The sequence below is a fragment of the Syngnathoides biaculeatus genome, chromosome 4 (assembly GCF_019802595.1).
Source record: "Syngnathoides biaculeatus isolate LvHL_M chromosome 4, ASM1980259v1, whole genome shotgun sequence".
Classification (NCBI taxonomy): Eukaryota; Metazoa; Chordata; class Actinopteri; order Syngnathiformes; family Syngnathidae; genus Syngnathoides; species Syngnathoides biaculeatus.
The window spans coordinates 4695845-4804467 of record NC_084643.1 but is presented as its reverse complement, the minus strand read 5'-3'; the positions used below and the strand labels follow the sequence as shown (position 1 = coordinate 4804467).

At 47.1% G+C, this 108623-nt stretch overlaps 2 protein-coding genes and 1 long non-coding RNA gene across 5 annotated transcripts; 1 reads left to right on the top strand and 2 right to left on the bottom strand.

Annotated features, from left to right (window-relative positions):
• Positions 1-1163: 1163 nt before the first annotated feature.
• Positions 1164-32196, bottom strand: LOC133499270 (uncharacterized). Its single transcript, XR_009794609.1, has 5 exons — positions 31727-32196; positions 5121-5291; positions 4487-4924; positions 2862-2921; positions 1164-2011 (listed from the first exon to the last, which is right to left on the bottom strand). It is a non-coding gene; the product is annotated as an uncharacterized LOC133499270 (long non-coding RNA).
• cmklr1 (chemokine-like receptor 1) lies at positions 25756-27685 on the top strand. Its single transcript, XM_061817315.1, has 2 exons — positions 25756-25829; positions 25907-27685. Exon 2 carries the CDS (start codon positions 25935-25937, stop codon positions 26967-26969), a length of 1035 nt encoding a protein of 344 aa, XP_061673299.1. The 5' UTR covers positions 25756-25829; positions 25907-25934; the 3' UTR covers positions 26970-27685.
• Positions 32197-35578: 3382 nt separating the features above from the next.
• Positions 35579-98431, bottom strand: wscd2 (WSC domain containing 2). 3 transcript variants are annotated; one of them, XM_061817289.1, is made up of 9 exons: positions 98279-98431; positions 59161-59937; positions 54027-54141; positions 52259-52443; positions 49411-49532; positions 49164-49338; positions 46548-46712; positions 46203-46403; positions 35579-36143 (listed from the first exon to the last, which is right to left on the bottom strand). In XM_061817289.1, exons 2-9 carry the CDS (start codon positions 59540-59542, stop codon positions 35791-35793), a joined length of 1698 nt encoding a protein of 565 aa, XP_061673273.1. In that variant the 5' UTR covers positions 59543-59937; positions 98279-98431; the 3' UTR covers positions 35579-35790. The 3 variants fall into 3 exon arrangements, with proteins under 3 accessions (XP_061673273.1, XP_061673272.1, XP_061673274.1); XM_061817288.1 differs by lacking the exon at positions 98279-98431 and adding an exon at positions 97380-98242; XM_061817290.1 differs by lacking the exons at positions 59161-59937; positions 98279-98431 and adding an exon at positions 97380-98242.
• Between the last annotated feature and the right edge of the window lie 10192 nt (positions 98432-108623).

Below are 108623 nucleotides of genomic sequence, written 5' to 3'. Positions count from 1 at the left end.
CTGTGTACTTCAGGTCATTATCATGTTGCAAGACCCAGCCCCGACCCATCTTCAAAGCTCTGACTGAGGGAAAGAGGTTGTTACCCAAAATCTCCAGCAGAGTGCAGTCGTCCTGTCCCAGGTGCAGAAAAACAACCCCAAAGCATGATGCTACCACCCCCGTGCTTCACAGCAGGGATGGTGTTCTTGGGATGGCGTTGCACTGTTGGAGCAATCATTAGAAAATGGAAGAAGCTAAACATGACAGTCAATCTCAATCGGCGTGGAGGCCCATGCAAGATATCACCTCGTACGGTCTCAATGATCCTTAAAAAGGTGAGGAATCAGCCCAGGAATACACGACAGGACTTGATCAAAGACCTGAAAAGAGCTGGGACCACCGTTTCCAAGGTGACTGTTGGTAATGCACTAAGACGTCATGGTTTGAAATCATGCATGGGACGGAAAGTTTCCCGACGTAAAATATATCAAAGGTCGTCTTAAGTTTGCCACTGACCATTTGGATGATACAGAGGAGTCATGGGAGAAAGTTTTGTGGTCAGGTGAGACCAAAATTGAAGTTTTTGGTCATAATTCCACTAACCGTGTTTGAAGGAAGACGAATGATGAGTTCCATCACAAGAACACCATCCCTACTGTGAAGCATGGGCATGGTGGCATCATGCTTTGGGGGTGTTTTTCTGCACACGGGATGACCCCAGCCATGTATTGTGAGATTTTGGGTAACAACCTCTTTCCCTCAGTCAGAGCGTTGAAGATGGGTCAGGACTGGGTCTTTCAACATGACAATGACCCAAAGCACACAGCCAGGAAAACCAAGGAGTGGCTCCATAAGATGCATATCAAGGTTCTGGCGCGGCCTGGCCAGTCTCCAGACCTAAACCCAATAGAAAATCTTTGGAGGGAGCTGAAACTCTGTGTTTCTCAGCGACAGCCCAGAAACCCGTCTGATCTAGAGAAGATCTGTGTGGAGGGGTGGGCCAAAATCCCTCCTGCAGTGTGTGGAAACCTGGTGAACAATTCCAGGAAACCTTTGACCTCTGTAATTGCCAACAAAGGCTACTGTACCAAATATTAACATTGGTTTTCTCAGGTGTTCAAATACTTATTTGCAGCCGTTGTCACGTCCCATCGGAACGAGAGTAGGACCCAAATGCAGGACTCGGAAGATGCAAGGTAGTTCAAGGAGACACGTTTATTATATGCAGAGGTCGGGGATCGAGCAGGCAGTCCGGTGCAGCGGCGGTAGTTGGGAGGTCGGGCGAAGAGAGCAGGTGAGCGGGCAAGCAGGAGTCGGTACACGGGAGAACGATCAAGGCAGGCAGAAGTATCAAAGGAGTCGGGCTTACAAGGGTGGTCGGAGAACGGGCGAAGGTCGGTACACAAAGGTTCGATCAGGGATACCGGAGCACACGAACGGGACATGAAGATCATACGAACTGGCGCCGGCCAGTCGTCGTCGGGGTCATATAAATCCACAGCATAATCAGGCTGCGTGAGGCGCAGGTGTGCGCCTCCCAATCAGCGCACCCGCGCGGGCACCCGCACAGCCCGGGCTGGAGCGGCAGGATCATGACAGTTGTATCACGCAAATAAACTTAAAAAAAAAAAATTCTGGATTTTTCTTTTTAGATTCTCTCTCACTGCGGACACGCACCTACGATGAAAATTTCAGACCCCTCCACGATTTCTACTTCATCTTTTGTAGATTTTCATTTTTTTTTTTTTAAATTAGATGAACAGGCTTCAGGATGAAGCTCACACGAGCTGACGTTAACTCGAAGCACGCCCCAGAGATGACCTGTCACCGGCTATTAATACAACACTACGTCTGGCTGCTACATCGCTTCGAGACGAAGAAAATCCATCATCTCACCTGGAAAAAAAAAAAAAAGCGACCTGTCAGGACAGGGATTAAAATCCCTCTGGCTGAAACGCTTCGCCTCCTCGCCAAGCATCTCGTTCTCCTCTCTCCTCGCGGCCTCCGCGGAGCATCCGTCTGCCTGGCTTTCTGTCAAAAAAAAAAAAAAAGATTCAGGGTTGGGGTGCTTTATTGTGGGTGTCAGAGATAGAAGATCTAGTCAGCCATGCGGGCCCCCTCTGCACCCTGGTGTGGATGACTCCAACGAGGAGCCTGTAACAACAGTGAGTGAAGGCGACCCCCCCCCCCCCCCTATGGGAGCAACAAATGTCCCTGACTGTCAGCAGCAGCCCAAATATCCATCTTATAGCGAGGAGCTGCTCTTAAATGTCAAGATCCACACTCGTTGGCAGACTGACAACAGCTGTTACTGGACGATTTGGGAGGTCAAGACATCTCTCTTTATTTTTTATTTTTTTTTTTTCTCAAGCGCCAGGCGAGGGTGTGATTTACTCGCTGTCTGTCCAGGGATGCTTCGGTTTACACAAGAACGGCGAGATTAGAGACCGTTTTATAGGTCCCGCGCTTGTTTCTCGCTTATCTTTCTTTCTTTCTTTCTTTCTCTCCGAAGAAACAGCTGTCCGTGTCTGTAAGAAGTAGACAAATGGAGCAAGTCGATGTACACTTGTCTTGTAGATACCGTAATTCCCGGCCTGCAGGGCGCACGTGGTTACGAGCCTCGCCGAGAACGTTTGTAAAGGAAATAACATTTGGTACATAGATTGGCCGCAACCGTGTAAAAGCCGCAAGTTCCCGCATTGAAACATGACATATTTACAAAGAAAGACGGTACACAGAAAGAGTTTAACACTAGCGCGGCGCTAGAACTAACACAAACGCTAGCGCTAACGTTAACGCTAGTGCTAACGTAAGAGTTAACGCTAGAAAGACCTTGGTAGCACAGCACTAACAGGGCCAGTTAAAAAAAAAAATATCATACCTTAATCAGTGAGACACGGCAGTAACACAGCAGCAACACGTTAGCGCAGCGCCAACAGGGCTGGTTAAAAAAAAAACATACTGGTAAAAAAATAAACATACTGGTGAAAATCACTTGAGACGTGGCAGTAACACAGTAGCAACATGCTAGCACAGCGCTAACGCTAGCACAGTGCTAACATGAGCGCAGCGGTAACAGCTTAAAAAAAACATACCAGTTAAAGTGTTTTTAAAGTTTTAATACCTTAGCTTAGCTTAACATCGCAACAACACGGTAGCAGAAACAGGGCTGGTGTAAAAAACAAACAAACAAACAAAAAAAACATACCGGTTAAAAAAAAAAAAAATAGCCCGGTAGCACGGCGCTAACAGGGCCAGTTAAAAATAAAAAAAATCATACCTAAATTAGTGAGACACGGCAGTTACACAGCAGCAACACGCTAGCGCAAGCGCTAACACTTTTAAAAAAAACAAACCAACACAAGTGTTTTCAAAGTTTTAAAACCTTAGTTTAGCTAGCTTAGCTTAACATAGCAACAACACAGTAGCGGTAAAAAAAAAAAAAAAATAGGCCAGTAGCACAGCACTAACAGGGCCAGTTAAAAAAAATCATACCTAAATCAGAGACACGGCAGTAACATAGCAGCAACACGTTAGCGCAGCGCTAACGCTAGCACAGCGCTAACAGGACCGCTTATAAAAAAAAAAATAATAAAAAAAACATACTGGTAAAAGTCACTTCCTCGACACATATATTCCACTGGTCTCACTCTTACCAGTTCAGTTCTATTACAAAAACTAGACTCACTTACAGCCGAAGAAGAAAAAAATAAACAGCACAATGCTGTCGCTTTCTATAAGGGAAATAAAGACGTGACCTGAAACGGGAGAAGAAGACATCGCGGGTTGCAGTCGGTTCAACGGCAGAAGCAAACTCAGGGTCGCTCGCCTCAAGACGAAAGAGGGAAATTCAATTTACGCTGTCGCAGATGTACACAAATAATAGGATCCTGTTTCTATAGAGTCGCGGTGCGCCGAAGATGTCTCCGGTCCCGAGGCCGAATGCTAAATGGGGGACTCGTCCCTCTGAGATGTGGGGGGGGGGGAGGGGCTGCGTAAGCAACGCGATACGGAGGCCTCAGGTGTTGACCAGGTGATTGCTGACGCCGGCGGCCCCCCAAAAGGCTCGACGAGACCAAGACGCGACGGCGCGGTGGGACGGTAAAGCGGCTTCTGTCGGCGCTCGGGGGGAAGCCGGAATCGCACAAATGATACTTTTGAGGACTCAGCGTGTTTATGGCTTATTTTCATTTGGCCCATCTGCTGCATCGACTTCTCCCCTCGACGCATGTCTGGCATCTTGCGGTTGGCGCGCGTGCCTCGCAGTTGAGAGGGCTCTGGGTCTGAATCTCGGGCCCTGAGTGGAGTGCCTGCTCTCGGGGTATTCTGCCTACATTTCAAAATGCGCATTTTCAAGGGAAAAATGACACGAGACGGATAGATATTAACGAGATCTGCAATTTAGAAGTATGAATCAGTAGCTTTGGAATCATCGTGGAAGTTTGCAAATCAGCAAATGCATTTCTCAAAACAATTTGAACACGTAGCATAACACCGTGGATTTACCTGCAAAAACTAATCTGTAAATATCCATCCATTTTCTTTTGCCGCTTATCCTCACGAGGGTCGCGGGGAGTGCTTGGAGGCTATCTCAGCTGTCAACGGGCATTCGGCGGGGGACACCCTGAACTGGTCGCCAGGGCACATGGAGACAAACAGCTGCACTCACAATCACACCGAGGGGCAATTTAGAGTGTCCAATCAATGTTGCATGTTTTTGAGGTGTGGGGGGAAACCGGAGTGCCCGGAGAAAACCCACGCAGGCACGGGGGAGGACATGCAAACTCCACGCAGGCGGGGCCCGGATCGAACCCGGGTCCCCGGAACTGCGAGGCCGACGCTTAACCAGCTGCTCCACCGTGCCTGCCCCAGTCATTAAATAGTTGTAAATAGTAAATATCGGTGTCATTGAAGACGCCAGTGCCGTCAGAAGGGCATCGAAGGCTGAAACAGAAAAGAAGAGACAGAAGTCCAAAGCACAAAAAAAAAAAAGTAGAAATATGTATTTAGGACAATCTCCTTAGGAAATATTGTACACGCGGGACTGTAGGAATTACAGCACAGACTTTCTACACCCATCTAAATTTTTGATGCGCAAAAGTCTGACAAATGCGACAAAGCGACCGAGGAAAAACTGTACCTTAATTCCAACTTGCACGCAAGGAGACGGTCCAAATCCGGTGGCTTGATGCCTTGCCGATTTCCTCCTCAGGCGAGGTCACCGATGCGCACGGGAACCGGCAAGTTTTCGTCGCTCTCGTGCAACCGAGGCCCCCCTGAGCAACACGCTCCGCCTTCTCTTTCTTATACTCTATCAAAAGAATGAGGTCATAATTAATACATTTTATAAGTGCAAAGCCATCTATTATTCGAATATGCGCATTGGGTTAATTGACGACAAAGTTTTCAAATGCGAGGAAAAAAGTTCAAATTTTTCTGTCTGAAATAGGACGTCGCAGAGACAACAAATGAACAATGCGTTTAGCTAGTTTATTTTCCCATTGTGAGTCCTTTTTTCCCAAAATATATCTAAATGATTGTCTTGAAAATTAATTCATGTTTTTATGATGAAAAAATGCTTAGTTTTTTGCGATGTTATGATGACAGTGCTTCACAGCTTATTTCGGGAAATGGTAACATTTTTTTCGCGAAAAAGCAATGTCAATATTTTCCCAAACTTCATTAGTGGATAAGCAAGAAAACACATTTTTCTGTGAAATTTTTGATGAATTTCATAATCCAGAACTCTGCAAATTGAATTTGATTTTCAAATGCGAGGAAACGTTAACATTTTTCTGTCTGAAATAGGTTGTTGCAGAGACAACAAATGAATGCATTTTGCTAGTTTATTTTCCCATTGCGAGTCCTTATTTCCCAAAATATGTCTAACTGATTGACTTAAAAATTCATCTTTTTATGATTAAAAATGCTTAGTTTTTTGCTATGTTATGATAGTGTTTCACAGCGTATTTCGGGAAAAGTTGAAAAAAAAAATTCGCGAAAAAGCGATGTCAATATTCCCCCAAACAAACAAATTTTCTGTGAAATTTTGGGTGAATTTCATAATACGGAACTCTGCAAAATGAATTTGATTTTCAAATGGGAGGAAACAAGTTCAAATTTTTCTGTCTGAAATAGGACGTCAAAGAGACAACAAATGAACAATGCGTTTAGCTGGTTTATTTTCCCATTGCGAGTCATTATTTCCAAAAATATATCCAACTGATTGACTTGAAAATTTTCTGTTTTTATGATTAAAAAATGCTTAGTTTTTTGCTATGTTATGATGAGAGTGTTTGACAGCTTATTTGGGGAAAAGTTAACATTTTTTTTTTCGCAAAAAAGCAATGTCAATATTTTCCCAAATTTCATCAGTGGATAAGCAAGAAAACACATTTTCTGTGAAATGTTTGATGAATTTCATAATCCAGAACTCTGCAAATTTAATTTGATTTTCAAATACGAGGAAACAAGTTGACATTTTTCTGTCTGAAATAAGTCGTTGCAGAGACAACAAATGAACAATGCGCTTAGCTAGTTTATTTTCCCATTCCCATTTTCCCAAAAATATACCTAACTGATTGACTGAAATTTTTATGTTTTTATGACAAAAAGTGCTTCGTTTTTTGCTATGTTACGATGATAATACTTCACAGCGTATTTTGGGAAAAGTTAACATGTCACAGAAATCGGGCCCTAGTTAATACGCAAGGTTTGTTGCTAGTCGCGGTGTTCTATGTCTTTCCTTTGCACTTAGCCTTTTTTTTTTTTTTTGGCCTACCAAGTTGAATTAAAAATCCTTCATGTTACCAGAACTGAAAAAATGTCAATCTCACATGACAACTTTTAATTTTACATGCCAAACTTTGAGAAAACCCCGCCATAATCCAACCTGTAAACCACGTCCGCCACCACGCGTTTTGGGAGCACCAAGATGGCGACCGGTGGCTTCAATCAGTGGACACGTTGCTTGATGTTTGTTTCAATCAGTGGCTCACATTGGATTATGCTAGTTGTGCTAACGTTGTTGTTGCTTTTAAACGCTTAAACAAAAGTTCTAAACGTTTACCCGAGGATCTTGTGTAAAATAGAACATCAGCGCCGCAAAGTGACTTGTCGTCGAGGAGCTTGTCGGCGGTGAGAGGGACACCTCGGTTGTCCTCCTCGACGTACGCCTCCCTCCCAGTCAGTAAAAAGGCAGCAATACAAAAAACAAAGAGGATTATGGATAATTAATTTTACTGGAAGGTTGTGCTGGGAGGGAGATTGTGTAGAGGTTTTTTTTTTTTCTTCCTCCTTGTGACTTCTCGCCTACGGTCTGAAGAAACGGCGCATGATTAATTCACTTTATGCCGCTTTCTGTCCGTCGCCTCGCTCTCATCATGGCGCCCCCCCCACCCCCACCCCAAAGGGAGTCATTTCGCCAATTCCGAACGTCCGAACAAAGGAGAGGATTTGTGTGTGTCTGCACGTCTCGGGGAAATATTTAATTTGCAGAGCTACAAAAAGAGAGACAGAAGTCGTCACACGTTGAAGCAAGCCGCGTTTTTTAGCAGCCGTCGCATTAAAGCCGAGTCCCTCGGGGGTCGGCTTCGAGTGTTCCGTCAGGTGCCCGGCGGCGGGTTGCCTGAACGAGGGCCCGGGCGGGGTCAACAGGTGAGCAAATAAAGCGGAGAAAAGGGGTAGACGGCGATAATTAGGTCTCGGCATGGGTGGGGGCATACTATTAGCCGCAGCCTCCCTCAGACACTTCTCGCTGTTTCACTTATTATCTCGCTGGCTTCCAGTGGAGTGGGCGTGCGAGCCGCCAGCGCTGTCAAATGAACCAATTCCAGCACAGGGCGATGATTCAGCAGCACGAGGCAGCTCGTTATTTTCCTCACTTACCAAAAAGATTACTTTTTTTGGGCCCGTTTGTGCGGTTTCTTTGGTAACGTGAAGATGACGTGCAAGAATCTCGGTCCAGTTCTACGTGGAAGGGGCGAGAACGGCACGATTTCAGCAGCATTTCGCTTCAATCGTCCGTCGTCGTGTAATCCGCCGTTGGTAAATTTCTGGCGTCCTTTCCAGTATTTCCCCATTTTTGTTTTGTTTTTTTTACACCACGCAGCATCCACGCATGATTTAATTAGACAACTTCCACACCTCGCGCTCCATCCCGATTCCCCCGAGCGGAGTCGGCATTCCAATCACGCCGTCGCGGTTCCGCAGCTCGGATGCCCGGGCACGCGGACGCGGGCCGCCTCTCGCCGGTTTGCGCTTCCGAGGCGTCAAAACGCCAGCGACATCTGATCAAATATTGCGGGCCCGTATGGTAATTATCCGAGGATCCCATCTGGAGGCTGCACTTCAACCTATAAAACCAAAACAAATGGCCTGTGGCGGCTTTCGCTTCCCTCGGGGTTTTGCATTTGCGAGTTCCGCCGTGGCGTGCCGTGACAAATTAGAGGTGCCACAGCTTCAGAGAACTGCACGCAATGTACAGTATTGTGGAAATTATCTGCCGCGCCAAAAGTAATGGAATCGTGTGACGCTCCATTCCTTTGTTTTCCCTCTAGACTGAAAATTTTTACAATGCGAATATGTTGAATATCACACCCCAAAGCAGACAACCACCAAGTACAAACAGAAGACAACAAAGACAAAAGCGTCGACGCAAAAAAAAAAAAAAAATACACGAGCCGACGAGCGGAGCCGCAACCGTTGGTAAATAAAATCAGAATATGAACAACAGAAAAACTAATTATAAGTAGCACAACGAAAAGGACAGAAACTCAACTGCGTAAGCTAAGGAAGACAGAAAAGTAACGAGATAGACACCAAAGAAACAGCATCTGCACTACGCAGGTTTAGAAGAAAGAATGACGAAAGATGACTGGGACTCGAACATGAAACTGAAAAGGATGGAAAAGGATACCGAAGCAAACGGAGAACAAAAACACAGAACACAAGCTAACAATAGCAAGTAGGCTAACAGTCTGGCTCCTGTTAAAATGTCAAACTTGCAGGTGGGCAAAAGCCTTGGAACTGCTCGTACTCGATTTGTATATTCACGTGAACAAGACATTATTTATTCACAAATCTTCAAACCTGCAATCCATCCACTTTATTTGCTGCTTATTCTCACGAGGGTCGTTGGGGAGTCCTGAAGCCTATCCCAGTTCTCAACAGGCAGGAGGTAGGGTACACCCTGAACTGGTTGCTAGCCAATCGCAGGGCATGTGGAGACAAACAAACACTCACACTCACAATCACACCTTGGGGAAATGTATCCAGCTATCCATTTTCTTTGCCGCTTATCCTCACAAGGGTCGCAGGGAGTGCTGGAGGCTGTCCTAGCTGTCAACGGGCAGGAGGCGGGGTACACCCTGAACCGGTGGCCAGTCAATCGCAGGGCACGTCGAGACAAACAGCCGCACTCACAATCACACCTCGGGGCAATTTATCCATCTATCCCTTTTCTTTTCCGCTTATCCTCACGAGGGACGCAGGGAGTGCCGGAGCCTATCCTAGCTCCAATTGTGATGATTTTTCCAGTCTTTCGCAACAGCCTCTTTCAGTTGTTTATTTCGGGGACGACTCCCTTCGGTCTCCTCTTGAGCAGATAACGCGCGTGCCCCGTCGGGTTTCAGTCTGGAGATTGACAAAGCCGGTCTAAAACCTTCGTCTTCTTTCAACTGATGAGCTCCTTTGTTGTTTTGTTGCCGTCCCCCTGCGCGATGGTCTCGACGGCATCTTTTTTTTTCATATTGACAGACAAAATGTTTCTAAAGATTTATGAGCTAATGTCGGCGCTGCCATCGTCAATGAAGATTAGCGAGCCCACGCCATGACGTCGCCTCCGCCGAGGTTCCCGATAATCTTGGATGTTCGGGATTATGATCTGATCCCATCGTTCTTGACGCTTTAGCCTTTTCATCTCTGTTTCGTCACTGCGTAAAACGGTTGTCCTGTTGCCATCGTCGTACTTCATTGCGAATTCCAGCCTGACCTTCCTGTTCTTCTTTGGAACGAGTGCCTTGCGTTTTGTGGCTCACGCGTCTTGCACTTTTGCTCACCAGGTCTTCTGCTTTTTAGGATTGCGCTACCTTTACGCTCGGGAGACGGGGTCACAGGGTATATTCATCCACCTTTTTGACGTCTGTTACCTGCTCCACCACAGGTTTCTTTTTGTTCAGTTCTGATGACAGTTGCTGAGTCTGCATTTTCTCGAAGCTTCAAAGTTGTTTATTGTCATGAGCAAGGCTGGACCACGGCCAAGAGGGGCGCGCCCTGGGCACCGCTCTGAGCGGTTTCATCTCTTACACCTGTTGCTGTATTTAAATTGGAGTTCTTTCACCGACTTTTGCTAGTTTGTTGAGTATGCTTTCCTGCATCCAGGGTTACTCCGCCACTGAGCCATTAAAGTCAAGTCACGCTTTTGGTTATGCTCTTTAGTTGATTCATAGTTATGGGACATTGTTTCTTGTGTTGTGGATCCTGACTTCTCGGACTGTGTTGTCGTGCACAACTTTCGTTTATAAAAATATCCACTGAACATCATTTCCTCGTCATGGAGTCCTGCATTTTGGTCCGCCTGTGCACCGTTGGTTCGTGACAGTTTATCACCCATAGACCGCACGCTGGTTTCCATTTTCGTCACGCCTCTACCAAAAAAGAATGAAGTCTTTACAGGCAAAACAAACGTAAAAGTAAGTGTAGATGTTTGTCCGTCTGTCCATCCATTTTCTTCGGATCAGATCGCGAGGGCAGCAGCTCGAGCGGGGAAGCCCAGACACATCGCTAAGCCCTTTCAGGGGCTCGCAAAGTCGTTTCCAGGCCAGTCGGGCGAACTTATTCTCGGTCGTCCCCCGGGTCTCGTCCCCGTGGGATGCGCCCGGAACGTCTCACCAGGGGGGGTGTCCAGGGGGCATCGAGCCACCTCGCCTGGCAACTCTTGATGAGCGTAGAAGTCACTTTCAGTATAAAATCAATGAAACAGGAGACATCTGGGCAAAAAAAACATCAGACAGTCACACGTTCGCTCATGAGACGAATATGATGCGCAACTTATGTATCAGATCCAGACGTTACCGGTTAGAGACTCTCGAGCGAGAAACTGGAGATTATTTAACTTGGACTGACGGCGGTCAGCAGGACACGACGCCAACGGCAGGAGGAGGTCGTGTGATGCGCAGAGCGAGAAGAAAAAACATTTACAGCTTTAAAAAGCAGTCTTTCAGTTTCACTCAGCTGCCCTCGCTGACCTCTTTTCAGGGAGTTGAAAGCAGGGCGGAGGCCGCATGGGGCCCCCTCTGTACCGCTCGACTCCCCCCGATGATTAAAAAGGAGAAGAAGAAAATAACAAACGCTCAGCAGTGTCGCCATACATATTCAGACTTCTACTGAAACGAGTCTTGCATTTTAGTTTTGAAAAGATTGACTTGGGATTTTAAAAACACAAACACGGCAATTACTCGAAAAACGTACAATAAAAGGATAAAATGTGAAGTCGAAACAGTTGTCACGGTACGACGAGACAATTCAGAACCGAAGAATCCAGTTCCAAAACCCGTCGGAGTCATGAGCACCGAACCCGCGTTTGGCGGAGTTGCTCCGCCGTCTCGTGCTCGGATGAATCACCGAATGAGAAAAAGTTCCAAACGAAGTCGTGTCGGTCAGTCCGGTCCGGCGCGTTAAAGCTGCCGGCGCTAATTAGATCGCGCCGCTTTGATTGACTGTTGCCCGATTTGACGCAAATATAACGAGTCAGATAAAGCAGACAGTCGCTCAGTTGCGTTTCTTCACAATTCTAGAACAATCATTTGCGGATAGCGCGACTCCCTCACAGTTGGAATCTTGGCTTTGAGGTCTTTATGTGGTTTTGTTCTGGCCCTGGTCGCGTGGGTTCATCCCAGGTCCAGCAGTTTCCTCCCACAATGGCCGAAAAGTGCACGCTATCTTAACCCAAGACTCCGAACCGGCTACCCAGGATGTCCCCTGCCTTTGAATGTCAACTTGTCCGGCGTGTACTCCCCCCTCCCGTCACCCGCAAACCGGAGCGGTGTAGAAAATTGATCGATGGAGGGCTCGTTTTCTCCATTTAGGAGAATAAATGGAAGATGGTTTGCTTATCTTTCCTTTTCTTTTTTGTGGAGGATGACCTCTGAGACACGATTGAAGCCTGAATAAGAGTAAAAGAGGACAGCGCCCTGTTTTCTCTATCTGTGCACCCATCCTCACATCAGAAAAATTCTCAGTATTTAAAGAGGAAATCCAGTACTTTGTATGAACAGTGTATCCAATAGTTTATGTAATGTGTACCCTATTTTGACAATGTGATGTTTTCATGGTGTTTTGAGAAGATTTTTAATCGACAATTCCGAATTTTCAGGAGCGCTGCCCTTTTCGGGAGTCACGTGATCTACGTGGGCGGATGTGACGTGTTACGTGCCGTTCCAAACGCTCGATTACACGGGACACCGTTGTGCCCGTCGCTGATTTTGTCGGATTTATCCTCACCTGATGAAGAAATAGCAGTATCGGTTGATCGGGAAGACGGAGGAATACTTCCATACAGATTTGAACCTGTGGCTGGAATTCATGTTGAATATTCGGATGGTTCTTCTTTAGCTGATCTTCGGTGGTGGCGGAGGCCTTTAGCCTAGCTTCGACGTCCTGGGCAAACGGCCTCCACCCGCTTCGTTGGCCCCACACTCCAAAGCTAGGCTAAAGACCTCCGCCAGAACCAAAGGAAGGCCACAAGCTCCGGCAGTGGCCGCGAGCGACTTTCCAGGCGGCGGTGGTCGTTAGCCCCAAACGCCGAAGCTAGGCTAAAGCCCATCCGCCACCACCGAAGCTCAGATAAAGGCCTCCGTCACCTGAAAGCTCAGCTCCCGGCCCGACGCTGAGCTCGCTCGTCAGACTCCGCGTCATTCCCGTCTGAAGAACCATCCGGGGCTGCCGGCCCGGAGTTCCCGGAGGCCTTTGTTTACGCACTTGTCACGCGTAGAAGAACCATCCGAATATTCAACAATATTTACAGCCACAGGTTCAAATCTGGATGAACGTATTCCTCCGTCTTCCCGATCAATCGATACTGCTATTTCTTCATCAGATGAGGATAAATCCGAGAAATCAGCGCTGGCCATAATGGTGTCCCATGTGATCCAGCCCATGATGTACACGTCACATCCGCGAAAATGGCACCGCCCCTAAAAATTTGTCATTGTCAATAAAAATCTTCTCAAAACACGATTAAATGAGAGAGGATTTAACATCGCATTGTCAAAATAGAGAAAATATTACATGACCTATCGATACACTGTTCATGCAAAGCACTGGATTTCCCCTTTAATAATATAATTTGGAAACGGCACCAGTGCATTGAGTTTCCCCTTTGGAGAATCAAAAAAGGATCATTGCATCTTATCTGTTATGTTTCATTTAATCCATGTTCCAATAATAAAATGAATACAAGATTTTGTATCAATCTCAAGAGCTGCAACCGCTGATTTTAAACACACAGGACGAGTGTTTCTCAAGCCGAGCCGGCGCATTAAAAAAAAAAAAAAAAAAATCAAGCAAATCGTCTCCCAATCAATTCCGTTACAGTCACGGAAGCAATAGTTTGAGGCCAATAATTATGGGCTGGCTAATATTTCCACGGCAAATTAGCAGGATTTCGCTCACGTCACACTCAGAGGAAATCAATATTTGCGCAGTCAGAGGGGATCCAGCATTGACTTTTCTACTTGCTTGTTGATGAAAGCCTCTAATTAGACAGCCAGACGTGAGCTTGCAAATACATTTTGACATTTGTCTGGTCTTTCACAAGGAGAATAATTGTTCGCCCGGCTGTCAATCACCGACAACACTTTTCAAAACAAAACCCCGCGGTCCAGTTAGCGAGATTGAGGTCACGGGTCGCGTTCCGACGGCTGCTCCCGTCCCTTCCCCGAGACTGCGGTTTTAAAACCTCGATCCATTTTAATCAGCATCGTAGAGGTGGCTTTAAGATAAGCAGATTATTGCCGCGGAGTGGCGCGTCCCTCCCAAACCCGGCAATCTAAAAAATGGCTTTTCCGAGCGCACGGCATCGCGCCGACGCGAGCGACGGCGCTCGGGTTGCTCGAAATCCGACCGAAAATGGCAAAACCGGAAGCCAACTCGGCGGAGGACCTCGGAGTCCTCTTGATTGCGGCCGTAATCATACATCTTACCGGCCGCCAGTTGATGGCAGCTTTAAAAGCTGCAAAAACACACTCGCTGATTGGCCCGTAGATGTTTTTTTCCCCCTCTGGGGAAGTTTCCGAAATGAGGACACGTTTTGAAATCAGTTATGCAGTTATTCTGCGCTCCGACTGGAAGCTCGAGGAGACGACGTTTGAAGTGTAAAGTCAGCGCGTGGAAGAGTTGTGCTATTTGCGAGCGGTGAACACCCGATGGAGCTGAGTAACCGGATTAGTAATATTACCACTGTAAACCGCGACCGAGGAGTTGCCACGGAACCGGCGTTCGGATGTCGTCATCGTGAGAGTAACCCCCCGAAAAAAAAAAAAAAATCCTTTCATTTCCTGAAAATGTCGAAAGCCGCCGCTCTATATTTGACTCTTGAAAGGAAACCGGAGAGCTGCTCTTCGAGGACAAAGCATCAAGTTTTACTGCAACATCGCTCTCAAGTGCCAGTATAATCGACACGGACGGTTTAACTGCGTCACAGCCTGTAAATGAGCACAACGTGTGAAGGATCGCCGGGTCAAAACGAGCGGCGGTCGCGCGGCGGGACGAGCCGTTTTCAAGGTGGCCGACCGCCGAGAGAAAACCTCGATTTGCGTCCCCGTCAAATGTTCCGTTTTAGGAGTCAGCGAACGAGAGAATCATTGTTCGGCGGGAGCGAACTTTTATTGGCTTAATGCCTCTGAAGGGAAAAAGTAGACAGCGTTTAAAACTTCAGTTTCGATCTAATGCGCTCGTTACGGTCGGCAAAACGTTTCCCAGTTTAACTGGATTTGCTAAATTCTGTAATGATGTTGTTGGATCGTTTTTTTGTTTGTTTGTTTGTTTGTTTTCTTGTTTGTGATGCTAGCTCGGAAAGCCGAGAAACATTCGTCTTGGGAGAACAATTTGAGCGCAAAGGCAACTTAATCAAAGAAAATCTTCAGATAAATCACCAAAGTCTCCTTGATAAAAAATATTTCCAGCAGAAAACTAATTGCGGATTCGGCTTGTTGCATTTTGATTCCGATGAAATTAATCTAGCTCCGCGGATTGTTTTCCGCGCCGCGGGAAAATGAATTAAACTTCAAACAACTTTGCGCGTGATCCAGTCGAAGCTCGCTTCGCTCAGCAGGGTGGGGGATAACATTGGAGGAACATTTTGATTTGTAAAGGTTCCTCACACGGCCAATAGTTAAGAATTCAAACCGCAGCGCCCGCGCGAATCTGCCGTCTCGAGGGCACTTAAGCAGTACTCGGAATTTGTCTGTCGAGGAAAACGCGGTTGTTTCTGAAGCCCGCAGCCGAGACGCGCCGGACTTAAGACTCCTCATGAATGTCAAGGAAGGATTGATCGAGGATCAATGTGAAACCCTCCCGTCGCATCGCCGGGGAAAGCGAGGCCGACGGAACGAACGCGCGGAAACCGGCGGGCGGGTCGCCCGCTTCGGATTTGAGCGTTTTCGAGAAAAAGCAGGGGAAGTAAAAGCGGCGTTCTCGACTGCGGCGAGGAGCGTCTCCTCAAACATAACAAAGGAGTCGACGTTTCCTCTCAGGGACTGCGGAGCCGTTCCCAGAGAAAGGCCTGGTTATGTTGGTTATTTATAACCTCAATCTTCATTAGCAAATCTAATCTGCGGGGCACCGGCAGGTCTCCGCAGTGAAAGTGATTTAGTTGAAATTTATCTAAGTGGGTCAAGCAGGCACGGCGAATACGAGTAAATATTTCCCAATTTGCCACAGAGCTGCACATAGCTCGGGATTTACATGCGTGAAGGTGTTCGGAGACTATCGTACCTACCAAGGTCCACCGCACGGGGGCAGCGTACGGAATTTGGTCTTTTGGCGACGTGAGGGAAGCCTTGGGCTCCCAAAGAAAAACACGAGATTTTTATTTGAATTAAGTAGGAAAGATTGTCAAAATTCGTTGATTTTGGCGTTGCTTCCAGGCTAGCGCCGGTGTGACGGTCTGAGCGCACACGGGGCTGAAAAGTCTCGTTGTGATTTTGTAAACTCACGGCCAGTCTGAAACATCCCCATCCGTGCTTCAACGTGTGCCATTCGACAACTCGTCGCCGAGTGTTCACGTTCGCTATGGGCATCTCAGAAAGATGACGTACATATACGTGTATATCTTTTTAAATCAACTTTAGTTTTAAGGTTAGGCGAGAGAGAAGTACACGGTCCTTACCTCCCGCGCAAACCACAAATCAGGTCACACAACCGACTTTAATTTGGTTACTTTTGTGTATTTTGTATTTCTTTAAATAAAGATGAATTTATGACTCAATTGTCTTGTGTTTTTTACTTCACTTCCCTATACACATACATTTCGAATATCCAATTATGCGTGCCACCTCCGCAACGTTTCGGCACAAATGTGCCTTCATCAGGCGCAGCTTACGCTCGAATAAGTCGGGTCAAAATGTCACCAAGGACGTCAAAGTCTGTTCCCCTCGATGTACAAGTCAAATTGAAATGTTCTGTAATTAATTATAGATATCAACTATGGTTTTGGAATTTACAGTACTCAATTGGCCGAATTTTACGTTCCTACCTCCTTCCAAATTTAAACAAGTTACCACCATCCTCCATAATTAACAAATGAAATTTCGATTGGTTATGGTTAGGGAAGGGTTTGGGGAAGGGGATAGATTGAGGATGGGCAAAAGGTGAGTGGTGATGGGATAAGGATATTAAGGCTACCGCGGGGAAATTGTTATGTTAGGGGAAAAGGTTCGGGAAAGTGAAGGGTTAGGGTTAGTAAAATGAATAAAAACATAAATAAAATGGGTATGGTTGTGGTTAGGGAGGGGTTTGGGTGAGTGATAGGAAAGTGGAACAGGTAAGTATGGGTAAAGGTTAAGGGTTAGGGTTTAGGGTTAAGGTTATGGTTAGGGATTAGGTTAGTGTTTAGGGTTGGGGTTTGGGTTTAGGGTTAGGGTTTAGTTTAGGTGAAGGGAAACGAGCCCTCCCACTCCCGGAGGTGCACGTTCCAATCCCCCTGCGCCACCCACCTCACTCATCTCTCCTTTGTTTTTGGCGGTACGTTTGGGCACGCCGGCCATAACGGACCACCGTGCACGCGCCACTCATTTTAGAAAAAGTCCAGTCGGTGATTCGGGAAAACGGAATTTTTTTGTTGTTGCAGTTGGTTGCTTTCAAACACAAATAAATAAAAGTGCAAACTAAATCGAAACATCAAAGAGGTGACGTCAGTGGGTGTGCCCTCGGCAACGTTTCGACCAGTGTTCGGTCTTCCTCGGGCCGAAGCGCACTCGAAAAACAAAAATTCAAATCAAAAAATTATTCAAAAAAAAAAAGGCAATTAGCACTCACATGTCCTTAAATTTTTCTCAAAGTTCCTCGGCGGGGGTGTAGGAGTGAATACCAAGTGGCGGGTTCAGCTTTCAAGACGGCGGCCCGTCAGTGGCCGGATTTACCGGTCGTCCTCCAGCCCGTTCACAAAAAAAGAGCAGCGCAAACTCCGTCAGAAATTTCCACGATATGACACGGTAGCAGATATTTCGTGATCCTGACGTCCCCGCGGGGCAGATTTACACGACTTCGTGATTGCACATTGATCCGCGGGCGAGGCCGCCGCAGATCCTCGCCGCGACCGAACCGCCCACCGTGACGCTGCGACCGCGCCGAGGACTTTGAGTGCATTTTGCTGCCTGTGAAAAAAAAAAAAAAAAAAAAAGCCCAGCGTTTGTTTACCCCACAGCACACTGACACACAGCCCCAATTCTTTTTGCTTTATTTAATAACATCTCATTTATCGCTCCACCCACCCCCCCCGGCCCCCGCCCTCTCCATTTAGACAACCTGCTCGTGTTGTCCCAGCGACATGTCAATTAAAAGCCCCGCTGAACCTCATCCATCACTAAATTCTCGACTGACTTTCTCCTAACTTAATAGAGATGTGGCAAAAAAAAAAAAAAAAAATCAGTTTCATTTTGAAGGATTCCCGCAGGAAATAATGCAAATTAAAATCATCCGTGCCAGAGAACCTGACGGCGTCATAAATTCCACGCAACAAGATTAATATTTTAACATAAATGTCACAATTTCAAAATATACTGTCTGTCCTGTATACTGGATAACATTAAAATAAATTAACACAATAATATATACAACCAGTGGTGGGAAGTCATAAAATGCAAAGACTTTGCTGCTGTGCTGAAGTTTATTATTTTTATTTTTTTAGGTGGTATTTCTTTTTCTGATGACTTTTGAATTTATTTCCTCCATATTAGCGTGGGATCGATTCCCGCTCAGTGATGCTGTCGATATCTGCCCTGCGACTGACTGGCGACCGCTTCAGGGTGTAGTCTGTCTTTTGCCCGAAGCTAGCCGGGAGAGGCTCCAGCTTTCCCGCAACCCTTGTGAGGATAAGCGGCTTGGATAGTGACATGACTTTGTCAAAGTAGGCTTGTCGCGTTACAAGTGACAAGACAAAAAAAAAAAGCCCTAAATAGAAATTTCACCCGCAGTTGAGCTCTTGGAGATTTTTAAGGAGGAAAACATCGATCCATCCATTTTCTGAGCTGCTTATCCTCACAAGGGTCGCGGGGAGTGCTGGAGCCTGCAACAATTGCACGTACGGGAAATTTAGGTATGTTTCTGGGATGCGGGCAGAAACCGGAGTGCCCGGAGAAAACCCACGCAAGCACAGGGATAACACGCAAACTCCACACAAGGGGGGGCCGGGATTTGAACCCCGGTCCTCAGAACTGTGAGGCTAACCCAGCAGGCACAAAACGTGGATTCAAAATTGAATTAACGTTGTTTTAGGTTGCGACGCCGAACAACGTAAAATCAACGTAAATTCCACGGTTGAATTTTTACGTTGTGAAACAACGTTGTTTCAACGTTGATTCCTCGTGGATGGATGGATGGATGGATGGATGGAGTGAGAAAAGAAGGGGAGGGTTCGTCAGTGCAGCAGAAGTAAGAAATGGAACTTAGCCTCCCCAAAAATTCTTATTTGAGTGAATTGTCACTGTTAACCTACCTAACAAAGGTGTCAAACTCAAGGCCCGGGGGCCGGATCTGGCCCGCTGTATGATTTTATGTGGCCCGCGAAGGCAAATCATGTGTATCAACTTTCGTGATCCATCCATCCATTTTCTTTGACGCTTATCTTCACGAGATTCGGGGGAGTGCTGGTACACCCTCAACTGGTTGCCAGCCAATCACAGGCCACATAGAGACAAACAACCGGACTCACAATCACACCCAGGGGCAATTTCGAGTGTCCAATTTATGTTGGATGTTTTTTTTTTTTTTGGGGGGGGGGGTTTGAATCCCGGTCCTCAGAATTGTGAGACTAACGCTCTAACCAGGTATTAACCACACTCTCAACATCAACGCAAAAAAGCGAAACCAAAAAAAAAACAAAAAAAAAAAAACCCCCATCCACTGCCATTGCAGATAATTGGAAACCACGTACCGTGTTTCGTCATAAAACATAAATCTGGACTTTTGGACTTTCACGAGTAGAGGAATAGAATCCGCGACATTACTATCATTCTAAAAAGAAAACAAGCCTACGCAACGACTTCGGTTCATCCGGTCTACTTATTTATTCCTCCTTGGGAGCGAAGGCGCAACCGCAGCGTCGTAGTTGGAGGATTCATAATTGTAGAAATTGCAACTATATGCGTTGCCGCCGTTAACGCACGCGCGCGTCCGCAAAAAGCACACGCCTGTCTTCCGGCCGCCGAAGAAACAGAACGAGCGCGAAGCGTGCGCGGTGTGAAAATACTTTCTATGCAAAAGAAAGTCTTCATAAAATGTTTATTACATTTGGACGGAGGATAAATTATGAATATGCGAGCGAGCGCACACGCCGAAACACGCGCGCACCGATAAAAGCGGACTTTTTACGGAGATTATGAATTTCGGCAATGAGACAAATAGTATCTATTAGAATAGCTGCTTCGCTCTCATTTATCTATATTAAATCTCGCATTTTCAGCCCGGTAATTTGAATTATTAACCAGACGGGAGCTCGGGGTTTGTGTTCATAACTATTAAAATGTATGTGCAAATGTTGTGTCGCCATCCATCACGTGATCTAAAAATCTTTCCATCTCTTTTATTCATCGCGGGGGAGGAGATGGCGACGAGAAGAGGGGGGGGGGGGGGTTTGGACACATTGCAGCACTCCTTGCTCATCGGAACCTTTTTGGAAATGGCCGAACTTTGTCGTGTGCGCTTCTTCTTCATCTTCAAGCAGACGTGGGCAAAAGCCGCAAACGCCGTGGATGGCTGAATCCGTCTGAACAATTAGGACTCGCTGCGATTCGGGGAGAAGGAAAATAACCACAAAACCCGCCAGAGGAAAGGGAGGGCGGGGGTGCGAGTGGGGTGGCCGGTGGGGTGGGGGCCTCCTAAAGAGCGTCATGTGGCAAGCGCAACGACGGGAAGTGTTGCTGTCAATTTCTTTGGAAGAAAAAGCCCCTGCAAAAGAACGCGTCGGCGCGTTCAATTGCCGTAGGAATTGTCAGCATCAATTCCGCGAGACCCTTCGTCGGTCTCCTAGGAGACGGGGTTTAGATTTTTTTTTTTTTTTTTTTTTTTTTTTTGCGGGAGTCACAAATGAGTTGGCCGCAACGTGACACTTTGTGACAGCTCTTAGCGCCGAATCGGCTCATTACGATCAAATTGAAGGTCACGCCGCGCGGCCCTCGAGGGGTTGCCGGGGAAGATTTGTTCACTGCTGAAATGCGGAAGGAAGGAAGGATGGATGGATGGATGGATGGATGGAAGGATGGAGCGAGAAAAGAAGGGGAGGGTTCGTCAGTGCAGCATAAGCGAGAAATGGAACTTTGCCTCCCCAAAAATTCTTATTCCAGTGAATTGTCACTGTTGCTAACCTACCTAACAACATTAGCGATACCTTCCATCCAGTTCCTTGCCCACTTATCCTCACAAGGGTCGCGGGGAGTGCTGGAGCCTATCACAGCTGTCAGCGGGCAGGAGGCGGGGGTACACCCTGAACTGGTCGCCAGCAAATCGCAGGGCGCATCGAGACAAACAGCGGCACTCACAATCACACCTAGGGGCAATTTAGTGTCCAATTAATGTTGCATGTTTTTTTGGGGATGTGGGAGGAAACCGGAATGCCCGGAAGAAACACATGCAGGCACCCAGATCACATGCAAAGGTGTCAAACTCAAGGCCTGGGGCCCGGATCTGGCCCGCTGCATGATTTTACGTGGCCTACGAAGCCAAATCATGTGTATCAACTTTCATGATCCATCCATCCATCCATCCATCCATCCATCCATCCATCCATTTTCTTAGCCGCTTATCCTCACGAGGCTCGCGGGGAGTGCCGCAGCCTATCCCAGCTGTCAAAGTGCAGGAGGCGGGGCAGACCCTGAACTGGTCGCCAGCCAATCGCAAGGCACACGAAGACAAACAGCTGCACTCACAATCACACCTAGGGGCAATTTAGAGTGTCCAATTAATGTTGCATGTTTTTTGGGGGGATGTGGGAGGAAACCGGAGTGCCCGGAGGAAAGCCACGCAGGCACGGGGAGAAAATGCAAAGGTGTCAAACTCAAGGCACGGGGGCCGGATCTGGCCCGCTGCATGATTTTACGTGGCCCGCGAAGGCAAATCATGTGTATCAACTTTCGTGATCCATCCATCCATCCATTTCCTCTGCCGCTTATCCTCACGAGGGTCGTGGGGAGTGCCGGAGCCTATCCCAGGTGTCAGCGGGCAGGAGGGGGGGTACACCCTGAACTGGTTGCCAGCTAATTCGAGGGCAGATCGAGACAAACAGCGGCACTCACAATCACACCTAGGGGCAATTTAGGGTGTCCAATTAATGTTGCACGTTTTTGGGATGTGGGAGGAAACCGGAGTGCCCGGAGAAAACCCACGCAGGCACGGGGAGAACATACGAACTCCACAAAGGCGGGTGCGGGATTGAACTCGGGACCTCAGAACTGTGAGGCTAACGCTTTACTAGCTTGTCCACCGTGCCACCCATTAGCAATACCCGGACAAGCTAATTAAACAAGAAATCATAAATAACTGAAGAAAAAAAACACTCGGCTGAATAATTTGGTATTACCTGCATATCTGAAAAAAAAAACCTGCCATAAAACGGGATCTGATCCACTAAGTCATGCACATATACACACAAAAAAAACACCTGTATTCTTGAAGTAATACTACACACAGACACACAATGTTTCCATCTTTTTTCACCGAAGACAACATGTAAAGGTTACGGCGCGGGAGGTATGCGAACCTTTGGATTTAATAACCGGTTGAGCCGCTCTAGGCAGCAATAACTTCAAATAAATATTTCCTGTCGTTGCAGATCAAGCCGGCACAATAGTCAGCAGGAGTTGCGGACCGCCGTTCCTTGACAAAAACACTTGAGCAATATTCTCGGGCCGTCTGGGGGTCAATCGATTTCTGAAGGCCAGACCGGGCCACAGCGGGACTCTGACAGGCCCACTCGAAGATGGAGGACGTTGTTCCGTTTACTTGCTTTTTCTGATGTCCTTTTGGAGCTCCCATATTCCGTTCATCTTTATCTTTCTCTAAATGTCCTGCGTCCAGGCCATCAGGTAGAAAAGCAGCCCCGACCCACGATTTTGGCTTGTTGATGTTTTTGTAAACAATCTGTGAAACGATGGACCTGAAGGATTTTAGAAATACTTTTTTGACTCCTTCCAGCTTTAGTTATCAAATTTTAAACGAGGCTCATTTTGGTTTTACTTGAAGTATCTTTTGAGGTGGTACTTAGTGGAAAACGTCTGCTCACAAATGATATAAATTGTGTGTTAGGAGTGTAAACAATAGTTTCAGATGAAAAAAAAAATGTAAAAACACAACCCAAAAATTAAAAAAAAAAAGAGTATAAATATACATACAGGGATTCCTCGGTCTACGACTGAGATCTGCTCCTAGCTAGCGAAATCCGCTTACAGAGCGCTGCCAAGGTGCCGCTAAGCAAGGCAGCAACTGTCTCCTTTGGATTCTTAATGGTGAATGTCTTATACTTCCACATTTGTGAACCTTAAATGTCAAATGGACTACAGGGAGTCCCCGGTCTACGACTGAGATCCGTTCCTAGAGTAGCGACTAAACTCGAATTTGGACTGTCGGATTCCACCATTAAAGTCAGAATTTACGTCAAAATACTTTGTATAACAAACAAATGCATTGAAATAAACAAGATGGCGTACGTAGCATGACTGCTGAGAGGTGGAGAAGAAGAAGAAGAAGAAAAAGAAGGGGAGGCTGTGCTTAGCTAGTGCGAAGGAACCTGGTCCTCAGTCCTCTCCATCCCCACAAGTATCAAAGAAACCTCGTTTTGCGATCATTGTATCCGACATCGGAACGGAACCCTTGACATGCGCTAAAATACGGACTCTGTCTTTAATAATTGTCACCATGGTGGACCGACTGAAGTCTTGGTGGTCTTGGTGTCTCTCCTTCCTCCGATCTTTTTATGCTCTTGAGTTTCGTTTCCGTGGTAACGGATTTTATTTTGGCTACAGGCGCATTGATAAAACACACAGCTAGCCTTCTTCTTTGGGGCGATAATGTTGAAAAATGAGGGCGAAAAATGCGAAGATACAAACACGGACGAGGATTAGCCAGACAAAATGGCGGACGGGGGCGGGGGGGGGGGTCAAGTGTTGTAAAGTCGAAACGTCCTAAGCCGAGACCGTCTTAACCCCGAAGACTCCCTGTTTTATGAAAAGATACCCAAAAATAGAGAAAGGCAGATGAGTAAAAAGCCAGAAGAAAATGTGGCAATTGTAGCTTAAAATAACAACCTGTGACTCACTTGGGTGGGAGTCATGATAAAGACAAAAGTTTTGTAGTTATTGTCATAGCAACACCACACAGTAGCTTGAGTGTTGGAAAATCGTAGTGTCTCAGCCTTGCAGTATATATTAGTGTAAAAAGAAGTAAAAACTCTCAGGTTATATTTAATATCTTCTGCCAATCCACATCATGTCTACTTTTCACTAGCTTGTCCCTCAGTGGGTTCAACGTAACGTTCAGGAACTTGCGTTTGTACAAAAGTGCTCGCTATGAATCGCCACAAATGTTTTGGCTGATTTCCATCCATCCATCCATCCATTTTCTTTTTCCCGCTTATCCTCACGAGGGTCGCGGGGAGTGCCGAGCCTATCCCAGCTGTCAACGGGCAGGAGGCAGGGTACAGCCTGAACTGGTCGCCGGTCAATCGAAGGGCACATAGAGATAAACGAACGTACTCACAATCAAACCTAGGGGCAATTTATCCATCCATCCATCCATCCATCCATTTCCTTAGCGGCTTATCCTCACGAGGGTCACGGGGAGTGCCGAGCCTATCCCAGCTGTCAACGGGCAGGAGGCAGGGTACACCCTGAACTGGTCGCCAGCCAATCGCAGAGCACATCGAGAAAACCAGCCGCACTCGCAATCACACCTAGGGACAATTTCATCCGTCCATCCATCCATCCATTTTCTTCACAGCTTATCCTCACGAGAGTCACGGGGAGTGCTGGAGCCTATCCAGGCTATAGACGTGCAGGAGGTGGGGTGCACCGTGAACTGGTCGCCGCCCAATCGCAGACAAACAGCCGCACTCAAAAACACACCTAGGGGCAATTTAGAGTGTCCAATTAATGTTGCACGTTTTTGGGACGTGGGAGGAAACCGGAGTGCCCGGAGAAAACCCACGCAGGCGCAGGAAAAACATGGAAAACTCCACACGAGCGACGGCCGGGATCGAACCTGGGTCCTCAGAACTGTGATGCCAACACTTTACCATCTGACTCACCGTGCCGCCTAATTTAAACACATCCTACAATAATATTATATTGTAAATGATGGTTTTTGATGAAGACTCGGGCCTCCGACGCCGCTACAATTTAATGTTGATCATCACGGTGGTACTCAAGAGGTGAAATAAACACTTGGCCGAGGGCTTGAGAAGAGTTGCAGGCGTCGTGCGTGGGGCCTTTTCCCTTCCGCTCGTTTGTGCGGTTTTAGGCTCCGCCTCAAACGCCATCGGCACCTTCTGGGCCTTCCAAAAACGTGATTCTCAAAGCGAACCCACGAATAAGCCGTGTAGAAAAGAAACGACTCGAGTGATGTCATTGACCTTGGCGTTCATATTTTTTTTTTTTTAAATCATCAGGCAACTGCAGTTTTGAAACGCGTTTCAACGCCGCGTGTCGCATTTTCTAGCCCCGCGCCGCCGTCCTCCGACGAGAAGCCTCTGGCGGGTCGTCACGGATCCAATTCCCCAAACGTCGGAGCCGTCTCCCGAAACTCTCGACGACAGCGCGTGTGAATTTTTGATACATTTCATGTTGACGACACAACCAAAAACAGCCACCGTTGTTCTAGACTTTTGTTTTGAAAGGGGCGCGGGGGGGGGGGGGGGGGTGATTGTGGTTGTTTTGTTTATTTTCTGAACGGGAACACGGCACGGAAAATGGACTTGAAATGCTTGGGTCACAGAATTGCGCAATCCCTTAACCTCAAATAGCAGTACTGAAAGCCTCCAGGAAACGGCGGCGGTGGCGGCGTTGTGAAAGCATCCGGTCATCTGATAGCGCTCCGCTCTATAACACGGGAGGAAGCGACAGCACCGAGTCGACAGCGGCGGCGGGTTCGTACCCAGACTCCGACGTATCCGGCGGATTCGGATTAGATTGGCTTGTTTCACCAGCCCGCCTTTCCCCGCAGTCGTCTCGTTTCTCCCGCGGAGAGAAAAATGGAAGATTTTCTTTACGAAGATTACGCCAACTACACTTACGACGAGGACGCGGCGCCGCACGAGGAGCCCGTGTTCCAGCACAGGTCGGCGTGCACGCGGGACGCCCTGTGCGTGTCGCTGCTGGTGATCACGGCGGCCGTTTTTGTGCTGGGCTTCTGCGGCAACGGCCTGGTCATCTGGATCTCCGGCTTCAAGATGAAGAAGACGGTCAACACCACCTGGTACCTGAGCCTGGCCATCTCCGATTTCATCTTCTGCGCCTTTTTGCCCTTCTCCGTCGCCTACATGTTCATGGAGAGATGGATCTTCGGGTACTTCTTGTGCAAGTTTTTCTCGTCCGTGCTGTTCCTGAACATGTTCAGCAGCATCTTCCTCCTGGCGATCATCAGCGTCGACCGCTGCGTCTCCGTCGTCTTCCCCGTCTGGGCCCAGAACCACCGCACGGTACGGAAGGCTTCCGTGATCGTCGCCCTGGCCTGGCTTCTCGCCGTCGGGCTCAGCCTCCCGTCCGCCGTCTTCCGCGACGTCCAGAACCAGATGGGCAGGACCGTCTGCTACAACAACTACACGTCGCACCGGCAGAGTCACCAAATCGTCGTCCTGAGCCGCTTCGTGGCGGGTTTTGTCGTGCCGTTCTTCGTCATCAGCGTTTGCTACTCGGTCATCATCCTCAAACTCCGCGGCAACAGGATGACCAAGTCGTCCAAACCGTTCAAAGTCATGACGGCGCTCATCGCGACCTTCTTCGTCTGCTGGCTGCCCTACCACGTCTTCGTCCTGCTCGAGCTAAACCACCAACGCTACGGCCGTTACGTCTTGAGCGTCGGACTCCAGGTGGGGACCTGCCTGGCGGCGGCCAACAGTTTCCTCAACCCGGTCCTTTACGTGTTCATGGGGAACGACTTCCAGCAGAGGTGCAAGAGTTCCTTGCTGTCAAAGATGGAGAACGCCTTGGGAGAGGACGGCCGCACCACCAGCCGCTACCTGTCCAGGTCCAGCTCCGTCGACGCCAGGGCCTCCACGCACATTTAGAGCTCTCCGAGAGTTCCATCGCGGGCTTTCGCACGCCGACACTTTACACCCGAAGAACCCTAACGTAAAACATTTCACCGACCTTTTCTTATCGAGCAAGAACCAAACGGAGGTTTTTCAGGCGCTCTTTATTCGCGCCGGTGATCATTTTCCGGAGGGTCGTTAAGTTCACCGCCCGAGCAGAAAGATAAAACAAGGACTGTTCAATTTTGCGCTAATCTCGGGATAATGGAAAAGTCTCGGGAGAGACGCAAGGATTGTTTTGTCATTTCCGCGCCGATGAAACATTTACTCGTCCTTCACCTGCCGCAAAATACGTCTGTAATTGTGCTGGCGTGACGGTGTTTATTTACTGCTCGGTAAATACGTGCGATGAATGCGTGACTGAATGTTTTTTTGATTTTAATTGTTTTTTTTTTTTTTGAGTCTGTTCTCCAGCGAAGGCCTCTGCTAACGACACGAGGAAATGATCATCTCCGTTCAGTCGGCCGCCCCGCACGCCGCAATCGCTTCTGGACAGGAGATTATTACGTATATGATGAATAAGATATCGCTGAACAATAATGTTCATCAATCACGCGGCAGTTCGAACGCAACGCGCGTGGTTGTTCTGGCCGGCCGGCGACCGTCTTGTCGAGCGGCCCGGTGCTTTTTGTCATTTTAACAAATGAGAGCTGTACAATGTGGTCCTTCTGGTTTTTTTTTTTTTTTTTTTTTCCATATTTTCATTTTTTTTTCCACTTTCAGTTCTCATTTTCTGGAATAAAGATTTATGTACTTAAATGACCTCTTTGGTGCTCTTATTTCTCAATATTAAAGCAACATTAAATGAAAATAATGCGTCAGATAGATAGATTGAGTCATTAATCTTATGAGTTATTTTTCATGAGAAATCAAAAATCACCGATGACATTTATCGGATATCAATATTATTTCAGCTCCACAAGCAGGGAGAAATATATTGCTGATTACAACGACGCGACCTCAACTAATATTGCTCAATTTAAAAATATATTTGAAATCTTGCTTCATGGCGGCACGGTGGAGCACCAGGTAAAGTGTTGGCCTCACAGTTCTGAGGTCCCAGGTTCAATCCCGGGACCCGCCTGCGCGGAGTTTGCATGTTCTCTTTTGTGCCTGCGTGGGTTTTCTTCGGGCACTTCGGTTTCCTTCCACATCCCAAAAACATGCATTAATTGGACACTAAATTGCCCGTAGGTGTGATTGTGAGTGCGACTGTCGTCTGTCTCTATGTGCCCTGCGATTGGCTGGTAACCAGTTCAGCGTGTACCCCACCTACTGGTACTAGGATAAGCCCTAGTACTCCCCGCGACCCTTGTGAGGATAATCGGCAAGGAAAATGGATGGAGGAATGGATCACCAAAGTTGATACACATGATTTGCCTTCGCGGGCCACATAAAAATTATGCAGCGGGCCGGATCCGGCCCCCGGGCCTCGAGTTTGACACCCGTGCTCTAGCGTGAGAGCGGCTGTTTGTCGCTATGTGCGCTGCGATTGGCTGGCGACCAGTTCAGGATGCACCCCGCCTCCTGCCCGTTGACAGCTGGGATAGACTCCAGCACTCCCGCGACCCTCGTGAGGAGAAGCGATGTATGAAAACGCCTGGATCTTGATTCATGGAGGTGGATTATTTATGGTATTTTTTTTTTATGAAATGGTTCAGCTCCAGCACGCTTTGCGATGATATGAATAAAATCCTTTGCGCATAACAATAAGACGAATCGTTTCGATTTGCACTATTGACCTCGGAAATGAGTTTTGCGCTCACTCAGGAGCCGTTCAATCAAAAATTGGGCCGGGGAACTTTTTCCTTTTGATGTCGCGAAAGAGGAAAAAGGCCACCCCGCACGCGTTACATCAGCGAACCACAATACGGGGGACCGCAATCGTGCGCGCGCTCTGAAGTACCTGCAGAAAAGGACGCGATAATCATTCGATTTGCAAACCCGGGAAAATGATACGCTCATCATTTTATTTACAGCCCGAAAGCTTTTTTTTTTTTTGGGGTGCTCCAGGCTCATCACTTTGAGCACTTTTTCTATTTCCGAGCTCTCGACAAACAAGACAGACAATTCGGCTTTTTAAAAAAAAAAAAAAAATTCTAGTGTGCATGTGAAAGTGTCAAGAAGTACTCTCAACTGCATTTGTAAATACATTCAACCCTACGAGTACTTTCACAGTAGCGCTCTACAGTCAGTGACAAACGGCTTTTGTACGAGTGGGGGGACTTTGTGGTGATGCACACGCAAATAGCGAATCAGATTCAATTTTTTTCCCCCAATCCTTGTATGATAATAATATTCCAACAAATGAAAAATCCAGTTTATTTTACAACAATCGATTCAACTATTAAGAGAGCACATTAGCATGTTTTATTTTTTTACTTGTTTGTAGTTTAAAATGGCTTAATTTTGCGGGGATCCCTCGCTGTAGCTTGGCCACAGGTCAAATTCCAGCCGGGTACGTTTGACGCTCGTCGCTAAGGTCATTAATCTTCACCGACGGGACCAAACTGGTTTAGTTCCAGCTAGCCTGCTGGCTACTTAGCTTGCTCGCTATCTAGCCGCGCTAGCTCCAAACTCTGTTGGATCCACTTTCTCTCATTGGCTCTCTTGAACCTGCCGCCATGTCTTGGCCTCTCTCTCCAGAAAATAAGCAATGCACGGTGACGCAGCTGGAAAACGTTGGCCTCACAGTTCTGAGGCCCCGGGTTCGATCCCGGACCCGCCTGTGTGGAGTTTGCATGTTCTCCTCTGCGCCTGCGTGGCTGTTCTCCGGGCGTTCCGGTTTCCTCCCACATCCCAAAAACATGCAACATTAATTGGACACTCTAAATTGCCCCTAGGTGTGATTGTGAGTGCGGCTGTTTGTCTCGATGTGCCCTGCGATTGGCTGGAAACTAGTTCAGGGTGTACCCTGCCTCCTGCCCATTGGGATAGGCTCCACCACTCCCCGACGACCCTTGTGAGGATAAGCGGCACAGCAAAATGGATGGATGGATGGATCACAAAAGTTGATACACATGATTTGCCTTCGCGGGCCACATAAAAATCATGCAACGGGCCAGATCCGGCCCCCCCGGGCCTTGAGTTTGACACCTGTGCTCTAGTGTGAGTGCGGCTGTTTGTCTCCATGTGCCCTGCGACTGGCTGGCAGCCAGTTCAGGGTGTACCCTCTTTTTTTTTTTTTTTTTTTTTTAAATAAGCAATGCATAAAAAAAAAAAACTTAATTGGAGGGAAGATGAAGCCAAGATGGAGATACGCCAAAACCCAGCTGTTCATTGCACTGCACGATGGATCTGCCTGTGCTTGTATGAGAAACTATCTGCAGTACGATGTGCGTCACCATTTTGTTTATTATTGCACAAAAACACACAGAAGTTAATAACGTAGTCCGAGTTTCCGTCTGCAGCCTAAAGAAGACGTTGTTGTACTTTTTATTTAAAAAATGTTCTCCATTTAAAACCTCAATCAAAACATGTCAGTAAGTATATATTTTTTTTCTCAAAGTACTTCATTTTCATGTTTTATATGTACTTAGATGCAGAAGTGAAATATGAAGGTTTTTTTAACACTCGCAAAAATGTTGGTCGCATTGCAAAATCGGTAAAATTAATGGATTTGCTGCTTCGTTTGCAATTATACGCAATTGTGATGAAAATAAGTGTAAATGGGAATGCTTTAGTCAAGCTGTCATCGCTGAAATTTGACGAAAATCCGCTGAGAAACAAAAAACGTTGACATTTTCAAAATCCTAATTAACCGGGAAGGTTGCAACTTTTTGTTCCTTTCTATTACCACAATTAGCCCATATTCTCAATCTTTAGATGGTCATGCCTTTTATGTTATTTGAGCAATTGAGTCATATTTTAAAGAGTTTTCAAGGCAATGATAGCAGAGTTTTTTTTTCCAATTCCATGAGTTTAGAATTCGATGGCAGCCGAGCAGTAAACATTTGAATGTTTAAAGGCCTGGTTGGGTGTCCAAGGACAGTATTTGGAATCAAAGAGCATATATATATATGTATTTTTTTTTTAATGTGCATGCAAGTAACAATTAATTTCTCACCCAAAAGATGAAGACGTTGACTACGCTCCACACGTCAGCCATCCGCTTTGCTAGCAAACGCATCCAACGACAGACCTCGCTTCCTCGTGTTCGCGCGCCTCGCCCATATGTCGACTTTAATGTCTTCCCGACTTCCTGTCCCTCGGTTTGACTTCCTGGGTCAAGGTCACCCGAAGCGTCAGCTCCGCGCGTCTCTCGCCGCTCGATTTGGTCCGACCTCGAAGCTTCAAGCCCGATTTTATCGTGTGAGCGGCTGGTGAATGTCAACGTTTCCAAAGTCGGTTCGTGAACATTCGCAGATAAATGCTGACATGACAGTTTGCCAGGTCATAGATTATTGCGCAGATATGTGATCACGACCCGCGGTGCATCCGCGTGCGGCACGGGAACCTGTCTGTCAACTCCAAAAGTAAAGACGAACGCTCATTGTGGCAGTTTTACGCCGGACGCCCTTCCTGACGCAACCCGCGCATTTATCCGGGCTTGGGACCGGCCTACAGATTGCACTTGCTTCTGCCTCTCATAGGGCTGAAAATAGTCGAATAAAGACAATTAAATAAAATCAACTCACAAGGTACAGAATTCACATACTACCTAGGCTAACTCAAAGTCAGGGTCCGAACGCATATGAAGATAGACGAAAGAGAGAGATAAAAGAGATTCAAACCACAATGTCGATGCAGTGTTTCACCCGGCAGGAGTTGAGCAAGTTGAAGTCCAGCGTCTTCTAAATCGTCAAAATCTTCATGGTCCTCGTTGCGCTCTTCTTCTTTGTGGTCCAATGTAGGCCTCGCTAGCGTTAGCTCGTTGCTAGCCGTTAGCTCGTCGTTAGCGTTAGCTCTTTGCTAGCCGTTAGCTCTTTGCTAGCGTTAGCTCGTCGCTAGCGTTAGCTCGTCACCAACACTCCAAAAGTAAAGATATTCTTCTCAAAAAGACGAAGGTGGCTACCACCGGTACAATGGTGGACTTTTTAGATCCCCGCAGTTGCTCTTCAATTGGTACATACATGTGTACATTGTGTAAATTAGTTTTTACCTCAATTTAAGAACAGCCCAGCTGATCAATCCCCGTGCATTTTTAACAGCGGGTGGCTTCGAGAGCGCCGTAAACCGTTTATTGTTGTCTTTGTTTTCTTGTTGATGCAAACAGGAACTGAACACAATCCAGTTCCTTGGCTGACCCATTTGCCCACATACACTACGTCGACCTGCCTATGAGATCTAAAGCCGAGCGAGTCTCATTTAAATGCAAATGAATTATTATGAATTTGAATTACCTGCAACGGAGACAAGCCCTCTGCAGCGAACATACAAGAGGCTGAACCAAAGCGTAGCTTTGACAAGCCGAGACGCTTGTTAATAAACAAAATGTCGTTTGCTGCTACTTGATTCAGCGCCTTTGTTTACAAGAAAATCAAAAGAAAGGACCGTCAAGATGACCACTGCAAGTCAAAGCAACGCACGTCCTCGCTCCAATTTTGGCCGACTTGTAACCCTGTTTGCCGTTTCAAGTTAGATTTCAAAATAGCCTGATTGCACAGATGCGCTTTGAACATTAAAAAAAAAAAAAAGAAAAGAAAAAAATCAAAACACTCAAGTCAACGCCGGATAACCTGGAGAAAACTAACAAGGGCACGTGGAAGTCATGCAAATGGGAAACACGGCTCCACTTTTGGCCGCGAGGCAGATGCGCTAACCGGCACGCGTCAACGTGCCGCCACTCTTGAGCGCTGAACATGTATCTTTGCCCTCAATTACAAGCCAATTGACAGCAGCTTATTTTGCGGACGTTTTCTGCCCGTCTGCAAAAAAAATACGTTTTGCCTTTCGCACATCTGAAATGAGGTCAAGGATAAAAAAATATATATATAAAAAAATAAAAACTCAAATGCTTGTATTAGTTTTTTTTTCAGTCTTCATTTTGTTCAAGCTGCTGCACATTCCCTGAAGTCCTCTTGCTACTAGTGCCGCATTTACGCAAACCATTTGATCATTAAAGTATCGGATCGTTATTGTCAACTGCGCATGAAAGAAAAAGACCTGTTTGATGTGTAAATATCAGTCAAATGAAATATTCAAAGGATTGTAAACGCGCCTTTCATCAGGTCGATACAAGGAAAGAAACAAAAGAAACGTGACTTTTAATTGCATGTTGCGGAAAACGTGCCGTCAGTTCAGTAACAGACGAGCTTTGTTTATTTTTTTATTATTATTTTTTTTAGTTCAACATTTCCTTTCAACGACCTCATCGAGCCGTTGTGACATTTGTCTGCTTTAAAAAAAAAAAAAAAACACGCGTGCATAAATGCTTTATCCAATTGGTTAATTTATTGGGCTGGATCACAGTACATTCGTTCCATGGGAATACATTCAAATACAACAACTTGGTTCGAGTGCCCGCTCGGCGACGACAGCGCCAGCCGGTCGAGCTTAAAGCATGTTCAAAATAGACATTAATTTGTTTGCTGTAGTGCAAATACCTGGACGTCTCAGCACTCATTACAAAAATATAGATATATATATTTATAGCATAATAGCATCCTGAAAATGGACTTCTCCTGGCTCCCAGTGTTTGGGTTTATTTCAAATGGAAGTCCACTTTTTGAAAATAATGTATCAGATAGATAGGTCATGTCATTGGTACTGTAACTTTAAAATAAAGATTTTCATCAGATATTTTTTAAGGTTGTGTTGAGGATATTTATATCGGCAGTTTTGAATGTTCCCGGTTGCTGACATTTCGGCAAGTCACATGACCTACGTGCGCCGATGTGACGTGTCATGTGCTCAAGACGGGGGAGTGCGTTCATACAGATTTGAACCTGTGGCTGTCAAGCGAGCTCCGGCAGCCGGCCGCGAGCGAGCTACGGTGGCCGGCCGTGAGTGAGCTCCGAGGGGTGGCCGCGAGCGAGCTCCGTGGGAGAACCGGCTGTGAGCAATCTCCAGCAGCTGGCCACGAGCGAGCTCCGTGGGGCGGCCGCGAGCGAGCTCCGGCAGCCGGCTGCGAGCGAGCTCCATGGCCCGGCTGCGAGCGGGCTCCGGCAGCGACCTGCGAGCGAGCTCCGTGGGGCAGCCGGCTGCGAGCGAGCTCCGTGGGGCAGCCGGCTGCGAGCGAGCTCCGTGGGGCAGCCGGCTGCGAGCGAGCTCCGTGGGGCAGCCGGCTGCGAGCGAGCTCCGTGGGGCAGCCGGCTGCGAGCGAGCACCGTGGGACACCCGCGAGTGAGCTCCGTGGGGCAATCGTGAGCGAGGAAGACAGAGGAATACGTCCATATAGATTTGAAACTATGGCTGTCAAGCGAGCTCCGGCAGCAGGCCGCTAGCGACGTCCGGCAGCCGACCGCTAGTGAGGAAGACGGAGGAATACGTCCATACCGATTTGAAACTGTCAAGCAAGTTTAGCCACGAGCTAGTGGCCGGCTGCCGGAGCTTGCTTGACAGCCACAGTTTCAAATCTATACAGACGTATTCCTCCGTCTTCCCGATTAACTGATACTTCTATTTCTTCATCAGATGAGGATAAATCTGAGAAATCAGCGCTGGCCATAACTGTGTAGGAACATAACCGAGCCTCAGGTTGAGCACATGACACGTCACATCCGCCCACAAAAGTCATGTGACTCGCCAAAATGTCAGCGACCGGGAGCATTCCAAATTGCCGATATAAACAAACTTAAATGATATCTGATGAAAATCTTTATTTTAAAGTTACAGTACCAATGGCATGACCCATCTGATACATTATTTTCAACGAGTGGACTTCCCCTTTATTAATTGTATGAATTCACGCCACACGCTTGTTGTGTGTCGGACGCGTGTGGCGTAGCACTTATGAGACGCACTGATTTCAAGAGCTTAATTTTTGCAGTCTGTGGAGTTTTTTTTTTTTTTTTAATTCACAAATGTCACTATTTTGCTATCACAATAACTAAATAAAATAAGGTTTAATCATAAAATGAGCTCCACGCCCCACCGCTCAAAAAAAAAAAAAAGAAAAAAAAAAGGGAAAAATTATATCCTTAAGTAAAGAGAGTGTCAGATATCTTTGGGGCAAGTTTCCCAAGTTTTTGGGGGGCGTTGAATCCAGTGCGGCGCGAGCGTATTCAACAGTTTTCACGTGCGCACTGCACGCCAGAGATAAATAAATGCTGTCAAGATGAATCCTCGTCTCTCTTCGGCTCGCTGCCTTCTTCCGTACGAGGAATTGAGAACTTTATCGTCAAAAACGCAAAGCGCTCTTGCAAAGAGTAACTTCACTAGCTTGTAAGAAAAAAAATTAAAAATGGAATCACACAGTATCATTGTCAGGTAGTTGTAGCCTGCATATTGCATTTATCCCTATGAAAAGAAGCCCCCCCACCCCCCCCCGCCCTTTCCCACCGCACACAAATGTAATAACAACATCATCTGAAATCTTTTGTAACTAAAGGAGCAGCAGGAAATTTTCAATCTTGTTTTTTCTTTTTTTTTTTTATTTACAAAATAAGATCAACATACCAAAGAGTATGAAACATTTTATATGAAACACGCCGGTGGCCCCCCCCCCCCCCTTTAAGGCACGTGCACAGAAGAGGACGACGCGTTCTCTTGAAACGCAATTCTTTCGCTTTTTGTTGTCTGCTCGCACACGGGATGAGTTGGGAGAACAAAGGAAGGATAAAAAGTGTCTCGTTTGTTGCATTTCAACCCCCCCCCCCCCAAAAAAAAAAAAAAAAATACGAGAGTTTCACCTTTATCATCTCGGCATGTATTCATCCGGAACACCCGACACGTTCCTCTTCTTTAAGGCGCCGTCGACTGTTCTTATGAGTCGGTCGATGTTGGCTTGCATCTCGGGCGTGTAGGGGTTATATTCCAGTTTGCGAAGGCCCGACCGCTTGAAGTTTCCGTCCTTCTGGCCCTCCACGCACAGCAGGCGCTCCTCGGAAACCTCCAGTCCCAAAAACTCCACCATTCCCTTCAGGTGTGAGAACAAGTCTCTCTTCAGGGCCTCGAAGTGGACCACGTGGACGTTCTTCCCGTAATGGAGCCAGTCCAAGGTGTGCGACGCCCACCAAGGAGCGTAGTTCTTCACAAACTCGGGCCACTCTGCGGCAAAAAAAAAAAAAACAAAAAAAAAAAACGATAGAAACGGATCAGGATTCTGGATTCTCAGCAGGCAAAAAAAAAAAAAAAGACCAAAGATTATTGTCATTTGCCAGATGTTCGTTTCGCCAAATACTTTTCATTGTTTGTTATTCATTGTTTTTAGATGAGAAATAAATCAGACGAAGCAAGGAAGCAGCGTGGAGGCTCGTTCTCCAGGTACGTTTGGGAAATCACAACTCAGACTATCATTACGGAGGACGAGAGGATGCAAATAAAATGCCGGCTTTCTTATTTAGTTCCCTCATTAAGGCGCCGCGAAATTGGCTTTGGAGAAAATATTTAAAGGCAAAAAAAAAAAACAACATGCTTACACTGGATGATTTGTACGTCCCTTGTGTCATCTTTTAAATTCAAGGGAAACACTCAATCCAATCTGCTTTTCGTTTTGAATTTTAAAAGAAGGACGTTTAAAACATTCAATGAGCCAATAATAAAAAAAAAAAAAAAAAAAACTGACCTGTAAAAAAAAAAAAAAACATTGAAAACAAAACAAAAAAAAAAGGCCAAGTAACAAAGTGGAAAACAGAAGTCATGCTGAAGTGGTCTGATGGCGAGACACTTACGTGGTTAAGTGGAGAAGTTTGGGCATTCACAAACTTTTGTTTGGTTTGTTTTCTTTTTCCACTCAAAGTACGACACCGGCGGCGCCTGAGATGCCTCAAGTTGTCTGGCCAGGTCACATTTTTGGCGTGTGCAATATCACGACAATGTCTTTTGTTTGTTTGGTTTTTTTTTCAAAATATATGAAATGTGGGCGGCCGGAGCAGCTGGAAAGCGTTGGGCTCACAGTTCTGAGGACCCGGGTTCAATCCCAGACACACCTTCGTGGCGTTTGCATGTTCTCCCCGTGCCTGCGTGGGTTTTTCCGGGCACTCCGGTTTCCTCCCACGTCCCAAAAACGTGCAACATTAATTGGACACTCTAAATTGCCCATAGGTGGGATTGTGAGTGCGGCTGTTTGTCTCGATCTGCCCTGCGATTGGCTGGCGACCAGTCCAGGGTGTACCCGTTGACATCTACTATAGGCTCCAGCACTCCCCGCGACTCTTGTTAGGATAAGCGGCTGAGAAATTGAACGGCTGGATATGAAATGTGCAGTAATGCTAATTGGATTAAGCGGCCAAAGAATAAATCAAGAATAAAGCCTCACATTTAGGAGAAAACTGATGCAAAATAACAGGCACAAACATTGTAAAGACATTTGCATATACTGGAATATTTCAGGTGGCACGGTGGATCAACTGGTAAAGTGTTGGCCTCACAGTTATGAGGTCCCGGGTTCGATCCCAGCCCTCCCAGTGTGGAGTTTGCATGTTCTCCCCATGCCTGTGTTGGTTGCCTCCAGGCACTCCGGTTTCCTCTCACATCCCAAAAACACACAACATTAACTGCACACTTTAAATTGCCCCTAGGTGTGATTGGGAGTGCGACTGATTGTTTGTCTCAATGTGCCCTGGGATTGGCTGGCGACCAGTTCAGGGTGTACCCCGCCTCCTGCCCGTTGACAGATGGGATAGGCTCCAGCACTCCCCGCAACCCCTGTGAGGATAAGCAGCTAAAAAAAAGGATGGATGTGAAATCTGCAGTAATGCTAATTGGATTAAGCGGCCAAAGAATAAAATCAAGAATAAAGCCGCACATCTAGGAGAAAACTGATGCAAAATAACATGCACAAACATGACATTTGCATATACTGTCATATTTCACATCGCTCCATGTGACTGTATATGGAAAAAAAATGTCTCAGCATAACCAGGCACGAGAGGTGTGTAATAAAGAAGCTCACAATGTCGACTGGAAGGTCGAATTTGTTCGCTTTGCTTATTTGGGGGAGTTTCTTCGTGGGCCTTTCGGTACAAAAGTAGGAGATACATATTTAAGATTGCCGTCAAATGCTTGCGTGCATTTTTGATATCCAGAATGGCTTCGGGAGTCTCACAAAGAGAAGGACAGGCGCCGTTAATATCGCAGCCGACCTTATCGTCGCATCTCCCCGTATGACCAGAAATGCAGGGGAAGTGCCGCTCTGTCATGCTCTCTCGGTTTGTTTTTTTTTTTTTTTTTTGCTCATAAAAAATAGCAAATATGAAACCAAACCAAACATCTTGTGCCGCTGGCTCGTGAACGGATTGCGCCGCTTCTATTCTTCGTTGACGTCCGCCTGCCGGCGCCGTACGAAATGTGGAAAAGTGGAAAATAATGGGCAGCGCTTTTATGAAGAATAGATGCCACTTTAGCCCGAGCGGATTTGAAGGCCCTCCCCTTGGGGGGTCTGGGGGGGGGGGGCACCCTCCGCGGAGGTGAGCGCATCAAACGATACGCTGTCGCGCGGCTCCCCAAACGCGCTGTCACGCTAACTCTCGAGCTCGCGGCTTCCCCGCCGCATGTGAAGTGGCAGCTGTCAAAAGGTCTTCGGCGTGCCCGTGTCATGGCATCGTCTACCCCCCCCCCCCCCGACACAAAGGGGGGGCCGGAGGCTCATTGGAAACGGCGTCGGCAATTGTGCTGATGGCTTCACAAAGAGATGGAACTGCTGGGTCGACAAGTCACCAGACTCCGGAAAATCGATTCCCCCCCCCACAGAGAAGATACGGGGACCAGACAAAACCGGTTGCCATAGTGACAAAGACGTACCTAAATGGATATTCTGGGGGCAGGGGGTGACGCGTGAAATACATAAAGGACTGCAAAGGGCGTATCGTCGGGCCTCATGGGATCGCCGAGTCCTTAGATTCATATTCTTTTTTTTTTTTTTTGGCATTTGGCAAAAGACAAAAAAGACATTGAGTCATCAAGTTAGCATAACTGGAACGGGACAAAATCCAATCAAAATATTCCACCGCAAACTAATTAATTAATGCAATACAAAAATAGTCATTATGTATCATGTCGCCATTTATACGGGGAAAGATATTCCAATATAAAACCCAATTAGGGCAATAATAGAACAAAACACATTTTGCAATCACGATAAATTACGCCTTACGCAGATGTGTGTAGACTGTATATGTTTGCTTTTTGCCAATACCATTTCGAATATGAGAATAATCAATGTGACTCAAAAAAAAAAAAAAAAATAATAATAATAATGAAAAAAGAGGCCGGGAGGTGCAACACAATTGTGTGCGGTGACAGATTGTCAGGTGTGCTGCGGGAAACCGTCCGATTTCGCTTATTAATTTCCATAAATTCTGTATTTTGGGTTATCAATCTAGTACAGGGGTGTAGCGTGGCGGGCAAAAAAATTATAATAATCCGATGCAAATTGAATGTACAAGATTCAGCTATTCAGTTTGTGGCATTTTGCAATGTGATTCAATGAGAGCGGGATGACTGGTTGTTACATCCAATGGCACAATTCACATACGTACTGTAAAAAATGAAAAGATGAATCCACTGGTTTCTTTTAGGCAGCACACGGAACGATTGGTGCTCCGCCACACTTTTTCCTAGTTTACATTACACCCCCCCCCACCCTCGCTCTTAAAGACGTACACTCATAATTAAAAATGTTACAGTACTTACGCAGTGTTTTATAATGACAGCGTCCACCACCGCCGCTTTTGTTAGCAACACACTCTGGGCAACGTAGAGCAAAGACGAGCTAGACGCGCTGCTTATGTTTACTTTCAATATTAATGGAGAAAGTTAAAACAAAAGAAATGCTGTCGTTTAATGATGCAATGGCTGTCAGAGTATGCGAATGATCAAAGAAAAAGTGGTTAAACTGGACGAGATTTTCTCTTTTTCGAGTGGGAAAGGTCTGGTCTGAAGCCAAAGTAGAAAGTGCAGGATGAGTTGGTGTATAATGTTAAAATTCCACCTTGGCACAGCCTGATCTAAGATGAAAGCGCATACAATACAGCACACAAAAAGCTAATTCTGTATTTCAAATACAGAAGCCAACATAAGGGCATTCTATAGAAAATTTCTAAAGAATTTCTAAAGAACTGTAGAACGTTATGACCCTGGTCCTATAGAATTTCTATAGAAATTTTCTGTGTACCGAGGCTTAAAACCAGGTGGGCCAACGCTTACAACGTTAAACTCCTTCTGTATACTGTGTAGGACCGCGGTAACGCACGCGCTGTGCTAATGCTACCGCTACCGTTAAACTCTGTGTACTGAATTTTCTATAGAAATTCTTTGAATTTCTATAGAGAATCACAGCCAAAGTTCTATAGAACAAGTTGTTCTGTACAAATTCTATAGATTCCTAGAGAAATTTTCTGTGTACCGAGCCTTATAACCAGGTGCGCCAACGCTAGTGCCGCACTAGCGTTAAACTCTTTGTGTGTACTTTCTGTGTGGGGCCGCGGTAACGCTCGCGCCGTGCTAATGCTACCGCCGCGCTACCGTTGAACTCTCTGTGTACCGAAATTCAAAGAATTTCTATAGAAAATCACAGCCAAACATCTATAGAACAAGTTGTTGTGTACAAATTCTATAGATTTCTCGAGAATTTCAATCGAAATTTTCTGTGTACCAAAGCTTATAACCAGGTGCGCCAACGCTAGCGCCAATGCTACCGTCACGCTAGCGTTAAACTCTTTCTGCGTACCAAATTTCTATAGAAAATCACAGCCAAAGTTTTATAGAACAAGTTCTGTAGATAGATTTCTATAGAACTTTTTTTTTTAGCAGAGGACGTAATAAACAAATAGCAACGTGAAGAGTCCTTCAAATGACTCGCCCTTGACATTTTACCGGCAACGTGCTTTTTCCTGAGCAAATTGCCAATTCCTCGTGAGTGACCTTTGACACGTGGAGCATTACTTCGCCCCCCGGCGATTACAAACGCGTCTAATTATCACGAACGTGCGCCCGAGTATAGACAGATGCACACGCGGCGTCTAATTAAGTTTGGCACGGGCGCCCGAGGAGCGGGCTGGTTTGCGCGCGGTGGCGTGACTCATCTTGCCCGGAGAGCGGCGTGACGACGGTCGTGTTTCGCTTCTCATTTTTTTGGAGGGGGGGGGAGGGGGAGGGACGGCGTCACCGCAGCCTAATCATTCGCCTTGATATTTAAAACCAGCGCGGTTTGAAAGGTCGCCGCCGCGTCAACCCTCGGCTCAGCGGTCATTTGCTCTCATTTGTGGTTGTCCCACGTTATTAAAAAGACGCGATGGACTCACACCGCAGCGGTTGCGCGGCGCCCGCTATTTTTATTTATTTTTGCGTCATGTTAATCAAAGCGCACCCGCGAATGTCAAAACGCGCGCAAACATCAGAAGCGCCCGAGTTGAGTTTCCCCTCCAGCCAAACGCTCACGTTCCTTTAATTCCGCCTCGCTCCGCTCTTCTCGCCGGCAGCGACGAAACGTACGCGCACGCCGGCTGTGAAGTACACAACAACAATGGCGAAATCATAAAAGCCAATGAAAAAAAAATAAAAACAAAAATAATCAGACGGAATGAGCAGGGCGAGCGGACGGCGCCGGCGAGTTTACCCGCGTGAAACGGCGACCGTGTCAATGATTTCGTTTTCAGAGACAAATCGTAGACTCTCATCACAGATGATGTACGGGGGACTGGAAAAATGATTGGAGGGGGAAATATTTTTGGCAGGCCATTTTTGGCGCAAATGCAAAATAGTTTTGTGTCTTGCTGAGGTAATCAGAAGAAGGGAGGACACGTCCAACTTATCTTTCTTCTTCTTTTTGCATGCGTGCAACTTCCTATCTCAAATTTACAACATTTCCCGGCGACACTTCAAACTTTTGTGAGAATTTACAGAATGACGACACGCGGTCGTTGATCCATCCATTTTCTCAACCGCTTATCCTCACGAGGGTCGTGAGAGTGCTGAGGCCGAATCCCAGCTGTCATCGGGCAGGAGGCGGGGTATACCTTGAACTGGTTACCAGCCAATTGCAGGGCACATTGGGACAAACAGCCTCAGTCATAATCACACCTAGGGGCAATTTAGAGTGTACAATTAATCCATCCATCCATTTTCTTTGCCGCTTATCCTCAGAAGGGCTTCGAGAGTGCTGGAGCCGATCCCGTCGGGCAGGAGGCGGGGTACACTTTGAACTGGTGGCCAGCCAATCGCAGGTCACATCGAGACAAACCGCCGCAATCACGATCACAGGTAGGGGCAAATTAGAATGTCAAATTTATCCATCCATCAATTTTCTTTGCCGCTTATCCTCACAAGGGTCGCAGAGAGCGCTGGAGTTGATCCCAGCTGTCAACGGGCAAGGGGGCCGGGTACACCTTGAACTGGTTGCCAGCCAATCGCAGGGCACGTAGAGACAAACAGCCGCACTCACAATCACACCTAGGGGCAATTAATCCAGCCATCCATTTTCTTTGCCGCTTATCCTCACTAGGGTCACGAAAGTGCTGGAACCGATCTCAGCTGTCAACAGGTAAGGGGGCAGGATACACCTTGAACTGGCTGCCACCCAATTGCAAGGCACATAGGGACAAACAGCCGCAGTCACAATCACACCTAGGGGCAATTTAGAGCGTCCAATTAATGTTGCATGTTTTTGGGACGTGGGAGGAAAACCGGAGTGCCCGGAGGAAACCCACACAGGCACGGGGAAAACATGCAAACTCCACACGGGCGGGGGCGAGATTCGAATCCCGGTCCTCAGAGCTGAGAGGTCAACGACCAGATGCCGCAACGTGCCGCATGACAGAAATCGTTAAGCGCTATATTTTGAAAGAACGCAACGCAACGTCAACCTTTGAAATGTCAAAAAGTTCCGTTACTTTAGGAGGAATTAGTCATAATGTTTGTCAACGAACAAATGCTAATTGGATGGATGCTCATCATTATCAGCTGATCGGCTCGCTTCCAGCGCCCCGTGGCGAGCCGCGTCTCAAGCCGAAGGCCTCGCCGGAAAAGGCGCCCGTCACGTTTCACGGGTGGGCTCGCCCCGTTAGCGCGCGTCGCGTGAGCCCGTCTGCGCGGCAGGACGCGAGCTCGTCTGTCCGCTCGTGTCGACGCTCGCTTCGCCTGAGCTCAAATCTCAACAGCGAATGACGTGAAATGAAAGCGAAAAGCAATCGCTAATATTGGACGGTGAAGGCTGGCGGAAAAAATGTTGGCAGTGGGCAGTTTCTCTGCCGCGTGTCTCCATCTGCGTTCATCTGCGTGTCGTGATAATGAGCTTTTTTTTTTTTTTTTTTTTACATTTACGTGACATTTGAGCTGGCAAAATATGAAATAACTCACTTATGTAAAGCAATTTGGACAAGAACTTTTTGCATTTTGTCACACAATATCAGCAACACGATACATTCAAGTCATACCTTATGTAACTTCTTTTTTTTTTTAACTAAGGAGCTGTGAGTAATGCCAGTGCGAACACTAAGTACACAAAGTGCACTTTATTATTATAATTTTTTCTTTAATTTAATCCAGACAGACTCAACGGGCTGTAAGTGTAAACGCGATTATCTAATATAGTTCAAGCACTAATTTCCAACCAGGTTGCTGTAAGATCATCAAGGGAAATGATCCAATTTCACATACCATAATTTCCGGCCTTCGAGCCGCGACTTTTTTCATACGCTTTCAACCCTGCGGTTTATGCGGTGCTAGCGTTAGCGCACCTAGTGATAAGCCTCGGTACACAGAAAGAGTTTAACGGCAGTGCCGCGCTAGCATTAGCACGGCGCTAGCGCACCTGGTTAAAAGCCTCGGTACACAGAAAGAGTTTAACGCTAGCGTAGCGCTAGCATTAGCACGGCGCTAGCATTAGCACGGCCCTACACAGAAAGTACACAGAAAGTGTTTAATGCTAGGGCCTGAAGTATGTCTTATGCCCATATTTAGTCATGACTCCATAATTTCCTCATATCCTCAGCGGGGCTCTGCTCTGTAGCCAGATGTGTCCTTGAACGCATCTCTGCACGTAGAAAGCCCCGATGTCATGCCACAGGTTTGATACCACCCATGGTCCGCCCTTCTGACATGATAAAAAGGACGTGTGCTTACCTTCGCACTTGTGATCTGCTCTCTACAGCCATTGTCTATAACTCACAAGTGCCCGGAATATTCTGTAAATTCTTCGAAGAAACTGTTCATCATCTCCAGCCTTTATTTGGATAACCAACATTCTCACTACCCGAAATTAAACGAACACGTGGAGGAAAAAAAAAAAGCGTCCTCCAACAGGCCGCGGTAATGCTGGCGCGGTGCTAACACTAACCCCGTGCTAACGCTAGCGCTGTACTAGCGTTAAATTCTGTGTACTCTCTGTGTAGGGCCGCGGTAACGATAGCGCCGTGCAAACGCAAGCGCCGCGCTAGCATCAAACTATGTGTACTTTCTGTGTAGGGCCGTGGTAACGCTAGCGCCGTGCCAACGCTAGCCCCGTGCTAACGCTAGCGCCACGCTACCGTTAAACTCTTTGTGTGTACTGAGGCTTATAACCAGGTGAGCTCTGTAGGCCGGGAATTAGGTTAATTTGTATTTTTCATTTTTATCTATCTATGACAATGACGTATCGTGACCGGCAGACCAATTAAATGCTCTTCCCTTCCATGGCAGATGTGTCCACCTGTTGCCGCAGCAACGGAATAAATCATAGCTTCCTGCGAGTATTCAACGAAACAGGCCCAGATTTGAAACGGGGGCGACAGCCGTCCAATTTGCACGTGATATGAGGTGAGATCCTGCGATTGGCTGCCGACCCGTTCGGGGCGTACGCCGCCCCTCGCCCGAAGATGGCTGGGGGCAGGCTCTGGCGTGAAAAAGAGAGAGAAAGAGAGATGATGGATGGATGAAGTGAAGCGTGATCATCATTATGTCAGGCTTCATTCATATTTTTGCTGATATCTTTGTTCAGCGGCGCGGTCAGAATTTTCATCACGTGATTTCTGACATGTCAAACTCTATTCTCAGGGTGTACTTTATGAAGCGCTTATGCATTTTCTTAATATTTCTTAGTTCTTTTCGGGCCTTGGGAATCCAACTTAACGTAGCTCGCTCATCAATTTGCAAATTTTATTTTTGCCGCTTTCTTTCCCTGTGTAACCCGGTTAAGAGAGAGAGAGAGAAAGCTGGACGGTGTGACCGGGAGAGGAGGTTGAAAAAAAGGACAAAGAAAGTGAACGGTGGACATTTATCAAAAGTTGATCGACGTGTTCGACAAGGACTGTTGAAGGTTCAACTGGGATAGTGTGTCGTTTGAGCGGCCTACTCTAATCATGCCGTAACGTGGCGGAGTTAGCCGCTACCACAGGGACTAAGTGCATGCATGGGACTTGGCTTGGGCGCTAGCAACCAGCTAACGCTAGCTAGCAAGGCCTTAGTGTTGGACCACGAGGGAGAAGACAAGGGTGCTATCGTCGAGCTAACGCAGCTAGCGAGGCCTGTGTTGGGACTTCAAGGAAGAAAAAACAGACGAGGACCGTGAGGACGTCGGACAGAGGAAAAACCACCTTCACCTTTCTTCGCTCCTGCCTGGGGAAGCACGGCAGTGACATTGGGGTTTGAATTTCATTTGCTTTGCCGGCTAGATTCTTTTTTGTTTGGGCCCTTAGCTTAGGTTAGCTTAGCTCATGTGTGCAGTGTGTACCTGTTTGGTTCAACTTATTTACTGAATGACTGTTTGTTGAGCAAAGTAGTATTTTGTTATTAAATGTTCACACTTTTTTCTTATCTACATTAGTTAACCTTTACTCATAAGGGAAACATTATTTCAGAGACTTTTTGATAGAGAATTAAATGTACACGTAAAGACTAAAGTTGTAATCGATGTTTAGAGTAATTACCACTGAGTTAATTTATTAGTTTCCTACTTTGGAGTGAGGAAAGAACTCAGGTGGCTACCTCGTCGAGGTATTTTTTTTTTTATCCTAGAGAGGCGCTACACCCGCAAGTGCAAGCCGTTCTATTTGAGCTTGCCGTTCTATCCCCGTCCCCGCAAAATCCAGCTCGGGCCCGTGCACCTGAAAATATTCCCGCTTTCTTGAATATTTCAACGTCACGGCGGCTCATAACACGCGAAGTACATTAGCTGCGTCTTCCGAGACTCACCTTTCCCTTTCCAGTGGGCCTGGGAGGCGAATCCGACGTGGCCGCCGTACTTGCGGTTAAATTCCGCCATGAGGGCCTTGTAGGGGTTTCGGATCATCAGGATGCCGGAGTGAAAGGCCTCAATCTCCTTTTTTCCGCTCTCGTGCGTCTTTATGCAGATGGTCCTTCCGCTCCGCCAGTGGTCTCGCTCGCCTTTAAATCCTGCGAAAGGACGAGCGCGCACAACAAATGCATTTATTCCTCCGAGGGATGGAGGAGAGGAAAGGGGAAAACATGTTTTTTTTTTTTTTTTTTTTTTTTAAAAATCAGCTGTGTATTGACTTCCAAAGGCAAGGCATCATCTACCTTTATTATATAGCGAGCCGTCAAAGTAATAGCTGCCCGTATAGAAGCCGGTGGCGAGCTCGATGAGGTGCCGAGCCCAGGTGTTGCCGGCTCCGGGGAAACTGGCGAGGGCCACCAGCTGATTGGCACGGGTGGGCAGGAAGTGCCTGTCCATGCAACGGTTATCTGCGTGGAATATAAAAGCGATTCCTTCTGTTATTCAATTTTTATTACGAGCTTTGAACGACGGACCGAAACGGCGTTCGGTACGCAGGTCGAAATCTGAAACGTTTGACTTCAGAAACAGAAGCGACGTCGCAAACGGATCGACGGCGGGTTAACATTCCGTCCCGCTTCACACCAGCTGAAGGAGAAAGATTTTTGGAAATGACACAATGCTGGAATGTTGCGAGAGACCTCTGAAGCGATTCGAGAAAGAGGAAGCGAAGTTCTCCGGGGGAAAGGTCGACGGAGGCATGTTTTGTGTTGTTGCGGTGGGCGACTCGAGAGCTTCTTCTTTCATCCAAGGCAGTGCAAAATTCCAAAAGTCAAACATCAGATAGATTCTGGAGTTCACTAAAGATTCTCTTCGAGTTCTTCACACACTGCAGCGTGATTGTAGCGTGTGTGTGTGTGTTTTTTTTTTTCCCAGGCCGTTTATTTTCGCTGAGCCAAGCCACTGCTGTCTTTTTGCCCTGAGGAAACATCGCCCACAACGGCGCATACAGGCTGACACTTGAGGCCAACTGCTACGTGGGAATAAGATGAAATGAATCTCCTGCACGTTGAGATACGAAAAAAACGGAACAAACTCGAAGCTCGGAAGAGCGCGGACCACCGCCGGGGCAGAACAATCCCATTTAGCATCCAAGCTCAAAAAATTGTACACCCGCCTCCCACATTTGCCTGGGTCGTTGTCATTGGGATTCAGGCATTATTCAGTGACAAAATGAGGAGAGAATTTCTACCCACTTCTTTTCCTTTCGGCTTGTCCCGATAGGGGTCGCCACAGCGTGTCATCTTTTTCCATCTAAGCCTATCTCGTGCATCTTCCTCTCTAACACCCACGGTCTTCATGTCCTCCCTCAACCTTTTCTTCGGTCTTCCTCTCGCTCTTTTGCCTGGCAGCTCCATCCTCAGCACCCTTTGACCAATATAATCACTCTCTTGTCTCTGAACATGTCCAAACCATTGAATTCTGCTCTCTCTAACCTTGTCTTCAAAACATCCAACTTTGGCTGTTCCTCTCATGAGCTCATATCTAATCCTCTCCAACTTGCTCGAGAACCTCAGCATCTTCATTTCTGCCAGCTCCAGTTCTACTTCCTGTTGTCTCTTCAGTGCCACCGTCTCAAATCCGTACATCATCACTGTTTTATAAACATGCCCTTCATCCTAGCGGAGACTCTTCTGTCACATAACACACCAGACACCTTCCGCCAACTGTTCCACCCCGCTTGGACCCGTTTCTTCACTTCCTTACCACGCTCACCATTCCTCTGTATTGTTGGCCCCAAGTATTTGAAGTCGTCCACCCTCGCTATTTCTCATCTACCGCTATATCTACTGCAAACAGGAAAGGGCTTAGCGCGGATCCCTGATCCAGTCCCACCTCCACCTTAAATTCTTCTGACGCATCTACAGCATATATCACCACTGTTTTATAAACTTTGCCCTTCATCCTAGCAGAGAGTCTTCTGTCACATAGAACACCTGACACCTTCCGGACCCGTTTCTTCACTTCCTTACCACACTCTCCATTGCTCTGTATTGTTGACCTCAAGTATTTGAAGTCGTCCACCCTCGCTATCTCTTCTCCCTGGAGCTTCACTCCTCTTCCTCCTCCGCCCCTCCCATTCACGCACATATATTGTGTTTTACTTCGGCTAATCTTCATTCCTCTCCTCCATCTTTCTAATTGTTCCTCTGCATGCTCCCTGCTTTCACTGCAGATCACAATATCATCTGCAAACATCCTGACCCAAGTGGATTCCAGTCTAACCTCGTCTGTCTGCCTATCCATTACTACCGCAAACAGGAAGGGGCTCGGGGCGGTTCCCTCACGCACCTTAAATTCTTCTGTCACACCTACGGCACATCTCACCGCTGTTCTGCTGCCCTCATACATGTCCTGTACTATTCTAACATATTTCTCCGCCACACCAGATATACGCATGCAGTACCACAGTTCCCCTCTTGGTACCCCGTCATAGGCTTTCTCTAGTTCTACAAAAGCACAATGTAGGTCCTTCTGACCTTTTCTGTAGTTTTCCACGAGCATCCTCAAGGCAAATAATGCCTCTGTGTTACTCTTTCTAGATTCTTTCTATCCAATAAAAAAAAAAACACAAAAATCTGCATTTCCTCCGCAAAATTCGGGGGAATCTCTTCGAGGAGTTATTTTTGTGTCACGTAATGTAGACTTCTTTACTATCCACCGGCCGGTTTCCACAACACGGACGTGCGTGCATTAAACAGAGCGTTGCACTCAGCAGTTTGTCTCGTTCCCCCTTGGTGCGCCGGCGCTCCCCCCACCCCCCGCCGCTTGCCCGATATTTAGTCAAAACACAGGAAGCGGCTGTCACGCGTTCAACTCACGCTCCGGCGAGCCGAGGCCACTTTGCGACATACGCTTACCTTGAACCTGCGTCTGGTACGCCACGAAGTACTCGTCGTTCCCGCAGCTCTCAAACTCCTCGCCGAGGCAGCGCTGGAGACACATGCCCTCGTCCTCCGGCTCGTGCAGGGAAAAGAGCGGCGTCGGGAAGCCGCAGTGGCATCGATCCCCGGCCAGGACGGCCAGCGATTTCTCCTGAAATACGGCGGCCGTTAAAACACCCCCGAGCCGGGCTGTGGTGCGCGACGGGACGGGGGGGGGCCTCACCTTCTCCGTGCACGTGTCCACGCATTTGTCGACGGACATGTTCTGGATGAAAACGCTAAAGGGGAGCGCCATCGTCACGTTGTCTGGCCTGCGGAAACACCCCTTGAAAATGGCGCTGCCGTCTGAAAAGCCACCCCCGCAAAAAAAAAAAAAAGACAAGAAAATCAGAATGTTGCTGACCGGCGGGAAGAAAACAATATGCGCTTCAGTTCGAGCCTTCCCGAGCGCGAGTGTCACTCGTGACCTCCATCCGCTGACCCCTGATGAAGAGCACCCGCTGGGATCTCGCCTCCGCTCTATTGAGGCCCTGACCCCCTTTTCTCCATTACGACTCCCATTTTCACAGTGTGTTGATGACCTCTGACCCCGCGACCTCATTCCAATCTAATGGTCGGACCCCCCCCACCCCACCCCACCCCAATCGCAGCGGCGGCGCAAAACTACTTCGTTTTCCGCTGTAAATTTAATCTCATTTGCTCCGTCGCTCGCGTTCAACTCGTGCAAAATGTCCTGTGGTGCCCCTCCAGTGTAAAAGGAAGGAGGAAAATGAAAATGTAAAAAGTGTAAGCACATTTGCTGACACGCAAGACGTAACACTGAAACGGACTTCGACAATAATATTTAAGTCGGGGGGGGGGGGTATTTTAACATTGATATGCAGGCACCGCTGGATAATAAACTGCCGATATTGTCTTCCACTCTATGTCCTATAAGACTTTAAAATAGTTCTTTTCATCTTTAGTCATGTGCCGCAATCTAATGTTTTATTAATCTTTAACCTTTTTATCTCACTGAAGCTCCATATTTAATGTCATGTCCGTGTTTCCGCTTTTCCCCCCCTATAGTATATTTCTCTCTGTCACCCGTCTTTTGTCCGGAAACGCTTTTTCAAATGGATTTTCCGGGCACTGGTGCCTTGAGCATATGTGCGGCGTGCAAAAATGTCACATAAACAGAATCTTCGGGGATGAATAATGGAGCAGTAATGCAAATACCGCACGTGGATGAAAACTAAAACAAAACGAAGGACGTCAAAGAAAATGAACATTGCGTGTTTTCTAAGGAAGGGGGAAATTTGATCAACTTTTTCTGAGCGAGCACAAAAATCGTGTTAATGTAAATTCTTTGCTTAATCAGCCGCCCAAGATTATTTCCTCTTCTTTCTTTCTTTTATTTTTCCACTGTGGCTCACATGACCGAGAAGGGTCAGAGGTGACAACTCGCAGCGCTGACGAAGCAGCGAGGGGAAAAAGCAGAAATGAAAATTGTAAACAAACAGCTTTCCACGTGTAACGAAGGTCGGAATAATCATTAGTGAAGCGTCTAAAATCTGTTTGAAACCATTTCAAATGTACCGCAGGGAAACAGCAGAAGTCTTTTGCTATTACCGTAATTCCCGGCCTACGTAGCGCACCTGGTTACAAGCCTCACCGAGTACATTCGTAAAGGAAATACCATTTGGTACATACATACGCCGCAGCCGTGTAAAAGCTGCAAGTACCCACATTGAAAGATGAAATATTTACAAAGAAAGACGGTACACAGAGAGTTTAACGCTAACGTCGCCACGCTAGCGCCGCCACGCTAACGCCGCAGGTGCCCACATTGAAACAGACATTGAAATATGAGGTATTTACAAAGATGGTACACAGAGAGTTTAACACTAGCGTCGCTGCGCTAACGCTAGCGCCACAGTTGCCCGCATTGAAACCGACATTGAAATACGAGCTATTTACAAAGACGGTACACAGAGAGTTTGACACTATTGTCGGCGCGCTAACGCTAGCGCCGGAGTTGCCCACATTGAAACCGACATTAAAATACGACCTATTTACAAAGATGGTACACAGAGAGTTTCATACTAGCGTCGCCGCACTAACGCTAGCACCGACATGCTAACAGGGCCGGTTAAAAAAATAACATACTGGTAAAAATCACAGAGACCTCTCAGTAACACGCTAGCGCAGCGCTAACAGTGCCGGACCGTTAAAAGTCACATCCTCGGCACATGTAATCGGTCTCACTCTAACCTTTTCTGCTCGAGTGCCCCCTTGTGGCCAAATTAGCCGCATCGCCGCATAAACCGCAGGGTTGAATGCGTGTCAAAAAAGTTTAGGTATACAGGCCGGAAATGACAGTAAATGCAAATTGCGGGAACGTCCTCCTGCTGGCGGAATTTAAAGGAATCGCTGCGAGCACAATGACTAACGACAAAACGAGTTTTTTTTTGTTTGTTTTTTTAAGACCAACCGCTGCAGCCAAATCCCACACTCTGAAAGAAGAAAGATGGTTCCATCCCTATTGCCGATAATCAGCCTTTACTGTCATCACCTCGCTTGTAAAACAGCAGGCAGCGAGTGTTTGGGATGCAGACCACGGCAAGCCGGGGGAAGGCAGGTTGCACATCTCTCCCAGGCAAGAAGTAAACACGACAGGGCGGCCGGCTCCCCGACGTGGCATTAGCATCCAATAAAAGAAATATTTCCCCTTAAAACGGGCCAAGGTACAACATTTCGGAGCCCGAATTGCATCTCGGCGGTCGCCGCGAGTTAACGTTAGCCGTGTTTCTTGGGGCGTGGGCAATTTCTTTCGGTTGTTTAAGGGGGAAATTGATGAAACGAATGTTGATCTGATTTCTTCTTCTGGCTGGATTTTTATTGCTTCCTTCTGTCGCTTAGGTGGGGGGAGACCAGACAGACGCACAGCGCCGGATAATAGTCAAGCGCCCGGTTAATACTATTGTGCGCTTCTCCGAAAACGCCGTTCCCCCCTCTCCTCGATAGCCGACACCCCTGCGGGTCTCTGGACCGGCGATGCGGTTGCGGTGAAGCGAGGAGGATTTTCTCACAGCGCCGCGCCGACTCCTGGCTCAGCTCCAGCCTGTAGATGGATAGCCGGTTGGCTCCTCCGCACGTGTTGCTCCTCTCCCCTTTGCACTCCATGTTGCATTCGCTCTCCGAAGCGTTGGCCGTCTGAATCTTGTGACCGCAGTAGCACTCGGCGCCAAACTCCAAACCGGCGTACATGTAACCTCTGCGGGGCGGAAGGAAGGATTAGCGTCATTAGCAAAGTCTGAGAGGCGAGCGTTAACGACCCATTGCGCCTTAATCCGTTTCCCCGGCGAATGTCGATTCACATCGAGAGCGATTGTAGTCAATAAAAGCAAATAAATAATGCACATAAGAAAATGTCCAGGCGTTACTTTGAAACGTCTCTTTCTCGCCGTTGGCGACATAAGACGGGCGGCGTTTGGCATGCTAACAGGTTTTGAGGCACGGCCAATTATAAATGATTGCCGTACTCTTTCAAAGGTTTTCCTCCCTCTGTTGACTTGACTCCCGAGAGGCCTTTTCGGATGCAATTAGAAACCCTTCACGCCCTCCGGCCCCCCGCCAATCAAACCCAAACCTCCGTACGCCATTACACGCCGCCGCCTCTCATTTGTTTGTCTTCTTTTATTACCCTACACTCCGGAAATAGCAGGTGGGCCGCACGGACCGGCTGCGAAAAGCCGGCGGCGCGGGGGAGAAGGCGGCCGAAGACAAGAGGCGGCGACGGGTGTAATTCGGCGCATCGGATAGAGCCGTCCTCGGGGGGGGGGGGGGGGGGGTGAGAGAAGACGGGATGTGAGGGGAGGAACGGAGGGGAGGAGCAGAAAGGGGGGACAATAAGCGCTGATTAAGATGATTGGCGACGACTGCGAGGAATAGACGGACGCTTTTCCACAAGTGGACGTTTATGCAGATTGTGAAACGTTGCGTCTACTCCAGCACGGAAGTCGAGGAACGCGAGTGCAATACCGTACCAAAACAAAGAGGTCCAAAAGGTCGTGATTTTTAATTCTCCCGCCGTGGCTTTCCGAAAAACCGGCCCGCACGTGACCCAATTCGGGGAGAGACGTGCTCGGTTCTCGCCCCGCGGTCGGCCGACTAAATCATCGCAAAGGTTACGGAGGGCGAGGTTCCGGCCCGGCTAGTCAATTTCATCCCCGCCAAAAAAAGTCGGAAAAGCATTTCTTCACGGAGCTTTGAGCGCGCTCGCTCTCTCGGGCCTCATAAACAAAATAACAAAAAAATTTAAAAAAAAACCCCACCGCGGACTTTCCGCCATCAGGCGCACAAACACGAGTACGCGAGAGTGAAAAGGTTGAAAGCAGGCGCTTGACTTTTTTTTATACGCTCGCCGGCCACTTCATTAGGCACCCCCGCACGGGAAAAAAAAAAAAAAAAAAACACGAAACTTGGCCCCTCTCGTGTCATCTACTTATTATAATAAAGCCCTAAGATTGTGCAAGGCGACATAAAGTTTTATACGACGAGTGCGCATTTTTTACAACTTGCTGCATGGGGACTCATCCACGCAGATAAAGCGGACAGAAGGTAAGCAGGAGTAACGCTAGCGTCCTCGGACGCGCGGGCGTGTTTTTCAGCCGGTGGTGTTTACGAGGAGATCCGACACCTCTAATGAGGGGGGGTGGGGGGGGGGGGCTTTTAATCAGCCTCCCTGAATTTACATCAGCTCATCTGGACAATCAATTTTGATTTATATCTCGGGCTGACAAGACGGGGGAAGGGAAGGGAAGGATGAGTTGTTTTTGTTGTTGTTTGTTTTCGTACCTTTCTGCACAGTTGTCCTGGCAACGGAATACAGTCATTTTTTTGTAATCAAAAAATGAAACTCCTTTCAGGGCCCTCTTTTGTGTCGCGTCGACGTAGCAGCCAATATACTTTGCTGTAAAAAAAGGGGGGGGGGTGGAGGAGACAAGATATACAGTTAGATGAGTTAAATATAACGTGCGGCGTCGACATTCATCATATTTTAGGCATATTAATTGAGCCTTTTGTCCGACTTCCAAGCGTTGCACGGCAAGCGGGCGAGGAGTTCAAACTGGGGCAGGATCTTTATTTATTCATGCGGACACACACCCCCTTCTAGTGGCCAGCAACTGTAGTGGTTCATCTCTGCATTTTTAGAAAGCGTGTGTATGTGCATGTGTCTGTGTGTGTGTGTGGGGGGGGGGGGCGTCACAGAACCTCTGACTTCTTCTATCATGAGATCCAGTTGATGCGACCGGCGGACCTCGGCAGGACCTTGCGCAAACAATCCTTTCCCGCCATCTGTGCCGTGCCATTACCCGGCTGAGCCGCCGCTAATAGCTAAACGGCCGACCGTCGTCTTTGCCCCCCCCGCATTACTTTAATTGTTGTGGTTTTAAAGGGCCGCCTTTGAGCCGCATGTGGTGCGACAGGGCGGTAATCTTCCTAGTAACTACTGTTCGGATGGGGGGGGGGGGGGTGAGTACAGTACATGCAGATTATTGGATGGATAAAACTGTCATTAACCAAATACTGGAATTGTGTATGACATCAGGATGCAACATGATCTAATACTTTTAATACCGTTTCCTCCACAGCGGGCTCTACTCTACCTGATCCCCCTCAGCTATATTTGGCCTCCCCCTTCCCCTTCTCAGCGCGTCACCTCACTCCCGCTTCCACGCTACGTCCTGCCCGACTGCGCGCCGCAAACATTCCCCTCCAAATGAGATTCCGAGCCGGCGAGAATGGAGGCTAAAAAGTCTCTTAACTCCGGCGTAACAGGATTCTGAAGATGGTTACGGAGTAATGAGAGGCTGCGGATGTTAAAAAAAAAAAAAAAAAAAAAAACGACGAGAGCGAGCCGGTGCGTTCGGGCTGCTAAGTGCTCGACGGTCACGTTCTGCTGCAGTCCTTCGAGGTTTGAAATTTGCGGGGGAAAGGAAAGGACAGCGGCGGCACACGGAAAAGACCTCGTTTTGATCAGATAACCTGGAGATTCGGTGTACAGTGTAAACACGTCGGTTTCTGAGGCCTTCCCGCGGAGAGAAAAACACCTTGCCTCCCCGCTGGCGTATTAAAGGGGAAATCCAGTGCTTTGCATGAACACTGTATCCAGTAGGTCATGAAATATGTACCCGATTTTGACAATGTGATGTTAAATCCTCTCTCATTTAATAGTGTTTTGAGAAGATTTTTTTTATCGACAATTACGATTCGCGAGTCACATGATCTACGTGGGGGTATGCGACGTGTACCGTGCCGTTCCAAACGCTGGATTACATGGGACGCCATTTATGCCCAGCGCTGATTTCTCGGATTTAACCTCATCTGATGAAGAAATAGCAGTATCGGTTGATCGGGAAGACGGAGGAATACTTCCGTACAGATTTGAACCTCTGGCTGTAATTAATGTTGAATATTCAGATGGTTCTTCGGGCGGAATGACGCGGAGTCTGACGAGCGAGCTCCGGCGGCGGCGTGAGCCGAGCTTCCAGGCGGACGCTGTTAGCCCCGGACGCCGAAGCTAGGCCAGGAGCTCCGGCGGAGGGCCTTTAGCAGAGCTTCGACGTCCGGGAAGGCCTTTAGCCGAGCTTCGGTGGTGGCGGAGGCCTTTAGCCTAGCTTCGGCGTCCAGGGCTAACGAAGTGGGCGGCGCCGAGCCGCGAGGCGAGCTTCCAGGCAGCGGAGGCCGTGAATCCCAGACACCGAAGCTAGGTTAAAAGCCTCCGCCACAGCCGAAGCTCGGCTAAAGGCCTCCGCCACCGCCGAAGCTCGGCCAAAGGCCTCCGCAGACATAAGTGCGTAAACAAAGGCCCCCCGGGAGCTCCGGGCCGGCAGCCGCGGATGGTTCTTTGGACGAGAATAACGTGGAGTCTGACGAGCGAGCCCCGGCGGCGGTGTGAGCTGAGCTTACAGGCGGCGGACGCCGTTAGCCCCGGACACCGAAGCTACGGTAAAGTCTTCTGCCGCCACCGAAGGCAGGCCACGAGCTCTGGCGGCGGGCCGTGAGCCGAGCTTCGACGTCCGGGGAGGTCTTTAGCCGAGCTTCGGTTACGGCGGAGGCCTTTAGCCTAGCTTCGGTGTCCGGGGCTAACGAAGTGGGCGGCGTCGAGCCGCGAGACGAGCTTCCAGGTGGCGGAGGCCAATAGCCCCGTACGCCGAAGCTAGGCTAAAGGCCTCCGCCACCACCGACGCTCGGCTCGCGGCCCACTGCCGGAGCTCGCTCGTCATACTCGCGTCATTCCCGTCCGAAAAACCATCCGCGGCTGCCGGCCCGGATCTCCCGCTTCTCAAAACACTCTTAAATGAGAGAAGATATAACATCACATTGTCAAAATAGAGTACATATTACGTGACCTTTTGGATACACTGCTCACGCGAAGCACTGGATTTCCCCTTTAAATAATGAAATATAGTCTGAGTGGTGGCTTCCAAAATTTTGTAGTGGAATAACATTTTGAGCCCGATCCTGGCCGGGTCTCGCGCGGGTCTCACCTCGTCAAAGCAGCCGCCGTCATTTATCTATTTGAAAGCCGCCGTGTTAGTCGACGATAATAAGCTTCTGTCTGCCTACGCTGTGGTTAATGGGCGCAAACGTGTAACCCGCACGCCGCAATGGCGCAGGGGGCGGTGGGGGGGGAGGGGATACATGCTTTTTGATATCTATTTTGAGATGTTATGAATGAATAAATAGAAACACACAAAGCGAGCGTGTTATCTTCCTTCCGGCGGAGGTTGAGGGGAGTCTGGAGTGACTTTAAGTGACAAAAGGAGCGTGCGCCTCGCCACAATCCAAAAATCCTGCCATTTTTCTATTGTCCTACAGAAAATGACTTTCAGCTGGAGAGGTTAGCGGTGTTGCTGAATGCTAATGGCGCCTCCGCGGTGCTCCGGTGCGTCTCCGCGTTTTAACGGCAGCGATGGAGGGCGACCGAGGTGCGCTGTTAAAAAAAAATGGTCACTTCTCGCGAGCAGTCTTGCCACGTATGCCAAGATGGCTCCCCCGTGTGCGGTATTTGTGTTCATTTTTGTCATTTAAGTTCGCTGGACTTTTCATCTAGTAGCGTTTGCTTTGAAACTACTTTGTAGCACTTCAAAGGGAAATATTGCGCATTTTGTGACAAGGACGACTGCACTGTACTGAGGAGAGGATGACGGCGGCCATGTATTGTGATATTTCGGGGAACAACCTCTTTCCCTCAGTCAGAGCATTGAAAATGGGTCGTGGCTGGGTCTTTCAACATGACAAAGACCCGAAGCACACAGTCAGGAAAACCGAGGAGTGGCTCCACAAGAAACATATCAAGGTTCTGGTGTGGCCTACCCAGTCTCCAGACCTAAACCCAATACAAAATCTTTGGATGGAGCTGAAACTGTGTGTTTCTCAGCGACAGGCCAGAAACCTGTCTGATCTTGACAAGATCTGTATGGAGGACTGGGCCAAAACTCCTCTTGCAGTGTGTGCAAACCTGGTGGACAACTACAGGAAACGTTTGACCTCTGTAATTGCCAACAAAGGCTACTGTACCAAACATTAACATTGGTTTTCTCAGGTGTTCAAATACTTATTTGAAGCTGTACCACACAAATAAATTGTTAAATTTTGTGATCTCTCTCACAGTAAATATGCACCTACGATGACAATTTCAGACCCCTCCATGATTTCTAAGCGGGAGAACTTGCAATATAGCAGGGTGTTCAAATACTTTTTTTTTCTTAAAAGTAAGAGCAAAAAATGCAGATTTCCCCGAGTAGGAATTGTGTGAGACTGACCTACATTTTTGGCGCTAATGATGATTTCATCCATCTTTTTTTTTTTTGATTGCCATCCAGTGTGGAGCAGCACATTCGTGCGCTCTGAGAAATCATCAGAAATGAGGCAATTCCAGTTGATTGGTCGTAAAATTTGTTTTCTTACAACCTTGAGAATCCTCTTTTTGTGACGGTTTTGGTTGACGTTTGATTTTTCCCATAAAAAAAAAAAAAAAAAAAAGGCTGGAAAACACCGACTTGTCCAGCTGCACCGACCTCAGCGACTTGGAAAAGCGACATTGATAATATTTACTCAAATCCACCGCTGCGAACATTGTTTAGTTTTGAGCTGGGAGACGTGCGTAAGATGGGGGGAAAAAAAAAAAAAAAAAAGAAAATGGAGTAAAGATTAAATTACCCCACAGTTAAATTAAATTACACCCTAACAGGCTTCGTCAGGATATTGCTGTTATTAAACATTGGTTATGGAGCCTCGCGATAGAACTAATTTTTTTTTTTTGTTTTTTAAAGACTTTGAACGCTATAAGATAAGGCGGCTTTTTATAAGCGCCATTGTAAGGGTAATTTGTAGTCGCCGTGTTTACTGAGACGCCGTGAACTTTGCTATTAAGTTATTTAGATGTTGTGATCCTTCAGCTGCGGCGGCGGCGCACAACTCTCAAGAGGTTTTTTCCTCAAACGAGGACTTAATCATCGTGACGCTCGGCGACTTGTAACGCGGGCGACAAACGCTCCGTCGTTATCGCTTTTGCAGTTTTTAATCACAGACTACTTTGGACCGAAGTCACGCTAAACGTTTGGAGGTGAAAACGCTGCAACGGGGTACAATATGTATAATGTATAAGAACATTAAAAATTCCGAATCATCTAATAATTAGTCGAGGAACGCAATTAGCGACTTCACAACGCCGACAAAACGCGCAATTGGAAGCGTTTCAATTCGCTTACAATAATTTCCGTGGAATAATGAACTCATTGTTATGATTCCCCCCCCCCCCCCCCGCAAGTCGGGCTAGCGAGCGAGTAAATGTGATTTATGGCCTCTGTTGTGAAATGCACTTTATTAGAGAGATTTCCCTTTTAATGAATTTCTCTTGCCAGAGAGGCCCCACGGAGTGCGACCCGCGGGAAAGCGCCCGGCACGCCGGCGGACAACCCACCTCTTCCGTCGTCCATCTCTTTGGCATTGCGGGCTTTGGCGGCAAGGCCCCACTTGTTGCCGAAGTCTCCGCTTCTGCCCTCTCTGACCTGCCCCGCCTTCTTTTTCCACATGGGGGCGTAACCCCGTCTGGGGCCGTGAGCCTCCTTAAATACCCGCACGACGCCCGCTCCGCCGCTGTCCGATGGGGCGACCTGGCCGCCCGTCTCGGAGGCCGCCACGGTGTACGCGCGCAGCCCCCGCCTCCCGGGGCCGCTGTCGCCGACGATGCCGGCGTGCAGGAAGACGAGGCTCCCGGCGGTCAGGTAGAACAAAATGAGCGTGAAGAACCGGACGGGTTTTCTGCGGAAATAACGCTGGATCTTCAGCAGAGCTTTGGCCATGTTGGCTCCAGCCGCCACTTGAGCGCGCCGGCCCAACAGTTCGCCCGACAAAGTAGTCCAGATAAAAAACGTAAACCGGCACGAAGGTCACCGGGACGACGGCATGACTACTCCTGTTCGGGCGTTTGCATTCTCCAAAAGGAAGACACCTCGCCCCCCCTGCCAGGTTCCGGTCCTCATGCGAGCGCGGGCGTCCGCCGCTTTCCCGTCGACGGCAGAACCCAAAGTGCTTGCGAAAGACCGATCGCTCGACGAAGTCGTCGGCCCGCAGAAACGTCTCCCGCGCTGAGAACCGGGAAGAGGGGTTTTTAGTCAGTGCCCGAGTTGAAATCCTTTCACCTCCGAGCGGACGGTTCTTCGCGGGGATCCGAGGGAGTCGTGGCGTGACTAACCGTCTGCAGAAAGGACACAAAAATTGAGAAACAAGTGGAGCGCGGTGAGCTTTTTTTTTTTTTTTTTTTTTTTTTTCGCATGAGCAACACCAAATGACATCCATCAACCTGTGAAATAGCACAGCAAACACGGCGCAAAAAAAAAGTAAGCAATGAAAATCATTTAAAAAAAAAAATGCAAATCTGTGTCATTATTCAAAGAAAAAGGTGGGAAGCTTCACTTAAAGGAGCTCAAATACTTTCTTTCATAAACTGGGTTAAGCCGGAAGGGGGGGTAAAAAAAAAAAAAAACAAAAACAAAAACTCTACCCTTTGGCACTTTCGCTAATGTCTTCTGGGAGTGGGTCTGCGCAGAAATTAAAAAAAAAAAAAAATTAAAATCATTCCCAGCCAAGATGATGAGGTGATGATAGCGTTCGGCTACTGTAGAAGCGTTTAAAACATTTCAGTGAATAAAACTCGACGGCAATGCGGGAAAAATCACCTCGTTACAAGTGAAACCGGTCCGATAATATTCCTTATTATTATTATTATTACAACTTTAGTTCAAGTGTGGCGGCACGGTGGCCCAGCTGGTAAAGCGCTGTCCTCACAGTTCTGAGGTCCCCGGTTTGATCCCTGATCACCCGCCTGTGTGGAGTTTGCATGTTCTACCTGTCCCTGTGTGGGTTTCCTCCGGGTTTCATCCCAAAAACACATAACATTGATAGGACACTCAAAATTGCCTCACAAGTCATTTTGTAATGTGAATTGTTCGTAAGTAGAAGCGCTTTTAACATGTAAATAGCCTAATCCATTCCAAACCCCCGCCAAAAATAAGCATTCAAAGTACATAATGTAGGGAATAATGAAAATGATGTTAATTTATGGTAGCACGGTAGCGCAGCTGGAAAGCGTTGGCCTCACAGTTCTGAGCACCCGGGTTTGATCGTTCGGCGAGTGAAGAAGCGTATACAACGTTTCAGTAAGTAGAACTCGACGGCAATGTGGCAAAATCCCCTCTTTACAAGTGAAACCGGTGTGATTGGGTCCGATAATATTCGGTATTATTATTACATCGTTAGGCGGCACGGTGGGGTAGCTGGTAAAGCGTTGTCCTCACAGTTCTGAGGTCCCGGGTTTGATCCCGGCCCCCGCCTGTGTGGAGTTTGCATGTTCTCCCCGGGCCTGCGTGGGTTTTCTCCGCGCACTCGGGTTTCCTCCCACATCCCCAAAAACATGCAACATTAATTGGACACTCTAAATTGCGCCTAGGTGTGACTGTGATTGGCTGCCGACCAGTTCAGGGTGTACCCCGCCTCCTGCCCGTTGACAGCTGGGAAAGGCTCCAGCACTCCCCATGACCCTCGTGAGGATAAGCGGCAAAGAAACTGGATGGATATTACATCTTTAGTTTGAGTGTATGTATGAACTCTGCTGTTGTGCAAAGGTGTTTTTGTCGGGGTGTCTGCTTCTCTGAGATTATGAATGAGAGAAGAAAAATGGATTTGCCCTGAGATATTAGATGACTTGACCTTTTTATCGACTCTTTTGAGACGTTAATAGGGGAAGATCGTGAATTGGGGGAGGTGGAACTGTGGTTCCCCTCCAGTCCTATTTAAGTCAACTCAAGTAAGATACCGAACCCCCATTTTGGCCCACTAAACTCTAAATCGCCTTCTGCACGTTGACAGCTGGAATAGGCTGCAGCACTCCCCTCCACCCTTGTGAGGATAAGCGTCAAAGAAAATGGATGGATGGATGTAGAGTGTTTTTACAGTGGGGGAGGGTGGGAGGGGGCTTGGAATTTCTTAAATTTATGCATAAATTGGTCAGAAAATGTCACCTGATCTTTAGCTAAATCAAAAAGAGTCTGCTAAAAATAATACCACAAAAAGAATGTTTACATATTTAGAACTAAAACTGCAAATCCTTTGATTTACTAAGTGGTTGACCCTTGACCCCAACATTTCCTTTAGTCGCATTTAAAACGCACATAACGACCAGGATGAATTTGGGAATTGAATTTGTTCTTATTTGTAAAATTTTTGCAGTTCAGTAAATGACTGCGGGCGGCTGCTGGAAAGCGTTGGCCTCACATTTCTGAGGACCCGGGTTCGATCCCGGCCCCACTTGTGTGGAGTTTGCATGTTTTCTCCGGGCACTCCGGTTTCCTCCCACACCCCAAAAACATGCGACATGAATCGGACACTCTAAATTGCCCATAGGTGTGATAGTGAGTGCGACTGTCTTGATGTGCCCTGCGATTGGCTGCTGACCAGTTCGGGGTGTACCCCGCCTCCTGCCCGTTGAAAGCTGGGATCGGCTCCGGCACTCCCCGCGACCCTCATGAGGATAAGCGGCTAAGAAAATGGATAAATTACTGTGCTGTCTGGTGAATATCGCCGTCTTGAAGTCATGCCACGGTATCTCAATCCGGTTGTGCTCAGAACTTGATATATAAACATCAATAAAGCTGCAAAAGGTACCAAAAAAAAGTGTTTCATGTTCATTAGCCCAATTATTTATGAATCATAAAAGTTAGGGATTGCTGCTTCTCTTCCGAGCCGTAACAATGACTGCAAAAGCACCGCCTAGAATGCTCAATGACGTAAAAGAGAAGAAAAACAAAGAACCCTAGAACGGATGTCTTCAAATGGCGGACCGCGGTCAGGGTCCGGTCACGCTGTGTTTTTTTTTTGTGTACGAGCATTAACGGTAGATAAAAGTTGCAGTCATGTGACCATAATGAATCAATCAAAGCCTTTGTTCACCAGGAAAAAAAATTGCAAGATCTGCACGGGAAGATGCAGCTCATTTAAAAAAAAAAAAAAAAAATGGGACACATAGAACAATTTTTAAGAATGAACGGACAGACCAGCCTTTTTTCTATTGTTGCGGAAGCCGGCTTAAAAGCACCGTGACTCATCCGGTATGTTGCTCAAACACGCCGCGGCTATAATAAGAAGCGGCAACTCGGAGGCAAGGACGCCCAAGATAACCGAACCGGCCCGGTACAGCAGACACTACACAAGTGACAATCCCCCCCCCCCCCCCCCCCCACCACACCCCCCCTCCCACCTCCAAAAAATAAATGCTTGCTCCAGAGTCCGGATCACGTGGATTTCGCGGCAAACGTAAACAAGGATTTAGTGACGTTTCCGGCGTAAAGGAATGTGCCGACGCGGCTAGCGAGACGTCACTCGAAGAAACAACAAAACCGCTTACTTGACGTGCGTCTTCCTGCTCTGATTTACTTAAAAGTTGACCGGCAAGCAGTCCGGGATTTTGTCTGGCTCTTGCCCCCGAGTCAGCATCAGCTCCGAACGACCTCAACAGGATCAGCAGTACAGAAAATGGATGGCTCGATAGTCATAATGATCCCTTCAGGGGATTTTCTACTCACTGCGTATATTTTTGCCGCACACCACACGGAGAAACGGACCACAAACAAGTCGACGTACACGGAGAGACGTGAGAGTGATGGGGCACCCCTGAGCCGAGCTCAAGGGCGCCCCGACAGTACTCAGGATGCAGACCGGGATTTCTCCGCAGCGGGACTCAAAAGGCCAAATGTCAAGTCCTAACAGATGAGCTGATACCACAACCATTTCAATTCAAGAACTTCCGAAAAATATTGAGCATTGAGCATTTATGAATTCAAGCCACGCTCCCGAAATGGGTTTCCTCCGCAGGGTGTCCGGGTTCTCCCTTAGAGATGGGGTGAGAAGCTCGGTCAATCCAATGTCGAGCCGCTGCTCCTCCGCGTTGAGAGGAGGCAGATGAGCTGGCTGGGGCATCTGATCCGTATGAGGTGTTCCGGGCACGTCCCTCCGGGAAGAGACACCGGGGACGACCCAGGACACCGCTGGAGAGACCGTGTCTCTCGGCTGGCTTGGGAACGCCTCGGGATCCCTCCGGAAGAGCTGGAAGAAGTGGTTGGGGGAAGGGAAGTCTGGGTATCCCTGCTGAAGCTACTTCCCCTCCGACTCGACCTGACCTACTTATAGTATCAAGCTAACTCGCTAGCAAATCAAGCAACCGGTCATTCGTTTATTTTTTAGCCCCGCGTCGAGGAGTTATTATTCCATATTACACCTGAACTCAGTGTGAAAATTTGAAAATGCAGCACGTATACCGGGGGTATGACGACTAAATCCTTCAAAGTTCCGACCACCACCAGTTCCGCGCGTCCGCAGTTTGGTGCATTTGGACGCGGACTCCTTCAAAGAAGTCCTCTGTTCTCAGAGGAGTCCGGTGGCGATAATTGTCAGACGTAACACGACGCTCCGTTGAGAATTGCCAGCGTATCGCAGTGGTGAGACGCTCAAGTTTGTGACTCTTGTCTGCCGCCAGGACAAAACTGCACAGCGCTTGTCACCCGAGACCTCAACGGCATCAGCGCAACCGCACCCCCACCCCCCCGCTGCCATTTTACCGTCTGCTGGGCAGCAGTCCGCACCCCCTGTCTGACTCCCTAAACGACAAAACTTTTCTTTTGCACGTCCCGAAGAACGACTTTCATACGCCGACGAGAGCTTTGATTACCGACGTCTGCATTTTAAATCGGGCCGACGCTGACCAAATCGTTTCTCCCGGGTCAAATTAATCTCCCAAAATGCCAAACACTAAATGTTGAACTGAAAAACGACGAGTGTCGCGGGTCACCGCGCCACTAAATCACTTTAGTGGGGTCGGGGCGGCGGGACGTAAAATGTCCATTAGAATCTCATTTGGTCACATGAAAGAAATGAAATGCGCCGCAAGGGCGTCGACACACAAAGACCCAAAGTGGCCTCGGAAATACTTCATGCTAACGTTTTTGATCTAAATGTATCCATAAATTCACATAAAAAGGTACAAACATTAGCGTTAAGTGGGCTGCAGTAGCATATTAACATATTTACAAACATGTAATACTGCATATATCACACACTGTAGAGTGAATACTCGGCTCTCGAATGAAAATTTTGAGATTTTTTGCGTGTTTTCGAATGAAAATCGGTACTCGGACGTCCTCGACAAAGCGCAGAAATGACATTAACGCGCGTGGTCCGATCAGCTGACCCACGACGCGCTTTGTTATTGTAAATTCGGACGGACCGCGAAAAAACCCGGGTACAAAATGGGGGGGGGGGGACACTGCGTTAAGTGGACTGCAGTAGTATATTAACATATTTACAAACATGGAATACTGCATATATCACATACAGTGAATACTCGGTTCTGGAACGTCTCCGTTCTCGAAGGAAAATTTTGAGATTTTTTTGCGTCTGTTTTCGAACGAAAATCGGTACTCGAACGTCCCCGACAAAGCGCGAAAATGACATGACGCGCGCAGTCTGATCAGCTGACCCACGACACGTTTTGTTACTGAACATTCAAACACACCGCGAAAAAACCCGGTACAAAAAGCGGGTGGGGAGTGGGGGAAGGACACTGCGTTAAGTGGGCTACGGTAGCATATTAACACATTTACAAACGTGTAATACTGCATACATCACATACAGTGAATACTCGGTTCTCAAACGTCTCTGTTCTCGAACGAAAATCGGTACTCGAACAAAACCCGGTAATAACATAACGCGCGCGGCTCGTCCAGCTGACCCACGACGCACGTTGTTATTATGTATAACGCAGCCTCTGTATATGCAGACGTGTCCCGGTGGCTCCATTTACTGACAGTTTTTTCTTCCTTTTTAGGACTATGAACCCCCAATCGTGGCTCCAAAGAAGTGACAGTAGACAAGTTCTTTGGGAAAAGAAAAGAACTTCGGGGGGGGGGGGGGGGGGGAGTCACCCCCACCAAAGAGATTTGAAACAGTAGTTGATAGTTTTGCATTGCTTTTTTTCTTGTGAATTTTAATAATTCTCTGTTCCATTAGCATTTCTACTTTTTTGCGTGTGTTTCAAAGATTTCGTTAACTCGAGTTCCGAGTTAATGTTTTTGGATGTTACTTTTAGTAAAAATAAAAAATTAAAATTTAGCTTTTTTACCCCCTCATTATTTTTGTTTAAAGTTATTCTACACTTTTGTTCATACAAAAATGGTTGGGGGCCGAGTTGCAACAGATACCGCAATGCACTCCCAGCCTAGCCTACTCGAGCACTAAAGCATACATTTAAAGCAAAATATATATATTTCTTAAATAATTTTATTATAAAAAGTATTTAAACTACAGTGAAGAAAACACCCCGCTATATCGCGAGTTCTCCCACTTAGAAATCATGGAAGGGTCTGAAATTTTCATCGTAGGTGCATGTCCTCTGTGAGAGAGATCACCTAAAAAGAAAAATCCAGAGTTCACAATGTATGATTTTTTTAAATGATTTATTTGTGTGACACAGCTGCAAATAAGTATTTGAACACCTTTCCATCCGCTAGAATTCTGACCCTCAAAGACCTGTAAGTCCGCCTTTAAAAGTCCACCTCCACTCCACGTCATGTCATTATCCAAGCCGCTTATCCTCACAAGGGTAGCGGGAAAGCTGGAGCCTAATCTAGCTAGCTTCGGGCGAAAAGCGAACGACATCCTGAACTGGTCGCCAGTCAGTCGCAGGGCAGATACTGTATCAACACCATCACTGAGATGAAATCGATCCCACACTGCCCACACCAAATGCAGGCGTGTGTACCACTACACCATCAGTGTGCAGTTCCACTCCATGTATTATCCTGCATCAGATGTCCACCCCTTACAATCAGACTCGAAATTGGAACATGGCCAAGACCAAAGAGCTGTCCAAAGACACCAGAGACAAAATTGTACAACTCTAACATTGTTTTTCTCAAGTTTTCAAATAATTATTTGCAGCTGTATCACACAAATTAATGGTTAAAAATAATCATACATTGCGATTTCTGGATTTTTCTTTATCGATCTCTTTCACAGTGGACATCCACCTCCGATGACAATTTCAGACCCCTCAGTGAGTTCTAAGTGGGAGAACTTGCAATATAGCAGGGTGTTCAAATACTTCTTTTCTTCAATGTATATATGTATTCTTTATTATCAGGAAAAAAAAAAGCTTTAAAAAGCCAAATATTTTCAGGCTCGGAACTCATTATTTCTTTTTCCATTAACTGCAATGGGAAATATCGATTCGGTTTTCGAACAACTCGCTTCTGGAACCGCCTTCTGGGGCGGATCGCGGTCGAGAACCGACGCTGTACCGTATGTGCGTAAATGGGGCGCATCCACCCATCCACCCGTGTCATGAAAGTAGTTTCCAGCGAGTTTATATCAAGCGTAGCTTTGCGCAGAGCCTGCAAACACGTCGAAAGGGTTCTCCTCCACCTCTCATTAATCATCGCGCCGTGTTGTTTAATCCTTGCAGGAACCGAGGGGTAAAAAAAAAAACCACACACACACACACACACACACATTGTAGTGTACTACAAAGGCCCGGCGCAAACTGTCTCGCAGCTAGCTCGCGATACATTCAGCCGACATGCCGGCTATTGATCTTACCTTGCTCTTTGCCATTAAATGAGTGAAAAACAGTTATATCATGCCTGAAATTATTATTAGTATTATTTTTTTTTTTAATGTGTCAGAAAGATTTATGAAGCCATTCCACGCGAAAAGCCTCAGAGGCAGGGGCCTCCGAAAAAATGAAGATGAGATGAATTTGCATATAAAACACGGGGTGGGGGGGGGGTGTAGAAACGGTTTGCAAACTAACTCCTACACTCGTTCTGTAACCATGGCGCTTTTTTTTTTTTTTTAAAGCCGTGTCAGTACTTTGCCCACCGAGCACACATGATTCATATTCGAAGATGATTCACGTTGCCACCCTAACTAGCTATCACGGCAGTAAACCGTTGTTGCAAATCTCTTTTTTTTTATATTTCTATATTTTTTTAGGACGTACTAAATCTCAGCTGAGTCCTGGGCTCTGACATTAGAAGGTGCAAATGGAAATATACAAAAAAACAAACAACATTATGCTTCATAATGCGCTCGGCAACACCATTTGGAAACGGGCAGCGTCCTGCACGGTCCAGAAATGAGTTTCAGGTTGCACGCGGGGAGGCCGAGCTCAGCGAGGATAAAGAGCTTCGGCTAAAAAGGTCTCCGTCGGAGTAAAACGAGATGGAGGAAACGCAGCGGACGGCGCCGCTATTCCCTTCGCCTCCCCTCCTCGTGCAACGGTTACATTTACCGCTCAGATTTCATAATCCCTCAATTTGGAGGGGAAAAAAATGAAATCTAATATAACGTGGGATGAGACTGTTGCTTTGTCTCAATTTGTGTACTTTTACACTTCCTCTGGCCATTTTGAATGCAAAAAGTGGATTTGCGCTGACAAGCGCGATGCGCCAGTTGGACATTTTTGCCCCCCCCCCCCGCGGTTGCCATCTTGGATATATGGCGGCGGCTAGGAAAAATGTCACCGCGAGGAGTTGCAGTCTGTGAATCGCTAAATCATCTTCACGCCGGCTTTTTCCCCCAATTGGGGATTTTTTTTTTATCTCTGCGCATACCTTGCAGACTCAGCACCGGCGTCCCTCAGGGTTCGGTCGTGGAGTTATTGCGAGTTCCTCTACGGATTTCAATTCCCTCGACTGCGTGATCGCCATCGGTTATGATTTCTGTGCTCAAAATTAACTTGTTTTTCCACTCCCAATTAAAGATAAAACTGTATGAAAATATTATAGAAATATTGGTGACCATAAAGATTACGTTGATCAGTCGTACTGAAAGTATTGAGACAAATTTGATTTTCAATACAAAAACATGCAATTAGGTAAGTAAAGGTAGGTAGGTAAAGCGTTGGCCTCACAGTTCTGAGGACCCGGGTTCAATGTTAGCCCTCCCTGGGTGGAGTTTGCATGTTCTCCCCGTGCCTGGGTGGGTTTTCTTCGGGTACTCCGATTTCCCCCCACCTCCCAAAACATTAATTAGACACTGTAAATTGCCCCTAGGTGTGATTGTGAGTGCGGCCGTTTGTCTCTATGTGCCCTGCGATTGGGTGCTGACCAGTTCGGGGTGTGCCCCGCCTCCTGCCCGTTGATGGGTGGGATAGGCTCCAGCACTCCCCACAACCCTTGTGAGGATAAGCGGCAAAGAAAATGGATGGATGGATGAAATTGTTAAACATCAACAACCAAAAATACATTTTCATGCATGCAAGACCCTCACGAAATGTGAAGATTTCATTTTCAATTTGAATTTCTTGAACATTCCTTCTCTTATATTGCAAGTACAGCTTTCGGTGCAGCTGAAGCGGCAGGAAGTTGTCGGATCAATTTCATCGCCTGCCGCCATCGTTTACTTTGGCCGATGCACTTAAGGTTTGTGCGACCATTTTGTTAAATCTAATTACGGTTTCATATCTTGTGTCGCTTTAATTGGGTGTGTGCTTATTATCCACTGTCTTTTCCAACCTTTTTCTCCAGTAGATCTTTCTTCTGCTATTTATTTAGTTGAATCAAACTTTTGTCTTTGCTGTTTTTCATTGAACACTTTTTGCGTGTTACTTGGGTTTTACGTGCGTTGCCAGACTAACAAAAAAAAAAAAAAAAAACTAGTAGAACTCTAAAGATGCTAAAAATTGTTTCAATGATAATTAAATTTTTTATTGTAACTCCTAATTCCAACCCCAATCATTTGTATCGGTCCGTTGTGGTAAACAGGGAGCTAAGTCGAAAGACAAAGCTCTCAATTTACCAGGCGATCTACGTTCCTACCCTCACCTGCGGGCACAAGCTGTGGGTCATGACCGAAAGAACAAGATCCTGGATACAACCGGCCGAAAGGAGTTTCCTCCGCAGGTTGTCCGGGCTCTTCCTTAGAGATAGGGTGAGAAACTCTGTCATCCAGGAGGGGCTCAGCGTCGATCCGCTACTCCTCCGCATTGAGAGGAGTCAGATGAGGTGGCTGGGGTATATGATTCGGACGCCTCTCTGGTGAGGTGTTCCGGGCATGTCACACTAGAAAGAGACCCCGAGGACAACCCAGGACACGCTGGAGAGACAATGTCTCTCGGCTGGCTTGGGAACGGAAGAGATGGAAGAAGTGGCTGGGGAAGGGAAGTCTGGGTATCCCTGCCGAAGCTACTTCCCCGTGACCCGACCCAGAAAAGCGGTAGAGAATGGATGGATGGATGGATGGATGGATGGATGGACATGTCGCAGTGATGTGGACTTTGTATCGGTCCGTTGTGGTAAAGAGGGAGCTAAGTCGAAAGGGGAAGATCTCAATTTACCAGTCGATCTACGTTCCTACCCTCACCTGTGGGTATGAGCTGTGGGCCGTGACCGAAAGAACAAGATCCCGGATACAAGTGGCCGAAATTGAGTTTCCTTCGCGGGGTGTCAGGGCTCTCCCTTAGAGATAGGCCGAGAAGCTCGGTCATCAGGGAGGGGCTCAGTGTCGAGCCGCTGCTCCTCCGCATTGAGAGGAGCCAGATGAGGTGGCTGGGGCATCTGATCCGGATTAGGTATTCCGGGCATTTCCCACTGGAAAGAGACTCCGGGGACGAACCAGGACACGCTGGAGAGACTATGTCTCTCGGCTGGCTTGGGAACGCCTCGGGATCCCTCCGGAAGGCCGAAATTGAGTTTTCTCCGCAGGGTGTCATGGCTCTTCCATAGAGAGAAGCTCGGTCATCCCGGAGGGGCTCAGTGTGGAGCCGCTACTCCTCCACATTGAGAGGAGTCAGATGAGGTCGCTGGGGCATCTGATCCGGATGAGGTATTCCGGGCATGTCCCATTGGAAAGAGACTCTGGGGACTACCCAGGACACGCTGGAGAGACTCTGTCTGTCGGCTGGCTTGGGAACGCCTCGAGATCTCTCCGGAAGAAGTGGCTGGGGAAAGTCTGGGTATCCCTGCTGAAGCTCCTTCCCCCTGCAACCCGACCCTGAAAAGCCGTAAATAATGGACGTATGGATTATTGTTTATTAACAATAAGCAATGTTGACAAATCCCGCAAGGATTTTTCTTAATGTGAAAAAAGCGCGTTAACCACAAAGCCCAGCAAGACTTTTCCGTCGTGTCGTTTAGCTCTTAGCGATGCTAATGATCTCGCGCGAAGGGAAGCGGGCGCATTTAATAGTTAAAAAGGTAAACATTATAACACCGCCACCGCCAGAAAAAGTCCGCGTCCCTCAAAGTGAGACGACCGTATCCTCCAGGAATACCGTGACACACTTTAATGTATTCTAATAGTTTCCAGGCTTTGTCGTTGACAGAGAAAGTGGGAACCCGTCAAGGACATGATCAATCATGTACTTATCTGTCTGCGTACGTGCGGCCCTTTTTTACCGCAGCCCTACATATTTCAAGTGCGCGACTAGATGCACGTACTCTATGTGTGTGTGTGTGTGTGTGTGTGCCACACATTAATTCCATTCAATTAGTCCAGGGGAAAAAAAAGCAGCCACCAGAATCAGTCACGACTTTTGACGACAACAACTCCGACGGAGCGAGAGAAACAGAAAGACAGGAAATGAAAGAGACAAGGCGCCGTGGAGGTCTTTTCCCTCAAATCACGGCAATTACTGCAGCGGAACGGACATGAACCCACCGCCTGACCATTTATTCACATTCATATTAAATGAACCAGCAAATATTTAATCATGGAGGATTTACGAGGGAGGGGGTGGGGAGCCAGCGTCAAAGTTCACCTTTTGCGGGCAAGCCGGGATCCGCCTCGGCTCCCGCTCCGGGCAAACGGTTCCGTAAATATAATTCGCCTCCATCTCGGGACTTCGTCGTCGTCGAATTGAGAGGCGAGCTGAGCACGAAATCACTCGGGTGACTGACGGCATCTCAATGAAAAAGCGATCATGACGTACGTTTGTGTATTCAACTGTTGACATCCGAGCGTGATAATGGAGAAAAAAGTACTTTGCACAGACAATCGCCTCTAGTGAGCTGAAATATTTAGCAGCTGCAGATTTTTTTTCGTCATGGGAGTTTATTAATACGTCTGTTTATCTACCTACAGATGTTGTCAATTTCCGACTCGCTGAAATCTTTTGTTTCCCCGAGACGAATCGTTTCACATCAGCCAAAAAGCAAAAAGAATAGACCGGATGATCGTCTCTATTTTGAAACGGTTGTGATTTGGTTCGAGTTGCGAGACCGCCGGGGAGCGACGATTTCACAATCCCGTCCAAGTTTTCATGGCAAGTTATATGAACGGCGAGGCAGATCCCTTCATTTTTGCCGTGGAGTATCAATACACTATTTAGGTTCAACATCAAAAGATGAATATTTCAGCTTGGCTTATGTACAAATCTTCTCTAGATCAGACAGGTTTCTGGGCTGTTGCTGAGAAACACGCAGTTTCAACTCCTTCCAAAGATTTTCTGTTGGGTTTGGGTCTGGAGACTGGCTAGGCCACGCCAGAACCTTCATATGTTCTTGCGGAGCCACTCATTGGTTTTCCTGGCCGTGTGCTTCGGGTCGTTGTCATGTTGAAAGACCCAGCCACGACCCCTCTTCAATGCTCTGACTGAGGGAAAGAGGTTGTGAGGTTGTTCCCCAAAAACTCACAATACATGCCCGCGGTCATCCTCTCCTTCATACGGTGCAGCCGTCCTGTCCCAAGTCCAGAAAAACACCCCCAAAGCATGATGCTACCACCCCCATGCTTCACAGTAAGGATGGTGTTCTTGGGATGGAACTCATCATTCGTCTTCCTCCAAACACTGTTAGTGGAATTATGGCGAAAAAGTTCCATTTTGGTCTCATCTGACCACAAAAACTTCTCCCATGACTCCTCTGTATCATCCAAATGGTCATTGGCAAACTTAAGACGACGGGCCTTGACATGTGCTGGTTTAAGCAGGGGAGCCTTCTGCGCCATGCGTGATTTCAAACTGTGACGTCTTAGTGTACTACCAACAGTCACCTCGGAAACGGTGGACCCAGCTCTTTTCAGGTCATTGATCAAGTCCTGACGTGTAGTCCTGGGCTGATTCCTCACCTTTCTAAGGATCATTGAGACCCCACGAGGTGGGGCTCCATTTCGATTGCGATTGATCGTCATGGTGAGGTTCTTCCATTTTCTAATGATTGCTCCAACCGTGGACCTTTTTTGGCAATTTCTCTGTACCCCTTTCCAGCTGTGTGAAGTTGTACAATTTTGTCTCTGGTGTCTTTGGACAGCTCTTTGGTTTTAGCCGTGTTACAGGTTTGAGCCCATACTAATTGTATGGGGTGGACAGGTGTCTTTATGCAGCCAACGACCATCTGATTCAGGATAATACGCAGACTTTTAAAGGCAGACTAACAGGTCCTCGAGGGTCAGAATTCTAGCTGATAGATGTTCAAATACTTACTTGCACCTGTAACACCCAAAAAAAACCTAAGAAAAAAAAAAAAAAAATCAAACATTGTGATTTCAGGATTTTTCTTTTTGGATTCTCTTTCTCACAGCGGACATGCACCTACGCTGAAAATTTCACACCCTTCCATGATTTCTAAGTGAGAGAACTTGCAGTATAGCAGGGTGTTCAAATACTCATTTTCTTCACTGTACATACGCAAGCTCAGAACCCATTACGTATTAATATCGGCGCCGATGGCCCGGCCTTCCTATTCTCCTTCCTCGGGAGCAGTTTTGCAATTTCCAGCACCCGATCGATCGCTGCTGACAAAACCCGTCGTCAACCGCTATTATTTTTTCTCGCTGTACAATACTGGCCGTAGCGCACGTTGAATTGAAGCGATTCAGTACCTTACACTAAAAGTGACTGCTAACACACGGTTGTGCGCAGTGGGTTGACACGCAGGGTGACGCTGGTTCGATGTCTTGTTTTGTTCTCGCTTTCTTTTCAGGTGATAGATAGCCAACCGCACGGGCCGGCAGCTGACGAACGATCGTATCATTGAGATGTCTTCATCCGACCCAGCACCAAAAGCGTTAAGAGCTCACTTCCAGCAAACCCCGCCCGCCCCCGGGGGGAACCGGCTTTCCACTCTCCTGGTGCATTTACCCTGCCAAATACGCATTAGCGCCATTTATCAACCCCAATCAAGATGAAGATCGCATTCCTCTCCCGGAGACAGGAAACGGAGCGAGGGTCGCGTTTATGGCCGTGTTCGTCGCATTCAAATGACAAATTGGTACAAATGGAATCTTCATTAAAAGCCGGACACAGTGATTTAGTTGAGTTAATTTCATAGTGGAATTTTTGGTTTTGTTTTTACATGTAAGCGCCACTGACTCGCTGCCACGGCCAAGCGATATAATTCTTCACCGCGGCTCGAGTAAGACAAACCACTTTGCGCTCCGAAAACAGACAGCAGTCGCATCTGTCAAAAAAATGAAAGCACAGCAAACAGCTGGATGCCAAGCGTGCTCACGACAGATGCGCGTGGCCCGCCGAGCGCAGATGCTCGCCCCGCCGAGTGCGCGACCCCTGAAAAACCGCGAGTGGGAACGCGGCCGCCTCCCGCGACAACGCACGTCGACGTCCATTTTTCTGGGCAAACGCCGCCAAAAGGGTACGGTTTTCCCAGCCGCCGTTTAGATCGGCGCGAGTCATTTTAATTAAACAAATGGTTGATCTCGGTGTGGGCCCGCATTAGTGTTTGGCCTGATGCCTGAAATGCTTAATTACTGGTGGCCACTCAAAAGGAAACACATCAGTCAATGGTTTGCGCTAGATTTTGACACACGGTGGGAAAAAAAAGAAGAAGAAAGTGAAAAGCTTTGAAGAGTTTGCCTTTATTCATTAAATCTGATCAGATTAATGGAACATTTTGCCACAGACGGCAATCACCTCCACTCCGCTCCGTCGTCGTGCTTGTTATTCATCAGCCGAATATCCTTATCGTTTCGCTAACAAAGACCTAAATAGTTCCCTTTGTCACATCGCCGCTAACGAAATGAATTGACTGCTGAGCGCTAAGTGGGAGAATATTTAAAGTTTTTGCATTTTTCGAGCTATTTCGGACGAAACGTCTCGCCGTCGCCCACAATGTGCGCGCTTGCCGCTCGCGATTATGTATGTACAATGGAAATCCCCTCTGAAGGTTGCGATTGTGACACTTTATTCGAACCCGCTTGATTCTGCTCAAAAAAAGAAAAGAAAGGGAAAATTTTTCCCAATCTGTCAGAAAAATAGCACATATTTACATACTGTATTTTCCACAAGGAATCGAGAATGGAGCCGAATGCCTACATCACAAATCAGAGAGATTTTCCAGTCCCGGGAGTTTTATGCTCCAAATCCTTACATCCTTCTTTTTCTTCTTCTTTTCCTTTCGGCTTGTCCCGTTAGGCGCCGCCAAAGCGTGCACTCTCCTCATGTCCTCCATCACAACATCTATCGATCTTTTCTTTGGTCTTCCTCTCGCTCTTTTGTCTGGCAGCTCCATCCTCAGCACCCTTCTACCAATATACTCACTCTCTCTTGCCTCTGAAATATGTCAGAATAGTACAGGACACGTATGAGGGCAGCAGAAAAGCGGTGAGAATTTAAGGTGGAGGTGGGAGTGCACCAGGGATCCGCGCTGAGCCCCTTCCCATTTGCGGTAGTAATGGATAGGCTGACAGATGAGGTTAGACTTGGAATCCCCTTGGACTATCATGTTCGCAGATGATATTGTGATTTGCGGTGAAAGGAGGGAGCAGGCGGAGGAACAATAAGAAAGATGGAGGAGAGGAATGAAGATTAGCTAAAAACTTTGCCCTTCATCATCGCGAAGACTCATCTGTCGCATAGAACACCAGACAACTGTTCCACCCCGCTCGGACCAGTTTCTTCACTTCTTTACCGCTCTCTCCATTGCTCTGTATTGTCGACCCCGAGTATTTGAAGTCGTCCACCCTCGCTATCGCTTATCTACCACTATATCTACTGCAAACAGGAAGGGGTTCAGCGCGGATCCCTGATGCAGTCCCACCTCCACCTTAAATTCTTCTGCCACACTTCCAGCACATCTCACCACTGTTTTCTAAACTTTGCCCTTCATCCAAGCGGAGACTCTTCTGTCGCATCGAACACCGGACACCTTCCGCCAGCTGTTCTAACCCTGCTTGGACCCGTTTCTTCACTTCCTTACCACAGTCACCATTGCTCTGTATTGTCGACCCCGAGTATTTGAAGTCATCCACCCTCGCTATCTCTTCTCCCTGGAGCTTCACTTCTCCTCCTACGCCCCTCACATTCATGCACATATATTAACATAACATAACATAACATAACATATTCCTCCGCCAAATCCTTACATCCAAATTCTTTAAAATATTGTAAGAAGTCCTTTCACAACTGTGACAGCATTCCAGTTGAGGCCTCATAAAATGGATGTGCACACTCTGATATACCGAGGAGATGAACAAGCGAAATGAAATGTTTTTCTTGCTGAGTAGACGCCGACGTGTTTAGCTATACAGTGGCTGGACTGATTTGTTCCGGTATGTGAATAAACAGCCTGCAAACAAAGTTGGGTCTTATGCAGCCATTGAGGAAAAAGAACGTTGCACAAAAGGCTTTTTTTAAAAATCTTTTTTGCTGCTACTCGATACTGTTGACAGTCTGTTTGCCAGATTTCCAGTTACAGTAGTGCAACAGATGAACATTTGTCATAACTGTTTTCAAAAAGAGGCACACATGACCTCTTCATAAATTCTTCCAGAAACTCTCTCGCGGCCCCACAAAAGAGTCCAGTGTTCAACCCACGTCGCGGCCGTCCGAAGCCCGAGGGTAATCCGAATACCGGTAACGTCGCGGAGGCTGAAACAAAAAAAAATTGCAGACGGACGATTTGAACTCAGCCCCCGTGAAGCTTAAAAATTAAACCCGGAACGGCGGCGGCGGGGAGAGCTCATTGTAATCCCGATAACGCTCGGTGCTCCATTAAGATCGGCGGTGACCTTTTACACCCGGAGAGGTTAGTTAAAGGCTCTAAAAATAATGTAATCTTCCTCTTTGACCGCCGCGGCGGAGCATTAACCCGCAGCTTTGTAATGGAGTGATTGACGGTCGAGATGACTCTCCATTAAACGGCAATTTGCAACTGATATGGACAATATAGCCGCTGGGGGGGGGGGGCACGGAACTCAAAACTTCAGTTAGGTTGAAGAGAAAAATCAAAAATAATGATCAATTCAAGATTTGTCACGAGAATTGCCGGAAATACCCTCGAAGCTCGCGATGACGCACAAAGCAGCAAGAGAAAGCTCGAGTAAATTCCTTGATGGTTTCATGCCCCTTGAGTGGGCGCCCCCAACCCCCCCCCCCAGCTCGATCCACATGCCAGATGCCCATTTGACCAACAATCACTTGAATCGAGCCTCTTAAACGGCTTCATAAAAGAAGCAATTATCCCGCGGCCGAGGCTCCGTCGGCGGGAGATCAAATGATGTCTTCCGCTATTCACCGCCAACAAAGCGCCTCATTCATGGCCCCGGCGCAATATTAGCGGTTTTATCCAAAGAGACCTTTTGCCCCCTTCCTCCTCTCCCACCTGAACTGAGCGCGCTGGATCTCGCTTTTAATTAAAAGCAAATTCGCCGAGCTCAGTTATGCTCCGAATCGCAGGCCTCTTTGCTCGGCTGGATTTGAGAGGGGATTGCGGACGCTTTCGGCAAATGTTTGCTCGGTCACATAGTCGAGGAAGGAGTTGGGAAAAGGAAATGCCTCCGTTGAGCAGGGCAGTCAAACCCCCCCCCCCACCGACGACGGAGGCAGAAAAAAATCCTCTGAAAAACCACAAAACGCGTGCACCACTTTGAAATTCTTGCATTTTAATACTATCCATTCAGCTATTTTCTCACCCGCTCATCCTCACAAGGGTCGCGGGGAGTGCTGGAGCCTATCCCAGCTGGAGGCGGGGTACTCCCTGAACCGGTGGCCAGCCAATCGCAGGGCACATCGAGACAAACAGAGGCGCTCACAATCACACCTAGGGGCAATTTAGAACGCCCAATTAATGTTCCATGTTTTTGGGATGTGGGAAAAAACCGGAGTGGCCGCAGAAAAGCCACGCAGGCACGGGGAGAACATCAAAACTTCAAACAGGCCGGGCCGGGATCAAACCCAGGACCTTAGAAGTGTGAGGCCGACGCTTTACCAGCTGCTTTCCAGCTTCCGCCCACAGTAATTTACTGAACTGCAAAACTTTTGGGAATAGAAGCAGTCCCAAATCCACCCTGGTCGTTATCCACGTTGGATATGCAACTAAAGGAAACGTCGAGTTGGGGTCAAGGGTCAACCCACTTATAACATCAAAGGATTCCTTTTTTTTCTAATCCATATGTGTCAACATTTTTTGTGTGGTATTATTTACTGTTTTTGATATTCTTATGATTTAGATAAAGATCAGGCGACATTTTCTGACCAATTTATGCTTAAATTTAAGGAATTCCAAGCCCCCCCCACTGTAAAAACACTTCACATCCATCCATCCATTTCCTTTGCCGCTTATCCTCACAAGGGTCGCGGGGAGTGCTGGAGCCTATCCCAGCTGTCAACGGGCAGGAGGCGATTTAGAGCGCCCAATTAATGTTGCATGTTTTTTGGGATGTGGGAGGAAACCGGAGTGCCCGGAGAAAACCCACCCATGCAGGCACGGGGAGAACATCAAAACTTCACAAAGGCGGGGCCGGAATCGAACCACGGACCTCAGAACTGTGAGGCAAACACTTTACTTCTGCCCATATGAATTATCGCCAGGTTTTCCAGTTCAAATGGACATTTGACTTCTATCGCCGTCAATGGCAGCGAATGTATTCACAGACTTCCATCCATCAATTTTCTTTGCCGCTTATCCTGACAAGGGTGGCGGGGAGTGCTGCAGCCTATCCCAGCTGTCAACGTGCAGGATGTTGCATGTTTTGGGGATGTGGGAAGAAACCGGAGTGGCCGGAGAAAACCCACGCAGGCATGGGGAGAACATCAAAACTTCACACAGGCGGGGACCGGGATCGAACCAAGGACCTCAGAACTGTGAGGCAAACACTTTACTTCTGCCCATATGAATGACCGCCTGGTTTTCCAGTTCAAATGGACATTTGACTTCTATCGCCGTCAATGGCAGCGAATGTGTTCACAGACTTCCATCCGTCCATTTTGTTTGCCACTTATCCTCATGAGGGTGGCGAGGAGTGCTGGAGCCTATCCCAGCTATCAACAGGCAGGAAGCGATTTCGAGCACCTAATTAATGTCGCATGTTTTTTGGGATGTGGGAGGAAACCGGAGTGCCCGGAGAAAACCCACCCAAGCGCGAGGACAACATGCTAACTCCACACAGGCAGGTCCGGGATTGAACCCGGGACCTTAGAACTGCGAGGCCAACGCTTTCCCAGCTGATCCACCGTGCCGCCTGACTTTAATTCATTAAACAAAAACAAAACCACCAAGCAAATTTTTGAGGGTGCAAAAACTGCAAAGCCCAAACTCCCCACTGCTGAAGGCTTTATGTCTTTTATGTATGCAAATAATCCCTGAAAAAAAAATGAAAAAGCATATTGCTACTTTTGGGACACTGTGCACAGTATATTGTTTGTAAATTAAAATTACTGCTACATGGCAGCTTTCTGTCAAAGGTAATTAGGCAGAAAGTCGAGGATTTTGGCCACGGATGCCGGCGCATGGAACTTTTCCCATCCTAGACTAGAAATTTCCCAGGACGGAGTTTTCGTTGGAGTCGGGGGGTTTTGGATGCCCACCAAAACCACCACCACCCTCCGACGGCCCCTTTTCGTGCCACAAAATTTCTCTCCAAGGAGTAATCTCGCCATCACTCCTGCAATCAATAAATAAAAGACCTCATTCTTCATAATTAAACCGATGTAAAAACAACAGGAAAGTTCAGCGAGTTGTCACATGAGGCAAAAATAGAAATTTACCGCGTTTTCCGACGTCTTTGAACGTCACGCAAGCTCGGGATCGTTTTCAACAAGCGAACAAACTGCTGCAAGTCGCACAAAGCCAAGCCTTGTAGACCGGATTATGTCATCATTTGCACAAGAACTTTCTTCTTTTTTTTTTTTTTTTTTTTTATAAGGCATAAACAGACATCGCTGAAGATTTACGAGCCTTTTGCCAGCTCAGTTTTTGGCTCGGAGAAACTGATTTTTTTTTAATTTTGGAAAACGTACAAAAATTGAGAGCAGGCGAGGGGGAATAAATAACATGTTGAGAAATGTCACCGCGGATTGTGCACTCGTCTCAGTGCCGTTAAGGACATGTGCGCGGATTCCTTACATTCTTTCGTACAAGCTAACAAACATTCGCAGTCAACATCACGAGAGGGAAGAATCTTGACTTCGAAGCAACCCGTTGTGATCGAGTATCCTCGGCGTTGCGGGGGGAAAGAATTCTCAGAGGAAGATGTATCACATGACCACCCTCTTCTCAGTTTGGCCAGAGTGAGAAGGGAATTTTTCTTTTTTTTTTTTTTATAACAAAAAAAAAAAAAAACAGCCTCATGCTCATTGGTGCGAGGAGACAGAAAGCAGGCCCTCAACCGTAAGACCGCTCCAGCTCCAAGGTGATCGAGCGACCACTCCACTCGAGAGTCTCGAAGGAGGGCCGCCCGGCTTGAATCCTCGAGCGCCGGTTGTTGCGCGAGTCTCCCCTTCTCACGTCGACCGTCCAGAGTCGGAGAGACTGAATGAAATGCGTATTACGCGTCAATCTTAAAAGTGCCCCCCCGCCATTAGTCGGGCGCCGGCGAGAGCGGTGGGGGAGGGGGAGGGAAAGTGCCGCGCGGGCGCCGGACGAAATGAAAAGCTGTCGAGATGAAGCGACTTGCATTAGAAGTGATCGGTATTGACTAAAGCTCACTTGCCGCCTCGCGAGGTTCGCTTCTCTCAGTTCGGGGACCGCCGCTGTGAGTTCAGAAGCTCCCTCTTAAACAGCTGAGTTCCCCCCCCCGCCCAAAAAAAAATAAAAAACATAAACACAAAATATGGCCTTTTTTCACGTTAGCTAGCTAGCGCGGGACGACGAGCAGTTATTTGTTTTGGGGGGGGTTTCACCGGCGTGCGTCATTTGAGAATCATATTAATCCACGTCAATTAAGAAGAGGATTCAAGTGGTTAATAAAGATGATGTCTCGGGTGAGAGGGGGGGGGGGGCTAATCCAATGCACCACATGCTCGGATCACTTCAGACAATACAAGATCATTAAACAGCAGGCTGTCGTCGCCGAACAGTTGGCTTTAATTAAACAGTCGAGTGGGCTTTATTTTTTCGGGTAAATAACGATTTTGTGGAGAACCTGTTGCAGCGTCGGCGCTCTTCGCTTGCTCTTTGTTCGCGTTCCATGTTTGCAATTAGCGCCGAGCGTGAGAAGGGGCAGAGAAGAAAGCCTGAAAGCACAATAATCAAAATTTAAACGCCTTTCAACACTTGCATAAATGCGTCCGCCTGAGGTGCATTTTGTTGTTTTTGAGGAATGTTTGTTGATTACAGAGAAACATTCAAGCAATATCAGACTAGTTTGAGATTAGCATTATCATACAGGGGTAAATATATGAAAAAACGAGATTTTTTTTTCTCCTTTCAGACAGTACGCTCAAGTGTCAGAATATGCTAAAGTATGAGGCATAAAGAAAGGAGGAGGGGGGAAAAAAAAAAGTTTCTACATTTCAAGAATTCCTACTTTCACATTTAATCTGCAACCAAAAGTCAAAAACTGTAGAATGAAAGGAAAAAGTTGAGCGGCGGTACAAAAAAAAAAAAAAAAAAAAAGCGAACCACCATCCGACTACTAAAGATGGTGATATTATTTCATTTTAATAAGCAGGAAGACAGCCCGGCATGCGAGCTCCCGGCTCATCTGTCACTCGGCGTCGCGCACGAGCCCGAGTGCTGTTCGGGACGCCCGCCGCGCACGACGCCGCGGCGGTCTGGATGCGTTTGTCTGACGGACGCGCGCGCGCGAGCGTGCGCCGTTCACATGCCGCGCAAAATGTGAACTCGAGCGTGCGGCCTCATCAGCATCACGCAAATCTGCTTCGTGAAGGTCGAGCAGCACCAGAGGCCAGTTGTCAACATATCTTTTCCAATTAAAAATGATCATCATTAGAAGCCCCCGCTGCGTGTTTATCCTATTTTTAGTCAACTGTTGATGTGCTCGCTGCGCGGAAGTTGCTGTTGTCATTTGCTGCAGATGCGGGAGACGGCAGAGACCAAATCTACGCGGAACAGGAAACAGGAAATCTCTTCAAGTTCAACTTTTCTTGCAATCTACTTGTGGTTATTAACCTCAAACTTTATCCACTAAGTACAAGTACCAGACAAGTACCCCAGTAAAACTCCAATCAAAAACATACAGAGTCCTAAAAAGCACTTTTTTGTACTAAATATATTTCCAGTACAACAGGGTTCAATTCTCATATGCTTGATTGTAATGGATGCCAAGTTTAAAATGCAGTATTACCTCCACTTAAGAAATTAATTCTTACCACAAGTCATTTTGTAACATGAATTTTTCGTAAGTAGAAGCGCTTTTAACATGTAAATAGCCTAATCCGTTCCAAGCATAAGCATTCAAAGTACATAATGCAGAGAATAATAAAAATGATGTTAATTTATGGTGGCACGGTGGCGCAGCTGGAAAGCGCTGGCCTCACAGTTCTGAGGACCCGGGTTTGATCGTTCGGCGACTGAAGAAGCGTTTACAACGTTTCAGTAAGTAAAACTCGACGGCAATGTGGCAAAAATCACTTCTTTACAAGTGAAACCAGTGTGATTGAGTCCAATAATATTCTGTATTATTATTGCATCTTTAGGCGGCACAGTGGGGTAGCTGGTAAAGTGTTGTCCTCACAGTTCTGAGGTCCCCGGTTTGATCCCAGCCCCCGCCTGTGTGGAGTTTCTATGTTCTCCCCGTACCTGTGTGGGTTTTCTCCGGGCACTCCGGTTTCCTCCCACATCTCCAAAAAAAAAACATGCAACATTAATTGGATGCTCTAAATTGCCCCTAGGCGTGATTGTGAGTGCGACTGGCTGTTTGTCTCAATGTGCTCTGCGATTGGGCGGCAACCAGTTCAGGGTGTGCCCCGCCTCCTGCCCCTTGACACCTGGGATAGGCTTCAGCACTCCCCGCGACCCTCGTGAGGTTAAGCGGTAAAGAAAATGAATGAATGAATGTTAATTTGTCTTCGGCATTGGACGACTATGCCAAGAAGTGAGAAGTGACGAGCCAAAGGGATTGTGGGGGACGGAGGAGGAGGCAAATGTTTGACAGCTGAGAGAAAACACGCACACAACTTAATTCCGCTAAAGTTTCTTGGGGCGTGTGGTGAAGAAAGACTTGCAAAAACAAATGAAAAACTCTCAAAAAAGTTGAACTTTACCGATGTGCGCTGCCGTGTGACAGCATGTGAACGCGCTCGGTGACGAGTGTCCAAGGGAAACGAAAAGCATCATGGGTAAAGACTGACATCCATCCAAGCCAATGGGATGCCAGGAAGATGCTACCCGGAAGCCAACGGGAGAGCAGCTTGTGTGGACTCCTAACCTACTGGGACTCCCTCCAGGCAGCCCAAAAAACACTGCACTTCAAACCGCCATGGGCTGCCACAAAATGGCTTCCATCAATCACGTACACGCCGAGTCGAAACTCCTTCCGGTGCGCGAGCGCAATGTGATCTTCACGAAATAACACGCGCTTCAGCGCTACCTCGCCGACATGCTAATCACGAGATGACAAGGCAAGAACGTCCCCCAAAACGATCAGAGATACCGAGCCATCGATCGAGCGGTCCATTCGTCGGCCGTCCCTCGACGCAGAAGGCTTCAGGCGCGGCCTCTCGGCGATCCATCGAACCGCCGTGGCCGACGGGATCGCCGGCTACAAACCCAACATCGTGTTGGGCGGCTACCCGCCTCCAGTAGCCGAATCCGAAAGACAACTCCCGCGGCCCGTGAGATCGATGCTATATCTGGAGTCACAACCTCAACATCTATCAGCATCGACTCGACAACAACACCGTCGATAAACGCCCGTTGTGTGACGTCGCCGCCCCCGCCACGATACGCAGCATCTCTTCAACTGTGCTCAAAAACCGATCATGCTGACTCTGGAACACCCGTGGAGCTCCCCGGCCGACGTGGCTCACTTTCTGGACCTCGATACGGAACAACGACCGTCGTACTTGGCTACGACAACAACAGAGCAGCTCAATCGCACCACACAGGATGTTTAGCAGGGCCTATTTTTTCATTTTGTATCCTGAATTTTCTTCGTAACGTGAGACAATAATTTTCCAAGGAGGAGTTTCATAACCTGATTTTTTTTATTACTAGAGACGTTTGTAAGTAGAGGTACCACTGTCTTGTACATTTTAATTGCATTTTTTTGCGCTTTTGAGACTCCCCGATTATAAGCCGCTCATCCATTTCCTGCTGGTTTTTTTTTTTCTGTTTAAAGATCCGCGAGTGCGCTTTTATCACCTTATCTTTAGGCGCCACGTAGAATCTGACCTCCGGGCGTTAAAAGTTACACGCTGCACAAGAGCGAAGGGGAAATTGAGAAAGGGTCACTTCTGCAACGACACTCGGTGGTGGGGGTTGCACGCGAGGAAATGTGCTTTTGTACGACGTCGAGGTAAAATGGGCAAGGCATCTGGGGATTTGGGCTCTCTGACAGCTGCCTACTTTGAGCTGGCAGGAAGGAGCAGGCCTCGGTGCCGCAGCCCCTGCTATGATGAATAAAATATGACGAGCACACACAGTGGCGGCTCACCGTTGCTCTGACGCAACGTGGAACAACATCTCAAAAGCAAACAACAAAAAAATAAAAAAGGCAAGTGTGTTTGCGAGGTAGAGAAGCTGAAAAAGATTGATCCTACGGATGAAGAACATCGTGACAATAGACTGAGAACCGAACTTTTGAAAAGAAAGACAATCAACGATACTGTTCATTGTTGATTTTTCTCACTGTGCGATTTTGTCAGAAGAACGTGCGATTGTTGAATTTTTCAAATATTGTTTTTTTTTTTTTTTTTTTTAAATATATTTATAAAAGGAGAAGAAGATAAAAGCTCTGAAAATAGAAAGTGGCTTGCTACTGCCAATTCTCAAACTCTCAAAACATGAAGACGCGCCTTTTCGGAAGCCGGTAAGGCTCGGTCGTTTCGCGCACGAGGAGACGCTCGCGTCGGGGAAAACAAATGCAAATTAAAAACGTCAATAAAACTGAGACCCTGACCCCGGGTGACATCGCAAAATAAAATTGAAATCGCCGCCGAAGAACTCCGAAGCTTATTTACAACACATTATACTAATTCATCGTGGAGCTAGTTCCAAGGTAATTGCACACTTTCACCACCTGGCAATTATGAAAATGAAGTGCAGGTGGTAATGGAAACACAGAAATATTTTCATTTGTGGACTAAATACGGTACACACAATGAACTCACCTAGTAACAACTTCAGGAACAAAAACACACAAACATTTACCGGCATGCAGTAATTGCGCAGAATTCTCCCAATGATTTGAAAAAAAAAAAATCCATAGCAATACAGATGTAATTTAAAAAAAAAAAAAAAAAAAAAAAAAAAAAAAAAAAAAAAAAAAAATCGATATTTAAATATAAGAGGTTACGTGACACAAAAATACAATATTCTGGCAACAAAGGTGCATAATCACATTATGCATTCCCACATCTGGATGCAGGGGGAAAAAAAAGGGTTGTTTAGAAATTCTTCTGCCGCCCAGGCAACAATTCTGCATGGAATACCAAAAATGTCAAGGATTTAAGTCCATATTTATTCATTTTCTGCACTTTGCTTAAAAATTTAAGAGCCTCGTTCTTGCATCTCTTCACAAAAGCTAAAGTATATCTATACTGTATACCATACTGTATCTATACTTTTCTTTTAATCGTGGAAATGTATCGTAATTTCCGGCCTACAGAGCGCACTGGATAATAAGCCTCACCCAGCACATTTGTAAAGGAAATACCATTTGGTACATATAATAAGCCGCACCCGTGTAAAGACCGCAAGTGCCCACATTGAAACCCACATTTTAACACGAGATATTTACAAAGAAAGACCGTACACAGAAACAGTTAAACGCTAGCGCGGTGCTGGGGTTAAGACTAGCATTAGCGCCACTCTAACGCTTGTGCTAACACCAGTGCCGCACTACAGCTAGTGCTAATGCTAACAGGGCTGGTTCAAATAAAACTTACCGGTAGATATCACTCAGACGCAACAGTAACACAGCAGAAACACAGTAACGCTAGTGCACCGCTAACAGGGCCGGTTTAAAAAAAGAGATACTGGTAAAAATCATTGAGACGCGACAGTAACGCAGCAGAAACACGCTAGCACAGCGCTAATGCTGGTGTAGCACTAACAAGGCTGGTTAAAAAAAATACCTACCGGTATACTTCACCGGTGTCACTCTTACTTTTTCCGCTCGAGTGACAATTTGCGGCCGTTAAAAAAATGCACAAATTAGTTGCATGACCGCATAAGCCGCAGGGTTGAAAGCGTGTGAAAAAAGTCGCGGCTTGTCCGCCGGAAATAACGGTAGATCACTGCCGGTGTTTTAAAAGTAGTAACGGTGGTAAATGCGGTCACACGGTCAGAAATTACAAGAAGCCTCCATGTTGATTCATGGTCACCGGTACTTGTTCTTCTTTCTTGGATCAACTTGAATCCAAAACGCCTGTCGAGTTCTACATTTTCAAAGCTGTTATTTTTGTAAGCACAAGTCCAGTCGCCTCGTGTCGACCTTTGCGGATTACCGCGACCTGGACGACCGAGAACCGCCACAGTCGGCGCCTCGGAATCGGAATCGAATCCAATTATGAGCTGGCGAGGGACTGCCGCCGCCACTTCTGACTGACGCTGTCAGCGAGGAGGTATTTACTTATCAATTTTCACCTTCCTGTCTGCATAAGCAGCTCTCTCTTGCCTGGAGTGTTTCGCCCAGGAAAGTTCCAATTAACTTTGGCGATGAGAATCTCGAGATTCATGATATCCTTCAGAAGATGACAGGCGAACCTCTAAAAATCTATATTTGTATGATTTGAACAAAATGATCTGGAACTGTGTGCATGCATATATATATATATATATATATATATATGGTTATATGCTGTCATGTCAAAGCATGTTTAATCTCGCACTGGAATTTCTGTTTCTCTACATGGAAACAAAAATCCCTTTTTTCATTTCACGATATTGCTCTCAGATGTCATCATGTAAAGTTGTAATTTGCTGCGCTTGTAACAGCCCAAAAAAAAAAAAATAAAATAAAACCCAACAACATGCGGGATCTTATTCAGCCTGACCTGGAAATTATTCTCGGGGCAAAGCAGTTCACACATTGATCTCGCGGGTGGCTAGTTTAAACCCCGGCTGAGGTCGGCGCTCTTGAGCGCGCTTGACATCTGTGAAAGGCAGAAATCGGACCGGATTAAATGACACGCCGCCCGACATACGCGGAAAATAGTCAAACGGGGAGGCTTGAAAAGGAAAACAAAAACGAATGCAGAAATGACTTTGAGGCCCGAGACTGGAAGAAAACAACATCCCGCGACGGCGTTAATGGGTCGGCGAGAGAGAGAACCGCGACTCCCACCGATCGAGGCGTCGCGTTGAGGTCTGTAAAAACCGCGCGAGACGAGGAAAAAACAGCAGCGCGCGTCGCTCCGGCGGCCGACCGAGGAGAGGGTTGACTCGGCGGTCACCGGAGTGATGAGCGCCGAGCTCGGAGCTCGAGCCGTCGCCGCCGCCGGCCCCGGGGTAAGACATCTGCTCGCTCACCCGGACAGCCGAGGCGATGAGAGCTGACAATGTGGCGACGCGCTCTCGGCTGACCAGGTGTGCGCTTCATTTACTACATGCTCCAAACATCAGCACCGGCCCGAGCGCTTTAACTGACAGATGGAGAACGTTAGGGCGGCGGAGGAGCTCATGCGTGCGCTGCGCCTTACAAGCAGATCCGCAAAAAGTAGCTGATAAGGGGATAGACTTTCGGCGTGACGCCGCTACTGTAGGAAACTATCCGCGCAACATGTAATGCCAGACCTAAGAGTAACGAGCCCTCACTTACAAACGCTGCTTATAAATAGAAAAGCTTTCACTACTGTTGCGTATCTTTGCAAATTAATTCCCAGTGGAATATCTAGAAATATCACAGCATATTTACTTTTTAAACCAAAAAAAAAAAAAAAAAAAACACCACCAGGAACCAAGAACTCTCCTTCCCGCCTTTATAGCCCACTAAACTGCAGGACGTTTAAAATTATTTCATTTTTTTCCCCCACCACACTGACTGTTGTCTTCTTTTTGCATCGTTTCCCGATCCTGGAGATGAAACTTCATGACGTTTCTGACGAGGGGTTCGTGCCTTGCTCATGGGGAGCAATAAAGCAGTCGCCACCGACAAGTCCCAATGTCGGTCCCCGTGTGCGTCGTGAACCTGCCACCTTTAATTCCTCAAGCAATACCCAGACGGAAAAAGTGCCACCCGTCACAATGATTGGTAATGCGCATTATTCAATAAAAACAAACAGTTGTCTCTAAAAAGGAGACCTTTTCAGGAAAACATCTGCACCACAAGTCACTAAAGTATATCACGCGGTACAGGAGCTCAGTTTGGCAAATATCAAAGCAGCAGCAGCAGCATACTCTCCAGTAAGTAGAGGCGGTTTATGCCAAGTCCTCCACTGGGGGTGGGGGTTTGTCGCCCGAGCCTGTCGCTCCGCACCCAGCAAGTCAGATGGGTTCATCGCTATCACGCGGTTAGCGTACAGTTGCCGCGTTCTCCGGTGCATCGTACTTTTGAATGTCTGGCACTTCAGAGGAGCTCGCACCTGCCTTTTTTCAGTGGAGTCTCCAGAAAGTTATTTTGACTAGTAGTTTGATTCTTGGAACAGATACTACATCATTGTTTCTGATGACAGAAAAACCAAAACCAAAATCTAAAAGTCAAGCAACCTCCAGGAACAAATGGACTTTCCGACCTGTCAATCACTCGTATAATAATAGCCAATCAGATAGCCGCATTGTCTTAACACCTGGCTTGACACGCCCCTCTCGCCATTTTGTCCCACAAGCAATGCTGGTTGTCAGTAGCGGGCGCTTGGAAAAGTTAATGTTACGAAGAAAATGTCTATTTGTATCCCGTCAGACTTTTAAGACAGAGTACTGGCTTCCATTGCGAGCCAAGTCAAATGAATACACCCACTCACTTAAAAAGACTACAATGGTATTACTCGTGACCTTTCCAAGTAAAAAGTACTCCCCCTGCTTTACATGCACAGTACCATTCCGTTATTTTATCCTGTTGGATTTCAACATGAAGTTTGTGAGGCGTCAAACTTTTTTACATCGATCGCCAAGATTTTGCTGTAACTCTGACATTGCGTCCAGCCCCGTCCAAAATCTTAATTCCGTGAACATATCCTTGCATGAAATAGTTGAGACCTCTCTGTACAACTCTCTTGGACAAGTCGGACGCATTTGGCGAAAAAACATACCCCAAAAGTATCTGGAATACGCGATAGAGAATCAACTTCAAACATGTTCTGTTCAATCACCATTTCGAAAGCTTGTGGGACATGGCTAAAGGGGCGGAGCTTAATGTCGCAATCATACATTGTGTTAAACTATCAGGACTGTACCAGGATGATAGGTCATGACAACCTTATCAGTATTATCAGTGCATTTTTTGTTTTACTGATTAGGTGAGAAATAATGCCGTCACTGTGATTTAACAGTGCACAGTCGCACTCGCAAATCTTTACAGTGGAGCATGAAAAATCACGTGCGTAAAATTTGTTACAAGTAGAAATTCATAGGTATTGAAAGACGTCGCTTATTTTGTGTAGTCTTGACCAATGTTCCCTGTAAGCTGCGCCACTGCCCAATTGCGCACATGAAATTTCAACTTTCTAGTTTACCTGACACCGCCCCCCTCCGCTCTTAAAGGGGGAAACTCCTAATTACAAACAGAACACACACCCGCAACTTCATATCTGCGGGCATGACTGGTGGACCACACTCGTAACTATACATCTGCGGGCATGACTGACCACGCTCGTACATTTTCCAAATGTGAGTGACTGGTAATGTGCTTCTCGTAGGCATGCAGGGTCCACTTTCAACTCTTCAGTTACCAAATATGATTCCTTGCCAGATAAAGCAGGCTAAAACGTGTGAAGACACTGATAATCTAATTTTCTACTTTGACGGTGGGGTGGGGGGTGGGGGGTGGGGGAGCATCGCAGACACAGATACACATCTTGATTTAGCAAAGTTGTCCATTTCGCAGCAACCTGACAAATTTCTCCAGCTAGTGTGACAGCCCAATTAGGGCCCACAAGACTGAAGGGAGATCTGAAGCTGCAACCGACAGACGCACATGTGGGTGGGTGCTGGTGGTCCGTGGGTTGCCTTGGTCTGTGTCTGTCTGTGGGGGGCCGGGGGGAATTCGCGCCATCTGATTCTTTGCCACAGTGGGGCTCCGTCTGCTGTACTCTTAAGACAGGCCTTGTCAACATCTTCTGCCGTCTCCATTTCCAGCAACAACAGAAAAAAAAAAAACAGCCCAAAACTTTGTGCCGTCTTAACGACAGACTGATGTGTTTTCGTAACCCAAAGGCGAGGAAGCCCCACTTGACTCCTCCCTGATATCCACTTTACTGGCCTTACAAATACTGAAAATGTGCTTTTTTTCCCTTCAACATACATACAATGTTTAATCTGTGAATATTCGGCTCTCTCTCTAGCAGCCTCGTAACATTTGATGGAAATTAGCGCAGATTTCCTATTTTTTGGGGGGGCTGTCATCTGCTTCAATGAAAACTCAGAGCGCGGCATTTCCGCTAACGTGCGTCCCGAAAATATGTTTTTCCCCTTCACAGCACCGTTTCTCGTCGGATTCCAATTTAATCGAAGAGCTAAACGAGCGCCTCGTATCGGAAACGGGTTCGGTATTACTTTTCTCAACCCGAACCGTTATCGGTTCCGAAACATTGCACCCACCCCCCAAAACCACCTTTCAATTACACCCCCCAGAGAAGGCAAAGATGTGGAAATGATGTCATAACATTACTTCATAAGGAGTAAGTAATCAGCGCTAATGTTAGCCATGCGGCGCTCACAGCCCATAGGGGGCATATTTACATGATATCCAGGGACTCCTGTGAAACGCAATGTATTATGTATGCGCCTGGCCCCGGCAATTCTCGCTCTCCCGCTTTCCTTTCTTCGGCATTTCGGCTCGGCGACAGTCGCGAAGTGTCATTTCTAATGCGGCCTCCCTAAATGTTTTTAAAGGTAGCCCATTAGCCAGAGATAAACGGGTCTCGAACCGACTGGCGGCGTCCGACAAGGGGAAATGGCTTAAGCTAATCTTCGGTCGAGGAATTGCGCGGTTGGCAGGAAGGAGGCGGCGGGTACACAGAGGAGACGGCGGCCGTTTCACGCCGGCGGAGGCCTTTTTGTGAAGCAGGGATCCCGCTGGCGAGAGGACGAGGGGGTCGGCTTCTGGAGGTGAGCAATTACAGTGTGACGGACGTGCTAATCTGAGCGACTGGCATCGTCTCAAGGTCATCTGCTCGACACGGCGCCTGCGTCGCTTTACATGCGCCGTGTACCCACTTTTCTTTGGCACCTTTTTCCCCCATTTGCTCAATTACTATCGCACCTCTTCCCGTCCGTCGCCTTGTTCTCAGGCAAATCCGACTCCGCCGGACCCGCCGAAAGTGCGCGGCGGTTGATGACACATCGGAGACGCGAAATGGCCTTTTGCTGAACTTGGGTTATGCGTCCGAGAGTGTTTGCCAGGAAATATTTCACATTCCTTTCATAGACGCAAATTACATAACAGGTACGCCTGCAAAAAAAAAAAAAATGAATCAATCCGGTACAAGAGCTCTTAAAACGTGCTGTTTTTATTGACGAAGAACAGAGCCCGGCGTGCTGCTTGGCTTTGATTCAATTATTGAGTTTGGCAGATTAGCTAACACGTGACAGAATCTACAGATATCGCTTGTTGGCCCGTTTGCTAATGCTTCATATCGCCGTTGTTTAACTACAGTGTTGGTCAACATTTCCAGATGGACCTTAAATTTAACAACATGCTTATTACTGAGCTTTTGGATTGGAATTTTGTATCGCTGCAAAGCAAAGCAAATTTGTATAGCGCGAGGTAACTCAATGTGCTTTACATGATTAAAGGCATTTCAAAACAAAGAGATAAAACATTTAAAATGGGATAAAAACAAAAATGACAAAATATTAAAAAAAAAAAAAAAAGACACTTGAAACCGCATACAGTGCAAGTAATATGATCAAAAAGTGGATATATTCTAAAAAGCATGAGAAAAAATACGTTTTTTTTAACCTGGATTTAAAAACATTCACACTTAGGGCTGACCTCACCATTATTATTATGATTATTATTATTCCATATGTGCGAAGCATCATAGCTAAATGCTGCTTCACCACGTTTGCTTTGGACTCTGAGCTCGACTATTTGACCCGAGTCATGCGATCTCAGAGCTCTACTCGGTTTGTATTCTGTATTCAGGACCTAAATCATTTTGTGATTTATAGACCGGTAGCAGAACTTTAAAATCTATTCTAAATCTGACTGGAAGCCAGCGCGAGGACTTTAGGATTGGAGTTATATGGTCTGACCGCTTTGTTTTTGGTCAGAACGCGAACTGCAGCATTCTGAATTTGGGGACTCCAGTCAGAAGACCATTACAATAGTCCAGTCTACTTGAGATAAAAGCATGGATGAGCTTTTCCTGGTCTGCTTGATACATACCAGACTTCACTCTCGATATGTTTTTCAGATGTTAGAAGGCAGTTTTTGTGATGTGTGAGTCAGGTCGGAATCAAATCAGAACACCAAGGTTTCGGACTTGGTCTTTGGTTTTTAAAGATAGAGAGTCCAGGTGTTTATTAACAGCAATTCTTCTTTCTTTATTGCCAAAAACAATCATCTCAGTTGCTGCACTCCCAAATACTGAGAGGAGTTCTTGATAATTTGCCTCCCGAAATGCTAAACAAGGTCACCGAAATTGGAATCTGAGAAAAATATCTCCCAGTACGACGGGGTGTACCGTGGTTCTCCATAATGACGGGAATTGCAAAATTACTGACTTCAACGGGCCAAACTCGTTTTCTCAGTGGGAATCAAATGCGCGACACCATTTCAATGAGTTCACTTTTTGGCTCCGAGGCTATTTTTGATGCGCCATCGTTGCAAACATTTGTGGCCTCGACGTCTCGAGAAAGCCGCGCACCAGCAGACGAACAAGACGCTGCTTCGGTCCTCGGCGCGCACGCAAACACAAAACACACAGACCGCATTATCCTCTCTTCGTATCGGACCTGACAGAGTAAGACAACATCTGTGCCCTCAGCAGGATGCGATTCTCCACCTGAAAGCTTCAGCTGCGGAGGCCCTTTAGACATTCAGCCATTATTTCAAACTAAATACGAGCCCAATTTTCACGAGGATCCAAAATAAAAACCCGCTCATTCATCCCTTCATTCTTTGTCCCTCCACCAAGACACGATTGAGTTGTTTTGCCCGTCCAATACTAACTCGATCTAAATCGGCTTGGAAACAAATGCACGTTTCGCGCTGGGAGTTTGATTTACTGTAATGATTTAAAGTAAATAAAATTCATAATTGCACGGGGGAGCCGAAGATAAAATCCATACTTTCAACTTAAGTAAAAAAAAAAAAAAGGCTGTCAGAAATTGGTGTGTGTGTTTGACTATATTGTGCTTGTTGGCACAAGCACAATATAGTCAAAAATAAATACAAAAATGAGTTTTTGTTTATTTGCATACAAGCGACGGCATTTTTAAAAACAAGGAGATGCAAAAACAGCCGGGAGAGGGTGCGATTTGAATACCGTGCCCATACCTCATGCACGCGCACCCGGCGCTCGGCCTCGCTTTATAATCCAAAGCGTAGTTTTAATATTCCACTTGTCCTACACTTGGGAATTTATGATCATTTTCCCAGAAGCGCATTTGTGAGGTTCCACACCAACGTTGGACGAGAAGGCCTGGCTCTCAGTCTGCGGTCTAACCCGTCCAGAAAAATTGTTCTGTAGGGCTGAAGTCAGGATTGACATCAAACTCACTCATCTTTGCGATCCTTGATTTGAGCACTGATGCACAGGCATGTTGGAACAGGGAGGGGCTACCTCCAAATTGTGGGCAAAACATTAAAACTGTATAAAATATTAGGAGCTGGAGCTCCACCGAAATGAAGTGAATGCTTTATCTCGACGAGTGGTTTCGGACAGTCAAACGGTTGGTTCAAAACCCCAAGTGTTATCATACCCGCCACAAAACCACTTGGTATTTCCTTTCCACCTGTGAGGCCAGTGATTATCTGGAGGTGTTTTTCTGAAGAAGAAGAAGAAGAAAAAAAATGTCTAGCGTAGAGAATAATCCTTCCGTAAGCTGCAAATCTGTCTGAGATGTGAATGCAGCAAGGTTGACCCTCTCCTTGGATCTGCGCGGCGATAACTGCATTTGAAAGATTATCCTCTTTTTCCGGAAAGCGCCGGTACATTTCGGAGGGAAACAAGTTATACGGGAATGCTTAATTCAGCTGACTAATGTGATATTCTGCTTTTTTTTCATTATTTTTATTTTGCACATCTGACATTATCACCAGTGTGAGAGGTTCCATGCGTCACCGCGTGTTAAAGCGGAGTATTTATTTCTGTACTCGCTCTACCGAGGATCTCGACATTCTTTTCTCGTCGTCGATACGCCGTATCGGGAGCGGGGACGCCGTCCGGCGGACGCGCAAGTCCAAACGACACCGTCGGCAAGCGCGAGAAAGCAAAAGTCAAACGCCCGTCAGCTCCCGCGGCCATCTTCGAAGCCCGCGGCCACGGCGTCCGATCCGCAGCGCGTCCCCCGAGAGGTCGTCGAGAGGATGAAAAGATAAGCTCTGGGAGGGATTCAAAGCCTTCACACTCCGACGCTACACTGGACTTCAGGTCTGCGAGGGGCTGCCCTCGAATTCACCACCAAATGTGCCGGATAATTGTTGAGGCTGAAGCTCCTTTTTTTTTTTTATCCTCTCTCTGAGAAACCGTTGAGGAGAGCTCCTGGTGGCGCAAAACGCCGTGACTTTGACCGTGATTATTCACAGAAGCGGTGGGAACAGCACGCTCTCATTCTTCGGCGCACAAATATGAATTGCTTCGAGTTGGCATATTTCTCTGACGCCTTTTCACCTCTGCCTCGGGGGGTGCGGGGGGACGGAGCCAGCAGGGTGACACGGGCCCTGCCAGCAGTACAATTCATGGGATTTGATTTTTTTTTTTTTTTTTTTTAAATCTAATGAGCGTCCACACATTTGTGCACCTTAATAATGCTATAATGGGATTCAAAGTTCCATTAAGGAGGCTGTTACAGGCCTAAGCAACGGGCGGGGGAGGGAGGGGGGGGGGCTATAATTTGTGTTAAACAGTGACACTCCTGCTATTGATCAACTCGCCTCGGCCTGGACGCAGAAGTGATGAACTGAGCACTGTGTCGCCGCCGGTATAACTAGGGCTCTGTCGTGCTCTACGCCTCTTATTTACTGGCACCTCCCGATGCTGAAAGAGCAGCGGCATGACCAATTAGTTGCCATTCATCAACGGAACGCGAGCGCCGCAATCTTTCTCGCGGTCGCCGTAAAGCTGCGGTTCCCCCCCCCCCCCCCTCGCGTTTCTGCACAAAAGGCCGAGCGCGTGTCGTTCGATACGGTGATCTACAGCGAGAGCGAGTACCGTCCGAAACAATGGAGGTCGGCGGGCGCGTAACTGCTGAGTGGGCAGACGTCGGCGCTTTAAAAGCAGTAACGTGGTTCGCAAGGTGATTTTCGAGTTATGACAACGCGTCGCTGTCAACGTGAATGTTCGGATGAGGGATGGAAACAAAAAAACTGAACATCTACATGTGAGAAAACTTGACATCTGATTATTTGAAAGAAAAATTTTGGGAATAAAACATACACGCCATCTACACGTTCTACGAGACCCCTTCACACCTTCAAGATCCCGTTCAAGTTGTGTATTCCGCCTTCTTATGATTACTATTTCAATTTATTATCCAATTTTTTTTTTGCAATTCAGCTCACACGCTGCTGGATTTTGTTTGTGTTGCACGCGACGCGGAAAAACACGGACGTGCAAAGCGAGGCTCGGAGTGAAGGAGGAGCGCGAACACGGTTGCGTCATTTGAGTTGGTGGGGGGGGGGGTCAAGAAGGTGCTTTGCTCAAGGGCACCTCGACAGTAGCCAGCAAACAGACTGGCGTCCCTCCAAAAACCTGTCACCACACATATATATATATATTTTTTTTTTCACAAGACCAGAATGGAATTGATGCCACTTAATATGATGCTGTCATTATAAACCTATGTATAGTACCATTTAAAAAAAATTATATTTTTTGACGTAACACCTAATTGATAACATCAATCAAAATCTTTGAAATCACACTTGCAATGAGGAGTCTCATTTGAATATCCAATGAGGAGACCAAGTGTACACACATACCAATATTTACCGTAACGACTAATCTTCGAAACCGCAAAAATAAATGAACGGCAGGTTTTTAGTCCGGGGGTTGTGTTCTGCATCATAATTGGCACTAGTTAACAATTAGCAGGGAGCTTCAAATGAAAGCGCCGGCTCCTCCACACTCGAGAGTAAATGATTGTTGACTCTTCGGGCGGGGGGGGGGGAGCAGCAGCCAAGCTCCCGCGAGTGTGCATCTTAAGTCTTTCCCAACCTTGATTGAGCAAGAAAAACCTCACAGCACTAGAAAAAAAAAAAAAAAAAGATCACAGAAGTCATGAAATAATCATGCGCAATTTGGGGGTGATTTGCTCCAACACAAAAACTGATGATACACCTGCAAGAACTAATGACCTGTGGCAACAGGTGAATGCACAGGTTTATCTGCCATCCAACGGGAGAACATCTAATTGCTCTGCCCGGGACAATCTTTCAGACACAGATGAACAAAGACATCAATGGAATGAACAAAACGTGATTTTCCGAAATTGGATCATTTCCCTTGGCACGGCCTGATGATTTCTCACCGCACAAAAAAAAAAAAAAGGTTGTGAATCTCTGTGTACTCCGCCCAACGGTGACGTGCATTTAGCACTGAAGAGCACATCAAGAGCTGTCATGTAGTTGGGGGGGGGAGACGACAGACAAAAGAAAATGCTCAGATCCAGTAAATAAAAACGCGTCTGCGTGAAGAGAAACAAGCAGACCTGCAAATGGGTTTCTTCTTCTTTCTGTTCTTGCCTCACTCACCCTTTTCCTTCAATTCTACATAAATAATAATAATAATGATAACTCCAGAATGAAATGTGCCCCAACTGCCCGAGTTATTGTGGTCTGTTTACCAGCAATGCATTTGCACACTTCTGCAACATCCCTAAAAGTGCGCGTTCGAGTCATTTACAGTTAGATTGAGGTGACCTCCCCCCACCGCCCAAAAAAAAAAAAAAAATGTTTAAAAGCGCTTACCTGTGCGGGGAAAAAGGCTCCCGAAGATGTTTCCCCTCCGCGTCAACTGGGGGAAGGAGAAGGAGGCAAGCTCGCGACGTCTCCAGTTTCTCTGGTCAACGGCGTCTGAGTGCTCTTCAATAATCTACAGGCGCCGCAGATGCGCCGCGACACGCCGCTTCCAGCACACCCCGACAGGGCGACACCAACTCATGTGGCCCACCCCCGCACGCTCACCCTGTTCGTCGGTCCGTCCGCCCGGCCGGCCGCTACCCCGAGCCCGCCTGGAATCCGCGGCGTGGACGACGGTGAGCTCCCCGACCGCCTCGAGTCGGCCGTCCGAGCAGAAGGACGGCGCTCCTGGAACGCTGCGGAGAGGCAGCGCCGCACGGAGCGCGCCGACCGCGGACCAACAGCACTGCCTGGCGCACTTAAAGAGACACCGCACAAGACTGCCTCGCCTCGCTTGTGGGACACGTCTGCCATTTCTTCAGCCTGGTAGGGGGCCATGCGCGAGTCATGCGAATAAAGTTTGAAGTGTCCCAACTTCCGACACTGAACTCACCCTCCAAAAGTACTTCGCTACCATGATGAACATTGTTGAAATACTGTAGCAAATGAGGACACGCCCCCTCACTAAAGTACGTAAGTATGAGTTTTTCCCCAAACTTTTTCATCGCAATTAAAGTGGAGCAACATAAAATCCAAGTGAAAAATTGTCAGTAGTCACAGAAAAACCCAACAAAATACTGTAACAAGCTAGCAGCAGGACTGCAAACAAGCTAACGTTAGCTACGCTGCTAGCAAGATGTATTTATAATCAAGGGTTCTGTTATAATAAACACATTAGTTTGAAGTTTTTGGGGAGGTGGCGAAAGTGTGAAATTAGCTAAAATGTTTTAAAAAGGTGATAAACTTACAGGTGTTGCTAATTCAGCATCGTTTCTGAATCCTCTCGCTCTGCCTTCTGTTTGCTAGTCTTGCCCGCTTGTTAGCAAACAAGGGGGTCGCCATTTGTTTTTAGAGTCCAGATGTGAATATTCCTAGAATAGTTTCACCGGGGAGGCACGGTGGTTCAGCTGGTAAAGCGTTGGCCTCACACTTCGGAGGACCCGGGTTCGATCCCGGCGCCGCCTGTCTGGAGTTTGCATGTTCTCCCCCGTGCCTGCGTGGGTTTCCTCCGGGCACTCCGGTTTTCTTCCCACTTCCCAAAAACATGCAACATTAATTTGACACCCTAAATTGCCCCAAGGTTTGATTGCGAGTGCGTCTGTTTATCTTGATGTGCCCTGCGATTGGCTGGCAACCAGCCTCCTGCCCGTTGACAGCTAAGATAGGCTCCAGCAATCCCCGCGACCCTTGTGAGGATGGATGGAAGGATAGTTTCACTGGAGCTCAAGCTAACAAGACTGCCAGGGTGTGCAGAACACGGCAGATGACTGACACCTCCTTGTTCATGTCTTTCTATCTCTGCCGGGTTGCCAGGTTTTCTTTCAAAAAGGCTACAAAATCCCCCTTTAGCGCAGCATTTAAATCTCCATCCATCCATCCACTTCCTTAGCCGCTTATCCTCACAAGGGTCGCGGGGAGTGCTGTACCCTATCCTAGCTGTCAACGGGCACTAGGCGGGGTACACCCTGAACCGGTTGCCAGTCAATCGCAGGGCACATTGAGACAAACAAACGCACTCACAATCACACCTACGGGCAATTTAGAGTGTCCGATTAATGTTGCACGTTTTTGGAATGTGGGAGGAAACCGGAGGGCCCAGAGGAAACCCACGCAGGCACGGGGAAGAACATGCAATCCCCACACAGGCGGGTCCGGGATTGAACCCGGGACCTCAGAACTGTGAGGCCAACGCTTTACCAACTGATCCCCCTTTAGCGCCGCATATAAATATAGTAAAATGAAAACAAAACTTACTTAACTTACTTAAATAACAATTCCATTAAAATACCAGGATGAAAAATGGAAAGACAGCTGGCCCTGATGACATACCGGTGGAGGTACGGAAGCGATTTGGAGAAGTGGATGTGGAGTTTTTGGCCAACTTATTCAAGAGAATACTAGCGGGAGAGAAGATGCCAGAAGAATGGAGGAAAAGTGTACTAGTTCCCATTTTGAAGAACCAAGACGATGTTCAGAACTGTGGAAACTACAGAGGAATAAAAATTATGAGCCACACAATGAAGTTATGGGAAAGAGTAGTGGAGCCTAATCGGGACAAGCCGAAAGGAAAACAAGAAGAAGTATATAAAAGTTAAATAAAAAAATGGTGTCCAAATAAATATTTAGATTTTCCTGACTTTGGTTACAGCTTCGCAGTTACAGTCGCCGCTCTGTGACCGTGCGAATGTGGAAAACGGTCGTCTCTCCCCACACGCGCCCTGCGACTGACTGGCGACCAGTCCTGGGTTCATCCCGCCTTTTGCCTGACAGCCGGGATACGTTGCGGCAACTCTGCGCAGGAAAAGCAGTTCAGAAAACGGACAGACGGTCACGGTTGTGTTTCCGTGATGTAGGGCGGGAGTCCCGGGAAAGGGCCTTTCATTTGAAAAACAACAACAACAAAAGGGGGAACAAGAATTATGGCGACACAAACACTAAATTAAGCGAGTCTGGGGAAAAACAAAAAACAAGGCTCAAGGTGACAAAGAAACTCGGGGAAACAAAACACTGACCACTTTGGAACTATTAACTTGTCAGAAATCAAATCTAAAAACTTCACTATAACTGAAGAATATGAACATATTTAGCCACGGCAACATTATGCACAGTTTGGACTTTTAATTCAGGGATTGTTTTTGCGAATAATTTGTGCATCTCTGGTGAGTTCGGCACATATTATTTCAATGTTTGCTGCTTTTTATTGTCAGGCGGAAACGCGGATGACTGCGGTGATAAATTCAAATTTTCAGCTCTGGTCCCGATTTGTGGAGTTTCCGTGTTCTCCGTGCCCTTGCTTGGGTTTTTCTCCCCCGGTATTCTGGAATCAGGTAACGGGGGTATTAAGAGGTGGATTAAGTCTGGTCGTTTCCAACTCAAGGCCCAGTTACGAATGCGTGACCTGCCATTGGTAATGCCAATTAGCCACTTACAGTAGCTTAACGGCTAATCTTCCAAACAGGATGAACTTTTTCTGTGGCTAAAAAAAAATAAACAAAAATATCAATCCTTATTAGAAATACCAACATCGTTAATTATGGACTATAAAAGGTGCTCCCGAGCTGCTTTGCACGACAGACAACTTTCATATAAACTGATATTTTGCCACCATGGACATAAAGCTCAACAAATTTTCAAAAGTACTTTTCACCACGACACTGAATGACAGCCGTTTGTCTTTTACTGCTATTTACAGTATCGGTCACTCACATTTGAAAAATGGACGGGTGTGGTCTGTCATGCCCGCAGATATAAAGTTACGGGTGTGGTCCACCAGTCACGCCCGCGGATATAAAGTTGCGGGCGTGTGTTGTTTGTAATTATGAGTGTACCCCTTTAAGAGCGGAGGGGGGCGGTGTCGGGTAAACGAGGAAGTAGAAGTAGGCTGAGCAGAGTTTGTTGTTAGAGACCGTGTGTTGTCAGGCTTTGGTTCACTGCACGGGATCGGTTTTCATGTGTGCTGAGAACGTGCGACAAGTGCGCAATTGCGCAGTGGCGCAGCTGAGAGTGAACATTAGTCAAGGCGACGTCTTTCAATCTTGATGTATTTCTACTCGTAAACAAATTCTACGCGCGGGATTTTTCGCGCTCGACTGCGCAGATTTGCGAGTGCGACGGCGCCCGTCAAATCACAGTGACTGCGGTATATGCAGTCGATTTTGTTTCGGTCACCGTCGGCTTGAGAAAATCTCGCTTCACGAAGATGGGATTTCGGAAATGGACGAAAAGTATTCAGTCCCTTTCGGGTAGTCTCGAAGGCTTTATTGCCCCATTTGCGAGCCTTTGTCATCGCATATTACGCTGACCACGAACTACCACGAAGCTTAATTAAACTTAATGTGTTTTCTAGTGGCGGCAAAGCGTTGGCCTCACAGTTCTGAGGTCCCGGGTTCGATTCCGGACCCGCCTGCGTGGAGTTTGCATGTTCTTCGCGCGCCTGCGTGGGTTCCCTCCGGGCTCTCCGGTTTCCTCCCACAAATCCAAGCAACCAGTTCAGGGTGTACCCCCGCCTCCTGGCCTTTGACAGCTGGGATAGGCTCCAGTACTCCCCCCGACCCTTGTGAGGATAAGCAGCTAAGGAAGTGGATGGATGGTGGATGTTTTGTAATTGCCAGAAAACTCACACTCTCACGGTGATGAAAACGTCATCTTTTCTTTACATGGCACATTTTGTTACTTGCAGTGTATGTCCTGTAAGGATAAAATGCTTATTGCGACAGTAAAGTTCAAGTCTATTTATCACACTTGTAGTCTGCCGGTGTAGATGTGTCTACTTTTTATTTGCAGCACCTTCTGCATTTGAGGTCACACGTTATCTTATCTATTTTTTTTTTTTTTAAACAAAATATGTTGCGCACTTTCACGTTCAAGGTTTGGAGAGCAGCTCGGCTGTGGAGAGAATTTCCAAAACTGTAGTCGAACGCTAAAGTCACAGTAAAGTTCAGTCCGGAAGAACTGGGATCGGGCACCGAAACGATTGCGGGTTCAAGACCGCCAAATGGACGCGCTTGCTAGCGAAATCTGATTACAGAGCGCTGCCAAGGTGCCGCTAAGCAAGGCAGCAACTGTCTGCTTTTGATATACTTCTTAATATGTGGAGTGAATGGACATTTGTGAACCTTAAATGTCAAATGGACTACAGGGAGTCCTCGGTCTACGACTGAGATCCGTTCCTAGAGTAACGTCTTAACTCGAATTTTGATTTAAGTATTGAATACTTTGGATAAAAAACAAATACATTGAAATAAACAACATGGCGTAGATGAGAAGAAGAAGGGGAGGCTGTGCTTAGCTAGTGCGAAGGAACCTGGTCCTGAATCCTCTCCATCCCGACAAGTATCAAAGAACCTTGTGTTGTGATCACTGAACCCGACATAGGACCGGAACCCTTCATCACATCCGCTAAAATACGGGCTTTGTCTTTAATAATTGTCACCACGGTCGACCGACTGAAACCTTGGTGGTCTTGGTGTCTCTCTTTGCTCCAATCTTTTTATGATCTTGAGCTTCGTTTCCACGGTAATGAGTTTTCTTATGGCTTCAGAAGCATTAGCCAGACAAAATGGCGGACGGGCGTTGTAAAGTCGAAACGTTTCAGGTCGAGACCGTCTTAACCCGAGGACTCCCTGGAATGGACAAATAAAGAACTTTTTGCAAGGATTCATACCATGGAAAATAGCGAGAAGAGAACTTAAGCGAGGTTTGGACATGTGAGTACCGGAGTAATCAGTCACAGTTTTTTTTTTTCGACCATTTTCATGCACAACTCACCCAAAAGAGTTCACCTATTTGGAAAGCAAATTATAGAGTGATAAGAAATAGCTCTCCTGCCAGCGCAGTTAATGCGGTTGTCTGCCGGGAGCCGCCGACTGACTCACTGTAGAAATGGAACATGGCAATCGAAGCGATAACATCAGACACGGTGACATTGAGCATCTCAGCTTTTGTTTCGATGGCTGGAATGGCGAAAATGGCAGAGTTGGCTTTTAAGACCACTGTACGCGTTTTATTTTTAAACTGCGCTTTTTTTTTTTTTTTCCTTTGGTCCATTTGCACAGTCTAATGAGACGCATTCCAAATCTCTGCCTTAAAATAATACCGAGGTGGTTTTATATTGTCTGCGGTGGTGCTTTACTGCATTACAATGATTGTACAGCTCTTGAGTCAGAACATTTTTTTTTTCTGTTCGGTTATTTTGTGGTCAGTATATAATCAATATAAGGGGATTTGTTGTTGGTATGTTTTTTTTTTTTTTAAATCATAACCAGTTGTATCAGTTTGTGGACAAGATTTAAATCGTAATATTTTGGAATGTGTGTTCGTGTCTGCGCATGCGTGAGTGCGTTTGTGTTTGTGTGTATTTTGGTGAACGCACGTGAATGGACTTTTCCGACCTGTCAATCACTCGTACAATGATAGCCAATCAGATAGCCGCATTGTCTTGACACGCCCCTGCCACCATATTGTCCCACAACCAATGCCAGTAGCTAGCGCTTGGAAAAGTTAATGTTACGAAGAAAATGGTCCTCAGCTGCGCTTGGGGAACGTCCAATTCTGATGAAAGCTATCCTGCTAGATTGATTCATTTTCCAAAGCCTAGAACACATTTGAGGAACTGTCTACGATGGATTAAGGCTCGCGGAAGAGCGCAACTACAACTAAATGTAGACAATATCAACAAACACAAGGTTGTATGTTCGAAGGTAAGTGAGGGAGAAGTATCTTCTCTAAGTTTGATTTAATTATTAGCAGTGTTTTATACATTGCAGGAGAACAACTTTCACTTTGTTAGTGTATCACTGACCTGCTGAATGAAGTGCGTAATGTTTTATGCCAAAGAGTCGGGTTAGCGATACGTAAATGCGCAATGTCATGCAAGAGAAATGTCGATTTGCCTGTTTGTATCGCATCGAACTTTTAAGACAGAGCGCTGGGTCCCATTACTTGCCAAGTCAAATAAATACACCCACTCACTTATAAAGACTATAATGATATTACTCGTGATCTTTTCAAGTAAAAAGTACTCACCCTGCTTGACATGCGCAGTACAATTCCACAATTGTATGCTGTTGGATTTCAATATCAAAGTTTTTCGCATTGATCACCAACGTTTCGCTGTGACTCTGACATTGCGTCCTGCTCCGTCCAAAATCTTAATTCCGTGTACACATCCTTGGGTGAAATAGTTGAGACCTCTCTGTAGAACTCTCTCGGGTCAGTCTGACGCATTTGGCAAAAGACATACCCCGATATTATCTGGAATACGCGATAGAGAATCCAGTTCAAACCTGTTATGCTCAGTCGCCGTTTTGGAAGATTGTGGGGAATGGCAACTGTAGCTAAGGGGGCGGAGTTTGAGATCGCCCGTCGGAAAGGTCCATTGAGGGTTCGGCTCGGTTGAGGGTAAGAAACAAACAAACGCGTGTGTGTGGCCAGATGCTTGTCACTTGTAACAGTTGGTATTAAACCTTCCTGTTTTTTGCCAGAAAAATAGCAAACAAGCTCGTTGAGAGGAAAAAAAAAAAGGTCTGTACGAACCCCAACATTTTTCTGCAAGTAATGAGATTACGGCGAGGTCTCATTCTTCGCCCGCTGTGGATTTCAATTTTAATCCCGACCCGTGCATCTGCCTCACGCCACTCAAAGCCACCTCCAGATGTTCGTCCGCCGCGCCGCCGCTGCACGCGGGATTTTCGAGAGGCGGATCGGGGCGATCATCCGCTCTGTTCGAGCGCAAATCTCCCGGTGTGTAAACTGTGCCTCTTCAATCAGGCCCATCGCTCTCATCCCCGACAGTCGCGGCAATTAAATCAATGCCTTGGAGCGACTGTACCGCGGCCCCCCCCCCCCGATCTTTAAAGACTATTTACACGCAGAGACAGTTTGCACGCGAGCGGCCAACGCTCGCGAGGATATCTAAGAGGACGCTGGCGCACTCCTCGATCAATTTTACGCAAAGAAGAGTTGACGGGGAAAAAAAAAACGCCGCTCTACCCGTGAGGGTTAGCGGATGTCTCGCGGATCATCAGCAGATTGAGGAGGCTATTAAACGTCGGCCTGTCCTTAAGGGATCTCGTGCTGACACAACAGAGATGACGCTGCATATTCCGGCAGCATTAATTCATGGTTTGCTTGTTGTCTGCGCCGTCGCCCTTAGTGCTGTCACCTACAATTACTCTTCTCCGCGTGGTGACTCAGAGATGGTCTCCAACTTAGAGAGGCACTTTAAAAATCGCCAGCGCGCAAGTGGCGATATTACTCACGCTGAATAAAGCAGACAGGGCGGGACGGCGGCATCCTAAAATGTATATGTTTACGGGGGTGGCGAAAGGATTTGTTGGTTTATTCGCAGGGACGGCGCACCGAAAGGCCTGGCGTCCCCCTGCATTTGCAAATAAATGCAAAAGCGTCCTTTGTGTTATCCCGGCGCGCTCCGAGACAAATGTGTGCGTTGGTAGAGGTCAAAAGTGGCGGTTCAATCAAGCAAGGGATGCGACTGTGGGCCGACCAACACGGCGGCAGGCTCTCATCCACCCCCACCCCCACCCCCGCCCCCCTACTCACAATTTAGCGTCGTTGTGTGTTGGCCGGCGTGCAATCGCCACTGGTTTATCTCCCACTCAGATGCAATGGCAAGTAAATAGATGATAATGGACTCATTGTGCTAAATCTCGTCTCTCGAGGGAACACGTTGGCGGAGGAATGAAGCTGGGGGGGGGGGGGGTTTAGTGAGGTCGGGGGCAGCGGCATCACTTTGAGACCGCGGTGAAATTTTTCCTCTGATGGGTCCGTTTCATGTCGATATCTGACGAATGTTTGTTTTTTTGCGCAGTCTCCAACAATTAATTCTGTCGGATCGCTCCTTTATCTCCCGCCCTGGAACGTTTGCAAGCGTCAAGTCGCTTGATGAGATATACGCGTGGATCACCTGTTTGTATTCTTGAAGGGAGGTTTTCCCCAAGGGACTCCGAAGAGAACCTCGTGAGAAATGTAGCGGGTGCAATGTCTGGGCAGAGCCGGCGCAGTACGGGGTTTTTCCTGGGAAATGAGGTTGTCGTGTTTTTGCAGTGCGACAAGGGGCAAACTTACAAGATGGTGGAGGCCTTCTTTCGGTTCACCAACAAATAGTTACAGTATTTCCTTTTGAGTTCAACATCGCTTCTTAATAGATTCCGTGGCGCCAGGAAGTCCATGCCGTCGCCGACTGTTGTGCGGTTTCGGGTTTCTCGAGAGTACCGAAATCAAGCCACCCACGTCTTTTGGTAACGTTCGTGACAACAACAACGAATCGCTTGTGTGTATTATTAGAACAAAACGGGGGGACACGTGTGCTGGTGGTCACCGGCGCTCAGAAGAGGACCTTAATTTCTCGCTTGAGGTGAGTTCACGTACTTTTAATACGATACGGCTCACGAGGATGCAACAAAACGTCGTGTAGCCTAGCAAGCTAGTGCTAGCACAAACAGCTGTACTTGCAAGAAAAAAATATCGCATAGGTGAATAGATTAATTACTGTCTATAATTCCTGCCGTCTAATAGAAGACTGTTTTTTTTTTGTTCTGACTGTCACTATGCCTCAGTGACATACATGGATGAACAGATACATATTTTTTTTTAAATAAATGTATCTTTGAAGCAGTTAAGTCAGGACCTACACGAGTAGATACAGTAAATGATCCAAGCCATTGCTCTATCTCGTCCGGTGATCGGTTATTGTTTTTTTGTTTTGTTTTGTTTTTTGTTTTTTTTTTGTTTTTTATAACTCTCCCATCAGTGATCGGCCCCCGGAAATCCCGAGTGTTTAAAGGATTGTGTAAACTTTTAGTGTGCGCTTTGCAGTGCCCCATCGCCATTCAGATCAGCACTTTGTAGGTCTCGCGCATCGATTACAACTGCCGTGTTTTCAAAACCGACTGCCACCATTGATTTGACATTCACTTTCTCATTCGCTGCCGCGATATTGCAATTAAGTTACTTTCTCATGTCAAACAGTTAATAATCATGTCGTGTTCGCTGACCCCTGCATCGATCCGCGATCTCCCCGTCGAGCCGACGGCCCCGCCCTCCGCCGCGATCCCCAATATCTGAAAAGATGCAACGTGGAACCGTCGCAATCAAATCACAGCTCACGATCGTGAAGTTATTTATTTTGGGTGTAATTATGACGGGCACGTCAAATGTACAATCAATCGGAATAATATCTGGACCTCCGACTGTTTAAAACACCCCCAAGCGAGCGTGTTTTTCGTCGTTTCTCTCGAGTGCCACTGAAGGGCGTTCATGACCACTTCTCATATTAAGGTCAAGATGGAATTCAAGCTGTCATTTTCGACAAACTGAGACCATATCGTATACATTTTTCCTTCAAACGTTGCTACGCAACGCTTGATAGGCGTACAATGTGATTCCGGTACCTACTGCTTTTTCTCTGTGACCGTAATGGAAAATGTATTGCTACACTTTTATGATTGTTGTTCCCCGAATGCTGCTAAACACAAAAGAGCCATGAAATGCTCTCCGACCAGCGCGTGGTTATTTCATCACAACAAAAAAATAGTAATAAAATAAAAGAATACCGACGAGCAATTCTTTCAGATCAAGAATACAAAGCAAGAAAAAGTGGGATTGCAGTTTAATTCCGTGCTTGGGAAAGGAGGCGAAGTTCGATATTAATTCCGCTCACATATGCCCAAGTTTTAACAAATGCACACCAGCTGGTTATTTGCAAAAATAAATACATAAATAAAAAAAAAAAAACCTTGGCTTGCCGTCGCATTGAAGAAAGTGTAGTTTATATGGATGGTTGCATCACTGCTCCTTGCAGCAACAGCACTGATAGTTAATCAATAAGCCTGTGGAGAAGCATTAATAGCTTGCTCTTGCGTGTACAAAATGCGCCAGTTTGGTTTTTTTGCACTTCAGCCAAATGGTCATCATCGGTCATGTTTGTCATAACATGAGCTTCTCCAATCTGCTTGCGTCACAGTTCCTCCAAACTTCAAATTTATGAACTCAATATCTTGTTGCAATGTTATCATAAACATGATCATCCATCATGTTCATTTGAAGAGAGACTTACCAGGTCGCCGAAGTCACTGGGTAGTTGTCGGGTCGATTTTTAAAGCTACATGCTCGAGCAAAGGAGCTGCGGCACGGCATGCGCAAATCTGGTGTGGCGGAGAAATATGTTAGAATGGTACAGGACATGTATGAGGGCAGCAGAACGGCGGTGAGACGTGCCGTAGGTGTGTCAGGAGAATTTAAGGTGGAGGTGGGACTGCATCACGGATCCGCGCTGAGCCCCTTCCTGTTTGCGGGAGTAATGGATAGGCAGACAGACGGGGTTAGGCTGGAATCCCCTTGGGCCATGATGTTCGCAGATGATATTGTGATGTGGAGTGAAAGCAGGGAGCAGGCGGAGGAACGATTAGAAAGATGGAGGCACGCACTGGAAAGGAGAGGAATGAAGATTAGCCGAAGTAAAACAGAATATATGTGCGGGAATGTGAGGGGCGGAGGAGGAAGAGTGAAGCTCCAGGGAGAAGAGATAGCCAGGGTGGATGACTTCAAATACTTGGGGTCAACAATACAGAGCAA

What these genes read in the sequence shown, in the direction of transcription:
- wscd2 (XM_061817289.1), bottom strand. Translation starts at nt 59,542, where the DNA reads ATGGCCAAAGCTCTGCTGAAGATCCAGCGTTATTTCCGCAGAAAACCC. An exon ending in CCAGGAGTCGGCGCGGCGCT is followed by an intron (nt 49,533 to 52,258) that starts GTGAGAAAATCC and finishes GTGGCTTTTCAG; the next exon opens with ACGGCAGCGCCATTTTCAAG. An exon ending in GTACCAGACGCAGGTTCAAG is followed by an intron (nt 46,713 to 49,163) that starts GTAAGCGTATGT and finishes TATTCCACGCAG; the next exon opens with ATAACCGTTGCATGGACAGG.
- cmklr1 (XM_061817315.1), top strand. Translation starts at nt 25,935, where the DNA reads ATGGAAGATTTTCTTTACGAAGATTACGCCAACTACACTTACGACGAG.